The sequence below is a fragment of the Mytilus californianus genome, unplaced genomic scaffold (assembly GCF_021869535.1).
Source record: "Mytilus californianus isolate M0D057914Y unplaced genomic scaffold, xbMytCali1.0.p SCAF_1, whole genome shotgun sequence".
Lineage (NCBI taxonomy): Eukaryota > Metazoa > Mollusca > Bivalvia > Mytilida > Mytilidae > Mytilus > Mytilus californianus.
This window is the reverse complement of record NW_026262581.1, coordinates 74111912-74233807: the sequence shown is the minus strand read 5'-3', so window position 1 is coordinate 74233807 and position 121896 is coordinate 74111912. Positions and strand designations below refer to the sequence as shown.

Below are 121896 nucleotides of genomic sequence, written 5' to 3'. Positions count from 1 at the left end.
CACAAAAAATTCACAATAATCAATGAACCATGAAAATGAGGTCAAGGTCAGATGAAACCTGCCAGTCTGACATGTACCCCTTACAATCATTCCATACACCACATATAGCTGACCTGCTGCTTGTAGTATCTGAGAAACGGACCTAATCACGTAACTTGATCCATGAATTGAGGTCGAGGTCAGGTTAACCCTGTCTGACAGACATGTAGACCTTGCAAGGAACCCATATACCAAATATAGTTATCCCATTACTCATAAAAAGTGTTATGTTCTACTCCCCAGGAAACAAAAACAACATATTTCTTTCCTCTTGTGAGTTAGCTTATAATCAAAAATAGTAACTATCCAGTACACAACAGCTGAAAGAAACTAGAGGCTCTCAAGAGCCTGTGTCGCTCACCTGATTCTACTTTGGTTTTGGAAATCATGTAAAAATAGATTAAAATCATAACAGATACCCTAATAATGAGTGAGGCCAAATTTGGTTTAATATTGGTCCTGTAATTTAATAAAAAAATCCTGGTGGCCATCTTGAACAGTAAATCGGCAACAAAGTAGCAACACTTAATCAGCACCTCATAAGAAACATTTATGCCATGTTTTGGTTTCATTCCATTCAGTGCACCTCTAGAAGAAGCATTTGTATGTATTTCCCATAGGGTCTTATGTTAAAGGAAGTCCCCCTACTGGCGGCCATCATGGATGAAGGATCAGCTTCAAAGTAACAAAACTTAGTCAGCACCTCATAAGGAACATTCATGCCATGTTTGGTTTCAATCCATTCAGTATGTGGTTCTCTAAAAGAAGACATTTGTATGTATCATCCATAGGGTCCTTTGTTAAACATTGTCCCCATCTGGCAGCCATCATGGATGAAGGATCAGCTTCAAAGTAACAACACTTGGTCAGCACCTCAAAAGGAACATGCATGCCATGTTTGGTTTCATTCCATTCAATGGTTCTCTAAAAGAAAACATTTGTACGTATTTCTCATAGGGTCCTATGTTAAACTAAGTCCTCCGCTGGCGGCCATCTTAGATTATGGATCGGCTTCATAGTAACAACACTTGGTCAGCACCTCATAAGGAACATTCATGCCATGTTTGGTTTCATTGCATTCAGTGGTTCTCTAACAGAAGACATTTGTATGTATTTCCCATAGGGTCCTATGTTAAACTAAGTCCCCCGCTGGCTGCCATCTTGGATGATGGATCAGCTTCAAAGTAACAACACTTGGTCAGCACCTCATAAGGAACATTCATGCCATGTTTGGTTTCATTGCATTCAGTGGTTCTCTAAAAGAAGACATTTGTATGTATTTCCTATAGGGTCCTATGTTAAACTAAGTCCCCCGCTGGCTGCCATCTTGGATGATGGATCAGCTTCAAAGTAACAACACTTGGTCAGCACCTCATAAGGAACATTCATGCCATGTTTGGTTTCATTGCATTCAGTGGTTCTCTAAAAGAAGACATTTGTATGTATTTCCCATAGGGTCCTATGTTAAATTAAGTCCCTCTCTGGCGGCCATCTTGGATGATGGATCGGCTTCAAAGTAACAACACTTAGTCAAGACCTCATAAGGAACATTCATGCCATGTTTGGTTTCATTGCATTCAGTGGTTCTCTAAAAGAAGACATTTGTATGTATTTCCCATAGGGTCCCATGTTAAACTAAGTCCCCCGCTGGCATCCATCTTGGATTATGGATCGGCTTCAAAGTAACAACACTCGGTCAGCACCTCATAAAGAACATTCATACCATGTTTGGTTTCATTCCATTCAGTGGTTCTCTAAAAGAAAACATTTGTATGTATTTCCCATAGGGTGGTATGTTAAACTAAGTCCCCCGCTGGCGGCCATCTTGGATTATGGATCGGCTTCAAAGTAACAACACTCGGTCAGCACCTCATAAGAAACATTCATGCAATGTTTGGTTTCATTCCATTCAGTGGTTCTCTAAAAGAAGACATTTGTATGTATTTCCCATAGGGTCCTATGTTAAACTAAGTCCCCCGCTGGAGGCCATCTTGGATTATGGATCCGCTTCAAAGTAACAACACTCGGTCAGCACCTCATAAGGAACATTCATACCATGTTTGGTTTCATTCCGTTCAGTGGTTCTATAAAAGAAGACATTTGTATGTATTTCCCATAGGGTCCTATGTTAAACTAAGTCCCTCACTGGCGGCCATTTTGGATGATGGAACAGCTACAAAGTAACAACACTTGGTCAGCACCTTGTAAGGAACATTCATGCTATGTTTTGTTACATTCCATTCAGTGGTTCTCTAAAAGAAGTCATTTGTATGCATTTCCCATAGGGTCCTATGTTAAACTAAGTCCCCTGCTGGCGGCCATCTTGGATGATGGATCGGCTACAAAGTAACAACACTTGGTCAGCACCTCCTAATGAACATTCATGCTATGTTTTGTTTCATTCCATTCAGTGGTTCTCTAAAAGAAGTCATTTGTATGCATTTCCCATAGGGTCCTATGTTAAACTAAGTCCCTCACTGGTGGCCATTTTGGATGATGGAACAGCTACAAAGTAACAACACTTGGTCAGCACCTTGTAAGGAACATTCATGCTATGTTTTGTTACATTCCATTCAGTGGTTCTCTAAAAGAAGTCATTTGTATGCATTTCCCATAGGGTCCTATGTTAAACTAAGTCCCCCGCTGGCGGCCATCTTGGATGATGGATCGGCTACAAAGTAACAACACTTGGTCAGCACCTCATAAGGAACATTCATGCCATGTTTGGTTTCATTCCATTCAGTGGTTCTCTAGAAGAAGTTCAAAATGTAAAAAGTTAACGCCGACGACGGACGACGACGACGGACGACGGACGCCAAGTGATGAGAAAAGCTCACTTGGCCCTTCGGGCCAGGTGAGCTAAAAAAGATGTAAGGTTTAAAAATTTTATTGTTTATTTTTATTGTAGTACTACAATTATATAGCTTATTTTTATCTATTGTAAATCAACAAAAGAAGCACTCGTAAAAATTTGTTATACAGATCTTTAACAATCAAAAACTATATTCTAACACAAAAAGGTATTTGGCATACAACAGTTAGTAAGTAGAATATTCAAGAAATAATATTAATGAATTCTTAAATTTTTTTCCTGGATCTAAAATACAATTGTCACCCAATTCATATAAAGTTATCACCATTTTTTTTTTAATTCTACAATCAAGATTTGGATGACTCTTCATTATGTCTTTCTAGAAAATTCCTTGTTCGACAGTACAAGGACTGCTCATACAACTAGCTACTGTTTACCATGTGTAGACAGTGACATTTCTGTTTTAAATATAGAAACAAAATAAATCCCTGAAATTCTACTAATGATGAGAAAAAATGTACTATTACAAAAACTAATACTCAGATCTAATACTCAGATGCGTAAGTCTTAAAAATTAATTACACCCGGATAACCTTATTAGTAAAGATATATAAAGATGGCTATTGAACATTTATTTTCAAACTGACATGATGATTGCATGTTATGTAAAACTTAAAAAAAATATATCAGTTTTTAGGTCTAGAATTATATGAACTTTAGTTTTAGACTTTGTCTACAAAGACAATAACGAAAATGTAGTACTTGTGGAAAGTCAGAAACTCTTATTGATGTACATTGTAATACTGTGAAATCAATACTGTAAATTTATTATTATTCCAGGGTACTAACTTTGTGGGTTCTGTGGGAATACGTGAACCACAAGTTTAAATATTTAACCAATTACAAATTTCCTTTTGGTGTGTATGCAGAATTTGTGAAAACCATGAAATCAAGTATCCTCGAAACTATAATTTTTCCTGCATTCACAAATTAGGTATCCACTAAAAAAATAAAAAGAACTCACATTATCAATTTTTTAGGCAAATATTGATTTCAATTACTGGTATAAAATGATGTTAAAATTTAAAATGACAACATTTTGACAACTTTACCAATGTTATAAATGTCTAAAATAATAAATTTTCTTGACTGATGAAAAACTTGATTGCACTATAAATTTACTGAATTAGTACAACTATTAAATTCTATATATTTACCAGAAAATGACAGGAGCTTCGACAGAAAGGTATCAATTTAAACAAACAGATGATAAACACAGCAATTATTTAGGAATTATTTTTAATGACCAAGGATATAATGGAAGAATATCTCTGGTGAAAGATGAAATTATTCGATATTTCTTTTTTATTTCTATGCCCTATTTACTGTAATCATAACTAATCTGAGGGATTTCATGTTCAATAAAACTGCAAAACAGTAAAAAAAAGCTGCATTTTCATAAAAAGAGGAAAACATTTATAAAGTGCATCAAAAACCTTATTAAATTAAAACAAATTTGGTTAATGAGGATATGTTCTAATTCAAAAAAGGAGCTGGCAATGAAAGATTTGGACTGATTGATTGATTGTTGGTTGTTTAATGCCCAGTGGCAATTATCAAATATATCATGTCATTCCTTCAGACAGATGATGAGTTATGCTACTAAAATAAGAATGTATGAGAGGAAGAACAGATGGACATATCGACAAGGGCATTACAGTGAGGTATAATCAAAATATTAAATGATACTTGGAAATTGTTGTTTTATGAATAAATACATACAAAGTATTATATAAAAATAAGGAGATGTGGTATGATAGCCAATGAGACAACTATATATGTTTTGTGACTGTTTATTTTGCAAAAGAGTCTATCAGTGAATAAAAGTATTCAAAAGGTCTCTTTTTTCATTTTCATGATGAGGTATACATTCACAGTATTTTGTAATTCAATTTTTTTAATCCCTATGCATTTTATCCCTCAATCCTCAATGATCTAACTACAATGCACTAAAAACTGGTCTAAATACATACAAAATACAAGGTCATAATATTATGTATTGTATAAATAGCATATTGTCTGGATAGATCAATTCTATTTAACTCTACATTCACTAGGACAAATTCTATTTAACTGTACATTCACTGGACCAATTAACTATTTCACTAGGAGTCTATAGAATTTTTAAAATGAATATTTTTAAAAAAAATGCAAACTTGATTAATAAAATGCAATATTTTCATAAAATTTATTCATCTCAAGAATGCAATACAATAAAAAAAATGCAACATTTTTTTTTTTTATTTAAAGATTTTGCAGTGACAACCTGATAAAAAATTTCGACTGATTGTACTATAGCTTCACCTTGCAGTTTCAAGCAGAATAAAAAGTAGCTATACCTCCCCCTAGTCATGCTTCATATTTTTTAATTTGCCAGAACTATAAATAAATCTGTTAACCCTTTCTAAAGCACCTGATTAAGACATTGTTATTAGAGGGATTTGTGTAATTCCTTGACCTGTGTTTTTTCACATTGTTGCTGATTAATTTGCACCTCTTCAACCACATGTGTTCTGCACCGCAGATTCATTAATTTTATTTCCACTCACTGAATGTCTTATAAAGAATATAAAAAACTATTGTGTAATTTTCACTGATTATCTATTAATTCAAAAATTAGTAAGCAACAATGACAAAAATTTGATGACAGGAGGTAATACTGATAAAGTTAAAGAAGACCAAATACTGATACCAACATATAGAAAATGAAAAAGTTGGCACATATAAAATAAGAAGGGACACATACACAAAACTAGATTTGTCAGTATGACAGGAATTCTCCAGCCTGTAAACTTATCCTGAAAATAAGTCAACCGGATGAAACACATCACTCCAATTGTAAGCATCATTACACAAATATATAAAAAATCAGCTCCAGATCAGCTGGCATTACATAAAATGTCTGAACAAATTCAAGATTCATGAAATTTTCTAAGTCTGGGTTAATTCTGCAAAAAGATGGTCATCTGAAGTGAAATACTTGATCTTAAAGTCACTTTTATACACATATGTACAATAAACTAGATCCAGCCCTGCTGGCAAGACATAAAGATCCAGACTAGTACAACTTTATGAAATTTTCTAAACCAAAGGCCCTTAATTCAGTAAATAAATGGTCATCTGGAGCGTAACACAAGGTCAATCTGTATGACACTACTATATACTATAAATGTAATAGAAATCTAATCAATACATTGTCATAAAAAAGTCTAAGCAAATTGGTTTTAAAATGACAGGAGGAATATGGGTAACCCTATGTGCCCCCGACAAAACAGCATCAGGGATATAAAATCATGGACAGGCCCTTAACACATGAAGAGGTTGGGAACGAGAATCTACTTATTAACTTTAAAGGACATGAAGTATAAAACTAAATCTAATTTTAGAAATTGTTTATATATAACTGAAAAGAAGAAAAAACAAGAATGTGTCCATAGTACACGGATGCCCCACTCGCAATATCATTTTCTATGTGCAGTGGACCATTAAATTGGGGTTAAAACTCTAATTTGGCATTAAAATTAGAGGATCATATCATAGGGAACATGTGTACTAAGTTTCAAATTGATTGGACTTCAACTTCATCAAAAACTACCTTGACCAAAAACTTTAACCTGAAGCTGGACAGATGGACGGACGAACGAACAAACGAACAGACACACAGACCGAAAAACATAATGCCCCTCTACTATCGTAGGTGGGGAATAAAAAAAAGATATTTTACATTTTAAACTTGTTTGGTGACATTATCTACATTAGTTATGACTTTCAAAATGTTTCCATGAAAATATCAAACTTTACATACCGAAAAAGAAAGAAGATATTTACTGGAGATTATTTAGATACATGTAGTTTTTAAGACTTAATCAATAGTTAAGGTAAGGTACAGTATAAATTTAGACTCCTGATAATTTGGTAATGCATGTACTGAATATTTGAAAATAAAAAAAAAACATATTTATCAATGACCTCTCTGCTAGTATTCTTTCTGTTCATATTATTGTACATTTTCCCTCAATTCTTTTACATAAAATAAGACAATTTTACCATAACAAAAACTAAAGCTTAAACACAGGGACAGAAACATGAAACACATACTTTATATAGTATATTTTGGAAAAACAAGATAAAAATAAAGTTTGGAAGAGTATGAAAAATACTATCTATGGTCTTAGCCATGATCTACCTAAAATGTATATAAGATAAATATAAATAACTAACAACAAGAGAAATATAAATAATGATTAAATGAATTGAGGTATGTGTAACAATCTTTGGCTAAGATCTTGTGTTGACAGCATGGGAATTTCACACTTTCTCGTCTTTCTCTTCATTTTCCTGTTCTTCAAATTCTCTCATTGAATTTTCTTTCTGCTCTTTTATGATTTCAAGTTGTTTTTCTGTTGGCAGATCAACTGAAAATATTCATATAATCATATAAAATAAAGTCTGTTGTGAACTATATATCTAATCCATTGCATATTTTAATTACTTAAGAACATGGCTGTTCTGAACTCCCTATAATGAATGAAGATCATATTTTGAAACCTGGAATTATAACATATTTTTTCAAGTGGTGAATTAAAATTCCTCTAACAAAAGTAATATTCTATAATGAAAATATATCTTTTAATTCATTTTTCTACCAAAAAATCCTTCATTCCTCCTCCAAATCTTAAAGCAGGACTCATTTACTAGTATGCTGAATGATGAAATTAGGGAAAGTTAATTCAGTTATCATCAGTCTCTTTCCCATTTGACAAAATTAACTGTGAATATCATGTCTGAATATTTCAAAGATCTCAAAAACTCGTGTCTCAAGAATTATACATTTAAACAGATCTTCAAAACATTTTATGATGTAACTACGCAGGATTTCAACTTATGTTGAGGTGTGAACTTTGGACATGCTATCAACTCATAGAAATCCTTAAAATCTTTTTATCCTTTAAAATCTGAAGGCCACAAAACATTTGAATGGTGGGAAAGAACAAAATACTAAATATATCCGTTTGCAAACTGAATATATCATGTTAGAATATATTGCTTTCAGTTATGCACATTTTTGAAGCTATCGTTAACTTCTTATCTACCACAGGTACCTTTACAGTTCACTACTACACACTGCTGATTAGTTAGCTACTGCAGCTGAATTGTAGGTTAACTACCAGAGATAATTAATCCCTTCCTATACTTCCAATTTTGCTTTCTAATTGCATAAATCCTTCAAATTCTTCACTTTCGCTATACGATTTGAACAAAGAAGCCCATTCATCCGCCATTGTTTTAATCGCTTCCAAACACGTGTAAAATTCATCATAATTAAATGTAAACAAACACTTTTTACAGAAAAGGAATGTACGAGTTGAAAGATTATTCATTTGTAAAACCGAATTTCATTGGTTCATTTTGGGATTCCCCAACAGTTTTGTCCAATCTAAAGGGTTTTAACAGTGGTATATTTTACCGAATATCCGTTACCGGGACTGTGCAAGTGTATGTTTACAGCGGATTTATCAGTCACTGCGGACAGAACGATGATAAAAACCGTGTATATATCCGTCAGTGGTAGATAAAGAGTTAATCAACAAATGTCATTGGTTTTCAAACATTTTTTTATGAAACCTTAAACAGTAATGAAAGGTTTTGTGAGCACGGAAGAGTAAAGATTGCTTTCATTTTGCAATTTTGTGAATTTTAAAATAGAACATTAAATTGTATTTGGCTAAAAAACTTAAAAATTTGAGTTGGAGTTATCTTCCTTTGTACATGTATAACAGATTCATACACCTTGCATTACTTATGTAATTTTTAATAAAAACATATTTTCTTGACAAGTATGGTTACTCAAATACACATCATATTGTAACTTAGATATCAAAGTATGACACATCATCAATAAATTACATGACATTGACTGGATAGGATCTAAATAGTGATCACTTCACTGCACTATTTTGTTTGAACTATCAAAGGTAGTGATAAATCTTTCATACCTGCCAACCCTCCCGTTTTGAGCGGGAGACTCCCGCTCAAATGGCGAAATTTGGGAAATCTCCCGCTTGCCAGTATCCTACCCGTGCGGGAGTATAGAATCTCCTGCTTTGGGATATTTTAACCTTGAATGACAAGTCAACATTAATTACGTTTTTGTCTCACTGATGAGGGTTGTTTTTACCTGTTAATCACAGACCATGTGAAATTAAATGGCTTCACTTCACAGCTTGGGTGTCAAACATAGTTCTAATTAACAATCATTAACCACTTTTGCTTCGAGCAAAACACTTCATAGAAATTTCGGGTTACTTCCCCTGTTTAATCCTGTTTTAAGTAACCCTTCTTAAAATAATGTGAATTGATAAAACAATATAAACTAAATACAAATTAAACGAAGAATCATAAAAGGATGGCAATTAAAAGATTTTGTATGACTTAAGACAAAAAAAATAATTATATTTTAAAAATCACTTAAAAGATCTATACTTCTATTCAATGTTTATATTTAAATTTATAAGATACGTATTGAACCAAATTTAGTGAAATAAATATGTGCACACACAAAATGCATCAGTAACAACATGATTGTTCTCTTATAACAGAGGTATCTAGGGTGAAAATTGTCCGGGAGGGATTCAAATGTCAAAGATGATGAAATAGGAAAAAAAAACACACCTTCTGTAGTTAAAGAAACAAAGTATATTTACTAACTCTTATATGTGTTTCGTAGATGAATAAATAAACACGTCATATATTTCACTTGAAAATGTCGTTCGCACAAAATCTCCCCCTCAGCTGTCAAAGCTGAGAGGGAGATCTCCCTCTTTGAAGGTTTCAGAGGTTGGCAGGTATGAATCTTTGAAGATATGAATATCAAGTCAGTACCATAAAGTTGATTGCATTTTATGCAATCTTTACCCAAAAATTGTAACAGTGTAAGCAATCTCATCATCACCCCTCTATTACAATTCCCAAGAATTAATGCTTAACATTTGTTCCTCAATTACAACTTTCAAAAGCCTGACTAGTACCTACCTCTATATTGTAAGGATTTCCAAAATTCTGATTGTGTATCTATTGTGTCACAAATGCTCTTCACAGCACTGGAAAGAAAACAAAAGCTTAAAAAAAGTCTCTTTCTGTTTTCAAGAAAGATCCATAGTACATGTATGTATCAGCAAACATGAAAAGAAATAACTTCTAATCCTACCTTTAACCTGACATAGACAAGTATTGATAAAGGCTTTACCCTTGATCTACATCAGGCTTAGGTAACCTTGTTCATCCTGATGTGCATAGTTTCGGCATTTACCTGATTTTAAAGGAAAAAGGCCTTACCATGCAATTCATAGAAAATGTTCTGAAATTTTGTAATTTGGAATATTAAGAATAAAAAGAGAATTTTTTTACACCAAGGTGTTGACCTGATTCAAATATGAATGAATTATAGCCTTTCTCTGGTATTCAGAAATGATCTCCTATTTGCTATGTTATCACTAAAGATTGTCTTTGAGTTGTTTTGATAAACTACCAGTAATAGGATGCATGTCAACTGAAATATGACAACAAAAATAGAGAGTTTTAATATAGTCATTGAACCATGAAAATGACTGCAAAGACAACTGTGCAACAACTCTTTTAGGGGTTCATAGGCGGCCAGTTGCAGGGCTGAATTTATGTCATTAAACAAAAGTAAGTATCCATCCTAACTTTACCGATACCACACATCCACTTCTTCAGGGTGTTGGTTCACTATAACCATAAATGTCACAAAAAAAGTAAAATAACAACAACAAAAAAACGAACTCCATGGACAATTCAAAATAGAAAGTCCCTTAACAAAAGGCAAAATCAAAAACTCAAACATATCAAACGAATGGAAAACAACTGCCATATTCCTGACTTGGTACAGGTATTTCCTTATATACACCTTCATTTTCCAGACCATGATTCTGAGCGGCCCCTAGTACAGGACCTACCTATTTCATGTTTTGTTTATTTGTTCTCGTCCTGATCACACATGAAATATTTTTCACTGGAAGTAAAGCAAACAACAATCAATAAATCAATCATAGACAACTGACAAAAGGCCACAGAAAATTTAGAGCATGAGGCATCTGAATACAAGATAAGGACTATCAAGCTCTGCTTCTTTTTTACATTTATAAAAATTTATTCAAAAAAATTAGGCTTCGGCTGCCATCAGATTAGCATCTATGTCTGACATTCTATGACATTAATTACAGGCATAGCAAAATTTTGAAATTCTTACCTTTGACTCGGTATCATGGAAGTTAAAGAAGGCAGAGGGTCACCTAACAGTGTAGAAATACAACAGGCCATCGAATCTGATGTCATGTCTATGTTATATCCTCCCTGCAATTAACATGTGTATAAATGTCATATCTAAGTTATATTTCCAAGTCCCTTAAAAAATAAGGATTTAAATATATATACATCAGGCCATAATCTTGCCGCGAAATGACGATTTAAGTCGCCAAAGAATTTTGAAAATCGCTAAATCTCGCCAGTCCACTGACTTCATGGCGAAGTCAAATCGCTATGAAAATCGGTAAAAGGGAGACAACTTGTGAATTACAAGTCTCTCAGTTAAAAAAAAATGGCGACTGACAAGGAAAATCGAGATTTTCGAAACGACCCAGGACTAATACTGTCGACGATCAAATTAAATAAATACAACAGCGACTTTGAACATCCTTGGATATAACATTTAAAACTATTCAATCGGAAAACTGACCGTCTGTTAAAGTTATCATTTTATGATGATTTTTATCTGAGGATGTTGCGTAATCACTCAGCTGATTTGTTTTATTTTTATTTATAACGAGTCGATCAATTTGTACTATTCGGTGGGTTAAGGGTGGGAATTAATGGTAGATTTATTATATTCATTGCATAAAAATTGAAATATAAAAGGTAGAAAGACAGCTGATGGATAATGCGATTGCAAATGTATGACACTCGACCAGCTGTGATCAGCAGTGGATTTTTTTTCACGACAATTTCGTTGATAGGGAAGATATCTTTAAAAAATGATAGAAATTAGCTCTGCATCGGTTAATTAATATGTGTTTGACAGATATTTTCATTTATAGGCTTACAATCTTTAACGAGAATCTCAATTTACAACTACATGTAACATGATGTCCTGGACATTCAATAATGTTTTACAAAATAATGACAAGTGGTGATATAAATTAAATTCCCAGTCATGTGAAATTCATCAGGTAAACTGGGAGTCATATTTTTCTGGACATTTAAAAATAAATTGAGGCAGATGCACATGAATTTAATGCATCATAATATTACTAGGCTATTCCCTCGTCTCCCAAGTAACAAATTTTATTTAAACTTAAATTCAAGTTGACAGTACAAATGGTATCAATGAATAAATAACAACTATATTGTCTAAACCTTTTTATTAAGAACTTTCCATATATACATTTTGTACAATAACATGAAAAAACTGTATATTTTTTATTGCATATAAAAAAATTTCCTTAGTGATAAGCACAAGAACACTACGCAACCGAAACGGTAATGGAATCTCACTTCTCTAAGAAATTAACCACTTCTCCCTTCTCTCTCATGGAAGGAGAAGTCACTTCTCCCTCTCCAAAATCCTAGATTAGGCCCTGTACATACTGTTTCATTCAATACTTTGAGTAGGTGATAGAACTAAATAGGTTTACTTTAGTTTTTCATTTGAATCAAGAATAGCTTCAATCTATTATTTACTGATATGGTAGACTCTAGATCTGTTACAATTTGTTTTAATGGTCACAACAATGCAAATATTCAATCCTCGTGTAAAAATATTTGCGACTGGATGATAAGTAAACAACAATCAAGCAATCATCAAATATTCAGTCAATTCTATTAAGCTTGAAATATAAACTAAAATCTGTAAAAAAATCTAATTTATCTCCAACAATATCCTTCAACATTTGTTTTTATGACTATATAACAATTGTCATAAATGAATAATTATGTCAAATAAAGCCAAGAACCATGAACTTTTTGAACTGAAGAAAAGCCTCATTTGCACTGGTTCAATACCGCTGCTGGTGGACTGTTAGTCATAAAGGGTATCATCAGCTCAGCAATCAGTGCTTGGGTACTAACGTAATTTGTAACATATACTTATTTGAAATTCCCTTTTCAAATATAAGAAATTATTAAGAAACTAAGGTTCCATCTCCAGCAGGAAAAGTTGACCTTAAATGAATTTGGCTATTCTATTGAGGTCTTTTTTGGTCATATTGCTCTGAACATTTCAGTATATTTACTCATCCCCAGCATTCAAATGTTAAGGTTTGAGGGTTCCTGATGAAGGTAAATCCAGAAAAGCGCTTCAGACACACAAAGTTATCAAGTGCTTATTTCATTCATTGTATCTGTTGACTTTCCTTCTATCCAAACTTACCTCCAGTGCAAGAATAATTCTACCATGAGCAAGCCCTTTTAACATACTGGCCATGTGACCAAACAATTCTGGAGATAATCTGTAATTTCCCTGAAATAAATCCAATCAGACATGTAACCAAACAATTCTGGAGATAATCTGTAATTTCCCTAAAATAAATCCAATCAGACATGTAACCAAGCAATGTTTGGGCTAATTTGTTTAAAACATGCTTTTTTAGAAGAGGATATTATTAATGAGACTTTACTGCAAGCTTGTAACTGATAAATGGTGCTCAATTTGAGGAGGAAAATACATCAAAGAACATGCACCTTTCCTGCTTTTATAAATATCATTCTCTTACTATTGTTGTAGAACCCTGTTTGAAAAAATACCATAAAATAGAACCTTTTCATTTTAAGTAGTTTGTTCTTTTAAATGAAGAGAAATATTGATGCAATCTTAGACTCAAATGAAGCTGCTGGAAACCAACCCTTTACCGGGACTTAATGCATGCTGATTTTTTTTAGTCAGTTCAGTAAGGATGCTGTTTTTTTAATATTACTGAGTTGAATTCAAGTAAAAAGACCATAATAGCATGAATAAAATGCTTCGCTGGGCGCAGCTTGATACGACCACAGAGGTCGAACCCTGAACAGTTGGGGCAAGTATGGACACAACATTCAAGCTTGATACAGCTCTGAATTTGGATTGTGATTAAATATTTGACACAGCATAGGTTTCTGACACAGAAAGAATGTGAACTAAGAACTTCAATTTTTTTAATTTACCTATTATGGTCCAATGACCAAAATCAAAATACATGGTTAGATTCAGCATATCAAAGAACCCCATATATTCAATTTTTGTTGAAATCAAACAAAGTTTAATTTTGGACCCCAACTTGGACAACTTGAAAACTGGTCCCATAATCAAAAATCTAAACACATGTTTAGATTCAGCATATCAAAGTACCACAAGAATTCATTTTTTGTTAAAATCAAACTAAGTTTAATTTTGGACCCTTTGGACCTTAATGTAGACCAATTTAAAAAACGAGACCCAAAATTAAAAATCTAAAACCATGGTTAGATTTGGCATATCAAAGAACCCCAATAATTCAATTTTTGATGAAATCAAACAAAGTTCAATTTTGGACCCTTTTGACCTCAATATGAACCAATTTGATAGCGGGCCCACAAATAAAAAATCTAAATACATGGTAAGATTCAGCATATCAAAGAACCCCATATATTCAATTTTTGTTGAAATCAAACAAAGTTTAATTTTGGACCCCAACTTGGACCAACTTGAAAACTGGGCCCATAATCAAAAATATAAACACATGTTTAGATTCAGCATATCAAAGAACCCCAAAAATTCAATTTTTGTTAAAATCAAACTAAGTTTAATTTTGGACCCTTTGGACCTTAATTTAGACCAATTTAAAAAACGGGACCCAAAATTAAAAATCTAAATACACGGTTAGATTTGGCATATCAAAGAACCCCAATAATTCAATTTTTGATGAAATCAAACAAAGTTTAATTTTGGACCCTTCTGACCTCAATATGAACCAATTTGATAGCGGGGTCCACAAAAAAAAAAATCTAAATACATGGTTAGATTCAGCATATCAAAGAACCCCATATATTCAATTTTTGTTGAAATCAAACAAAGTTTAATTTTGGACCAACTTGAAAACTGGGCCAAAAATCAAAAATCTAAATACATGTTTAGATTCAGCATATCAAAGAACCCCATATATTCAATTTTTGTTGAAATCAAACAAAGTTTAATTTTGGACCCCAACTTGGACCAACTTGAAAACTGGGCCCATAATCAAAAATATAAACACATGTTTAGATTCAGAATATCAAAGTACCCCAATAATTCAATTTTTGTTAAAATCAAACTAAGTTTAATTTTGGACCCTTTGGACCTTAATGTAGACCAATTTAAAAAACGGGAACCAAAATTAAAAATCTAAATACACGGTTAGATTTGGCATATCAAAGAACCCCAATAATTCAATTTTTGATGAAATCAAACAAAGTTTAATTTTGGACCCTTTTGACCTCAATATGAACCAATTTGATAGCGGGCCCACAAATAAAAAATCTAAATACATGGTAAGATTCAGCATATCAAAGAACCCCATATATTCAATTTTTGTTGAAATCAAACAAAGTTTAATTTTCGACCCCAATTTGGACCAACTTGAAAACTGGGCCAAAAATCTAAAATCTAAATACATGTTTAGATTCAGCATATCAAAGAACCCCATATATTCAATTTTTGTTAAAATCAAACAAAGTTTAATTTTGGATTTAAATTTACCATAGTGCTAACTTAATCTATTTTATAATAGAATTTAAAATATAGTGTCAAATCTTTCATATGGATTTTTTTGTAAAAAAAAAAGATGCAACATTTGCAGATATTTTTACTGGTCTTCCTTTATAAATATTTATTTCTTTAAACATAATTTAAAAGCAGTGTAAGGGAAGTAACCAAAACGTTGTATTTTGATTACCTCCCTTACACTGTTTTAAATTATCTTAATTGTTCATTAACCATTACTTTATACATAATTTAAAAGCATTGTAAGGGAGATAATTTCAATGATGTATTTGATTTATCTCCCTTACACTGCTTTAAATTATGTTTTGTACTAAAGTATTTGTCCATTAACCAGGACAACCTTGTTTTTCCCCCTTATTTGCCCCTAATTCTTAAACGGTTTGAGCCATAACCCCCCAAAGCAAATCCTAACCATCCCTTTGTGGTATGGAAACTTGTAGTATAATTTCAGAGAGATCCATACACCGTTCCACAGTTATTGTCTGGAAACTAGAAAATGCTTATTTTTGGCCCCTAATTCCTTAACTGTTGGTACCATAACTCCCAAAATCAATCCCCACTTTTCTTTTGTGGTATTGAACCTTATGGTAAAATTTCACAGAGATCCATTCAATTAAACTAAAGTTAGAGTGCGAAAACTAATGCGTCTTCGGACGACGACGACGACAACTGACGAGACGACAACGTCATACCAATATACGACCACAAAAATTTTTTGCGGTCGTATAAAAATGAATAATTTAACATAGAAGCCAAGAGTTTATCATGATGTTTTCAGATGGGTCCTTTTGTGCCATTTTGAGAAGTTTCCACACCAAAATCAGGTCATTTGTGTAATAAAAATAGTGGGTAATTCGATAATTTTAGGAAATCTGCATGACTATGAATTCATTTTAAGTGAGAATGGTCCTGTAACCAAAGAGTTACCTTAAAAATTCTCCGTCTTCTTCAATGGCTGACAAATTCGAAATTGGTTCTTTCAAACCATGGTGGATTCATTTCTGTGATACTAATTTTTCATTAATTTCTTTGGTAGAAAGGAACCAAGAATTTAGATACTTGATGTATCACAAATTGCTAGGTACTTTGATAGGAGCAATCAAATAAATTCCTTACAATTGATTTTTTTTTACTCCAACCTCGAGAATTGATCCAAACAAAATGAATTCAAATTATGTTTAAAATTCACTTACTAAATTGTCTCCTTTAGCACCATCAAAGCCTGCAGCCACCAACACCAAATCTGGAGAAAACTGAAAAGACATAATGATAATCAATAAAGAAATGTTATGAATTATGATTGAACGTAACTTTTATTACTATGAAAATCCTTGGTTTATTTCATCTTCATCTTTTTTAACTTGTGTAAAAACACACTTGACATACAAAATATCTACATGATATTGATTTTCATTACATTCTTCTCCTTTTAAATGATAATTTGATGATATGAAACTATTTTTATTCAGACATTCTGCTAAACTTCAATAACCACCTTTCATAGGATTTTCATTGAATGGAGTTTCAATTCTGAAGCAAAGGTGTCACTTTTTAAGGTAACAGTAATCTCAGGTCATAAAACAAGACTCTAAATTTTTTACTATTTTATAAAAAAAAAAAAATAAAGAGAAAAGAAAAACAAAAAATAAACTGAAATTATTAGAGGTTATGTGAGATATACAATATATAAATACCTCATAACATAAAGGTAAGATTACTTGTTGAAATGCTGCTACATAATCTGAATCTCCCTTGGATTCCTACAATAAATAACAAGCTGTCTGATGGATATGACTTGTGAGCACAATTATTGTATAGGTAATAATTTATCGTACTTATGTTAAGAATCAAGTCTAGGGTTAGATGTACATATTCATTTCAAACTGTCCAAAAAATCATAACGAAAAACATTCTGTCATTATGTACTATGTATTACTAAATCAATTTTCTTAATAAAACTTGTGTGATGGAAACATAGGTGACAAAAAAAAACTGAGATTTTATACTCTATGATGCCTTTAAAGTAGAAGAATACTATGACATTTTGAGAAGTTCCTGTTTTATTAACTCTCATATATAGAATCTTATTTAGAACACTTCTTAAAATTTGTAATTTGTGAAAAAATTGATTTATATATATGCGAGTCAAAAAAGTGGCTTTATTCTGAAGATTTAAGTCACAAGATTCTAGAAAAAATTTAAATCCAAAGGAAGCTTTCTTTTACCTTTTCCAATTAATCAAACACTGAAATTTTATCAAAGCATTCTCTAGCTTTTCTATGACGTGTGGATGGAGAAACAGATAAATAGATGGACTAGAGTATACTATGATTCTCTGATCTAAGAGAGGTATATAAAAAGATGACTTACATGGTTCCAAGCAATATTGACATTGTATCCCTGAGCAGATTTTCCACCCACACACTTGTGGTATCCTTCTCCTCCATATGGATAAAATGATCCTTTATCGAATCGGTGAAGTGATATGTATAAAACACTGAAATTACATTGGTTTTTTTATTGTTACAGTTAAGGTATATTGTAATTACTTAAACAATGCAATATTTTGGAATTTTCTAAATGCTTAAAATATAATGTATTTTGTAATAATTAAAAATTTAAATGTACATATATTCAATCAATTACAGTACATTGTAATTTTTTAAACATTGAAAGTACACAAGATCATTCACTGAGAGCAACATATGAAAAACACAAAAAAAGTTAATAGCTACTTTACAATGAAAGTGCATTGTAATTTTGTAATTTTTCAAACACTGAAAATGCATTTACACACTCAAGTCTACAAAATTTCATTATCAATGCAGATAACATCTTTTGGAAACATTGCATCCAATGAAAGTGGTGATGCCAACTCAAATGCTTTCTTACAATTTCATAGCAGTGTGTATACTTGATATCTAGGAGAAAACCATCTCCATACTTCTGATTCTTTGGGCAGGAGTCAAAATCTCCCCATTTTTTAGGCCTCCCTCCTTCCCTCCTGTTAGAAATTTAAATCTTCTGCTTTTTGATAATTTCAACCCCTAAATATTTGTCAGTCCTATTTTTTGTATTACACCATCAATGTCATCATTTCCTTTATCTATTTTGTGTCATAGGTAAAGAGTTAATAACTGAAGGGGTTTTTGATTATTAAAACATATATATAGATAAAATGCTTCGCTGAGCGCAGCCAGATACGACCGCTGATGTCAAACCCTGAACAGTTGGGGCAATTTTGGACACAATATTCAAGCTTGATGCTGTCTGAATTTGGATTGTGATCAAATTTTGACATAATATAGATTTCTGAAACAAAATAAATGTGGTCAAAGATCTTAAAAATTTGAAATGGGACACTTAATTTACCTAAAATGGTCTGATATCCAAAATCTAACAACATGGTTAGATTCAGCATATAAAAAAACACCAAAAATTTAATTTTAGTTGAAATCAAACAAAGTTTAATTTTAGACCCTTCAAACCTTAATATGAACTCATTTGAAAACAGGGCCCAAAATAAAAAATCTAAATGCACAATAAGATTCAGCATATCATACAGCCTCAATAATTCAGTTTTTGATCAAGTTTAATTTTGGACCCTTTTGACCTCAATGTAGACCAATTTAAAAATGGGGCCCAATATCCAAAAAAGTAATACAAGGTTAGAACCCCCAAAAATTAAAGACTTTAAATAAATCCCATTGAAATTGGTTAAAAGATTTGTATTTATTTTCAATTGAAGATTTCTTGCTATTGCGCAATACTGTGCAATTTAAGATTTCTTGCTATTGTGCAATACTATGCTATTGCGCAATACTGTGCAATTGAAGATTTCTTGCTACTGCGCAATACTGTGTTGTTGCGCAATACTGGCCAATTGAAGATTTCTTGCTATTGCGCAATACTATATAATTGAGATTTCTTGCTCTTGCGCAATACTGTGCAATTGAAGATTTCTTGCTATTGCGCAATACTGTGCTACTGTGCAATACTGTGCTATTGCGCAATACTTTGTTGTTGGGCAATACTATGTATGCTTTTGCACAATACTGTATAATTGAAGATTTCTTGCTTTTGTGCAATACTGTGCAATTGAAGATTTCTTGCTATTGCCTAATACTGTGCTATTGCGCAATACCGTGCAATTGAAGAATTCTTGCGTTTGCCTAATACTGTGCTATTGCGCAATACTGTGCAATTGAAGAATTCTTGCTATTGCGCAATACTGTGCAATCATTTGAAATTTCAAAAGTTTTGAAGTAAAAAAATATGAACCCCCCAAAAATGTTGGAAAAAAAATGCCCCCAAACTTTTTGAACCCCCTCCCCCTTGGGGTAATTACCCCCAAATTAATCCCGGCCTTCCCTTTGTGGTATGGAACCTTGTAGTACAATTTTAGAGAGATCCATACACTTCAACACAAATTACTGTCTGGAAACTAGAAAAATGCTTGTTTTTGGTCCCTTTTTTGCCCCTTATTCCTGAACCCTTGGGGCATTACCCCCAAACTCAATCCCAGCCTTCCCTTTGTGATATGGAACCTTGTGGTACAATTTCTGAGAGAACTATACACTAACACACAAGTTATTGTCCGGAAACTACAAAAATGCTTGTTTTGGCCCCTTTTTGGCCCCTAATTCCTAAACTGTTAGTACCATAACACCCAAAATCAATCCCAACCTTCCTTTTAATATTGAACCTTCTGGTAAAATTTCTTAGAGATCCATTCACTTAAACTAAAGTTATTGTCCGGAAACCAAATGTGTCTTTGGACGACGCTGACACAGACGACACCATAGCATTATACGACGCAAAATTTTTTTTGCAGTCGTATAAAAAAGGAAATTGAATGCAGAGCTATATAAGAATGTTCTGTAAATGATGTTTTCTTTCAGTAAATGGTTTTTTGTACATGAGCTTTTCCCCTAAATTTTAACACAAAGTTGTAGAAACTCAATATTGACAAAGAAATCCTGACACGGTTGAAATATGCTTAAAGTTTAGCTGTTTGATCTTGCCAAAAGCATATTAATACCTTAAGCTTTTGAGACTTAGTTGGATCTCGTCTTGAACAAATTCAATAGATATATTCATATGTATGGTCCATGATGATGTCTGGAAAAATTAACTTTATAATTTCAAACCACTATTACCTCGTGTCATCATAAAATAAAGTCTGTAATGCATTACCATGGTGTATATCCCAGTCTACAATCACAATTCTGAAATACAAATAATCACAACCCTTTAATAATGAAACAAAAAAATTATGCTAGGTTTCACATCTAATATATTTTTGAAGCATTTAAAGGAGGTCAGAAATTTTAAATACCTCATGGGTAGTTAGGCATATTAAAAGCTTCTAAGCTTTTCAAAAGGGCTAAGTGTATAACTTTGATTTGAAGGTGGCATTGGGGGTGCATGATACATTATGTCTTAGAAAAGACCTTTACTTTTTTTTTATTTTTCCAATTTTTTTTTTATTAAATCATCAATGAATATATGTACTGTGCTGTACTAATTGATCTAGTATTTCTGGGTTTTTTTTTTCTTACTGTGAGAAAACTTACCTGTTAACATTATATTTTTGTTGAGCATATTTGGCAGCAATGCCGACATTATTAAACATACAAAATCCCATTATAGTATTGGCCTCTGCGTGATGTCCTGGAGGTCTGCAATTAGGTATAATTATGATTAATAGATCATTTATTACAATATAGCACAGATAAATATGAGAAATATTGGGAATAAATATGTCAAACTGCAACTCTTCTGGTTGACAATTACTATAAACATGTATTGTGGTAAAAAAATCAATTATATTTTCAAATTTGAATGTGAGAATTTCTTTGCCTAAATCAAACCTAACATGTTTGAATCTGAATATCCTGACATGTTACAGTGTAAGCCAAACATTATTGAGTCTAGATGGCCCAACATAATTGAATCTGAAAAGCTTACATCTTTATGATGCACTTTGATAAACATAGTTATTGTTTTGTTTTACAGAAATAATTTGTATGCTTACCTTGTTAGGGCAACACCACTCTGTGACTGAAAATAAATATTTAAACAAGCATGAATATACCATTTTGTCACTAATGGAATGTGTGAATATACTACTATCCAAAACTAAAAGTAGTTTACCAACAGTTATACTCAGTGATGTAAAACTGGTCGATGACAACTTACATGGCCTGTAAAACCTTTTATAATAATGTACAACTGAAACCAGTACCAACAAATTCAATGGTTCAAAACTGTCCTGTAACACCTACCTGTCCAGTTAAAACATCATCCACAACTGACAGCAGAGTACCAACAGACCAACTAGCTGCTGTGAAACTGTCCTGTAACAGAAACAGACAAACTTTACTTCACTTTCTCAATATAATACCATGAAAAAATCAGTAAAAGATAACTGCAGGGGTAAATATTTAAACATTTAAAACCTTAAATGTACGAAATACCTGTGCAGTACATATGAATTTGTTTGTAACAAGGGTTTTTGTTGCTTAACTTCATTTTAATCCTTTAAGTATTCTTTCTGTTTCTGAACGCATAAATGTCTGACCTCATGTTATTGTTGATATATTGTATACTACTTCTGTCATATTTAACTTTTTATATTTTCAAGAAAAGTTTCATTTTTGTTGAAAATTCATTTACTCTAAACAACTTTTTTCTTAAAACACAATTTGTCATAATGTCCATTTCTAATTTTAATGTGATGAATATCTTATAAAATTGAGAATGGCAACGGGGAATGTGTCAGAGACAACAACCCGACCAAAGAGCAGAAAACAGCCGATAGCCACCAATGGGTCTTAAATACAGCGAGAAAATCCCGCAGCTGGAGGCGGGCTTCAGCTGGCCCCTAAACAAAAAATGTGTACTAGTTCATAGAAAACTCCAAAACATATAAATGAACCGAAATTAAAAAAAACATACAAGACTAACAATGGCCAGAGGTTCCTGACTTGGGCAGGCGCAAAAATCTGGCGGGGTTAAACATGTTTTGTGAGATCTCCCCCTATACCTCTAGCCAATGTAGAACTACATCATATGTATGTCAGGCATCCATACTGTTAAAACATTGTATTTCTTAAAAAGACAATTTGTTAAAATATTAAAATATAATGTCATAACTTGAGTTTTATTTGATTGATTAGCAATGCATTAGCATGAAAAAGGCTAGTTTGCCGAAAGAGTTTTATTTGACAACATTCAGAAACTGTACCTTATATTACCTTAATGAAAGAATAATGTCAGCATACAAACAGAAAGCATCACAATATACCTGACAAAAGTAGACAGATTTAAAAGAAGATTGGTATTTGATTAAAGCATCTTCATCCATCTTCTCTATTTTCTTCAGCTGTCTGATGAAGTCTGGACTGAAATACACAATTCATTCACATTAAATACTTTAACATTATTATTTTAAAGTTTTAGCAGTCTTCATAATAATCAATAAGGGGTGAAAACATATTTTGTTTTACGCTCAATCAGACTCTATGGTAACTTTTATATACATGTATTATATAAATTTTAAATGACATACTTTATTTTCTATCTGTGTACTGTATCATTTTTCATAAAAAGATCAGGACATATCATTTACTAATATCTATGTTATAAAATAGAATAGAAAATGGGAACAGGGAACACAACTTTGTTTGTTGGTGGTTGTGGCAACTTTCAGCGACTTTGGATAAATCCTTGCGACCAGTTTTTAATGGTAGAGTAGCAGATGTTCATGAAGAAAATCATTGATTTTTTTGCAGTAAAACTAATTATCCTGGTCAATAAAGATTAAAATTGAGCATACCTTGCATCAAGCCAGGTTCTAACTCACAAACCTCAGAGTTAACAGGTCAGTGATCATTGTTCATGAACTACTTATACCACTCAGCCACCAAGACCCCCCCAATACAAATTTTTGTTCTTCCCACAGTAGGATTCGAATTGTAAACAACAATTTTAACATGTACGTATTACCTGTGAGCAAGCGTTAATTCATCATCTGTAGCTTTTCTTCCCTGAAAGATATTGAGTAATATTCAAATGTGCTAGCTTAAATGACAAAAGTCTTCAACTAATTCACACTGCTGATTATTTAGCTACTGCTGCTGAATTGTAGGTTAACTATCAGTGAGAGAATTTTTCACAAATTGTTAAGGCTGTGTTATGAGTACTCTAAGTAAATGTTTAATTAATCAGTATTTATTGTGTGTTAATTGAAAAGTAAAACAAATACAAAATCAATTTCTTTCTTTTCCTTATCAAGCTTGAAAGCTGCCGTAAACAGACATAAAAAGTTTTCAAATTATTTGTCCATGTTTTATAGCTTGCTGTTCGGTGTGAGCCAAGGCTCCATTTTGAAGGCCGTACTTTGACCTATAATTGTTTACTTTTTACAAATTGTGACTTGGATGGAGAGTTGTCTCATTGGCACTCATACCACATTATTTCTATTGGCTTCTTCATCATCGGAAGACTCGCAATCCGGTTTCTACAAACTAAACTATCCCTTCCTATACTTCTAAATTTTGCTTGCTAATTGCATAAATCCTTCAAATTCTTCACTTACGCTATCCGATTTGAACAAGGAGCCCATTCATCCACCATTGTTTTAATCGCATTCCGAACACATGTAAAATTCATCGTAATCAAATGTAAACACACACCTTTTAAAGAAAAGGAATGTACGAGTTGAAAGATTATTAATTTGTAAAACCAAATTTCATTGGTTCATTTCGGGATTCCCCAACAGTTTTGTCAAATCTAAAGGGTTTTAACAGTGGTATACTTTACAGAAATATCCGTCACCGGGATTGTGCAAGTGTATGTTTACAGCAGATCTATCAGTCATTGCGAATAAACACTTGATTATGCAAGCAGATTTATCAGACACTGCGGACAGAACGATGATAAAAACTGTGTATATATCCGTCAGTGGTAGATAAAGAGTTCATGAGGTTAGTAAGACAGAGAAACAGCAAATGTCAATTTCAAAATTTGAAGTGACCTTGATGTGGAACAAACTGATGATCTCCTGTACTGGAGGTAAGAAATCCTATCATAAAACCAACAAGGCAGTTAATTAAAATAGAACTATTAAAAAAATGTTCATCTACTCAAACATTCATACCACATAATGGACATCACCATTGCAGAAATAATAATAACAATACCTGTGTTATTAGACATCTATCCCATAATCCTTTGTTCTTCAATGTTTTACAGAGGTGTTGTAATCTTTCTGGACATTCTTCAAAGCCTCTGAAAAAAAACCAAGTTTTAAATCAATGTTACAGCCATGCTATTCGAGTTGATCTGTCTATAAAGCTTTATGAAAATTCCAATTGAATGCAATATAAATTTCAGATCTTTGGACATCTCAGTATTATTGCAGTTTCCAAATCTAAAGGACTATGGCTAATTTCATTTGTAGTACCCCAAAATAAAAATAACATATCATTGGATGAATTTCAATTGTTTATGACGTTTTCAACCAATCACAACATTTAACCTAAAAAATATTACCTAGGATCATTAGATTCTGAAACAGCCCAGTCTTTTACAATTTTGAAACAATTATGTTTTAGTAAGAGCTTATTATAATGTACTGAAGATAAACTTTTTAAGATTTTAAGAAGGGATTTCTTGTTGAGCTGCTGTTCACATGTAACTCTATTTGGTTTTATAGAAAATGCCTAAAAATAATTTTGTGTTGAAACTTTACTGCTGGATTTTTTTAATTTATTTTATGTGTGTACTTTTTTTTAATTTCTATTTAAAAGATATTCCTGTTGATATTGTGCTTACACTTAATATACTAACACAATTAAAATTGATAAATCAGGGAAGACTTACCCACTACTTATATCTCTATGTAATAGTGACTGTTCTGTATATCCTAAGCATACTCTGAAATGTAAACAATAAACTACATATCATAAAAGTAACATAGTTTAGTCTAAATTGATCACTTTATTGAATGTAAATACGGTCATTTAATTATACATGTTATGAAAAGTTTTTTTTTTTAATAACTTAAAATGAGTAATGACTCTGTCTATCATTCCTACAAAATTTGTATATTTAGGCCACTCCCAATTGATTACTTGTTCTTCAGACTATATTGTACAAAAATTGAAATGAAATTTTCAATTTTTAATTTTTTCCAAAATAATTATTTCAGTAAGCGATATCTGAAATTTGGTGATGTATAACTTTTTCTACAACACATCTGTTTTAACTAAGGATATATAATTTTTCTACACAAGAAAAAATTGTAATTTTCTGTAAATTGTGGACAAGTCATGACATTTCAAAAATAAAATTGCTTATTTCATTTAAATGGAGCGACAATTCAGAAAGTTTTTAGGAAATGAACACAAATTTTAAGATGTCAAAATTTTGGAGCCAAGGAACCCAAAGAATTCAAAATCAAATTTAGAGTGGCCTAAAGGTTGCCTTTTTTTTAAACTAGTGTAGTAAAGCAATTTGAAGATATTGTTTTTGTATGGTTGATTTTATTTACACAATTCATAATGATTCTAGTTTAATACAAGGAATGCAAACTAAGAAACAAAATAAAATATTAAATTTTGAAAGAAACAAATATGTTATCATAGGCTTTAACAACTTTTCTTTAACAATTCTTGTTTTTTTCTCCATTTCCCCAGTTTTATTTATTCATTTCCCCAGTTTTATTTATTCATTTCCCCTCTATTTAAAACAGAACTTTAGAAAGTCCTACACTACTTGTTTGGTGCACAGGGCTGTAGTGGCTTTTTCATCAGTTCAGCTACTCTCAGTTTAAGTTCCTCTTCTGCATCTAAGTATTCAGGATTATAACATTCTTGACTTAGGGAGAAGGTACGAGGTCTCTCATTGGTGTAAAATTTTACATCCCTCCTGAAAATAATGTAAATCATTATTACACGTTTATCTCAAAAATGTGTAGCTTAATTACTTATCATTTATTCAAACACAAATATCCATATCTTATCCCATACCTGACAATTGCAGTTTTAATTACACCTTATGTAAGAATCCTGGGTTTTGATTGGTTGATAGCCAGAGTATTTTTCACCAATTTACTTTTATCAAATGAATATCGTTCATTTTTAAACAGCGCCGGGGTATATGCAAAAAGGATATGCCTTTTTTACCCTCTCTGCCGTGGTATTTGCCAAAAAATACTCTATCCGACTGGACGCTTGTAATGTCACGATCATCAATGCGTTTTGTACGTTAACATTCGGTGTAATTAAACAGATATAGCATGTTCTTGAGGGGTATTTGCGAAAAATACCAGTAGAGAGAATGTTCAATTTCGCGAGCGGTAAGGCGAGGGAAATTCATTCTCAAGCAAATACCCCTCCTTAACATGATATATCTGTTCAAAACACTTTTACCAAAAGAAATCTTTTTAGATTTGTCTCATGAGCTCCTTTGTAAAATAGCATACTAAACCTTTTTCTATGAGTTTTTTTACATACAATTTCAATTTAAAAGTTGAACTGGTTGTAGGGAATATCAAACCTACCGGAATATAATCCCTACTTTGGTAAGATTCAGTTGACCTTCAAAGTCACGTTAGAGGACACAATCACATGATTAGAATATCAGTCTTGTATTCTGCAACATTACTCAAAGGCAGGATCAATAATGGAGAATGTGTCCATGGGACACAGATGATGCCCCCGCTTACATATAACGTTATAAAGGGACAAAACTAGAGAACTGTAAAAGTGACACCACCCAAATTCGAATTTAATCTGTGTTTTGTGGTAACAAGCATTGTGTATAACTTTCATAACATTTGGTTGAAGCAAACTAAAGTTAGAGAACGGAAACTTATTTTGGGATGTAAGGACAAATGTATGGACGGACAAGGGTAACACTTAATGCCCCTTCCCCCATTGGCAGGAGCATAAAAATTAACTCCTTTAAGATTTATTGTGCTGAAGAGTTGCTGTTTCATTGATATGTACTCAAATCTCCTTTTATTTATAATCTATCTGCACACCCCACACCTCTATTAATATATTACTTGTGTACTGTTCTATCACATAAATATTTCTGTTATATTTTAAACTGTCTTGGTAATAACAAACTCTATTCACCACAAATTATTGCATGTTAAAAGTCAAAAGTTATATTTCATTTTATCTACTATCAGATTTTATCGTTGCAATTCCTGAATGAATTTTGGAGAAAGTTATTCTCTGAGTTAAAATTTTACATTTTCAACACTTTCTAGTGTTTTCTTTATGCTTACTCATAATAGTTATTTTGGTGTTTTAAAACAATAACTTTTTAAAAACATTTGAGGTTTCGTCTATCCTTCATTACCACCAACAACAATTGTAAAGTACATTGATATACATATAAAAGTTGTATATCATATCTGGGATAAAATATATTTATTTTTAGATATCCTACTATGATGACCTTACGTTGATAAAAATGATAAAACAGAAATACAATGTATAATCAAAACTGTTTGATAATAATATAAAACTTTGCACCAAGGATAATCACATATACTAGGATTCATTTCATTACATACGTTAGGTTAGTAACATAAAGCAATGATAAATCAGGTTTCTCCATTTTTACGTTTACGGATTTAGTCAAAGGTAAAATGTCAGAGTTTCAATTTCTGCATAGAATGTATAAGAAAATTATACTTTTTTAATGTAAGATTTGCAAGTTGAAACTTAAAAAATATATTTTCAATTACTGTAAATTCAAAAATTATTGTGTGCATTTATTAATGCAATTTTTGAAGGCTGAACAAAAATGCGAGATTAATTATTGCGATTTCAGGAAAAGCCTCATATATACATATGTATTAGACAATATTTGCATTAATAAAAACCTTGCAATAATTTCCAAATTTGCAAAACATTAAATCGGTATAATTTGGAAGATGTAAAAAGCCCAAAACAACAGAACCACTTAATATACAAAATTAAGTACTGAAAATTGACATTTAATTTATATTTGAAATACATTTCTTTCACACCATTATATTAATGACACAACAACAGTGAAGGAATATGCAAGATGAATGCCACTTTGCTTCATTTTTAAAAATTTTCATTTTACAGCTTTCAATTTTGCATCAGATGGCATTGTTACCTGAAGTCAACATAAAAGTCATTAAGACTTATTCTACTAATTTAATGTGTGTTGACAGAGTGTTGACACTGGACAATCAGACAGCATTGATATCAAACATTCTGATACCAGCTTTAAATATAATAAATATCAATGACATAGACATGGTAGATATCAGAACTTTGAATGGAGCTTCAGTTCATGACATGACAAGAACACAAAGTGGAGATATTCTCCTAACTATAAGGGACAACAATAGTACCGATGTCTACATGTTAGCCAACACAGGATTACAACACTTGCTATCAGTAGCTCCACTGTTTCCACATGGCATACATGTAACACAGCACAACGAGATTGTTCTTGGTGTCATTGAACAAAACGATGACATGAATGCTATATTCAACCTTACTGAAGCAAGCAGGAGAAAAGTGCTAATTTTTGGTATGGATAGGATACAAAGGCAAACTTATGAATTTGACAGACATAATCACAGACTATTTACAGTACCTGCCAGAGTCACATCAAATATCAACAATGACTTACTGGTTCTAGATATGTTCTCTAAAACTCAAGGGAGGGTGGTAGTTTTAAACAGGGAGGGACATATTAAGTGGACGTACCATGGAAACCCTCAGGTTAATGTAGAGGAGCGTTCATTAAATCCTATGGATATTGTAACAACTTCAGCAGGTCATGTGATAGTTGCTGATTTAACGACACATGCTTTACATGTACTATCTTCTGAAGGAGACCAGCTAGCATGTAGAGTTATGGTAGATCAGGGGATCATATTCCCAATGTCACTTGATATAGATACCAGGGGACAACTGTGGATTGGTTCTGTGTGTGACAATGGTATAATACAATATGACAGGAGGGATGCTAAGTTACACATTGTAAGACTGCTATTGTAATTCTACTTCGAAATGAAGGACTTTGAAAATATAATACTTTGAAATTTTAAACTTTTACCATTATTCACGTGTGTTATTTTGTCCATAGAGTATCACTGAAGAGACATTAATTGTCGAAATGTGTATCTGTTGCAGTAAAATTGGTACCATTTATGTTATTACTACTTATACAAGAGGGTGTTTTTGCTGATATGATGAACGAAATGTTAACTTAAATACAGAAAAAAAGAGTCAAAACTTATTTAAAAAATTTCTACTCATAATTTTAATTTGTACAACATGAACATTTATTTCATGTCAGTGTAAGCCAAAAAATTAATCATAGCTGTTATCTTTATTAAGTATCAATGGCATCAAAATGGAAAAGAGTGAGCATTTTTACTTCCATAGTATTTTCAATGGATCAAAGATGGGTCTAGATTACAACAACTAGTTTTAAAAAATTATCTAATTATGAATACTTTAGCCATTTAAGATAATGCTAGCGTCCAAATTTCCTTAAATGGTTATATATATGTTGAGAAGTAAGAGGATTTTTTAATCTCTACAATTATGCAAGCCATATTTGGTGAAAATTAACCCAGGTTTAAAAAAATTTTTTTTTTTTTATTTTGTTTAAAGATTTACATTTCAAAATGAATAACTTCAGTAATGACCAAGAATATAATAAATGTTGGATGATGGTTATCAAAAATGTGAAACTTACTCTTCTACTGAAATAATCTGCTGAAGATTGGTCTGCTCAGATAAATTCGACAAATTTTTATAACAATTGATGACTTATTCCACAACAACTCTTTTGATCATTACGTTTAATAGTAAGGGTAATTTAGTATGATTTTGAAAGGTGACCATGAGAGACCAATTTTGCTAATAGTTGGTTCCAACTTGCTAGTTTGGGACCAGACATATCAATTTCCTTATTCTACTCTAGTATTTTTTCCTTAAAAATGGTGTCCATTTGGCTGACTAAACTCATTGTAAGGTTATACTGTGATATTTCATACTTACTGAGGAGGCCAATCAAGCACACCCTTGAAACCCATTGTAAGGTTATACTGTGATATTTCATACTTACTGAGGAGGCCAATCAAGCACACCCTTGAAACTCATTGTAAGGTTATACTGTGATATTTCATACTTACTGAGGAGGCCAATCAAGCACACCCTTGAAACTCATTGTAAGGTTATACTGTGATATTTCATACTTACTGAGGAGGCCAATCAAGCACACCCTTGAAACTCATTGTAAGGTTATACTGTGATATTTCATACTTACTGAGGAGGCCAATCAAGCACACCCTTGAAACTCATTGTAAGGTTATACTGTGATATTTCATACTTACTGAGGAGGCCAATCAAGCACACCCTTGAATTCAGACACTACAGAATCTGACAACTGTCCTTGAAACTGTAAACATTTCCAATGTGGTCTTAATGTTTTAATCACATTTAATATTGATTCTCTAGTCCTGAAACAAACATTTATAACATTGAATATAAGGTATAATGTGAATATTGGTTTCATTACAATTGTTAAGACTCTACCAAAAAACAAAAATAATATACAGCAACAAAAATTACCACTGAATTACAGGCTCTGGACTGAGGACAGGCACATACAGAATGTGCGTACAACCCTCACCCTAACCCTAGACAAAGTTGTAACAGCACAACACTAAATCAATCTGTACAAAACAATAAACAAAAAACAAATATGTTTTACAGCAAAAAACAACAACCACTCAATTACAGGATCCTGACTGAGGACAGGCACATGAGAAAGAATTTGGTGAAAGTAATATAAAGTAATATAACGTTTTCATTTCATCCATCTTGAATAATTTTTTTCTTGTTTCTCAGACTTTTCCCCTGACCAGACAATACTGGGGTTTCACCTTGAACTCATGCGTTAGGATTTTGACAGAAAATCAGTAATCAGCTGATTGCATTTTATAGCAATCAGCAACGATGGACTAATTAATAAAGGTGTTCATTGAATTGTTTAATAAAATTGTGTAGTTAAATTGCGTCACATGTCACATATATAAGGGATTTTTTTTAACTTTGATAGAAATAATTGTTTTGAAGTGGGTACTTCACAATCGTTTTAGCAACGCACGTGTTTGAAGCATATATGATTTCTTGATTTATATTGCAATTTTACAGTATCCTTAACAAAGTAAATGTATGTTAGTATTGAGTGTTTATTTATTACAATTTTTGTAGATTAAAAAATAGATATGTAGAATTATAAAAGATTAGACAATAATGCTGCAAACTGATTTTTGTTTGTAAGCAAGACAATTAAAGGGGCACTAGAACTAGCTACGAGATATGTAAATAAAATGCTCCGCAGGGCGCAGCTTGATACGACCGCAGAGGTCGAACCCTGAACAGTTGGGGCAAGTATGGACACAACATTCAAGCTTGATACAGCTCTGAATTTGGATTGTGATTAAATATTTGACACAGCATAGGTTTCTGACACAGAATGAATGTGGTCTAAGAACTTAAAAATTTTAAATTGGACATTCACCTATTATGGTCCAATATCCAAAATCTAAATACATGGTTAGATTCAGCATATCAAAGAACCCCAAGAATTCAATTTTTGATGAAATCAAACAAAGTTTAATTTTGGACCCTTTTGACCTCAATGTGGACAAAGTTGATAACGGGGCCCAAAAATCAAAAATCTAAATTCATGGTTAGATTCAGCATATCAAAGAACCCCATATATTCAATTTTTGTTGAAATCAAACAAAGTTTAATTTTGGACTCCGATTTGGACCAACTTGAAAACTGGGCCCATAATCAAAAATCTAAATACATGTTTAGATTCAGCATATCAAAGAACCCTAAAAATTCAATTTTTGTTAAAATCAAACTAAGTTTAATTTTGGACCCTTTGGACCATAATGTAGACCAATTTGAAAACGGAACCAAAAATTAAGAATCTAAATACACGGTTAGATTCGGCATATCAAAGAACCCCAATAATTCAATTTTTGATGAAATCAAACAAAGTTAAATTTTGGACCCTTTGGACCTCAGTGTGGACCAATTTAAAAACGGGGCCCAAAATCCAAAAACTTAATACACGGTTAGATTCAGCATATTAAAGAACCCCAAGAATTCAAGAATAAAACCCCATTGAAATTGATCAAGAAATAAGCAATTTATACAAAGTATCTTCTTTTGCACAATACTGTGCAATTGAATATTTCTTGCTATTGCGCAATAATGTACAATTGACAATTTCTTGCTATTGCGCAATATTGTGCTATTGGATATTTCTTGCTATTGCCCAATACTGTGCAATTGAAGATTTCTTGCTATTGCGCAATACTGTGCAATTGAAGATTTCTTGCTATTGTGCAATACTGTGCAATTGAAAATTTCTTGCTATTGCACAATACTTATTATATAATAATTTACACATCCTGTTTGGTGTGTATCTCCTACCATATCATTATTATTTGCTTTTAAATATAAATCAGAAATAACCAACTTAAAATGGAAAATTTTAAAAGAAAAAAAAAAGGAAAAAAAGAAAAAAAAAGAACCCCCCCCCCCCCAAATTTTTTGAACTCCCTTATGATTCATTACCCCCCAAACTCAATCCCAGCCTTCCCTTTGTGGTATGGCCTTGCAGTACAATTTCAGAGAGATCCATACACTTGAACACAAGTTATTGTCTGGAAACTAGAACTAGAGGCTCTAAAGAGCCTGTGTCGCTCACCTTGGTCTATGTACATATTAAACAAAGGACACAGATGGATTCATGACAAAATTGTGTTTTGGTGATGGTGATGTGTTTGTAGATCTTACTTTACTGAACATTCTTGCTCCTTACTATTATCTCTATCTATAATGAACTTGGCCCGGTAGTTACAGTGGAAAATACTTTGTAAAAATTTACAAAAATTTACAAAATTTATGAAAATTGTAAAAAATTGACTATAAAGGGCAATAACTCCTTAAGGGGTCAATTGACAATTTTGGTCATGCTGCCTTATTTGCAGATCTAACTTTGCTGTACATTATTGCTGTTAACAGTTTATCTCTATCTATAACAATATTCAAGATAATAACCAAAAGCTGCAAATTTTTCTTAAAATTACCAATTCAGGGGCAGCAACCCAACAACGGGTTGCCTGATTGGTCTGAAAATTTCAGGGCAGATAGATCTTGACCTAATGAACAATTTTATCCTCATCAGATTTGCTCTAAATGCTTTGGTTTCAGAGATATGAGCCAAAAACTGCATTTTACCCTATGTACTATTTTTTAGCCATGTCGGCCATCTTGGTTCGCGGGCGGGGTCATCGGACACATTTTTTAAACTAGATACCCTAATGATGATTGTGGACAAGTTTGGTTAAATTTGTCTTAGTAGTTTCAGAGGAGAAGATTTTTATAAAAAAATTACAAAAAATTACAAAAAATGGTTAAAAATTGACTATAAAGGGCAATAACTCCTTAAAGGGTCAACTGACCATTTTGGTCAAGTTGACTTATTTGTAGATCTTACTTTGCTGAACATTATTGCTGTTTACAGTTTATCTCTATCTATAATAATGTTCAAGATAATAACCAAAAACGACAAAATTTCCTTAAAATTACCAATTCAGGGGCAGCAACCCAACAACGGGTTGTCCGATTCATCTGAAAATTTCAGGGCAGATAGATCTTGACCTGATAAACAATTTTACCCCCGTGTCAGATTTGCTCTAAATGCTTTGGTTTCAGAGATATAAGCCAAAATCTTCCATTTTACCCCTATGTTCTATTTTTAGCCATGGCAGCCATCTTGGTTGGTTGGCCGGGTCACCGGACACATTTTTTAAACTAGATACCCCAATGATGATTGTGGCCAAGTTTGGTCAAATTTGGCCCAGTAGTTTCAGAGGAGAAGATTTTTGTAAAAGTTTACGGACGACGGACGACGGACGCAGGACGACGGACGACGGACGCCAAGTGATGAGAAAAGCTCACTTGACCTTTCAGGTCAGGTGCGCTAAAAATGTGTTTTTTGGCCCCTTTTTGGCCCCCAATTCCTAAACGTTTCAGGCAATTACCCCCAAACTCAATTCCAGCTTTCCCTTTGTGATATGGAACCTTGTAGTACAATTTCAGAAATATCCAAACACTTACACACAAGTTATTGTCATGAAACTAGAAAAATGCTTGTTTTTTGCCCCTTTTTTGGCCCCTAATTCCTAAAATTTTGAGGCAATTACCCCCAAAATCAATTACAGCCTTCCCTTTGTGATATGGAACCTTGTGGTACAATGTCAGAGAGATCCATACACTTACACACAAGTTATTGTCTGGAAGTTACAAAAATGCTTATTTTTGGCCCCTTTTTGGCCCCTAATTCCTTAACTGTTGGTACCATAACCCCCAAAATCAATCCCAACCTTCCTTTCGTGGTATAGAACCTTATGGTAAAATTTCATGGAGATCCATTCACTTAAACTAAAGTTAGAGTGCGAAAACCAATGTGTCTTCGGACGACGCCGGACGACGACGCCAACGTCATACCAATATACGACCAAAAAATTTTTAATTTTTGCGGTCGTATAAAAATCTAAAGTATTATTTTTTTTGTTCAATCATTAAATGAAAGTGAAATAGTGAAATAATAATTCGCTTCAAGTATGGTTCAATTTTGTCAAAATAAGCTAAGAAACATTGATGATGAATTATTCACTTGCAAGTGAATAATTTGACCTCATTGAATTCGTATTCATGTGAACTTCAATTTAACCCCTTAGCTAGAGATGGATAATGCATGCATCGTATGTGATCAGTTATTTAAAGGAAAAGAATGTCAACATTGAAAGTGAAACAAAGGTAAATCATTTGATTGACAGATTCGATCCAAAAAACAGGTAAAAACCATGATTAATATATATTTTTAATCTATAATATGAAATTAAGTAGACCTAGAAAAATCCAATTGCACGAGTTCGCTTAATCTATTTATATCTATATTTATGTTTATATTCCTTATAAGGCCATCGGAGGTTTTCGGAGGTCAACTTGATAGACAATTAGATGACAAACTGAAAACGCCATGACAAAAAATGAAAATAAGACGAAAAAGAAAAATAACAGTCTACAAAACACAACATAGAAAACAAAAGACTGAGCAACACCAACCCCAAAAAAAACCTGGAGTGATCTATGGTACTCCAGAAGGGTTAGCAGATCCATCTCAACATGTGACACCCGTCATGTTACTCCTATAAAATATGTTGATAAGTTAAATTAAGGGATTAAGTATCACACAACAGCTGATTGATAATTGAATCTTATTTATCACTAAGACATCCACAAACTTGTAAACCATCAGTCGTGTAAACTTTTTAACCGTGAAACTTGACAAAATGTGAATTTTGAAATTGAAGTTGTAACTGGTTCTAACAATGGACAAGAATCTGCTAGCAATTATTTTAAGAAAAAACTACGCCTTTATAATGTACATTCTATGTGGTTCTAAATTTCTAATCATGAATCATCCTGAACATGCATGAAATAATTGTCAGGACATTATGCAACCAATAATCAATAATCAATAATGATCAACTGGCAATATTCTTCATGAAAAACCTACACCAACAATACTGTTCTTAAGATGAGGTTCTCTTAAAAGGAGTATGGCCACGAAGTGCCGATATTGGCCCTGTGGGGTGACAAAAAATAAAAGAGAAATAAGGTGGATCCTTTTTAGCTAAAACATATCTACGTATATCGTTATTTGTTATTATAGTATAAAATCATATTTTTGTGACGTCATTAATGTGACGTAATACCCGGAATCAAACCGGAACACTCAAAATGTCCAAATTCTTAAAGATTTTCACACTTCCTGGTTAAATTTCGCATTGGCCACAGGCCTCGACCAAAGTAATTTTACTCTTATTTTGATTGTTTCACACTTTGACTCAGTTTGCAACAATATTTAGCGTGGTCGAGGCCTGTGGCCACATCGAAAATTTAACTTTTGCTAAGAAGCAAATCCTGATTCAACGCCACGCCATTTCCGAGGTACGATAGATCTCTGTGACGAAATAACTGTACCAAGAACTTGTACAATTGCTATCAATAGAATAAATTCTATGATTTATTAATTTTTTATTTATAACAAACAAAAAAGAAGAAAATGGAAAAACAAGTCTTTAAATTTGTTTTTAGCGATGCTTCGTTAACCGCCGATCCAGCGAGGTTTTTAAACGCGGATAGATACGCCATCATAACTGTTTTTTATTAGAAAACAAGACAAATTGGTGGAAATAAAAAATATGAATTTGCAAATTATTTTAAAGTTCATTTCCACGTTATTTTGTAATAATTAGCCCGATCTGTGCTATGCAAACAAACATCTGACAGTTTCAAATTAGAGCCGTAGTTTTTTTCCGTAAAATTCTACATCCAGCAGATCGATATGGGTGTCAACATAAAAATTCAATACAAATTTCCTTTTAGATACACGTATTTTATTTTCTAAAGACGAAATTGTCGTAATGTTACCTCTACGGAATGTAATCTCATGTTGACGCTTTGATGAAGTGCTTTCTTTCACGTCCGCATTTTCTATCATGTATATGGCATGCTAAGTTAACATTTTAAATAATTACTACGGATGGTGTAAATAGATAACAGAACTGTGAACAATAACATACATAGAAAATCGTAGGACATAAGAAGAAACCACGTGAGAATTTTGATATCATATTGCACAGTGGTTAAATAAGCTTTTCAATATTTCTTTAATTAAAATAAAATTACGACGCCATGAGAGGGCATGGTGTATACTGTCCGTGACATTCAACCAGAACAAATATTTGTTTTCAATGAAAACTGAAATAAAGATGAAACAAAACTATCCAACACAATCATATAGCTTGCGTACATTCAAATAAATATCTGATACTCACGCGGGATAGCGTGCATAATTGGTCAGAATGCATACAGGGAGCAATTGTTTATTTGGAACCCTTTTTGGTGGTCTCTTTTAAATTTGAGTGAGACTATGTAACAAGCGACCAACAAAAATGGCTGCTTACTAAGAATACATTATCTATGAGATATCTTTATATTTCTGATTTTTCGTTTCTTGTGGTAGCCCGAAGTTCGTGTTCAATCTGTAGTTACCTGTTTTTATATTTTTTATTGCTGGTTTTTTTATGTCGCCTTTATGTGTTCATGGTGTTGTATGATTTTATTGGTCTTATGATTCTTTATTGCCCCCCCCCCCCCCCCTTTCCCTTTTTTGGAGAATTTTCTCTTATGTTCAATGACAATACATGCGATTTCTTGTTTCCTGTTTGAAATAGATTCTCTAAATTGCTCTCAGTCATAAATATGCATGAAGTATTTGCCACTGGACGTTCGTCAAACAACTATCAATCATATCTCTCCAAAGTTACAGTACAATAATGACTTTAAACATAATTAAATGAAAAAGACTACGAAAATGTGCATTGTCAACATAAAAGAATTAAACTATTATTCGTTATGTAGTTGAATATTATAAATGTCACAATATTTAAGATACATATAATCGTTTAAAAATATTTATGAGTCCAAGTGAATATAAGAATTTGTAAAAAGGAATTAAAATAAAAACTATTGAGCATCCATTTGTAGCAATGAAATCATATCAAAACATGTAGTTGAAATTACTTCTAAAATCAGTCTAATGCTACATGTATGCATAAGAATAAAATCTCAGATTTTTAAACTATGCTGTAAAAAGAATGAAAGACAAAAATCTCATAGCATATCGATTTGATAAAAACGCTATACAGTCTAAAAAAATCAATCACATAGCTTCAAAATAAAAAATGTTTCAATTAAATTTAGTTTTGAAATAATAGTCAGTTTTGAATTGCATATCTGTAATCAAAATCTTTTTTTACTGGCATGCTGGCTTCCGCTTACCGAAAGTTGGCAAAATATAATATTTTCAATTTTGGCGGCGCCGGCAAAATAGCCACTGCCTTTAAACTATTACTTTGTCAAGTAAAAAAGTTCTGGGAAAATATAAAAAGGATTCATTGAACCATTTAAAAGAATCATATTTCAATTTTTACAGATGACTACATATTTCATGCGCTTTAGGTACAATTAGAGATAGCAGTACTATGTAATGTGGTCAGTGACGAATGAATGGCAGTATTATATGAAACTGTTGTTAATTCAAGTGTTTAATTATGAATGTTGCCTTGAGAGTAAGCATGTAATCCTCCGGAATGAGAATGCTGTTTATGAGTGCACATGTGGTTCTGGTGTCTCAGTGTTCCAGCTAGGTCGTTTTCACAGGGCGGTCCACCCGCCCTTTCCTGAGTGCCACCCTGTGCCCTTTTTACAGTTTGCAGGGCGCCCTGCCTTTTTTGAAGATCGATTGGTATATTATTTTGTTCGTATTGATATGATCAGCCAATTACGAAAATTTACCTGGCGACAAGTATATGACTTTGTTTACGACCCCAAGCTAATCAACGGTTACAACAGGTGTAATAATATGTTGTTATAGGTAATCCGTTTATCGGATAGGTCATTTAATGATCATCAACATTAATTCATTCAAATAGAATCGGTCAGTCGGCATTTGTCTTTGAACTTGAAGAAATGTTCATACAACTTGGGCAATGTTTACCGTAGTTTCATGGAGAAAACGTAATTGACAGAAAGTCGAAAACCATAATCAACTCGTTAAAAACATTGCTATTATTGTTTTCCGTGAAATAAATAGCAAATTAAGACGTATTTTTCATTGACTGCCTTCATTTTTTATACGAAAATAACAAAATCGACCGCCATATTGTTGATCGTATTTACATCTTCTACGTACGTGTACTGTTTATTATCCTCCAAAGAAGGAGCACACCCAAATAAAGAAAGATAACTCAATCTTATTTTTTCCTAGCATTGAGTAACCTACTAAGATATTATAAAATATGTCTTCATACTTCTGGCTTTAGAATTTATATGTTTAGGTGTTTTGAGTTATAGGAAAAGTTAAAGAGGGTCTTAGTAGCAGGGTTGGTAGGGTGCCTTGGTCATCTTTTTCTGTATTTTTTATTTTCAATCCAAATTTTCACTGTTCACTATATCCTAACATTGTGCATTTACAGCTGTTTTGTGCTGTATTGACATTAAGCACAGAAAAGGTAGAAAGGTTAAACTTGTAAAGTGTGTCAGACCATAGAAACAGAATGAAGCAGGACATTTTTCAAACAATACTGCATATGAAGCTTAACTGTGCCAAGCAATGATTTAAAACTTGTGTGACAAGCTGCTTGACAAGTTTTCAGCCTAAAAAGTAGAAAGATAGTTTTTCTCTGGGCTTATGATGTTGTTCTTGTATATATAAAACCAGTGATTCAATGAACAAAAAATGTTTGATTATAATCTTTATTAAAACATGCCCTTTTCATATTATCATATCAAGAGTTAAATGCCCTTTTTCAGGATTGGCACCCTGCCCTTTTGAAATCCTAGCTGGAACACTGTGTCTGATGACTTTTGTACAATTATAATGTGTTCTATGATTATTGAAGTACATGTAATGATATGTACTGTCTATACATGATGTTTATCTTTATCTGTGTTTTCATCTTTTACTTCGTTACTAGAAAATAAAATTTTCTGTGTTTAAGTGAATCACGGTTTTCTTTCCATATACAAATAAGATGATGTGGTGTGATCAACTATTCTTATACTTTTTTACGACTGTACTTCGCTCGCCAAGATATTTTACAGCTTTCAATCTAAATTCCTTCTGCTCAATAGAAGACATTCATTGCATATGTTTTAAATTCCTTTAGGACTTTTAATTTAAACTATGCTGTGGAATTATGTTTGTTTACATAGTCTCTGCAATTTCTATTTCGTGAATATCAATACAGAAAACGAGTATTCGGGCCACCTATACAAAATTTAATTGAAGCGCTTATGTGCAACTTAAACCTTAATATTAGTAAGTTTCTGTTAATAGAGTTAAAAAAAACAAGATATATGGACGAGATTCAAGAAATATTTTGTAAAAAAATTCTTGTGGTAAAATGATTATAAAGTTACTAGAACGTTAATGAAAACAATTTTAACGTTACGCGCAAATGGCTAAAATACCATTGTACCTTGGTCTTTTCTGACGCCCTGGAAAACTATACAAACACAGTTACAAGTCTAATGGTTATCGTTTTATGAACTACACTAGTTAGTGATCATTCTGCAGTAATTTCGTCAATTTCTGAGATAGGGCCGTTTTTAACCCTTCGTGGCCCTACTCCTTTCTAATAAAGGACAAGAATCTCCTAGCAGTCTCCTAAGTTAGAAAGCTACACCATCATATTGTACATTGGATGTGGTTTTGGTAAGAGGTCTAACAATGAACAAGGATCTCCGAGCAGAGTCCTTAATGAGAATAACTAAAATTTCATACTGTACCTTGGATGTGGACTTCCTAATGGTTCTAACAATGGACAAGGATCTCCAAGCAACGTCTTTAATGACAAGGCTACACCTTCAGCTAATGTGTCTATGCAGTAACCTCCCTGGAAAAAACAGAAAAACATACATGCTAAATACCTTAATAATTGATTGATTGATTGACTGTTGGTGTTTTCCACACTTTCAGCACTATTAGCTATATTGTGGTATCAGTATTTTTTTGGTGGAGGAATCTGGAGCGCCTGAAGAGAACCAACCATTTTTGGCAGGAAAACTGACAATCCTTGTCAATTAAGATTGGAGTCTAATGCACCTGCCACATGAGGGGTTAGAACTCACCTCAATGCTGACAGGCAAGTGACACAATAGATAAACAACTCTGACCATTCCGCCACCAAGGCCCCCCTTAATAATTGACGATGATGTTACTTAAATATTCTTTGTTCTGTTCTTATCCACATAAACCTTTGACATTTATAATTGCACATTTTGAAGCAAGTAAGAAGTTTTAAGACACACTTTTGACGATTTGATGCTGATATACTTCCTCATATGTAGAAATGGCAGTGTTGTGCTATTTTTAACCCAAAATTATTCCTAGTTAGGAGGCAATATTCAGATGGTAGAGGTAATTATATCAAGTTTGTACAATTCCAAAGTAAACTGTAAGATATTTTGTGTTGACAGAAATCCCATTTGACTAATGGTTTTGGATTTCTCATTTGATATCTTCCACCTCTCTTCACCATATGTAACTATGACAATAAATCTTTTGATAATGTTAACCCCCGGAAAAATCAATCTATAGATAAAATCTTGACATTGTGAATTTTGTATTTTTTTTGTATTTAATTCCATTCCTAAGTAAAGTGTGCAAGCCAATAAATAATCATGCACATAAGTTTTAGTGATTGTTTAACCTCCTGGTCATATCCCATTTCTTTTCCATGAAACTGTTATATCACTCTATTAGCAATATCACTAAAAACCAAATTTGTACAGTGCATGGCCATAAGAATTCATCACTTGTGATTTTTCACTATATATTTCATATAAAACTATGTTTTTTCAAAATAATGTTGTGCAGTCATTTCTGGTCAGATTTCATTCAACTTGGTACCAATAGAAGCAGGTTTTTCACAGGCTCATTTGTTTATTTGGTTATATGTATTTGTTGTAGGTATTTTCATTTTCTGATGATATAAACACAAGTATTTTTTGTTTTCATGATTTTTTTTATATATTTCAACCAAATCAAATTGTAAAAAAATATTATAAGTGTTCATATCGAGAGAAAACAAGAACAATTGATGACAAAACTATGATAAAATAAACCAAAATATACTAATAGACAATTCTGTGTCTTGTAACACCTGGTTTGTAAAAATTATTTTTGAGTATATATAAATAAAAAAGAAACAGTTGAAACAACAGATAGACCAATATAGTAGTTACCTCCAATACTAGACAAAGTTTTCCACCAGCCAACGATGAAAATAAATTAACAAAATGAGCAAAACATACAGGTGTAACTTCCATCTCACCCTGAAAATACAATCAATATAATGTGTTAATCATATATACTCTAATGTGGGTATCATATTTAGGTCATACCAAATTAAACTCTTTTTCGTTGGAATCACTGCTCCAAATTTCCGATTTCGTTTTTTGTTATATTTTGCTTGGAATTTTTTTTAGTCCCGCATATTTCCAGATGTTAGTTTTCCAAGAACATTACTGGTGCTTATCAAATTGAGATTTTTTAGTTGACAACGTACAATTTGACTCAAAATTATGATTTTTATCGACAATGTCAATTTTTTTTAGCGAAATTTAAAAGTGCCAAAGCCAAACACTATTCGTATGCAGACCCTGGATAAAACTGGTTTGTAAGCAGAAACAACAAGACATAGTTAAAAGCTGTGGTTCAACTTCAATGTTTGGAGTCAAATGGAAAGGGGAAAACCCGAATCATTGTTGGCATGTCGAGTAATTTACCTGATTAAATAAAAGATGTTGTTCAATTTTGAATATGTTCAATGGATTTTTAATTATTTTTTTGTACGAGGCCCTGTATATCAGATGTGGCCTAGAGCTCGGTTTATGGTTAGGATTAGTCCAATAATTATGACATCTTGAAAGGCTATTTCAATTTTTTGCTGTGACAGCAAAAAATTGAAAAAGCCTTTCAAAATGTCATATTTATTTGGACGAGGTTAGGATATGATTTAGGTTTCAGATCTAGGATTAGAGTTAATTTAGTATTGGCTATATGGAATGGGTCCCCTTGAGTAAATAAGTGCAGGATTATTGAAATAATTTAATTTCTTCCCTTTGAAATCATAGGCTCAAACACAAAAGCTGGAAGTAAATTTGATGGTATCATAACATTGAATCTATTCTATATAATGTGAGGACTATTTTAAAATCAAAGGTTTCCCATCTTTGCTTATAATGAATGTTAAGCAATTTCTTAGTGGCTCTGATTAATTTTAAGTTTGCTTAAAACAGGAAGGACATAAATGACAAACAAGGATACCTTTGAATCTTAGTTATGCTGTTTATTTTGGAAATTCATTATCAGACACTTAAAAATAATTGGCGCCATCAGATTCATTAAAAATCAAAGAGCTGAAAGCTCTGAGGAAAAATGACGCCACTGTCTCTAATATTGTGATATTTTTTTATGCAAGTCTTGATTTTCACATATCGTAATAAGTTTAACATTGCAACATGTCTCGTAAGCATATAATTGATATTCGTATATGTGTCTGTTTTTCAGTACAAATGAATAGGTCAAGACTACCTGAATGATCTACAGTATCCAATTACTACTGGATGTTTTTTTGTATAAATAAATAGGTCAAGACTACTGGAATGATCTACAATATCCAATGACTACTGGCTGTTCTTTTGTACTAATAAAAAGGTCAAGACTATTTGAATGATCTACAATATCCAATGACTACTGGCTGTTCTTTTGTACATATAAATAAAGACTACCTGAATGATCTAAAGTATTCTAAGTAATGTGATTTTTTTCTTGCAATTACATTTTTCTAAATCAAGAATATAGACTACTAGTATCCTTTTCAAACCAAATGATTATGAAGACGCCTGTTGTTAGCAAGCTCTTATACCCCACATACTCATTAAATAAGTTACTAGTGACCTAGTCATTTCTGTTACTTGAAGCAAATTATATTTCTGTATATTTAGACAATAGTATAATATTGTTTTACTAGTTTTATTTCACCTTGAAGATTAGACAAATAGGGATACTCCTTCGATTTTTTATTTCATGTCAGTCAGGTCGCTTTATATGAAACTTGAAACCACTTCTCTGCCATATTGTTATTTTATAACAACTCTGCCCTTGACCATGTTGACCCATGTAATTGATATTCATTCTTTAACCAAATATCATAGTCAGTTAGTTTTTGATTTTGCACTCCCACACCACCTTTCATGTCTTTCAGGTCAAATGTCTGTCTCCATTTAAGTTAATGACATTGAACAATCATGGTATTAAACACAATTTCAATAGTGATAATGCTGTTCTCTTGGGTCACCATATATTCAACTTGGGTAGCATTCCAGTTATTGAAATTTGTGTCAGATTAGAACAATGATCTAGATCTTTAGGAATGGATCTTATAATTTAATATGGAGCCATAGTATGGGACCCCTACACGGTAACAAAAAAAAAAAGCTTGAAAGGATACAATGTCAAGCAGCAAAATCTATCACCAGAGCTTACAAGTCAAAAGAAGATGGACGGGATACATCTCTAAAATGCTTGCTGAACTGGAACTACAGCAAGATCTCCAGACAAGACTAACAAAGCGTTGAAGCCAGAAGTTAATATTTATGTAAAAAGTAGTTGAGGGGCTGATTCCCGCTATTGAACCATACTGTCATTCTATAATATTATTGCGTAAGTATTTCTGTATTGGCCTTGTTATTGGTCCATGTCATGGGTGTATTGGTCTGAGGCAAAGCGGAAGGCCAATACTGCTGGCCGAGGACCAATAATAAGGCCAATACAGAAATACACGTAATAGTATCTTTATTAATTAACTACAGTGTTACAATATTTTTTTTATTTCATTTCACAAGAGATAAACATTTTTACCTTGAAGTGGAACTATCCAAATCTCAGTTTCCATTTATAAGATGCAATATCTAATGATTCGGTGCCGTTTGACTGCTGGCCGAGAACCAACAATAAGGCCAATACAAAAATACACGTAATATTATCTTTATTAATTAACTACAATGTAACAATATTTTTTTTATTTCATTTCACAAGAGATAAACATTTTTACCTTGAAGTGGAACTATCCAAATCTCAGTTTCCTTTTATAAGATGCAATATCTAATGATTCGGTGCCGTTTGACTGCTGGCCGAGAACCAATAATAAGGCCAATACAGAAATACACGTAATAGTATCTTTATTAATTAACTACAGTGTTACAATATTTTTTTTATTTCATTTCACAAGAGATAAACATTTTTACCTTGAAGTGGAACTATCCAAATCTCAGTTTCCTTTTATAAGATGCAATATCTAATGATTAGGTGCCGTTTGAAGTATCTTCAGCCTTTTCTCATATGATGAATTTTTCTACCCTTTCCAGTCACTATAAAGTGTTACAACTTTAATTTAGACACAACACATAAATAGTAATTGGAAAGGTACTGCCATTGCATGTGTAATGCAAATATATTTAAAAAAAAATAATGTAAGAGTTGAAATTGATACAACTATCCATAAGCCAATTGACCAAAGAACGAAGATTTGCACAATTATAGAATGCATATGCCTGGTTCGGGTTTAAAAATAAACGACCGTTTAAATACAAAACATGAGAAGCGACAGTAAACAGTAAAAAACGATTTGTACCATCGACATGATGAAATTATGAGTTCGTCAAGAAATGAACTTTGTGATAATTTACTCGTTCCCCAAACCTGAAATAATCCCATCGTCTACTTTCAAAATGCTTTTTAAATGAATGGGACCGTCTTTAACCTAAAATATATGCCATACTGAACGTTTCAGCTTGTTTATGGTGAGTAAACCTGCGTCTTACAAACAACTGTTTACTTTCAGTTTGAGTTTATCGTGACTTACGATCTAAAAACTAGTGACGTTCCGAAATCCTGTTTTGTAAACAAAGATTCATACGCACCGAGTGGGTATAACCGTATTACTAATTTCCAATTTTTTAAATCTTCGTAAATCTGGATAGAGACCAGTTTCTATCCAATGGATATTAAAATGATTCCGATTTTCACTTTTTTTAATGATTGTAAAGATGAAATGGCATGAAAGGCTGACATTATTTAGGAGAACTATTTTGTCTAGCGATTGCTGATCATTGGAGGGTAAAAAGTCCAACACCATAACAAAACGGATCTATTTATCATGTATACATACCGATTGTTTACGATTGTAAGACATGTGCATAAAAATGAAAGCTCGAATAAATATGAAAAATATAACAAAGGGATAGCTCCAAATACTATTTAATAACAAAAAACATATGGACAGGTCAAGATATCTTTTTGGTAAATAAAATAAAGTATGTAAACTGGTTCCCGTCCGAACTACAACACTTTGGTCGAGTGTAGCGTAATACAAGCAGATTCCAGTTAGTATGTAGAATAGTAAATATGAAACCGAGTGCGGTAGGTGGAGGCAATAATCGACTTCCGTAAGTTCTGGTCAATGGTATCAGAAACATGCCGCTGATAGCGTCATTTTCCAAAAAAATCGCTCACTCACTGCCCCTCTATTTTCATCTTAAAAATCTGAAGAACTATTACTTTTTTTTCTTGTGGCGATACTGTATGATTGTTTTCTCATTCTTGAAGTCCGTATGGTTGCTGAAATGCATACATTTACTTTATTTGAACTTTGCTGCATAGTTGTCTCATTGGCAATCATACCACATCTTCTTATTTTTATACTGATCAAAAGTGAAATATGCTTGGAAGTCAGACAGAAGGACAGACTGGGGGACAACAGTACATCATAACAATCATTACAACCTGCCTCCTTCTTTTAATTTTTTCAAAAACATAATATAAGCTAAGAAGATTAAGATAAGAGTATTTTATTCAACAACCTGATGTTTTAAGTAAGGCCTACCTCTGGACAACCTAATGCAGCATCAAAGCCAGCTGATACTATTACTAACTCTGGATCAAACTGAAAATATAAAATGATGCAATATTACATATCAGGATACTAAGGATTACTTCATTTTGTTCATATTGCTAGCATTTTTCCCTTTTCTACAAAGACATGACTGTAGTTTAACTGGATTCATTTAATTTTGTTGGTTCCATATTAGTAATCATATGCTATTACTATCAGAAATCTTAAATTTATCAAATGTTTAAATTCAGAATTGTCTATGGCATATATTTATATATACATTAAAATATGGAAATTGTGGTACCATATGCAGGCATATATCTTCAAGGAATAAAACAAAACAGATACTGAAAAAAAAATCTTGATATAAAAAAATTGGAATTAAATCTTTATCAATCCATTTATTTTTATCTTGTGAAATATGAAAATGACAGAAGGTGCATCAAATAGAAAGAAAAATTGATCATATTCCATTTGTTCTAGACTAGAATTGCTGTTGCAGTTATTTCACTGTTGTAAATGTACAGTTATTGAATCTGTTAACAGAAAACAATGACTGTTTTACATGTACAAAAAAAAACCAACACCATTCCGAGGGTTGAGGATAATAATTTAGGTGTCAGAATGAACAAAAAAGAGATTGTCTGAGGAAAGTTCTTTACTGTTTTGGTTCAAGGCTAACTATTTTTAGTTACATTGTAATCAAACAATAACAATAAAATTGCTGATGAAACATTATAATGCAACCAGCAGTAACCTATCTGTCAATAAAGGAGAATGTGTCCATGGGACACAGATGATGTATCTGCTTGCATATAACGTTATAAAGGGACAAAACTAGAGAACTGTAAAAGTGATGCAGCCGAAATTTGAACTTGATTTGTGTTTTATGGTAATAAGCATTGTGAACAAGTTTCATAACATTTGGTTGAGGCAAACTAAAGTTAGAGAACGGAAACCAATTTTCGGATGTACATACGGACAGACAAGAATAACACTTAATCTAGCGGCATGGGGCATATAAAACGAATGCCTTGCAACCGTCACTAAAACAGCTAATGCCCTGATTAAAATATCCTCTGTTCAACCTAATAGAATAATTGTAAATTCAGAAATTACTGTGTGCAACTATAATTGCGATTTTTGAAGAAAGGGCAAAAATGTGAGATTAATTTTTATGATTTTAGGAAAATCTGTGTACAGATATACATGTATGTATTAGATATAAAATTGTGAGTTCTAATCAAACAGTTGCATTATTCCCATTAATAAAAACCTTGCAATAATTTCAGAATTTACAGTATACAAGAAAATATTTAAATAGTTTAACAAACATGACTTTATTTTTATCCTTATTTATATTCTCTATCACTGAAATAAAAGACTTTACCTCATAAGCTATTGGTAAAATAATCTGATGAAACACAGCCATGTAATCACAGTTACCACAACCTATCTGTAATGTAAACATTTATAAATTTGTAAGCTATAAGTGTGCACATGTAAAACATTATAAACATAAAACCTGTCCATATTGGTCCACATCCATTCAAAATAGTGAGTCATTGTTAAATATACTAGCATGGACCTCACTGCCATAATCTTACACACCATGTTTCATGTGGTCTTGTTCGTTAAAATTAGATCCAGACACAAAAGTTAAATTCATACAATGAAAGTAAAAAATAGTCAACATAAAAGCTCAAACACATCAAACAAATACAACTGTCATATTTCTGACTTGGTACAGGCATTTCCTCATGTAGAAAAAGGTGGATTAAACCTGGTTTTATTGCTAGCTAAACCTCTCACTTTTATGACAGTCGCATTATATTCCATTATATTGACAACAATGTGTCAACAAAACCATCATACATAATACGTAAAAATGTCAAAAATAAGGGTACAGCAGTCAACATTGTGTTATAATCTTAATCACTTCAAAAACACATCTACTGTTATGGTTATTTGGCTAATTACATGTAGTTCTTATACAGGTAGTACTGTGTCTTTGAGAAAGTTTATATTACCTGTATAAGACTTTCAGTGTTTTTGTTTGCTTTTCCTTAGTTATAGGGTTTTCGCCTTAGTGTCTAATCTGATATTATCTCATGAGCATTTCCCTTATATCCCATACCTTTTATGTAATTTCAACCTATCTAAACATCTTTTCAGAATGAAAACAATATAATGCAGAATACATAAAAAATTGAAAGGGGTTCCATTGAACCCTGTGTCTCGCCTGCCATTGATGCTGTCAGTGTAAAAGTGTAATGTTGACTTAAAAAGTGAGTCCATTTATCAGAAAATACTAAACAGATTTTTTTTTTAAAAATCAAATTTTTCTTTAGATGCTATTTTTTGGTCTTTAAGATTAGCTTATGTCCAAGTTTCATAACAATCCATGCAGGTTTATAAATTTATCATGTCAAAAAATTTAATCCAAGACTGTCTGAAAATGTTAACTGTAAAAAACGAAGTCCATCTATCTGAAAAATACTAAAAATGTTCTCAATGAGACACAAAATTTTTTTCAACAAAATAAGCTATACAAATCTCAGTCTGCAACCTCTGCCAAATATTCTTTTTATAACAATAACACATTGCATTCTCTATTTTTCTGAATTAAATATATACTGACCACATTTAAAGGTATATTAACATTGAATCCAACTCCAGTCCCTTCACCAGTATGGTCATAATCTGACTCTCGTAAATATGGCCATTCCTTCCCATCTAAATATTTATGTATGGAGATATATAACACACTAAAAATGGAAAAACAAGTGTTCATTCGTTTAAATAATAAAATTAAATCTAATATTATTACATGGCAGAGCAAAATATTTCTTTTGCTATAGCAGTACATTTGTACTGATTTTCAAAACATGTTGACCATTTTAAGTTCATTAAATCTGTTTTAAATATATAAGATCAAAACCCCATGTAAAATTTGAATCACAGTATATATTTTCAATCTTTGTTTAAATCCTCATCCTTTGATCTCTGGTGGATAGTTGTATTATAAGCAATGTGTTTAACCCCGCCACTTCCTGTATGTGCCTGTCCCAAGTCAGGAGCCTGTTATTCAGTAGCTGTCATTAGTTGCTGTATATCATATGTGTTTTTCGTTCATTATTTTGTATATAAATCAGGCCGTTAGTTTTCTCGTCAGATAATTTTACATCCGTCATTTCGGGGCCTTTTATAGCTGACTATGCAGTATGGGTTTTACTCATTGTTGAAGGCTGTACGGTGATCTGTAATTGTTAATTTCTGTGTCATTTGGTCACTTGTGGAGAGTTGGCAATCATACCACATCTTCTTATTTTTAAATTAAACAACATCTGCTTACTTTCAATTTCAATCACATATCTTAATTAATCTGTTCTAATAAGATGTTTCTTAGCTATAAATCAACTTACTTTGGGTTATCATAAAAACAATACTGTATTCCCTGACCATGATGAACATCCCAGTCAAGTATCAAAATCCTGAAATAAGAACATAGAATGAGTCCACATCTACAATAGGCACACAGATTTACAAGTATATCTAATGAGCAGTCAACACAGAGACGACAAAGTCAACATAAACAAAGTTTAAATGTGTATAAACAAAGTTTATTAAACTTATATGAATCATTCACATACAGTGTTCCAGCTTGAATCTCAGGGCAGAAGGGTGCTAGTTGTCTGAAAGGGCACTTTTGCGTTATAATCCAGATTTTAAGGGCAATGTTTGACAGTGTATAAATTACCTTGAATATTGCTAGGCTCAGCTGGAGAACATTAGTTGTATTTAAACCATATTCAAAAATTAATGTGTTCTTGATGTTGGTTCCAGTAAGAATTTTTTTTTATCAAATTATCATACCATGAAGCAAAGCATATCATTTTGATGTTAATCTGAACAAACTTGTACATTTGGTAAGGAAAATAGTCTTCAGAAATTTCAATGTTTTATTTATACCAAAATAAACAAGCAGTTTTGAAAGATGGAGTTATACATGCAAAATTGAATGTTTAATGTAATTAAATTATCTACATTTAAATTACTTGTTCTATATGTTATTGAGAGTTATTTATTATCATTTGAATTGTTACAAAAAAGTATTTTTAAGTGCACACCAAAGTGCTCCTCAGTAAGGAGTTTTATTAATATAACAGGTGAGACAGGGGTGATCATATTATATTGATGCAATTACATATTGCAGAAGGTATAAACAGTTACTTTTTTCTCCATCATTGTTAAAAATAAATTTGTTGAGTGCTCTTATGTCAGGAGGATTATAAAATACAAGAAGTAAAACAGGAAGTGAATCTTGTTATGTTCAAAGTACAAATTTCTTTGATTCTTCTTTAAATTCATACTCATGCTTATGAAACAAAATATTTTTTACCAATTAAGTCAAAACTATGTATGCCTTTAAAATTGTTTAAGATTTTATTTTTTATGTTATGCCTACTGAAATAAATGTTTTCAGGTGTACATGCTGTACATAAACATTACAAATGGATAACATGTGGACATTTCATTCTGTATTAAATATCTAGTATTTGTTCAATTATCTTAAATCCACTAATTAGCAGTAAACAATCATTAACAAAGGTGATAAAACTGCCAAAGTATTAGGTATTTAACTTAATCCCATTGTCAGTTAATTAGTGTTACACAATCAGGTAACAATTTTACCGGAAACGCCGGTAGGCATGAAATTTGGAAATTTTATTTTTTTTGAAAAGGCAGAGGGGTGCATTCTTTTACTTTAGAGGGCAGAAGGGCGGGGGTAACGGCACCAAGGGCGGGCCGCCCTTCTATTTAGGGCAGGCGGGAACACTGACATATATGTCTGCATATTTTAGTCCATCCATTTCCTAACATCATCAGGGCATATAGACATTCATTTTAGATTCCAGTGTAGTTCAAGGCAAGACATATTATTTTTGTCTCCAGGATCCATAAAATAAAATGAGATGCCCAATTTTTGAAATTACTGATAAACTTAAGTTAAATACTGACAATGTATATCCCACAAACTATTCGTACAATGGTGATGTTAGCAATTGATAAGATGCTCTGATCATATTTCCTAACTTTCCAAGGGAGATAAATATGAAATCAGATGCTATGCTTCAAATTTGGATTAATATTCTCATTATAAGTTACATTCATTAATTAATAAATAACACTGACATTATATTCCAAAATCTATTAAAATATATCTATAGAAGCATCACATGTCAATGTTGTATATATAACTCATTCTAACAATATAATTTAATTTATAAAATAATTTATAAAATAATACATTAACTGAAATTTTGATTTTATGGATTCAAGGGTTTGGCAAATATAATATTCTCCAGTCAGTAAACATTTTCTTAATCTTTTCCACATACACTGTAATCCTATATAAGCAACATGAGGTACTATTTTTGATTTATTAAATGTCAAAATTCAATTTTTAAACAAATTTTTCATTTTCCAATGTTCTTTTAAATTGTGAGGAAACATAAAATCCAACCTTGCTTGATGATATGAAGTAAATAGAACACAAATATTTTTTATGTTTGCTCATGGATTAACTAAAACATCATCAAAGAAACACAAGAGTGCACACGCTGAAATGTCTCGCCTTCTTTACTAATCATTGATATTATGTTGATAGTCCTAAATATAAAGCTTTATTACAACTGTCACATAAACTTGACATTAACCAAGTAAACTAAACATTGACCAATGAACCATGAAAATGAGGTCAAGGTCAGATGAACCATGCTAGGCAGGCATGTACAGCTAACAATTCTTCCATACAACAAATATAGTTGACCTATTGCTTATAGTTTAAGAAAAACAGACCAAAACACAAAAACTTAACACTGAGCAATGAACCTTGAAAATGAGGTCAAGGTCAAATAAAACCTGTGTGACTGACATATAGATCATAAAATATTTCCATACACCAAATATAGTTGAACTATTGCATAAAGTATAAGAAAAATAGACCAAAACTCAAAAACTTAACTTTGACCACTGAACCATGAAAATGAGGTCAAGGTCAGATGACACCTGCCAGCTAGACATGTACGACTTACAATCATTCCATACACCAAATATAGTAGACCTATTGCATACCGTATAAGAAAAACAGACCAAAACACAAAAACTTTACTATAACCACTGAACCATGAAAATGAGGTCAAGGTCAGATGACACCTGCCAGTTGGACATGTACACCTTACAGTCCTTCCATACACCAAATATACTAGACCTATTGCTTATAGTTTCTGAGATATGGACTTGACCACCAAAACTTAACCTGGTTCACTGATCCATGAAATGAGGTTGAGGTCAAGTGAAAACTGTCTGATGGGCATGAGGACCTTGCAAGGTATGCACATACCAAATATAGGTATCCTATTACTTATAATAAGAGAGAATTTAACATTACAAAAAATCTTAACTTTTTTTTCAAGTAGTCACTGAACCATGAAAATGAGGTCAAGGACATTGGACATGTGTCTGACGGAAACTTCGTAACATGAGGCATCCATATACAAAGTATGAAGCATCCAGGTCTTCCACCTTCTTAAATATAAAGCTTTTAAGAAGTTAGCTAACGCCGCCCCGGGATCACTATCCCTATGTCAAGATTTCTGCGACAAAAGTCGCAGGCTCGACAAAAATCAGGATCCTTTAAGATAAGTAAAATATTAAAATTAATTCATACTACTTCTCCTAATTAATTACTAAATGTAAATGTTACCTTTTCAAACCATGCCTTTTTATAGCTATTTTGGCTGCTGTAGCCACATTATTTAAATAGCAGTAACCATTGAACTCATTACTCATTGCATGATGACCAGGGGGCCTGCAAAAATTAAAATTACAATATCAATGGTTCTTCAAATAAGAATGGGAATACACAAATAAAACATTCTCATGTGTACTTTCCTGTTATACATGCCTCATGAAAAAGAGAGTCATGCTTTTTGCATATAAAATATATGAGGAATGTATCCATGGGACACAAATGATGCCCCCACTTGCATATAACGTTATAAAGGGACATAATTTGTACTTGATCTGAGTTTTGTGGTAATAAGCATTGTGTATAAGTTTCATATCATTTGGTTGAGGCAAACTAAAGTTAGAGAACGGAAACGAAAAATTCAGCAATTTTTCCATTTGTAAAGGAGCATAACTCTAGAATGGTAAAAGTGACACATCAAATATTTTAACTTGATCTGTGTTTTGTGGTAATAAGCATTGTGTATAAGTTTCATAGTTGAGGCAAACTAAAGTTAGTGAACAGAAACCAATTTTGAGACGTATGGACGTACAGATCAGATTAATTAAGATATGTTTTACATATTAAATCTAGAACATCTACAAACTTACCTAACAATCGCAAACCCATTCAAAACCTGTAAAAAGATGAAGAAATTCTTTGTCAGAATACAAATGATAGAATTTGAGAGTTCTAAGTCTAAAACAGGTTTACAAGTATTTCATTGACTATGCTTGCAGAAGTCCCTTTAAAGATGTAATTTGTGTTTATTGTTAAATATCAAGATACTATTAAAGTTGGACCCTCTGGCCACCTTCTTCTTTTTGCTTTAGTCATAATTGAATATAAAAGCACCAATGTTTCAGTATATTGGATGATTCCAAGTATTTTATGAGATAGTTATCTCATATGCAATTATCGATATGACCAATAACATTTCTTTTCAAAAATAAAGGAAACTTATTTTTCCAAAAAATTTATCCCACTTCTTCTTATGCCAGTATTTTTCATAAATCTGTAGAAGACATTGTGGTTGAATACTCTAAACTGAAAATTTAGCTTTGAAATTCCATAAAGTCTGGATATAATTTGTGCGACCTTACCTTTCCTGTTACAACCTGTTCCACTAAATCTATTGTACATCCTAGTGCAAGTCTTGCATTGGTATATATATCCTGAAAAAAAATCTCAACTATCAATATAATAAATCATACATTTCAAAATCAAACTGCAATCTGGTGTAGTAGTCAACTAGAATTACCTAGCTACAGGATTGATTATTGAGAACCTTGAAAAAGGGTAGATAATGCATGATTAAATTTGGTTCCCTTATATGTTATAGCTATTGCTTACTAATTATACTCTGATCAATGTTGTTGACTTAAGGATATATATTTTTTCAGTAACTGGAAAGAAAAAATCGAAGGAAATGAAAACATGTAACGCAGTATGTCATAACTAGATGACATCTTGATAATGTCAATGTTACAGGATATGCAAAAAATAAATAATGTAAATAAAACATAACTACCAAGGTTGAATAACCTAATAAATAAACATATTTTACATCTGGAAAACACCTCCGCTTGGCATATTACCAGGACAGTACCTTAAGGGTAACCTATATTTGTATAATTCTAGGTTAAAACTGACTTTTATCTGTTAGAATACAAAATAAATTGTAGCTCACTTCTATACAAACAGGGCTAATTTACTTAACTAAGTATAAATGATTCTTGATCATTTAAATATATGATTTTCCCGAAGTCTTTCTGATATTCACTCATTTCAACAACAAAAATATAATAAATTTGTTTTGATATTACAATTTCTTAGTTTATGATGGCCAGTTGGCTTACATGGTTGGATAGAACATTTGGTTGTGTATCATTTTAAAACTGGACACCCCTGAGGCTGCTTGTAAGTAATGTTTGAATTTCATTGATCCAGTTGTTTTAGAGAATATATGAATTTGTTCATCAAACTCAAGACACCATGTAATGGCTTTTTCATACTGGCTCTGCACAAATTGGATGAACATAAAATCAGGGAAAATTCTTTTGATCTCAAACCAGATTTTAATGTGTACATCCACAGAGAAAAATCTCAAAATCAGAATCTAGAATTGGCTCCATTGGCAATGTTTCTAGTCCAATCAAAAATGAAATAAATCTTTTTATAATGGAACTTATCAAGTTCAATATACATGATATAATTTCAAGTAATTTCAAGTAAGATGAAAACAGAAAAAAAAGCAATGACAACAAACGAAGGATGTCAAATGCTAATAAATGCTTCACTCGCCTTATGGATGATAAGGAAATAAAAAACTCTTCATGAACCATGTTAACAAAACCCTTTGAATTACAATTATAGAGTGCACATCTTTGACAAGAGTGGCATGAGAAATTATAAAGTAACTCATTCATTAAAAAATTGAAAACATTTGTCTTCTCATCGAAACTCTTACTGTATGACAAAAGCTTAACAAGTAGTGTATGAAACAAAAGACTTATTCTCCTCATAAGTTTTTTACACGTTAACCTGTATTTAAAACTGATAATATATGGTTAAACTTTTAAAAACAAACCTTCATCCACAGGGCATAAACCAATTGACCTATTAACCTAACCTCTTTTTTAAACAGACACTGTCTGGTGAATACAATGGTGTCAATGGAATAATTAAGGTATTTCTCATTTGTCTCCATGAAATAAATTAGTTTGTACTGTTCAAGGTCTAAACAACTACTTAAAACTGACGTTTAATCCTAGCATATTTCTGTATTTATAGCACTTTTGTCATTCAGAGATAACAACAATCTAACCAATCAAAATTTGATGCAAAATAACTGATTTAAACAAGAGTGCACACACTGAAATGTCTCGCCTTCTTTACTAATCATTGATATTATGTTGATAGTCCTAAATATAAAGCTTTATTACAACTGTCACATAAACTTAACATCAACCAAGTAAACTAAATATTGACCAATGAACCATGAAAATGAGGTCAAGGTCAGATGAACCATGCTAGGCAGGCATGTACAGCTAACAATTCTTCCATACAACAAATATAGTTGACCTATTGCTTATAGTTTAAGAAAAACAGACCAAAACACAAAAACTTAACACTGAGCAATGAACCTTGAAAATGAGGTCAAGGTCAAATAAACCTGTGTGACTGACATATTGATCATAAAATATTTCCATACACCAAATATAGTTGAACTATTGCATATAGTATTAGAAAAAAAGACCAAAACTCAAAAACTTAACTTTGACCACTGAACCATGAAAATGAGGTCAAGGTCAGATGACACCTGCCAGCTAGACATTTACACCTTACAATCATTCCATACACCAAATATAGTAGACCTATTGCATACAGTATAAGAAAAACAGACCAAAACACAAAAACTTAACTATGACCACTGAACCATGAAAATGAGGTCAAGGTCAGATGACACCTGCCAGCTCGACATTTACACCTTACAATCATTCCATACACCAAATATAGTAGACCTATTGCATACAGTATAAGAAAAACAGACAAAAACACAAAAACTTAACTATAACCACTGAACCATGAAAATGAGGTCAAGGTCAGATGACACCTGCCAGCTAGACATGTACACCTTACAATCATTCCATACACCAAATATAGTAGACCTATTGCATACAGTATTAGGAAAAAAGACCAAAACTCAAAAACTTAACTTTGACCACTGAACCATGAAAATGAGGTCAAGGTCAGATGACACCTGCCAGCTAGACATGTACACCTTACAATCATTCCATACACCAAATATAGTAGACCTATTGCATACAGTATAAGAAAAACAGACCAAAACACAAAAACTTAACTATAACCACTGAACCATGAAAATGAGGTCAAGGTCAGATGACACCTGCCAGCTAGACATGTACACCTTACAATCATTCCATACACCAAATATAGTAGACCTATTGCATACAATATAAGAAAAACAGACCAAAACACAAAAACTTAACTATAACCACTGAACCATGAAAATGAGGTCAAGGTCAGATGACACCTGCCAGTTGGACATGTACACCTTACAGTCCTTCCATACACCGAATATACTAGACCTATTGCTTATAGTATCTGAGATATGGACTTGACCACGAAAACTTAACCTTGTTCACTGATCCATGAAATGAGGTCTAGGTCAAGTGAAAACTGTCTGACAGGCATGAGGACCTTGCAAGGTACGCACATACCAAATATAGTTATCCTATTACTTATAATAAGAGAGAATTTAACATTACAAAAAATCTTAACTTTTTTTTCAAGTAGTCACTGAACCATGAAGATGAGGTCAAGGACATTGGACATGTGACTGACGGAAACTTTGTAACATGAGGCATCCATATACAAAGTACGAAGCATCCAGATCTTCCACCCTCTAAAATATAAAGCTTTTAAGAAGTTAGCTAACGCCGCCGCCGCCGCCGGATCACTATCCCTATGTCGAGCTTTCTGCGACAAAAGTCGCAGGCTCAACAAAAACTATTTACAATTTGAAAGTTCCCACACTGTCTTTTGGTCTACCTGGCAAAATCAAAGGTCTACAAAACCATTCAAAGTCATTTCATGTTAATAGATATTAGTTGGTTTCCTATTTTTCACCTCAGTCAACAAGGGGATGGCAAGGCTTCTTTTTGACCTACCCCTTTATGTATGTCTATGCTTATCCCGTCAATAAGAGGGGTTCAAAGGAAGTCTTTCTATAGGGGATTATATTTACTTCTACAAACAAACAAAACATTATACTTAGCTATTTTAATTTCTAATGTTATAACAGTTAATCACTTTCATATTTTTCACTAGCACTACGAAAATAATTTTGTCCAAACTTTTATATCTCTAAAATAGTTGTGTTACTTTTGAAGTTTAACAAATGTTTTAAGTTATCTAAAAACAAACCTATCCAAGACACAAATATGTTAAAACTCCAACCCTTGAATCATATTAGAAGTTTGTCATTTATGAGAAGGCATTCAATTATTTAAAGAATTTGACGTTTTTTGAAAATACATTGACAAACATTCTAAAATTTTGTCCCCCTCCCCCCCTTTTGTCTCCTTACACTGTAACAGGACAAACTGGAAGTAGTCATATATTACATATGACTGACATAGGAGGATGTGGTCAAATTCTAAACAAACTCATCATAGATACCAGGCTTAAAATTTTGTATGCAAGACGTGTGTTTCATCTACAACAGACGCATCAGTGATGCCAGAATAAAAAAAAGTTAAATAAATGTGGATAGTGTCCACATGTGGACAAAGATGATGCCCCCGCTTGCATATCATATAGTTATAAAGGGACATAACTGAAGAAAGGTAAAAGTGACGCTACCTTAATTTGAACTTGATCTGAGTTTTGTGGTAATAAGCATTGTGTGTAAGTCTCATAACATATGGTTGAGGCTAAATTAAAGACCAAACAGCCTATTGTTGATGCGTATCAACTAACGCAACTTGGTAGTGACATAAAAGCTCTATGACGTTGTTTCTAGCCATGAAAAAAAACGTCAAATTATAACGTCCTATTTCGCGTTTTTCACGGACTCCAACATGGTGTACGCTTAAAACTACGTCTTCCAAGAAAAGTGGAATTAAGCGTCGCTCTGATACCTAGTGGAAATTAAACACAAATGGACACAAAAGATACTACACTATCTGTAACCTCCGTTCTAATAAAAATAATAATAAACATATAAATTTTGCACCGATTGTGTACAGGTAAATTATAGGTGAAAGGTATTTTTTTATTTATCATATAAACCTCTTCCGTTAGCCAGTTATACATATGTTATGAATTGTCAATTATAACATGTATATAACTGTTGTCCCCTGCTCACAAAGGGGAGATGGGAGTAGAATTTCGAGCAGGATAAGTCAATTTAAAAGATATTTGAGCACTCTGTTTACATTCACTAAAATCACGGAGTAAAATTCTATTTACAGCATTTCAAAGCACCACAATAAAATCCATAAAAATGTAATACTAGTACAATGAATTATTATCTTGCCGAGAATTTATATGTATTTTATATTTACTGTCTCGTTTATTCAAAACATGTGAGGTAGTAATAACGGGGATCGTATTTTATGATAAATGGATGTATAACGTTTTAGAATCAAAAACTTTAATTCATTTATTATACCTATAATTTTTATTTTCTTATATTTCAAATATTCAGAAATAATGAATCCACAAACTAGATGGAATAATTTGTATACGCTCGTCTTAGTAGGGACACATAATGGTATAAAGAAGTCCGTCCGTGCTAATGTCTGTCCGTCTGTCAACAGTAGCGAAAGAGTGCGCTAGGGCGAAGTTCTGAAATTGACGCGACAAAAAAAACCCACACATCTAGTCTAATATAGTCAAATAGTCTGTAAGTTAGCCAGTGTCATCTTTCATTTCTCTTTTTATTTTCAATGATTTTGCTAATGAGAGGGAGAGGACAAAAACAGACTTTCCTTTCTAAAGCGTCGTAAAAGGTTATTTCGAACAATTTTTCATTCCGACGGATGGTGTTTCTGAAGGTTAATTTTGTGCGGCAACAACATCATGAGATCTGATACTGATACATCCATGTGATCTCTTGTATTACCGGATAATAAAGTAGGTGAATATAGTTGTTATTCTTGATTTTTGAAAATTTAAATGTGGGTTTCAAACGTCCAATTTGCATTTTTTTTTTCAAACAGTACGCCAGCAAGGAAAACTTGTACTATGACGTCAGATTCAATGTTCTGAAGAAAGACAACTCTTTTCTTCAAAATGAACGAGAAAAAATCATGAAAATTAATCATAACTTTTTTGAAAGGTCGGTGACATATACATTTTTTTGCCTTATTTTGAAGAGTACACATGTCACTTTCCTTCTTAAAATTTTTATGAAAAAATCACTGGTAGATATTTTTTAATACTTGAAACGTTTTTCATTCTTGCGTTTTATTTTTGGCGGGAATGACATAAATCATATTTTTTAAGATCAAAACAATAAGAGTCTTAAACTCTTGAACCTGTATTTGATAGACACAAATCTGCTGTTTAACATGAAACAAGAATTATGCTTGTAGGTTTGATATAATGGGATTTTTTGAGAGTTTAAATAACAAGCAAATATCATGTTAATATTCGGGAAAACACGAAACTGAGGTTGCTATAGTGACAAAACTAAGTCGATGACCCCCAATTTTTTTTATCATATTTTGTTCCTCAAATCATGAAATACCTTCACACAAAATTTTAAGGAAAAATCACTGGTAGAACTGAATAGGTTGTTTGGTCTTTAAGTAGAGAACAGAAACTAAAAATTCAGCAATTTTTCTATTTGTAAACATGCATAACTCTAGAAGGGTTGTGTATAAGTTTCATAACATTTGGTTGAGACAAACTCAAGTTAGAGAACGGATAACAATTTTGGTACGTACGTACGTACAGACGGACAAGGGTGAAACTTAATGCCCCCACCGCTAAGGCGGGGGCATAAAATGATAAAAAGGCCAAATAAAGTTCTAAGTTGAAAAGTATTTAGGAACCAAAATTCCAAAAATACAGCTAAGGTAATCTTTTCTTGAGGTAGAAAATCCTTAGTATTTCAAAAAATTTGCCTGAGAAATCTAAGAAATCAACAGAGTTTAAAAGATGACACACCTGCACATATACATAAAAGTTTATTAATGATTTGTCATTGAAATATATAGTTTGGTTTGTTTACCAGTATTATGTGTAGCTGTAAAATATGTTTCCTGTAATTTATCTGACCAAACTGAATACCTTATGAAAGTAGAGGTAGTCATACAGTCTAGATAACTTTCTCATTTCTTCTAATGGCAGGAATTGAGATTTTTCTAAGATATCTATTAATTCTTTGGTATGATAAACCCTCATATCTTCTTCTGTCGCTAGTCTAGACTGTAAATAAACAAAATATATTCTACGTTATTGGAAGATCTTGATGTAAAATTTCAGTTTTAGATTTAGAAATGATTTTGTAGGGATTAAGATGAATTTATATCAACTGTCTTCAAGCATTTTTGAAAAAATATTTACTTCTAGCTTTGCTTCAAGTAAAGACTTATTGTACATGCAAATGAAAATAACATTTTGTGTGTCAGAAGTGCTTTTCTGGATTTACCTCCATCAGGAATGCCTAAACCAAAACATTTAAAAGACAGGGATGCATAAATATGTAGAAACATTAAGGGCAATACATTCATCTAAGGTCAACATACAAGAGTGTTCAAGTTACTTCAATTGTTTTAAATCTTCTTCATAAAATGCATTTAAAAAGAAGAGAATATATGGTGATTATCAAAAACATATAAATATAGGGATCACTTCACCCAATCTGGTCGTACAGTCTTAACCATATAAAGTGGTCAAGTCATAAGAAATAAGGGTTAATCTTGGAACAGTGTCAACTATCAAGAAAAGCAAAAATACTGTAATCGTACAATGCCAAAGGGAGACAATTTATGCTTTTTGTAGACATCTGTAGCAAGCAATGCATTCATCTGCATTAACACAGTTAAATTATCTATTTGACACTCTGATCAAACAATATTTTAAAGGATTGTTTTAACATGTTTAAAAAGGATTTAAATTAAAATTATATATAAAAAGATATCCTTAAATGATTCTTAATTGTATAAGGAACAAACTTAACAAATGGACAATCTTTAGCAAAGACATTTTTTTTCTGTCTTTTTAATTATTTGTCTTATTTTACATATATTTATGATTTTATTTAAACTTTTTGTCAATGTCATTTCCCCAGAATTTCTCAGGTCTGACTGAATATTCCAGTTATTGTTATTTCTAGCCATTACTTCCCAATTTGAGGAATCAAGCTTCAATGCCACAATTGGAAGGTCTACTTTGAACAGTTTGAAAGACCAGGATAATTGATGGAAATCAATACTTATGAGGGAAAAGGGATCCAAACATTCTGAGTTTTATTTCAAAGTCTTAGGTTAATAGATGGACTTTTTCACAAAAATAAGGCCACTTTGTAATTAACATATGTAATTAACTTAGAAGTGAATACATTGCTGTTAAAGTTCTACTTACAGGTACAAATTTACACCTCTCTAGAAGACCATATTTTTTACATCTTTTTATCGTCTCAGTGAACCTCTCTGGTTTTTCCGTGAAATCTTCTTTCCATGAGTGAAAATGGCTACTCATATGTTCGTCATAACTCACAGCAGTTCTGTATCTTTTTAAAAAGAAGAAATATTTAGCATATATATATATACTTAATGCAAAGTCAATGAGTTCAAAGTATGTATTTTTGTTTCCAATATTGAATATATAATTTGCAGTGCAAGATAAAATGTACTGCTGTTTTGATGTCAGAACAAAAATACTGAATGAAACAGAATATTACTCTTACACAAGGGTTTCTATGAATGTAAGTATTTTAAAATAATTGTGAATTGCGATGTAATTTTAGAATACCAGAAGTGTACAAAACCACATAATAATATTACACTTTTCAATTCAATAATGTAAATAAACTGTTGACACAAATATGTCTCGCCTTTATGTAATTTTGATAGTATAATGCATTATACAAAGGTTGAAATTAAAATGGCAATACTTTAACATGTACACTATGCAAAACATTGAAAATCAAGGAATCCTGACTGAAGGTGCAGGGCCAAATTACCTCAGTGGAAAAGAGAAATGCTAATACAATTGCATAACAAAAACCATTGACCTAATTGCAAACTTTAACATGTAAACTAAATAATGTTTTAAATTCAATAGACCATGACTGAGGGGTTGGACCAAATAAACTCCATGTTGGAGATGCGACAATGATAAATATTATTGACCTGCCACTAGTGGTTTCCCATAAACTGACTTAATATTGTTAGCGCCACCGCCAGAAACAGCACGCCTAAGTCAGGCTTTTTCAACTTTGTCCAGCTAAGACAAAAACAGATTCCTTTGACAAACTATTAATTGAATTTAAATGCTGCTCAGCCATGCCCTAATACACACTGAACCTTTATAAAATACATCATTTATTCATTCACCATTTAGTGTCCTATCAAAACCCATCATCTGATAAACTGAATGGTTCTGAATTTTTAATAAATCTTTTATTTAAAACTTTGTGGTCAATGACCATGATGACAAAATATAAAATTATTGCAGATATACTGTTTTAATTGAAGTAGACATCACTGATCTGTATCACTTTTTTTTTCTTAACAAGAACATGTAGCTCACAACTAAATAGTTATCATTCAACTATGGAATAAAGGTATACAATACTTTTACATAAGTTTTACAACTAGAATATTCATAAAATTTACAATAAACTACAAGGTAATTAGCATAAATGTGTTAAATGGACAATCTCAATTATTACCTAACATCTAATTTTAAACATAAAAAAATATTGTGACTTTCCAAAATAATAGAAATATAATTAAAACTTACCTCTGACCATCAGAATTAACCTCTTCCTCCATAACGGTAGGTCGGCTGTATCACATTTAACCCGTTTGATGTGTTAACTAAAAAGTCAAACAAAACTGTCATAAGTTTAACAACTATGTCTTCACATCTTTTTTCATCATTAATCTTAATTTTCTTCAACTTATCCTTACAAACCTGACATTAAACTGTCACCTCAGGAAATTTTTGGTAGATGAAAAAATAGAACAAATTCATTCTTTGTATCATTAATGTCTTTTTTTCATAATTTTAAAATGTATGAAGATGATATATTTCTAACTGTCACAAGATATTATCAGAGTCATTATTGACTTTTAAAAGTACAACTAAATAGTTAACTATATTAATTGTTTATGTTGTTAGTTTAAAATGTTTTCCAAACACTTCATACATTTTGTGTCATAAAATTTTGTGGAAAAAATGTAAAATCTACATTGAAGATTTGGTTCACTTAATTAAAGTTCAAAATGTATTTACAAAATTCATAGCATTGATTTAAACTTTCAAAACCATTTCAGTATTTATTTTTAAATGCAATTATTATTCTTTTCCTTCAATATATACTTGTAAACCAATTTATTAGATGCGTACTTCAAGTCACAATAATAAATCCAGTGTCAGAACTATAATGTCAATATCAAATTCCAAACCTGCTTTTATATCAAACAAGTCATCTTTTGATGAGTCAACTTTCTACTTTTTCAAAAGAAAAACTTTTCAGTATATAAAATATTACATTTACTTTTTACAATCAATCCAAAAAACAAACCTGTGAATCTGTTATGGCTGACAAACTAATTAAATGTTTCAAATTGACAGAAAATAGATATGGAACGTAATGGTAAATCACCCTAATTAACATTTTTTTTAGTTGATTAGAATGTCGGCCAAACACCTGTTAGGGCAAAATGATTATAAACAAAACTAGTATTGTTTTAGGTCAATTAGATTTGACCATGGTACAATGTGGTAGTTAACATGTGTATCATATTTCATGTACTAAAAGGTCACTTCGGGCCTAAGGTATAGGAAATATGTATGTATACAGTCAAACCTGAATACACATTGTAAAATGGGTCACATATGGAATCTATTAAAAAAAAATATATATTTAAAAGTTAGAAACTAGAAATTTTTTTAAATCTAGAATATATATAACGTAATAATTCCAGACCTGATTAAGGAGGGTTAGCCATGCATGCATGGTTAGTTAGTTTTATATTTATTTCTATGTTAAATAATTGAATTACCATCGGCCAAGCCAGCTAACCCTACTAAGGTGGATTAGTTTGTAAACCAGATACTAATCTGGTTTTCTATTTTTCAAAATTAGTCCAGTTTTCCTACTAAGATAAATAAGGTAGACAACTTTCTCTTATCCATGTAGAATGGTAAGTGAGGGTAAGTTAGGATCATAGGCTACATTTATTTTGTAAATGAGATAATAAAACTGTACATATTTTCTCGCTGGATTGAAGACCCATTGGTGGCCTTGGACTTTTCTACTCTTTGGTTGGGTTGTTGTCTATTTGACACATTCCCCATTTCCATTCTCTATTCTTTATACATGTTTGATGGATTGCTATAGCTGTATTAATAGGACATGCTTGAACACTTATAAGAGTAGTATCTTTTTCAAGAAGGAAACAAAGAACTGATACAAGTTTTCCTTTGTTAGTTCAGGCCATTGGTTTTCTCAATTAGTGTAATTTGTATCACATTCTATTATGCCTCAGCCTTTTATAAAGTATGGGTTTTGTTCATTGTTGAAGGCTGTACAGTGACCTATAGTTGTTGATATCTTTAAGTGTCCTTTGGTGAATAGTTGTTACATTGGCAATTATACCACATCCCCTTCAAAACTGGTGAACTGTGTGACCAAAAGATCATGTATCTTAGTAACATGTAGAAAGTAAAAGATACTTTTGTCTACAACATTAAACGGCCAAAACATATTTTGTATTAAAACAGTAATATAAATTTCAAATACAAATAAAGCACTGAAGCACATGTCATTGTGATGATTGTCTTCTTAAATGAGTGTAAATAATTGCACTTTTTTAACTAAAATTTCATTTAATGCTTTGTATCTTTCAAATAATTACCCATGTAATATTCAAATTAGTTGTTTATTTCATTTATCATACTTGCTGCATGCATTTTAAGTGTTAAAATAGAATTTGATAAATAGTCACATTAAGTAATTTTGCAAACTGCATGGACAACTGATTACAGAAATAACTTTTGCGTCAATAATACATGTAAGAAGCTCCCAGGAACTTTTATAACTGCTGACTAAATCTCTGGTCAACAAAGACAGATTTCAAAAGTATCAATTTGTCATGCATGTACATGTTTGAAAAAGACTGTTCTTAATATAAAGCAGAAGTCAAAGAGATCTTTAAAATTATTCAAGTTGTTTGTTAATTAAATACATGTAACTTGTGTTTGTGTGATGATCAATAACTTTTTATGAACAAAGCAGAATAATGTCGGAGTTCAGAACCGTAATAAAATATAAGTGATTGTAATACCAGTCAACTTCATATGAAATACATATACACGTACATAAAAAATTTAAGATTTTATAATGTATATACAAAAAATAAACATTTTGCTACCATAAAACCTAAGGACTCAATGAATTAATTCTTTTTCTTTGCGGTCTTAGTATGAAATAAATGGGGAATGTGTCCATGGGACACAGATGATGCCCCTGCTTGCATATAATGTTATAAAGGGATATAACTCAAGAACTGTAAAAGTGACGCTACCCAAATTTGTACTTGATCTGAGTTTTGTGGCAATAAGCATTGTGTATAGGTTTCATAACATTTGGTTGAGGCAAACTAAATTAAGAGAACGGAAACGAAAAATTCAGCAATTTTTCCATTTGTAGAGGGGCACAACTCTAGAACAGCAAAAGTGACGCCACCAAAATTCGAACTTGATCTGTGTTTTGTGGTAATTAGCATTGTTTATAAGCTTCATAACATTTGGTTGAGGCAAACTAAAGTTAAAGAACAGAAACGAAAAATTCAGCAATTTTTCCATTTATAAAGGGGCATATCTCTAGAACGGTAAAAGTGATGCCACCAAAATTCAACCTTGATCTGTGTTTTGTGGTAATAAGCATTGTGTATAAGTTTCATTACATTTAGTTGAGGCAAACTGAAGTTAGAGAACGGAAACAAAAAATTTAGCAATTCTTCCATTTGTAAACATGGTAAAGGAGCATAACTCTAGAACTGTTAAAGTGATGCCACCAAAATTCAAACTTGATCTGTGATTTATGGTAATAAGCATTGTGTATAAGTTTCATAACATTTGGTTGAGGCAAACTAAAGTTAGAGAATAGAAACCAATTTTGGGGCGTACGTACAGACGGACAAGGGTAAAACTTAATGCCCCCTTCCGCTACGGCAGGGGCATAAAAAGAAGTTCCCAATATATATAGTATTTCTTCCTGATTATATTTTATTCAGTTCTCTCTTGATTGCACTTTTTCGGTAGACACAAAAGTCACATGTACATATATATATTGAAAAAAGTAAAACATAAATGGGAAAAACAGATTGTTGAAAGTGAAAGTAGAGATATGGCTAAAGTGAAAGTAGGGTTAAACTAGACATCATCGAGATGGGAGCCATCTCTGTAGGCCCTGCTGACCTTGAACTTTGACCTAGGAAGTTGTAAAAACATTATGACACACCCTCTGGTGATGGTTAATATACATGTCAAGTATAAAGTATGAAATTATAACGGTTCTCTAGATATAGAGCGGACGCAATTTGTTACGGACGGACGGACAGACTGATCACTATAGGGCGACCCACTACTAGGCGGGGCCCTAATTAGTCTATGACATTTTTATTGCTCAATCCTAGCATTTGTCTCCTTACAGGGCTATCAAGAGAGAAAACACTGTCAAAGTAACTGTGTAACAACTATCTAGCATGTCTAGTAGTCCTAAGTTCTAACAATTAATTCCTTTTGTTCATAGTCTACTAATGTTGCATTACATAAGGTACTACTACTACATAAATAGTTATTTTGTGTACGTTTCATATGGATATGAAAGGGGAATACATCGATGAAACAGAAACCCAACTAGAAAAATGACAGAACAATATATGGAAGGCAACAGATTGTCTTCAACTATTGCAACATGAACAAGAGACAGGTATCTATACAATATGTTGTCAAAGCTCTAATACTTAAATTAAAAAGAAACTATCATAAGTCTGCCATTAATACCAAATTGTGCAAATAACACACAAGAGTGCATATGCTGAAATGTCTCACCTGCTTATGATTAAATCATAATTAAATAATTATGATGAGATCATGGTCAAATGAACCCTACTAGATAGACATGTTCACCTTAATTCATTCCATACACCAAATAAAATTGACCTATTGCTTAATGTACCTGATAAACTGGCAAAACCATGAAAAAGTAATATTGGTCAATGAACCATAAAAAAGTGGTCAAGGTCAGATGAATCCTGCCAGTCAGACATGTACACCTTACAATTATTCCATACATTGTACACCAAATATAGTTGACCTATTGCTTATAGTATCTGAGATATTGACTTGACCACCAAACTTTAACATTGATCACTGATCCATGAAATGAGGTCAAGGTCAGGTGAACCCTGTCTGACAGACATGTAGACTTTGTAAGGAACCCATATACCAAATATAGGTATCCTATTACTCTTACTAAGTGAGAACTTTACATGACAAAATAAATGGGGAACATGTCCATGGGACACAGATGATGCCCCCACTTGCATATAATGTTATAAAGGGACATAACTCATGAACGGTAAAAGTGACACTACCCAAATTTGTACTTGATCTGAGTTTTGTGGTAATAAGCATTGTGTATAAGTTTAATAACATTTGGTTGAGGCAAACTTAAGTTAGAGAGAGGAAACAAAAAATTTGGCAATTTTTCAATTTGTAAAGGGGCATAACTCTAGAACAGTAAAAGTGATGCCACCAAAATTCAAACTTGATCTGTGGTAATAAGCATTGCACATGTTTATAAGTTTCATAACATTTGATTGAGGCAAACTAAAGAAAGAGAACAAAAACAAAAAATTCAGCAATTTTTCCATTTGTAAAGGGCATATCTCTAGAACAATAGAGAACGGAAACCAATTTTGGGACGTACTGACTGACGGACGTACAGACAGACAAGGGTTAAACTTTATGCCCCCTCCGCTATGGCGGGGGCATAAAAACTAAAAAAATTTCAAGCAGTTGCTGAACCATGAAATGATGAAAATGAGGTCAAGGACAATGGACATATGACAGACATATGATCAAATATGATATCTGTATACAAGGTATGAAGCATTCAGGTCTTCTACCATATGAATATAAAGCTTTATTCAAATAAGTCATCGCCTTGTAATATCTATGTTTCGCATTCAATGAAAGTCGCGAGTGAGACAAAAATTATGTCCTATATAAGAATATTAGTATGATTGCCAATGAGACACTCTCCATTAGAGACCAAATGACATAGAAGCTAAGACCATTTTTAATTTTAATGACATTATTTGATACTGTACATGCTGTATAATGTAATTTACTACTAAAATCATGTAATGAAATGTTTCTATTGATTTTTATTAATGAAATTTAAACAAAAGATCTTTATGAGTTGTTTTTGACATCTAAAGATGTAAATAGGTCATGATTAATATTTTTATGCAACATAACTCATCATAAAATCAAAGTTTGACAGTAAAATGTTATAACAATGAGATTATTATTTAATAAAACCAAAAATAAACGTATTTTCATACAAATCATTAATAAACAACATGTGCAACATCCTGTTCAACTTAAAAAACAACATTTTTATATAAACTCAAATTAGTTTTCTAAATTTCGGAGCGAAGTACTGACAGGATGAGAAGTTAGAATTTTTGTACATTAACATTACCTCTACATTGATATTAGCTTTAGTCACTGAAGTGTTCTCTGTTATAAAATAGAGGTCCAATGGCCTTTTCTTTTTATGTCTGAAGACTTAAACATGTTAAATATGACATATTTTACAAAGTTGACAAATATATAATATATAAAAGAGGCTAAACATGCATGTAAGACATTTATCCAAAATGAACTTGACTTAAGTTGTCATAATTTGACATAGACTTTATCTACGTTTTTACACTGCATCAATGCTTAGAACATAATCCATAAGATGTTTAGTAAAAAATGATAATTGCTTGTTACATTTAGGTGTGCTGTTAATTTAATAGGTTGTTTCACATTTATAAAGATACAATCATCCAATTTAAAAACCAAGATCAATGTTACTGCAAAATTAGGTCAAAGACTCAAATGGCCGGGTTGCGCAGAATGTTTCTTAAACATTGCAGAATGCTTTATACTGAACATTTAAAAAATTACTTATTTCCCAAGTCTGGAAAAAAGAAAAAAAAATCCTCAAACACTTCCATAACAGCAGGTGCACAATTTCAACATAGATATATATAGACTATAGACAATATTTATTTTTTTACATTAAATGGTTATGGCATACAGTATAGTACAATTGAAATAATAAACTGACAATAATTAAATTAGAGTGACAGTGGTATTCACACAAAAAGAGGACTACAAATATGTGTATATTGACAGATAAACAATTATTAATGAACAAAAAAGTGTATATATCAAAAAATTTAAAAAAATAAATTATACAGATTTTCTCAATAAAAGACAATCATTAATATATTTTGTGGTGATTTTTATAATGACTGGCAAACTGCTATTCAAATGTGTGGTCATATGCTTCAGTGTTATAGATGATTGCAATAAAATTAAAATTAGGATTAGTATTAATTTTTTGTATATAGGTATACCTCATTGATATATAACATGGACAGACTGAGAAGAAATGGTATTCATCCTAAATTTCTTTCCTATTACAGGAAAGGCAAATGCCTTGTTTTCTTTTTCTTTCAATATTGGTAAAATGCCCCCTTTCAATTGCTAGGGAATAGGCACTGAGTTTAAATTTACTGAAAACTGATCTGTCAATTTTTAATTTACATATATCGATTGGGGGGGGCCTTTTTCCAATTTTTTCAGTCTTAAAAAAGAAATTTAGTTTTTCACATTTAAGGATAGAACATTCATAAGTTGATAAGCCTGGTCAACAATTCTTTGTTGGATAGTATTTATATAATATTTTGTTTAATGGGGTCAAAAGTAAGATGGTCAAATCCTAATTTATTTAACCAGTCTTTTACAATGTTAACCCATTTACTTGTTTTGTCTACATTATTACATATTTTATAAACTAATGAAATAGGTGAGTTTACAATTATGTTTAGAAATTTTATAACTGAAGCTGAATTTTTAAGTACAAAGGAGTTTTGTTTGTCACAGCTAGACAAGCTACATTTGTTGTTTTGCACTGTACCCCTTAAAAGTTTCTTAATAAAGGAGTAGGGGCATTAAGGCCCGGTTTTTTACCAAGAAAATAAAATGTTTGACAACTATACCAAATTGGCACATAATGTTAGGAAATGCATAGAGTCAAAAAATATAAATGAAAAACATAAGATTTTTTATCTGATGACGTCATAATTACGTTATAATATATACCGTTTTCATGAAAATGATGAAAAATACAGAATTTAAGCAGTTTTCCATTGTTAATTCCATTGTGGAGACATCGTGCACAGCCAAGAAACAACAAAATGATTTAAGAAAACTTTATCATAACTATTGACATAATCTCACCAAATTTGAAGTTGTTTCTTGAATGCGCACATACTTTGCCAATCTAAAATATACTTAAAATTTGATGAAAAACAGGAAAATAAAGAAATTTTACAAAATATAAGAATTTTGTCATGGTTTGTTACCATGGTTACTCGATCAATGTCAAATTTGTTTTTATTTTCTGAATACCTCGTACCTTAAGTCTAGTTAGGACAAATTTAAGAATATGTAGGATAACTTTTAAATTTGCAGTAATATTTGGGCCAAATAAGGGCCTTATTGCCCCTTCTCCTTTTATATGTAAATGTTCAAATGGATCTGAATCTTTGAACACTTTGCTAACACCCCATACTTCACTTCCATAAAGAGTGATTGGGACAACTAAAGTGTCAATTTAATTAAATAAACTAATTTTTCAAGCATAATGCAAGAATAAAAGCTGCTGTTTTTTTAATTTTAAACCAATCCTTTCTTCCTTTTTCCATAAGAATTTTGTTGGAAGCACTTAAATTGCCTGAATAATTTATTGTTATTCCAAGGTACCAATAAGATTTAACGGTCTCAAGATGCTCATTTTCTACTTTAAAATAATTACAATGTGATTTCCCATTAGAATTGAATATTATTATTTTTTATTTTTGTTTGTTTACCATGTTTACATCAAGTTTCCAAAGGGAACATTATTTAGTTAACTCATTAAGTGCATTCTGTAGCCCTTCTTGGTTTTCTGATAATAAAATAATGTCAGTTACATACATGTATAATAATGATGTTAGTTTAACATCCCCTATTACAATTGGCTGAGTGTTTGCATTTATAAGGCCATTTATATAGAGATTAAAGAAAGTTGGGCTAAGTACATCCCCTTGTTTTACTCCACAAGTTGATATAAATGCATGGCTAATACCATTTTGAAATTTAATTCTACATTTATTTTCATTACACATTGATTGAATGACATTAAAAAGCTTGCCTGGAAGTCTGTTTTGGAGTAGAATATAAAATAAAGCTCCCTCCAGACAGTATCAAAGGCCTTTCTTAGATCAACATGATCAATGAATGCTGCAAAAACTTTCTTTTTTTGGTCTTATATTTATCAACAAGAGGATATGATCTGCTGTCCTAGACTTTTCTTTGAAGCCAATTTGATTTTCACTCATCAAATTATTGGTGTTATAAATATATATAAACATGCAATCTTCCTTTTAAGTTTCACAGATCTGGGTTGAAAACAGTAGGAGAGTTGATTACACAAAACCTATACCCTCTTTCATAAATTTTGATTAAAAATGACTAAGTTTCCTAGTCTGGACAATTTAGAAAAAAATCTTCAAACAATTCAATGATAGCAGGTTCACAATTCAACATATGTGCAATCGTCCTGTGAAGTTTCATGGATCTGGGTTAAAAAATGTAGGAGCAATTGCTTACACAAAACTTGTACTCTCTTTCATAAATTTTGCTGAAAAATGACTACTGAGGATAAGTTCCCAAATCTGAAAAAAAGAATAGAATTCCTCAAACACTTCCATAATAGCAGGTGCACAACTACAAAATGTGTGCATTTTTTCTGTGAACTTTAAGGTATAAGGTTGACACTGTAGGAGGAGTTTATTTACAACCATTGCTGGTGGAGGTTTCTGCTCTAAAATATCACCAGCTCAGTAGTCAGTTTATTTACAACCATTGCTGGTGGAGGTTTATGCTCTAAAATATCACCAGCCCAGTAGTCAGCACTTGTGTGCTGACATGAATTATCATTGATATGGTCATAATCATAAATTAACTGTTTATAAAACTTTGAATTTTTCTAAATACCAAGGATTTTGTACCCCAGGAATAGATTACATGTACCTTGCCTGTATTTGACAAAACCTTTCAGAATTTTGGGTCCTCAAATGACAATGCTCTTTAACTTTATACTTTTTTTGGCCTTTTTATTTTTTTTGATACAAGCGTTACTGATGAGATTATTGTAGACAAAACTGTGTCTGTTGTCCAAAATTTTAATTCTGGTATCTATGATGAGATTATTTATGAGGATCTTCCCCATCATTTCCAAGTGTTAAGACTATGATTATCCCTATTCATGAGGATCTTCAACAACCTGATTAAGTAAATACAATAATTTTGATAATTTAGATGCTATTTCAACAACTTGAATCAGTAATTAGAGGTACTACTCTATTGCTAATTGTCATTTTCAGAAAAGTTCGCACATAGAAATTATCCAAAATCACTACTGTTTATCATGTTTATTTTGCATAAGAAATTCTTAAAATTAACACAGAACTTGCTACTTGGCATGCTTGGCGACCACATATTAGGCACAATACTCTTATATTAGTATTGTCATCAACACTCCTGTATAATTTAAGAATGTATGAGTATTGGATACAACGACAAGGGGAGTTATTAAGTATTGTCCTAGTATTGCTTATGTAAAATACATTTAAGTAAAGTGTAATTATTACTGCATTTATTTAAGGAATGACTGTAATATTTTTTCTGTCTATGAAGAAATAACGTCAAAAATGTGGTGCACACTGAATAACCCGTGTAGCGGGTTATTTTAAAGTGTGCACCACATTTTTTATGTTATTTTGAATAGACAAAAAAAATATTACAGTCATTTCTTATAATTTAATTCTAAATTCCATTTTAAACCGGAGTAAACCATGAAAAAACGTTGATGACGTCACGGTCACATGACAAAATTATGTCTATGAGCTGATAAACAAAACAACGTCAGCCAATCAGAAGACACGTTACATCCAAAATTAAATTATTCAAAAATATTCAAAAGTAATGTATTTATTTGAAAAATGTGTATTTCATGATAGAAAATTAGAAACATTTATTAATTTTTGTATCTCAAAAAGGTTATTTTGAAACAAATGATCTTTTATTATCAAGTCTATTCAAGGGAAATAACCCAAGGATTTTTAATTGATGCACAACAATTTCATACTCTTTTTGTACTATTTAGTTAGTCCTTAAAAGGACTGTTTGGCCACTTTGGAACTTTCCACTATATTAATTGTTCAGTGATGTGGATACACAAATTGTTGGTCTCGCCACATTCTTTCATCTAGATAGGAATCAAGTGCTTCACTTGAAACCCCTTTCATTATCTTAAATTTCTGTTTTGTTTTGGTCCTTCAGGATTAAATAGTTTGTGTGTGTATGCCTGTTTCTGGGTCGACAAAGTTGACAGAGTGATTAACCATGGCGTGATCAAGTTGAAGTTTCTCTTGGATGTGGTGGTATGCCTTCCATTTGTCAGAGTGGACAATGGATCCTGGTTTTACAATGTGTTGTATGATTGGTAGAAGGGTGTCTGCATTCCGTTTATCTACTATCTGTATGTATGTGATGGCTGGTTTAGATGATGTGTCTGCTATACCAAAAACCCACTGCTCTTTACCAGCTCGGCGTCCTCTGTTTTGACATTGTGGCAAAAGAGGCTCTCATCTATCTGTACCCCGATACCTGGACCACCTAACTGGCATGGCGTATTTAGGATTTTGGTGGTGCATATATCTCTGATGTACTGGTGCACTTATATGGTTGTCTTTTCAGAGATGCCTGTTGTCTCTGCGGCCTTCTTCACCATTGTATCCTGACACCAAAGGTACATAAAGACCCAGTGTTTTCCCTAGGCTATTCAAGCATTGCGGTACCACAGGAATGTATTAAAAAAAAATTAGTTAATTGTCATGAAATAAAATGTCAGCTTAGCTTCCAAACAGGTAATTGCCAAATATGTCATCTGTATGTCAGGTATTCTTCATTGACGACTTCTGTAATTAACGCAAATATTGAAATAAACTTTTTTTTTATTGTTTCCTGTAAAATTCCTGTGAAGCAATGATGACATTCAAAGTTTTATTTAACAACTTGCTGTTGCTGCTGAAACCATTCTATCAGCAAATTGAGGGCACTGTTAGTGAGAGAATGTAAAGACATGACATTTAGGCAGGCAATGAACAAAGTTGCCAGTCTTGGAACTTTGTATCCTTGGCTGTCTAAGTATGCAGCAATTGGTCTTGTATTGGCAGTTTCAACAGCTGATTGTGAAAGGTGTTTTTCATGTTTAAACAAGAGTTAAAACACCTTTGAGAAACAGACTATACCAAAAAGTGTTGAATTGCTTAATGCATATATCAATTGAAGGACCAAAGGAGGAAGATTTTGATTTTGAAAAATGTGTGGGGACCTTTGGAAAGTTGAAACAGAGGAAGATATCAACAAAAAAATGTGTACATGACATTTATTTGTAAATAACTAGTGTAGACTGGATTATTTTTATTATTGTTTATAAGGTCTTTCATTTATTCCTCTCATCTGTAATAAATACTTTAAAGTTCCATGACTTACCTATAATAAAACAATTAGATTGGTATATGGTTTTAAACATATAAATTATGTAGTGTAACTAATTCTGACAAAGAATCATCACGCGCTGTGTTGCAAATCCACCATGGACCCACCATGCATGAAAAATTTGGCACTTGGCTAAGGTTACTCTTGATTCTTCGAAAAATCAGCCAGACCTGATGGTTCGAGTTGTGAGTCTTTTTGTGCACTTTACATTAATGCATCGGAAACCATAGCCATCTGTAGTGTCTTTTGTTGGTCGATTCCGGATCTGTATCTGTTTATCACAATGGATACAGTTGACCGAGTTAATATAATTATTTTAAAGATTGGTCCATTGCTCAGCTCAACTCGGAGAACATACCAGACTCTGCTAGACCTATATCTCCTTCACTAACACAAGAGAACTACCAAACCCACATCAATAAAAATGAAATTTCAAGAAACAGATGCCTAGCCTATGTGATGGACACAGCAGCTACTGCAGGTGCACCAACTTGGGCTTCAGATTTTGTAGAGAGCTTGCAGACTGGCGAGATCAAGTTCTCACCAAAGCCAAGGACATAGCTTCCATTCTATGGTGCGACCCCTCAGACCTATATGACAAAAGCAGGGCTGTTGTACAGGTACGAACAGAAAATCCAGGTGATGGCCACTCCGTACAGAGAAGTCACATGAAACCCAGTATAAATACAGAGAGGAAAGCCATTGAACAAAAGGAAAATGGTATTAAAAAAAAATATTTATTTCATTTTAAATATGTTAATTTTATCATGGACATATTATACATATATAGTTTTGCTTTCCCCATACATTTTATTTATTCTATAAATATTTGCAATTGGTTCCAAATCATTATTAAGTAAAATTTAATAATATTTATTGTTTTATTTCAGATACTCAGGACACCAGCAACAACACCAGGATAAGCATTGCCCTCAGACAGAAAGACAGATGCATGGAAGTATTGAAGATGACCAAAGAGCAACTCAAGACAGAAATACAAAACCAATCAGAAGTAATCAGCATAATGCATCAGCATACAGTCATGGACACAAAGACAATAGACCACTTCGAGTTATGTCTTTCACTGGAAAAGTTCGTCAATTTTCTTGTGTAATTATTATGTATTAATTTAAGTATGTTTTTGTTTTCATGAATAAATAAAAGTATAAAGCAACACTGTTACACAGTCTCAACTTTTATATCTGCCTAAATGCATTGGAACCAAAAAACACCAACAAGTTGTTAATAAACCCAGAGAGTGAGAGACATATATCCATGTGTATATCTGTATCTGTATCTGTATGAATACGTTGTCAATACCAATACTGTCTTTAATACAACGGTTTGAGAGAGCGCCGCCGATTTATTGACGGGGCGTGAGAGCAGATTTGAAGCTCTCTACGCTTGATGCGTGCACTACAGTGTCGTCTAGCTGATTCCAGGCGATCACTGTCTTTACAAAGAATGAGTTTGAATATTGTGGTGTTTTGCTTGGTAGAATGTCAAAACACTTAGAGTGATTCTTTACTTGCTTTTCCACAATATTTGTTGCGTAGTATTCTTCGAATTTCTTGGCAGTTATGGTTCTCTTCAGACGTGCTTTTTTGAGGAATTCATCTGGTACAATAGCGGGAACCAGTCCCTCAACCACTTTGTACATAAATATTAACTTCTGGCTTGTTCGTCTTGTCTGGAGATCTTGTAGTTCCAGTTGGGCAAGCATTTTGGAGACACATCCGTCCTCTCTTGACTTGTAATCTCTGGTGATAAATCTTGCTGCTTGACATTGTATCCTTTCAAGCTTATTTATGTTAGTTACCGTGTAGGGGTCCCATACTATGGCTCCATTTTCCATCGTTGATCTGACGAGCGAGATGTAAGCTGTTTTTTTACAATCTTGTGGGCTGTATTTCAAGTTTCTTCTTAGAAAGCCTAGTGTTGAATTTGCTTTCTTTGCCACATTTGATATGTGGGTGGTCCATTTGAGGTCCTCTGAAATTTGTAGGCCTAGGTATGGGTTATGCTGGACTTGCTGTAGTATGTGTCCATTTAAACTGTAGAATTTATGGCTCTTGTTTCTGATGTTTTGGATGTAGCATTTTTTGGTATTGAACCGCATTCCCCAGTTATCTGCCCATACTTCTAGGTATTTGAGGTCTTCTTGAAGTATGTCGTGGTCTTTCTGAGATTTCACTGTTCTGTAAAGAAGGCAGTCATCAGCAAAAATTCTGACTGAAGATTTGACGGCGTCTGGGAGGTCATTTATATGGCAAAGGAATAGCAACGGTCCTAGGACTCAGACTGTGCCTTGTGGGACTCCAGAGTCCACCGTTACTTCTTCTGATTGTTCTCCTTCCACTACCACTTTCATTTTCCTGTTTGTCAAAAACATATTCAGCCAGTTGTTTATTGGCCCACGAATTCCATAATCGCCCATTTTTGATAGTAGTTTCTTATGGGGTACTCTGTCGAAAGCCTTTGAGAAGTCTAGTATCACTCTAAGACATAAGCCTGAATCTACAGCTACTTTGTAGCTGTGGTCTTATCAGACATCATGTCAATGCCAATTACCCCAGACCATGGATCATGCTGGGTTTTTTTTTATCTTAATCCCCTAAATAACTGGTCACATGCACATCATATTACTTAATATATATTATTTTCAGTTTTTATTTTATAAATGTGTATAAATGATTTCTAGTGAATATTGAAATAGAAATAGAACATTAAAATTTAATGAGAAAGTTGGACATCAGAAGTTAATATGAAAAAAGAAATCTATTAATGATTATATTAAAATTTTATTTTATATATATTTCAATACTACGAATGGATTTAGTTTTTATTCTAATTATTGTATGTCATTTTAGTTTTATTTTTTTGCACAGTAGCAAATATTACACACTTCTTAAAAGAGAATGACATAATTCTGATATTGTCAAGCAATAATGGGCAAGATGGAAAAGAAGAGAACACATCGATGAACACATTGTGCTGTTTCAGAGAAAAAAGGGGGATTGTCATTTGGAGGTGTAATTAAATTTTTCATTTTCTGGTAATCAAATTGATCTTTTGATATAATTCATTTTGACAAGGGACCTTGAAATGACATCAAAAGCTGCACCATTTTACATAATATAAAATGACATATTTACCTCTGTTTTTGTACAAATTCAATTTTGCAACATCCCTCCATTGACTTACATAGGAAGAAAATAGGTCAGATGTCTATAAAAATGCCAAACATAAGGAGTAAAGGAGTCCAAAGAAATTCTCAGCTCTCTAAATGTGTTGTTCAAACACTTGCAAAAAATGTAGATTGCTTTATACAGTATTACTTGTCAGCAGGTCTTCATTTTGCACCTATGCCAGATTTTCTTGTTGAGGGTCAAGGGTGTCTTTTATAATTATAGTCTGGGGAAATTGAATGCAACTTTGGACCTGAATCCTTTGCTAAAGACTGAAAGGGAGAACTTTTGTTCCCTGGAAATAAATTACTCGAGAAGATGAATTTAGCCAAAAAAAAAATTGCCATAGAGAAAAATCCCTAGGACTCCACAATTTAAGTCAAATAAATGATAGCCAAAACCTCAACCATCTACTCCAAAATAAGTTTAAATTCAATCATTATCTAGAATTTTGGAAATCATTTTAAATTTATGAATATGGCAACATAGATCATAGTACTCAAGGACGATTTGTTTTTAGCTCTCCCCCTTTTTTCCAAAATCTGTTAGTTTTTGTTTTCTATTAATTTCAAGCTGTGTATGATAAACTTTGAATTGATACTATTTGGCAAATAAAAGTTAATTTTAGCATTTCTCATGGTTCTATTTTCATATAATACAAAAAAAAAAACACGAAAATAATTGAAATTGATAGAAACCCCCCAAAAATACCAGATTTAAAAAAAAGGGGGAGGGCTAAAAAATTTGTCCTGTTAGCAAATAGCTATGCATATATCAGATCCTTTGTCTGGGTTTGGATAATTGTTTATGGTACTTCTTTTGTTTCCCTTAATTCACTGCAGCAACAGTTTAATAAAATATGTAGTCTTATTTAGAATTAAAATTAATGTACCAAAAATTTTATACATTTTATATCTTATGTTTTTTTTAGTTTAAGAAATACAAGGAATAAATCAAAGCACCAAAGGCGCTATAGGCAGTTAATTAAAAAAATCAAAGGTAAACTTGGCAGAAGTAAAGATGAATATTATGGAAGAATGGATGAAAATATTTTTCTCTAATTCTTCGTCAATTTATCCCTTTCTGCACCCATTGTATAAAAAAAATTTAATCAACGTGTGGTTCGTTTGATCTCAGTTCTTCATTGGTTAAAATCCGATTATGACGTTGAATTTACTTGCTTTCCTCTGAATTTCCTATTGTGACGGCATGAAAAAAGGCGACCATGCCTGATGACGTCACATAGAAAGAACACATCTTTTTACAGATCATTCGAAAAGACGGAATAAGTTTGCCTGCATATTGTTTGAAAATCATTAGAGAAACAGATTCCACCACCAAATCTCGTGTAATACGATATTTATCCACTCTCTAGAGTTAAATTTGAATATTTAACTGTCTCGAGTGGATAAATATCGTATCACACTCGATGCAGTGGAAGAATCTATATATCTCAGCTATTTCTCAAGTATCAAATAATGTTTGTACCGTAATGTTTCTGCTATCCAATCCTACCACTTTCAAAAGTTATTTCCAATTTATTTTTTAAAGATTTAATGTCTGAGATTATGCACATACACTGTCCCATGTTAGGGGAGAGTTTTGTGCCAGCTAACATGTTTAACCCGCCACATTCTGTATGTACCTGTCCATAGTGAGGACCCGGTAATTTGGTGATTGTTGATTGTTGCTGTATATCATATTTATTTTTCATAATTGTTTTGTACATAAATCAGGCTGCTTTAGTTTTATTGTTTTACATTTGTCATTTCGTGGTCGTTTATATCTTACTATGCAGTATAGGTTTTGCTAATTGTTGCAGACTGCATGGAGGAATATTCTTTTCAGAATAATAATTTCAATTATGGTGTCCAACAGTGGTGTATGGTTTAATTCCACTATGTACTAGAGTTTGAATATGCCATATTAGCGCTTTTTGTTGGATCAGCTGGTGCCACTATGCACAATTATCAAATCATACCTGAAACTATCTGAAATGGTGCAATTTTCTTGTATACTAGTATTACAAGAAATGCTGATGTTGTTATAATGGCCTAGCAATGATGCAACATATATTTTTGAAGGCTGTACGGTTGCCTGTAATTGCTTACATCCACTTCATTTGAATTTTGGTGGATAGTTGTCTCATTTGCAATCATACCACATCTCCTTATTTTTATAATAATTACACATGTCTAATCTATAATAAGCTATTAACACAACAATATGTTTTGCCTATTTGTTATTTTGATAATGCAAATGTTACACTTAAAATAGTAATACTTTAACATGTAAGTGATATTCAAAGTCAATGAACCATGACTGAAGGTACAGGGCTAAACAATCTCTATGGAAATGAAAGGTGCCAATGCTTGTACAACTGCAAACCAAATACCATTGACTTTTCATAAGTCGTTCCCTTTAAACAAACCTTAACACAAATTCAATTTCTAAGTCAATGAACCATAATGAGGGGGTGGGGTTATATAATATCCATGGAAATGAAACTTTTGAATACCAATACGTTCGCATACCAAATAGCTTTGACTTAAGATTACTGGTAATTTTAAACTGACATAATCATAATAATCACAAACTCACTTATGTAAACTAAGTAAAAGTTTCAAAGTCAATAGATCATGCATATGACTGAGGGGTGAGGACCAAATATCCTCTATGGAAATGAGACGTACTAATGCTTCTACACCTACATGCCAATTATCATTGACCTACCACTATTGGTTTCCCTAATACTAACCTAATCAAAAATTAATAAATGAAATTTCAAAGTAACATAAGTTTCCAAGTAAAAAGAGCATGATTGAGGGGGCGGGGCCAAATAATCTCAATGGAAATTAGAAATGAAAAAGTTTATACAACTGCACACCAAATATCATTGACCTACCACTAGTGGTTCCCCCTAAACTGACCTAATCACAAACATATACATGTAAACTATGCAAAGTTTCAAAGTCAATAGACCATGACTAAGGGGTTGGGCCAAATATTCTCTATGGTAATGAGATGTGCCTATGCTAACACAACTACTTACCAAATGTCATTGACCTACCAGAAACCAGACCTTATCACAAAATCACAAACTAATACATTGTTGATTCCGCCAAAACAGCATGCCTATATATATATATATGTCTCACTTTTGACTCTGTCAAGGCAAGACAAAAATTGCAACAAATTTAATACAAATATTTTGTCCATCTTTTTTTAATATTCTTCATTTCTTAGATATATCAATGCTGCGTTTACACATAATTCGAATTCGATTCACATTATTAACTGATTTGAATTAGTTTAATACGCATTCGAAACGTTTAATGTTCAAAAGTAAATTCTACTTGGAATTGCAATACACGTCAAAATCGCTTTACTGTGAATGCAGGGGTTAAAATTAACATTTGGTACTGGACAATCCAGGACCTTTGACACTCCAAACTGAAAGGTCCACAACCTAAATTCCAGGTCCTGCTTTTACTTGAAATAGTTCATAACTCAGTAAGATACTTTAATGTGCTTTTGGTGTTAAGTTAGCTTGTTTCATTGTCAGTGTCACTGTCGTTTAACATGTTCAATAATAAATGTAATTGTCTTGTATATTAATTTATGAATTCAAATAATCTTTTTTTTTGTATTAGGAAGGCTGAGGGAGGCTGAGGGTATCACTGTGGGTGGGTGTGTTGTCTCAACAATTGATTATTTATTACTAATTATACCATTATATTAAACAGTTCAAATTCAAAACTGTTTAAGTGTATCATATCTAGTTGAACTATATATTATATTAGCTAGTTCCTCTGTGAAAATAAAGTAAGAAACTTCCAGATTTTATAGGCCCTTCAAAATTGAGAAGAAATTACCTCATGGAATTGTAGTAATATGTTTAAACAATAAAAACATCTACATGTAATATCAATATTTATCAATGATAAGGAAAATACTGTCACATTTTATTGGTTTTTGACTGAGACTACTATAACACATGTGTTATAGTAGTCTCAGGTTTTTGACATGAAAATTTGTGAACTAAAAGTAATTTTGAGTTTCTGTATAAAATATTTCCTGCTTTTTCTTTCTTTTCAATATATCTTTGGTTTTCAATTCTAGAGTTTATATTTCATCATGATAGATGAATTTTGTCTCATGCCTGGAATTATTATATTTTTATTGTATTTGATCGGCAAACCCAGAATTACCCTTATCCGCCCCCGGAATTAGATCCGGTATTATAATTGTCTTCATTTCCGGTTTATGGCATCCATTGTTTTTCAATGTTGTTTTTGTCAGTCAGATACGATTTACTCGGATTTACACATAACATGTTGGCGATTTTCGGTATAAAACTAGCGGTTGAACAAAATGATTATTATCAGAAATCACCAAATTTAAAACGTCCTAGATTTACGTTTTGTCGACGAAGTTAAAATTACCGCCAACTGAGACTTCAACTCCGTGTCATATTAGTCACAGCCGTTATACAATATTCCTGCGCTTTGTGCCATTTGGCAACTGTAAACGACTTGTAATTAGAGATTTTCGGCGATGAAATAATTCATGCAATTGTTCTTTGACATCTTGGCCAAAAGCACAGGGGATAATAAACTACATAAGGATTTCTATTGAGCACTACTTCCTATGTGCAACTTCAAAACTTTTGGGTGGTTCGACGATCATTTAAGGTTTTTCTGGTCATATTTTTTGTATTCCTGAATTAAAAGTATGAAAAAAGTGTTCAATTAGTTATAAATAACATAATAGCCAGCCAGATAGTAACAATGGCACATATTTCAGCATTTATTGGGTAGAACACAAATCTAGGGTGCTCGCATAAAGCAGCTTAACTGCTTAAAAACTAAAGTTGAGGAACAAAATTCTTTCATATAAATGCGAGGGAAGTTGTCCATACTATCGTAATAAACTAATTAAAATATTCATATTTTTATTATAAATTTTATATTTTTTTCTTATGATAAAAATAAATATATAAAAGTTTTCATATTAGTTTTCAGAAAGAACTGAAAATACAATAAAGCCAGTAGGAAGGACAGAGACGTATTAACTTATACAAAACTTTTTATGATAAAGACAGTTGAACATTTAGATTACTAAGTCAACATCTGGTTATAATTAGTGAACCATTGAGAAAGTGTGACCACATAATTTATCTATAACAGATTACTGATAACATGAAGAGATAAAATTTTAGAAATATATTAGTAAATCCGGGGTTATGTCTTAGAGTGGTATGGCAATATCGGTTTGTAGTCCGGCATCATATGCTTTCATGAAGTCGTTCATAGTGACAAGTAGTTGGGTTTCACATGAGTAACTGGATCTAAAAACCACATGTCTCTGATAAAACACATCAATGAATAATAACAAATTCCATTGATTTTTTAATTATTTTTTACAATAATTGTACATTAATTACATACGAGTATTGTTGACAAAACTAGAATACAAGTATTGTGGTCGTAGTTTAGGTGATTCCTTGCTTTCAACTGAGAACGGCCAAACGGATAATAGTCGAGCTAAACTGACCCGATCAAAACTGAAATTGTAGATTTAATGAAATTGTCTTTGGAATATTTTAGATTTCGGGTCTCTGCCTCTGGTGCATCTTTGTTTCTTTGCATTTTCATTAAAACATTAAACTAGCATGTATTATGAGGGTATACGTGAATTAATCTGACATATGATTTTTGTTTATCATGTAAAAAGATCGATAAAATTGTGAATAATCTGCTTACAAAAATTTAAACTCTTTCACCCGCTCCAAACAACTTCCGGTGTTACTATAATTTGGATTGGGTACGGTAACTACTTCCGTGAAAATACTGTATTTGGTTTATATGTCTTCTTTGACGTCCGCGCGAGTCGAAGAGAAACTGTTTCTTCGATTAGGTCCGCGTTATAAGAACACTTAATTAATGCGAATGGATTAAAATGAAATAGAATGTTATTCAATTTCACATAAGAGGTTATTTTTTTACGCTCGGAATAAGTTTCAATTTTTTGCAATTATATCAGAGACATACCCAAGAATGAAGGACACTAATGGCCGATTACCCTTATCAGCGACACCCGGGGTGCAATGTTTTTATTATGTTCGATTAACATAGAAAGTAATGGGAAACTAAATGGGTACCCTTCATTAATTCTTCATATTATTTTTATTAATCATCTGAATTCTTATTAACACATACGACCGAATTCTACATAAATTTACCTTTCTGGTGGTATAAAAAAATCAGTTTATCTTATCTCATTGTTAGGTCTCCGATTTTTTTTAATTTCATTATCTAAATTCCCTTACTCACATCAGTAAATAACGATGAATTACCTCAAAAGAAACGAGACAGCAGTAACTAAAAAAATTGAAGCACACTTAATATGCAAAGTAAATACTATTAACACATACTGTTGAATACTCCTGTCAAAAAGCTATATTTTGATGTCAGAAAAGTCGGTTTAAATTAAGAAATTCTTAGGTCTCCGGCGTTTTGAAAAGTTGTCTTTGAAAAAAAAGACAACGTACATTAGCGAGATCATACTGTTATACATGTAAAATAAATTCCAGTTGTTCTTAAATAAATGAAATATACATAATAAGTTCAAATTCAAAGTGTTCACTGCGGCTATTTTTTATTGTTCAAATAGAAACGATAAATATTGAAAACAAAATATTTGGCGAAATGTTTACATTTAAATAATAATAAACGATTCGCTGTTCAATTTTTTTTTCACCCGTACATCATTTTTCGATCACTTGTATTTCGATAATATTTAAAGAAAATGAAAAGGTGGTATATTAAAAAAGCTCGAAATTGATATATTGTCAAATGAATTTTATTATCAGCAGGCACCCTGTCGCTTGATTGTCTTTCCTTTCTCCAATTACGATGTCTTATATATGCTCAACAGGATGCCTTGTTTGTTTTATTAAATTGAATCTGAAACAATACAACTTGTGTTATTATACCTTACAAATATTTCAAACAATTCTATTGGATAAAACGTTATCACGTGACATGGAATAATTCAGTTAATTTTCATTCAATTGCAAGGAAGAACGAATAACCCTAAAAATTTACACCAGCGTTGAATAACCCTATTATTCATCGGCGAATAACCTTTTTAGTTTGTTGATTTTTACTCGTGAAAATGACGTCACAGACGTAAATAAACAAAATGACAACGTTCAAGTTACAGGAAGCCCATTGATCGAGAGAAGAGGAAATAAGGCTTTTGATGTGCATCTTGTGCCGATGATATCTGTAATAACGGTCCTTTTCAGAGCCATCAATATTTTACAAAAAGAATCTACCTTTGTTGTACATACGAGAATTTTAAGACACAAATTACATGTATTTTTGAACGTCAACTTGTGTTTGTTACTGACTCAAGTAAGGGTAAGTGCTTTTACAATGATTCAAAATGCCCTTCCACTGTTAGTTCGGTATAATAAAACAATTGTGGCCCCTTAGAAGCGATGAATATCCAAAATTGTCAACCCTTAAAAGTTATTTCACTTCGGGCTGCGCCCTCAGTGAAATAACCTTCTCGTGTTGACAATTTTGGATATTCACCTTTTCAACGGGCCATAATTGTATATTAATTGGTGACATATGTACATGTAATGAATGTATGCACGGTTTGTTATGGGAGTATCATCCTGTAATGACATTACATCAATGTGGTGGAACTATTAAAACAAATTTGAGAACTCGAAATCTAATGCAAAAAATCTTTCAAATCACTCTTTTTGAGGGAATCGTGTTCCTCGCTCTTTAGTTTGACCATGCATGGAAGTAAATTGATTAGTGTTATCTATGTATAGATAGTTTAATTTGCTGCTTTAAATTATTTCTTCTTTTAATTTGTCATTTTCTATATATATGTTATTTTTACTTAATGGTGCAATACAAAACACATATAAGTTGACTCTCGGTCATTTTAGAAATACACTGTTTGAAATGTTCTTGTGTGAAAAAATGTAACGCTTACAACACATTGAATGTTGGTTTCTGTTATAATGATGAATGTGTTGTCATTGTAAATGAATATTAAAAAGCCGATTGCTGAAGACCTGGTGACAAGTTTTAATCTTATGCACAGCAAAAGAGGCCCTTCTTTGTTGATATGTTGTGTTTTCCTTGTATTTCAAAACACCTTTTGTCTGGTGCATATGCCACGACTCATAAAATCTAACTTATATTTATTAATTTATTTTGTCCGACGAATTTGTGTCCCTGACTTTTTTTTTAAATTTAAACTGATTAGCCGTTTTTATTATCGTCTAAAAGAAAGTGTACATTTTATTGTCATGCACCAAAAATTACCGTTAACATCGTTTGACATGAATTTTTACTTTTATTTGTCATGAATGTACCATCCATCATGACCCTCATACAGTGTGTTGAAGTCGAGCACATTTGAAATCTTAATTAAATCTAAAAAAAATCACAGAATCATGTTAACTATTCAACTTAAGTTCTTTATTTTGATTAATGACTAATGATGCTTGATTTAAAAAAAATACAGATATATAACAAATGAATTAGTATTTTATCATTTTATATATGTTGTAGCAGGGGTGGATCCAGCCATTTTTAAAAGGGGGTTCCAACCCAGGATAAAAGGGGGTGGGGTCCAACCATATGTCCCCATTCCAAAGCATTGATTGTTAAAAAAAAGGGAGGGTCCAACCCCTGGACCCCCCTCTGGATCCGCAACTGTGTACACAAAGGTCTAATGAATAAATACAAACAAACAGGTTATTTATGGGACCCTTTTCATGGAAGAAAATACTGTTTTTAATTTGGGTGATTATTCTTTTAAAAGAATTTAGTATTGCTGGACAAAAGACTGGCATCTCATGCGAAATTGGCAAGAGTTGGCAGTATTGATAATGGACAATTAACGTGGTAAAATGAAGACCGTACTTTGACCTATAATGGTTTACTTTTACAAATTGTGACTTGGATGGAGAGTTGTATCATTGCCATTGACAATCATACCACATCTCCATATATCTTTTAACTATAATTGCAAAGATATAGATTTTTGATGATGATGATGATGATGATGATGATGATGATGATGATGATGATGATGATGATGATGATGATGATGATGATGATGATGATGATGATGATGATGATGATGATGATGATGATGATGATGATGATGATGATGATGATGATGATGATGATGATGATGATGATGATGATGATGATGATGATGATGATGATGATGATGATGATGATGATGATGATGATGATGATGATGATGATGATGATGATGATGATGATGATGATGATGATGATGATGATGATGATGATGATGATGATGATGATGATGATGATGATGATGATGATGATGATGATGATGATGATGATGATGATGATGATGATGATGATGATGATGATGATGATGATGATGATGATGATGATGATGATGATGATGATGATGATGATGATGATGATGATGATGATGATGATGATGATGATGATGATGATGATGATGATGATGATGATGATGATGATGATGATGATGATGATGATGATGATGATGATGATGATGATGATGATGATGATGATGATGATGATGATGATGATGATGATGATGATGATGATGAAGAGAATGGATTATCTCCTCCTGATCAAAAGAGACAAAAAACTTGACATGGCATAAATGAATTTTAAATGTACACGGAAGAAGAAACTTAAGACTGTACTGTACTACAATTAAATGTGATGGACAAATTATATAATTTTTTCATTGTTGTATCTTTCATTTTAGCTAGTAAAATTTACTTTCATATTCTGTTTTAGAATTTTCATTTTTGACATATATTGCCTCAAACACAGACTGTATCTTATTTTCGTTACATTGACAACAGTCAGTTTTTACTAATCCATTTTGTCATAACCGTTATAGGGTATAAGATGAATATACTTAAGACAAAAATTTCATGAAATATTTAGAATTACATATAATACAATGAATAAAAAAAACACATAGGCACAAGTGATGCTGAGGTGAAAGTGTAAAGAAAATAATAATATTGAAAGTAGATCTGTCTGTCAGTCTGTCTGTCTATTCATCAGTCCTGTTCTTGCCATCACACTCCTCTGAAACCATATCAAAATCAAACTGTGTAGGTTACTTTTAAGGACATAGTAAATAGATGTGCAAAATGACAGGAAATTATGATTCAATTTTTATTCTTCTTGGAGTTATGCCCCTTTGAACTTAGAATTTTGGTCTAAATATACTACTGCAACGGTTAGTTGTAGCAACTCATCTGAATCCACATAACAGAATTTCATGAAACTTTGTAGTTAAATAGGACATAATATGTAGATGTGTATATCTACAAGAACTTATCTTTTGTAAGAGTTATGAGTCTTTGAACTTTGGATTCTGGTGAGATTTTGTTCGGTGACAATGTGGGGGCATGGGGTACATGAGCATGCTTACTACGATTCTTTAAGTTTCAAAATTGGAATTACAGCTTGAATGAATAAGTTTAAAAAGAGATGTGGAGTATATGCCAATGAGACACATCATAACAAAACAAAAACAATAGGAAGAGATCTTGATATGATCTTCAACAGATGCCTATATAATGTCAAAATCATTAATGTGACTATAAGAGCAAAAACATTCTTCAAATTGATTTCAACTCTGTCTGTTACTCAAATATTAGAAATAAAATCGGTGACATTCCAAGATTAGTACAAAAAACCTGTATTCAAGACTGCAATGGAAATGACTGTAATAGAGATCTTCATTCAAGAGTCTTTAACTCTTTTAATCTTTTACTTTACACCATTTATGGATGAAAATAAGAATTTTGTTTAAAAGAAGAATCCATAGGTTTTAAAAATACACGATCTTTCTCTATAACACATCCCAAACATCTACTTTTATTCTAAACTTTGGGATGAATAAGAAATTGACCAACACTATCATGAGGTGCATCAAGTTTATATAAGATTTTTTTCTGCAAGCAACCAATAACAACTTTGTTTCTATATTGGAAATAACTATTCAAAGAACTGATTATGGTCCCACACAACAGTCACAGATTCGGTGGATATTATAATGGATCATCATAAAGTCTCTACTGTAGATGAACAGCTTACACGTATCTAATATAGTAATATGTGTCTGTCCGTCTGTGTCAGGTTACTTTTATACTATTCAACTTACGTTAACCAAACTTGGTATGCAGTTTCATCATGGGCTTCAAGGATGTGTCATATCCAAAAGTCAGGTCACTCATAATTTTTGTACCATAGAACTTAGGTAGACCAAATTTGTTATGCTGATACAACATGGAGATTGGGGTGTATCATTTACCAAAGTAAGGTCACTCTGACTTTGAAATTGTCCTATGACCCCCGTGATAGTAAAACGTTTTCTGATTTGTGTTTGGTGTATAACTATTCTTCTTTATCACATTATTCTGATCTTGATATTAACACCAAAACACCAAAAATCAATCAACCAAACTTTTTAAAATATGCTGAATCTACTCTTGTATTCAGATTTTGGTCCCCGTTTTAAATTGGTCCACATTGGGGTCTAAAGTGTCATAAAAAATTGCATTGTTGGGGTTCTTTGATATGCTGAATTTAACTGTATTTGGATTTTTTTTTTTATTTTAGCCACATTTTACTATGGGTCAACATAAGGGCCCAAAGGGTCCAAAATTAACTTTGTTCATATTGTAAAAACTTTTTTTTTTAACTGAGTTAACCCAAATATTAGTGTTTAGATATGTACTCATTTAAATGCTTTAGACAATATCATGCAAAATTTTCAAAAATTATGCAGGTTATTGGAGCCTCATGTTTTTAGGTTTTACTGTTCATTTTCTCTTTAGGGGAATGCTTTATTATCTGAACAAAATTCTGTAACATATTTTGTGAAACACCTTGTGTCAGGTTTCATTTATTATATTTTTCTTCCCAGCCAGTTACTCAAGTATGAAGTGAGTAGATTTCAAGTGAAAAGATTTTTACCTGTACGTATGATCATGTGACTTACAGGTTAAGATTTGAATTCAAATTAGTTTGATCGTTACTTGGACAAAGACTTGCATTATTTCCTTCAAATTTTTGAAGACATGAAAAAGTTTAAAGTTTCATGACGAGTTTAAGGTATTTAATGTAGTAATAATTATTTACTTTAAGGATTATGTAACCTTCTGTTGATTCAACATGTTCAATGCTAAACATATGGAAATTTTATAGAAAATCCACAGCCTTTCCCGTTGTAATCTAATATTTGACAATTCGGTGCTTGATTGATAGACGATAATTGCATGCAGTGCTAGCAATGATTTCCTTAAAACAAAATTATAAATTAAGATATTGGTTAAAACAAATGTAAATACGGACCTATTCAAGTACACCTTCTAGGGTGCGCTAGACTTTTTATGACTCACCACGAGTTTTTAGGGAATTAAAAGGTTATTTTGGACTTTTTGTAAACAATAAACACTAGCACACCATGGACAAACAAGTAAGTAATCTATGTTTAGAATTTAAAACGAAAATCTCAGTATTAAAGTCTGGATTTTTCTACAAAAATCTGGTTTTATTTGTCTCAAAATTCCCATTTTCTATCGAATGCAATGAAACTATAAATAATAATGCTTTGTTCGAAGTTTCCCCTTGGTATATGTACAAAATGGCCAATCTCTACTGTACATTATCTTTGCTGTTTTGATATTATTGCAGTTTGAAAATTTTGAATTCAGATTGCTACAGAAGGGGTCATAAACCTTAATGTATTCTGTTCTGGATTTCAAACTTTTAGTTCCAGAAAATTACTTTTAAAGAATTAAAGATTTCACAGATTTTTCATACATAATAAGGTTGGATGGGAAACACAATGATGACTCTTAACCATTTCTTCGTGTTGGTTTATTTATTTGAGAAGTATAACATTTTTTCATTGACTTGTAGATTTCTATTAAATGTTTCTTTTCAGTTCTTGGATTCTAGGAACTTAAAGTCATCTAAATTGGTATTAGATAGGAAAACCAGACACTATACGCCATTATATAGATTTTCAACAATGCTAGACTCGGAGTATATACAGTCAGGACAAAAGTGAGTTCCCACTGAAAAAACGTACTATCATTTCAACTAAAATCAATATTTTTCAAAGAAATTGTACTTTCAGTAGCTATTTAAAATGCCACAAAGGTCAGTAAAAGACATTTAATTAAACAAGGAGGTTATAAACACCATCTCCTTGAGTTTACTAATATAATAAATTGGGACCATGGTATCTATTTGGAAAGCTTATTATATGTAATTTCCTTTGGTTTTAGTTCATCATAATCATTTGGCAAAGTTGTCTGTGTTTACGCAACAAATGTAATTTTCCTTTTCAAAATCTAAGGACTATGGGTAATCTCATTGGTTGTACACCAAAAAAAAAAAATTATATCATTGATTAATTTCCATTTTTAAGATTTTTTTAAACCAATCATAATGTTTTTGTGTATGCTTTTGAAAATATTACAGCAAATTGATCACAGGAAAACCAGTGCAGCTGAAAAAGGCATATTTATATGGAAAAGTAAATTCAATTTTGTGTTTCAGAAAATTTAAAAGACTATCCACAACATTCTCATTTTGATGAATTGTTAAACCACAGAAACTTAAAGAAGACCTACAGAAACCCTAGGCTGTATAGTATATACAACAATATAAAAGAATCAGCCAGTTGCGTTCATCTATAAGGTTTGTATTGGTTGAATATAACATTTCCCTTCATCAATTTTCAACATTAAAATGATTTTTTTTTTAAGTACAATATTAATTACCTTGCTTATTAAAAAGGCATTGAAAGGCATAAACATGTTGAAAATATACTGCACAGCCCTGTGTTTTGAACTTTGTAAAGAATAATAGTGCATATGAACTTAAGATTCCAGGATATGATTTTTGTCTCGCTTGACAGAGTAAAAAAGCGAGACATAGGTATGCTGTTTTCGGCAGCGGCGACGTCAACAATGTATTAGTTTATGATAAGGTCTAGTTTATGGGGAACCACTAGTGGTAGGTTAATGATAATAGGTCTGCAGTTGTATAAGTATTGGCATATCTCATTTCCATGGAGATTATTTGGCCCTGCCCCCTTAGTTATGGTCTATTGACTTTGTAAGTTTTGCTTAGTTTTCATGTATTAGTTTGTGATTAGGTTAATTTATGGGGAACCACTAGTGGAAGGTTAATGATAATAGGTCTGCAGTTGTATAAGCAATGGCATATCTCATTTCCATGGAGATTATTTGGCCCTGCCCCCTCAGTCATGGTCTATTGACTTTTAAACTTTTGCTTAGTTTTCATGTATTAGTTTGTGATTAGGTCTGTTTATGGGGAACCACTAGTGGTAGGTCAATGATATTTGGTATGCAGTTGTATTAGCATTGGCACATCTCATTACCATGGAGATTATTTGACCCCACCCCCTCAGTTATGGTTTATTGACTTTTAAATTTTGCTTAGTTTACATGTATTAGTTTTTGTTAAGTTTGTTTAAAGGAAACTACTTATGATAAGTCAATGGTATTTGGTATGCAGTTGTATTAGTTTTGGTAAATCTCATTTCCATGGAAATTGCTTTGCCATGTACCTTCAGTCAGGGTTCATTTACTTTGAATAATTGCAATACTTACATGTTAAAGTCACAGTTGCTATTTTAATTTCAACATTTGCATTATTGAAATTACAAAAAAGCGAGACATTTCTCTGTGATAACAGTTTATTTACGAAACTTAATTTTATAGTAATTTTTTTTTTTCATCCTTAAAAGGAGTTCCTTTTGGAAATTGCATTGTCTATATTTACAGAGGTTCAACCTATAAGCTAAGAAAATCTGAACAGAAAGAAGAAACAATTGACTGGGTTTGACAGTATAAATAATACTGGTATTAATAAGATGATGTGGTATGATTGCTATTGAGACAATTTCTGTTTATAAACAGCCCTAGGTCATGGAACAAAAACCATAATTAAAGTTAATGATACTTGCATGCAAAAAAAATTTTGATCGGTTATTTTTACATGACAATATTAATATCTTTTTGAGATAAATATACATGTACTGTAAATTCAGAAATTATTGCGTGCATTTATTATTGCGAATTTGTCATTTTAGACTGAAATGCAATTTTATTTTTTGTGATATTGAGAAAATCCTGTATAATAAAACCATTGCAATAATTTCTAAATTTACAGTATTAGAATTTAAGTGAAAGATAGCAATGATTAAAGGAGATGCATCAAAGAAAACATATGACCATGATGACTGTCTTAGATTGAAATTTTTTAAAGAACCAGAAATAATATAAGTTTCCACCCTTTCAAATATTATATACAAAACCGATATTTTTCAGGAACCCAAAAATTGAGCAATGACCTTGAAGAGTAAGCAATGTGTACAGTAAGATATCCATCTTTGTAGTTACCAAAGAGTGTGGTAAGAACCTCGTCTATAATTATACATGGTAAGTATTTTTTTGTTGGTTAAAAATTATGCATCAGGACACTATAATTTTTTTCTTAGATCCTCATTAGGAAAAAAGGGGATGCAGGTATACATCAATGAAGCAGCAACCCAACGAAAGTATTTTTTTCATATCTCAAAGCCCACCCTTAGAAATGAATTGAAGAATGCTCAAATTTTTAGACCTGTTGATATGAACACTTTGTGCAATGCCTAAATCAAACTACATAATTTCAAGCAGAATTATTTTTTTGAACAGCATCAAAGTTTAGATTTGCTAATTTATGTTCTTTTAAACAAAATAGCAGATGCAACTAAACATTTTTGAAAATCTATGAGATGACACCAAGAGAAAAAATTCAATCCTGTTATTTTTTTAAATACTTTATCATTGGCCTTTAACATTGTTAATTTATCAATTGCTCTGGTACTTTAATTTTTTCAAATTTTTACAAGTGAATGGAAGTTGTTTTGATGAAAATCACCTTTTATCAATGGGAGGTAACTTTGATAGCTTTTTCTTATGTGTTTTTAAATGAAGCAAAATTTCTTCTCTCAATTGTTCCTATTTGTAATGTCTTTTACATTCATAATTGATAACTGAAGATAAAGAATTACAGAAATTGGTTATATAACATAACCCTTTGCCATGCTTACATCAACACATTTTTTTTTTCATTTTCCACAAAAATAAGGCAGTGATGTAGGATGTCATTCTAACAAAACATCACAGCATGGAGACCCACATTATCACACTAACATGTCAAAGGTGTATCCTACTTCATAATGCAAATATTATTTAATAATGTTAATATACAAGTTTGTGAAAAAGAATTTTTATTGAAAAGATTTTACTCATTTCTACTCTGTAGAGACTATTTCACCAGCACTTTGACTGATGCACAGAGACTTCTGACAAATAAGTACCGGTACTCAATAGAGTTGAATGCACTATTGGCGACCGGGTTTGAGGACGTGGAAAACACTCTATCATTGTTGGTAGTTTTAAGTGCTTTGATCTCTTAGATGAGGTCTCACATAGAAACATATGTTCCTTAGTTTCATAGAAATGTTCAGTGCATTATAACTGCCAGACATCTGATTGACTTAGACTGTAGAACTTTTTTAGTGTCTGCAGAGTTTAAATGAGTTTGATTAAAACCCAGCTTATCTTTTCCAAGTGTTGAGAAGATTTGATTTCAATATTCCATTAATTTATATTTTTTACTTTTGATAGCAAGGCTGAGGGTTTATGCACTAGAGTAAACTTTTTTGGACAAAGAGGTTGTCACTGTTCCTCAACAAAAAATTAACGAACAAATTTGTAAAGGGCTAAGCTAGAGACACGCTTAAGAAAGACTATCTTTTTCTTTGAGGTTGAAATGGTTATAAAAAACGTTTAATTATATTGTGTATTTTAGCCAGCTTCCACTCTTTTTTTAAAGTTTGAAAAAAAAACATTTAAAATATTTATCCCTTAAAGGGTAACAGGATTTTTTTTAAACATTAACTAAAATGAAATAATGAAGTAATAATTTGATTTAAGCAGCCACTTGGGTAAATTTTGTAAAATTGAGCTTAAAAACATAGCTGATATATTATTGTTTTCCAAGACGAAAATTGAACCTCATTTTAGTCTGTATTGCATGCAACATTTAATTTGACCAATAGTAGTGGATGGTTGCACATATGTACAGCATGGTCAGATCTTTAAAGTAAAGAAATGTCAAAATTTAATAAAAAGGAAGCAACCACAAAAAACAGCGTCCCTGACTAATTTGGTCCCCATAAAATATTCTTTCACAGGTAAAACTAAAATTTTTATGCTTCCATTTTTGACTAGCTTGAGAGAAATTTTCTTCGAAAGTAAAAATCTTATATTATTTTTTGACAGCATTCTTATTCCCTGCAAATTTTATGGTAAAGTGAGGTAAAAAAAACTTTGAAAAAAAATAATTCAAGTTTCTATAAAGGTTTAAAGTTACTTAAAAGAACTTAAAAAAAGGTTGTTTTATATATAATAATCTTCTTTTTTTTATATATGTTTATGTGTAATGCATATTGTATACTTATTGACTGTGTATGAATGTAGTAGTAAGTTTATTTTCCCTCATGGTGCAACTATTGTCCTGAGGCGTAGCCGAGGGCAATAGTTTTATCCGAGGGGACAATAAACTTACTTTTTCACAAATATCCAGTCCATTAGTGTTTTATTATATCAAAAAAGACAATAGACAATAAATGGCTGTGATAAATCAACTATCGTAATATATAAAGCAGAAACCCAACCATAACGTTAACTTCATAAATATTCTGAAATGCTAAGGCTACATCTTGCACTGACGTCAACCCTAGATACAAAAGGTAAAAATTACTCTCCCCAGTATTTTCAAAATCCTCCATTATAGCTGCATTGGAAATCCCGCAAAATATAATGAAGCTTGAAGTCAAATAGTTTCAACAAGGTCCAATAGTTGGAAACTATTGACCGGTCCAATAGTTCAAAGCTTGTAAGTCAAAATATTGTGTACTTATTTTATATAGAAAATGATAATTGAGGTATAATAAATATTTATATTTCATTTCAGGGGGCAAAGTTACTTCAAAGAATTGAAATAAGGTTGGTTGATCCATTTTATTTTATGTTTTTATGTGTAATGTTTTATATGTATTTCTATTTCATTTTAAGGTTTACCACAGACATTTAATTTATGAATTTTATTTTTGTTACAGATGCAGCTGGGAGGATGTTTCAGTCATTGACCTTGGATAGACTCCGTTGTAGCAGACTAGGGAGAGTAGCATATAGTTCTCGTAACGCTATACAATAGTAACAAGATCATTCTACTCTGAGATTGTTAAAGGGCCTGTTTGATAGAAGTGACGCCAACGTTCTCCAAAACTACTAATTTATGAATTTTATTTTTGTTACAGATGCATGCAGCTGGGAGGATGTTTCAGTCATAGACCTTGGATAGACTCCGTTGTAGCAGACTAGGGAGAGTAGCATATAGTTCTCGTAACGCTATACAATAGTAACAAGATCATTCTACTCTGAGATTGTTAAAGGGCCTGTTTGATAGAAGTGACGCCAACGTTCTCCAACACTACTAATTTATGAATTTTATTTTTGTTACAGATGCAGCTGGGAGGATGTTTCAGTTATAGACCTTGGATAGACTCCGTTGTAGCAGACTAGGGAGAGTAGCATATAGTTCTCGTAACGCTATACAATAGTAACAAGATCATTCTACTCTGAGATTGTTAAAGGGCCTGTTTGATAGAAGTGACGCCAACATTCCCCAACACTACTAATTTGTAAATTTAATGTTTGTTACAGATGGGGACCAGAGGCAGATTCAGTCATAAACCTTGAATAAGGCTTATTAGAGATCTGCTTCGATGGAATTGACAGCATTTTTCTCAAACACATCACTAATCTTTATTATCTGTTTCCATTACAGAGTTTATACAGAGGATATAGGTATACCGTATTTTTAATTTTTTTTTGGTCCTATGTTTGTAAGTTTGTCATAAAGAAATAGTATGTGGTATTAATGTCAATGGGATAAAACACACAAAAGAAAATAAGTTAAATACCTTTATAAGTATGGATGAAGAAAGACAGACTACCCAATAACCAAAAGAAAGGACAGACAAAAATATACAAAACAATACACAAACTAAAAAATGTACAACACCAACCCAATCAAAGACCAAGGATGAACTCAGGTGATCCAGGAAGCAAAAGAAATGACAGACAAAAGTCTACAAAACACTAAACTGAAAACTAAAAATGTACAACATCAAGCCAACCAGAGACCAGGGGATGAACTCAGGTGACCCAGGACAGAAGTACTACTAGGATGGGTTTTTTACTACCAGGACAGGACAGAAGTGGGTAAGTAATTGATATGTTAACAAATTTACAAATTGACAAAGTCAAGGGTGTTTTTGTCGAAAAAGCGAGACATAGCGATCCTACATTCCGTCGGCGGCGTCCACAAATATTCACTCTGTGGTTAAAGTTTTTGAAATTTTAATAACTTTCTTAAACTATCCTGGATTTCTACCAAACTTGGACAGAAGCTTGTTTATGATCATAAGATTATATTCAAAAGTAAATTTTGTAAAAAAAAAATTCCATTTTTTCCGTATTTTACTTATAAATGGACTTAGTTTTTCTGCCAGAAAACATTACATTCACTCTGTGGTTAAAGTTTTTCAAATTTTAATAACTTTCTTAAACTATCCTGGATTTCTACCAAACTTGGAAAGAAGCTTGTTTATGATCATTAGATAGTATCCAGAAGTAAATTTTGTAAAAAAAAAATTCCATTTTTTCCGTATTTTACTTATAAATGGACTTAGTTTTTCTGCCAGTTAACATTACATTCACTCTGTGGTTAAAGTTTTTAAAATTTTAATAACTTTCTTAAACTATCCTGGATCTGTACCACACTTGGACAGAAGCTTGTTTATGATCAAAAGCTAGTATCTAGAAGGAAATTTTGATAAAATTTTGTTCCATTTTTTCCGTATTTTACTTATAAATGGACTTAGTTTTTCTTCCAGTCAACATTACATAAAGTCTGCAGTTTAAGTTTTTAAAACATTTATTAGATTCATAAATTATCCTGGATTTTTACCAATCTTGGACAGAAGCTACTTACATTCAAATGATAGTATAGAGAGGAATATTTTTATTATTTTTTTTTCTCATTTTTATTGAGCCTGCGATTAACAGCAAAAGTAGGCGAGACACTGGGTTCCGCGGAACCCTTACGAATTTTTTTCATTCATTCTTTCTTCAATTCTAAATTTTAAATGTGACAAGATAAAGATGGCACATAATTTTCAAATATAGTTTTTTAGAATTATTATTCTTTGTTATTTTGAAGTATCTTCATGTTTGACAAAATTTTAACTTCAATTTAACTTAAAAAAAATATGCTCCAAAATTTATTAAATTGATACACCTTTTTTTCACAGAAAATATTGGTTATCTATTTTAACATTCATGTGAGTCAAGTTAAGATAATGATGACTCAGTCTTACTCCATGAAAACACTGGTATCTTGCATTATGAGGGGCTTTTGCAAGGGATGCTACCAAAATTTGTGTAAAAGAATAAAGCTTTCACTCACTGAGTCAGAAAAATTACTCATTAATTCCAGAGTTCTGATAAGGGTGAATCAAATTCCCACGAAAAATAAAGTACTTATACTGAATTCCCTTTGGCTTCAAAAATAAATAAACTTGAAGTCTGTAAAAAATCCTTATGCCCCTCCATGATGATAGAAAATTTAAAAATTTCACTGAGTGAAGGGAGGTAACTCGTATGAAATGAATTTACAAATTTGAAAGAATTTAAACTACATAATCCAATTGAGCTATACATTTGTAAAGTAAGACCCAGGGACCATGCTCAGAGAAGTCATTTGTGTATATTATTTTACATTAGGGATGTTGAGTCAGTACAATGTGTGGATACAGCCATTTTGAAAAGGGGGGGGTTCCAAACCTAGGAACACCGTGAAACGTTCACATATTAAAAAAAAAGAGGAATCAGAATAAAAGGAGGGATTCCAACCCCCAGACTCAAAATTTAGATATTTATGTGAAATATTTATCAAATGAAAAAATATGACTGGGTTCAGATTATTTAAATTTCATATTTTTACTCTTAATATGTACCGGTATTTAGAACAATATTTGAATGCAGTAATTTTTTAAATATCTCAGCTTTTGATGATTTGAAAATGCACACATTTTCTTCTACTACTACTCCTATGTGGTTAATCTGCAGGCGAAATTTCTATAACACAGATGTACTGTGTGTGTCATCCAGTACACCCCAAGTTAAAAATACTTTAATTCTGAATTAGTTATTTTTATATGTAAAAGTCTTCTTTTATATTTGTTATAAATATTCACCATTAAAATTTCTAATATTTCTGAAGGATTATGATGAGCAATTTTTAATTGTGAAAGTTTTCATGTTATTTATTACAACAGTAGCCAAATGATCATTTGATCCATGATAGCCAAGTACCTGTACTCAAAACATGTCTGTCTTTTCTTCTTGAATGCAGTAAAAGATTTGACCATAATTTTCAATAGTTAAATTATGCATCTATTAATGTGCAACAATATAAGAAGCAAAATATAGAAGTTGGAGATTAACCCAGGGTATAACGCCTTCTTTATATTTGGGGTGTTAATTTAATATTAAAAGTTATCAATACAGAGATGATGATAGTTGCAATAACTTCAGATGAGGTTTATCCTGGTTATGATTAATTTCTCTGTATTTTCACCACTACAGACTGTCATTTGATCCAACTATTGAGAGTTTTTTTTTTAACATTGTCTTAAAGGTCTATCAGTGCTTTTTTTGTGGTGAAAAAAGTAAAATCACAAAAATACTGAACGCTGAGGAAAAGTCAAAACTGAAAGTCCCTAATCAAATGGCAAAATCAAAAGATAATGAGTAAATGCATTTTTTTTTGGTTCTTCGTTAAAAAAAAAGATGTCATTTAAATTAAACTTTCAGATTTATAATGAAAATTTTTCTAAGACATTTAAATTAAAATTTAAGATTTATAGTGAAATAATAATTTTTCTAAAATTTTTACATTTTCGAAGCATTGTAGTTGTCAGATTATAGAATAACATAGTACTTGAAATTGATTTAAACTCGTAGTCTAGTGCATGCAAAGTTCCGAAGCAAAACATTCTTTATCTTCAGAGTTTTGGTGTAGACTTAACAAATATCAAATGATCATTTCAGAAATACATTATGCTTGGAGCGCTGCGTGTCTTTACTAACATATAACAAAGTTGCTTATTGGTGTTTAAGTAGTAGGGTTGGTTATATCTTCTGTTTGTTTCAGTTGTTCTTTGGATGGTTCTTTGGTTTTTAGGTATTTAGGGTGTGGTGTTTACCATTCGAAGGAATCTATATATGTAATTCTGAAATGAAAAATATTTGATATTTCTAGTAAAAAAAAAAATAATCAAATGTTTGAGCATAAAGCTGCTTTGAACTTTGAATCTGTACGATTTTCATACTTTCTTTAATTTCTTATTTTCAAAATTTAAAATGAATATCTTCGATCAAAATCAAAATCTAAATTGTATTTGACATATTATGATGAAATGGAAAACTAGAAAACATATCCTCGTAAATTCAGTTGAATTCAGGGGAAGTACGTGGAAAATGATCCCAAAAGTTTTTTAGATATACTTTATCTTCTTCAAAATTGTTTCTGGGTATCTACATCTTTAAAGCACTGATCGCTATTAAGATAATAAAGAAGTAAAAATACATTTTTATAACAGTCAAGCCATAACGAAAATTCTGCCATACAAAAAAGAATTTGGATGTTTAATCTACATTTATTATAGAGTTATTAACATAATCGCAAAGGTTATTAATTCTAACATGACTGAAAGCTTGTACAAGTCTTAATATTTGGTGAACAATAATAAATTTCTATGATATATATATTATTATCACTATTTTACTGAATTTTCCTTTGATCTTACTGATAATTTCCTTTCTCAGCATAGTAGAAAGATATGGAAAGTATCTCTAGAAACTAAGGCTGCACGTGCCATTGTCAATGTAAATTTCAACGTCCTCATAAGCAAAATAGCGATAAACAAATTATCATTGGTCATCTCAACTTGATTGTTTTTCTCACTCTCGGGAGAAAATCAATCTGGCTGAGATGACCAACGAAATTTATAATGATTTCCAATACCCTAAAAACTTCATTTTGAGTTATCTGAAACTATCATCATCTCCAAGTGAAGAGTTATCTAACTTATCAATCCCGATATCTTACAGTAGTTATCTCCCTTTGCTTCAAGCTTCTCAACCTTGGGTTAATTTTCAACTCTCACCTTCAACACTAGGTTTTCATCCACAGATTCCAGACATTTAATGATAACTTCATTATTATGAGACCATAATTGACAACTGGTATTAATGTTTTAATTTTACTTGTTAGTCCCATTTAACAATTGCTCATCGTAATTTGTAAAATTAAATTGTCTTGAGTTTAAGCATTTCTTTGTAAAAATTTCCTGTTTAATAGAAAATTAATCATTTTAACTTCCCAAGCCATTCTGTGATCAATATATTAAAGGATAATTTTGTCAAGCTTCTTGAAACAATTTTTCTTTTTTGCAATCAAAAGTATTGACAGTGAGCAGGATCATTTCAAGATCACAAAAAAAGGAGCTGAAAACTGGTCTATTTTATTCTATTTATCATGTGTACATGAAAAGGAGTAGATTGTACAACACAAAAATTTCAAAGTTTGTTGAAATATAGCTCATTTTATACAATTTAGATCTTTTATTGAAAAAGGTATTAGACTGATCTTAACCCTATCATACCGTTTGAATTACAACATAAATTAATTTGCTCCTTGGTATCAAACCATTCTATCTTTTTCAAATTTGGTAATTACAATATAGGTAAAGCACTTGCCATCATAAAATACTTTAAAAAAATAAAATAAGTAAAACCCAATTATCAATAACTGACTGCAGCTATTCTTCATTGGATCCTTTTTGAAACTCATGGCCAGACAAAGAGTTATCTAAGAGCTTGACTCTTTAACAGGGATCCAACTTTAGCCTCATTAGTTCAAAGGAGTTTTCCATTAGTCCATAATAATTAAGAAATAATTGTTGCAAGCTATACTTTATTGTAGTTTTAACATGGGAAGGCATTATATACGTGATTATTTTTGCCTGAGCTATAGCATACAATCAGTTCTGTTAACCAAGCAGTTTTAGATTTATATTAGACCCTGTTTCAGACTTTGGGGATTTAATAACTAATAAAGTTAAAGATAACCAGACTATTTTAGATTTAACTGGTAATCTGTTTTCATTTCCCGGTAGCAAAAAAGAGCTGATTCCTGTAAGTCTGTATATTGGCTGCTTCTGGTTCTTATCCATTTAAGGAACCAATGATTCCGGAGAGTGCAGTAACCTTGCCTCAGTCCATTATTGTCAAGATATCAGTGATTTTCCTTTTTTCTGACAAAAGTCATTGGAAGTAATCTTACATAAAACAAATTTTGATATAACCAATCAAAAATGCTATCAAAAATAATCTGGGAACAAAAAATTTTACTTTTTCAATTGTAAATTTTGCTACTATTTTTCTTTCAAGTATAAAGCTAAAGTGAAAAGTAAAAATCTATTTTATTGAAGTATTACGTGCCATTTGAGTTTTGAAATTAATTTAAATTATAAAGTTTTGAAATTAATTTAAATTATAAAGTATTGAAATTAATTTAAATTATAAGGTATTGAAATTAATTTTTATTATAAAGGATCAGTATTTATATCATTTCTTTGAGTTCTCAATGTTTTCTTTCTAAATTTTTTTATTAAATCTAAAGATTTCATACTTGATACATGTAATATCATTTTGCATCATATTTGTATTTTTTAATTTCAGCTTCGTTTTCTTGTACCACTGAAACTTCACAGAATAATTGTGTACATTTTGAAGTTGTGTACCGGCTTATATGAAATTGTGTAAGGAATTTCCCCCCATTTTTCCCTTAATTCTGATCTTGATGATTGTTTTCCAAAATTTTCAAAGATGGTACTGATTTTGTATAATCAACTCCTGCAGTTTTCAATCTCAATCTGTTTAACTTCACACAATGATTGTACAAATATTTAAGTTGTCCACTTGGTACTATGGAATTGTTTGATAATTTTTTTCCTGACTTGGGAACTAAGTAATTTTTCATCAAAGGTAAAATAAATAGTTTTTCACCCATATCTTTTGGAATTCACAGAGAGTTTGCAAATCTATAGAGGCTTTTACAAATTTTGGGACTATACATGACTACTATGTACATGAGTAGTAAACCTTGAAAATGAGATATTTTTTTTATTAAACTATGCTTCAAGAAATTTAAAAAATTTTGATTTATATGTGTTTATTATACTATTACTACACTGTACTTTTTTTCTTACATTTGTATAAGTATTTTCATATCAGATGTCTGGTAACTTATATAAAAGCTATTATCTAGAGCTCTGTAAATAAAAAAAAATGTAAACATAGTTCTAAAATATACTTTTAATGAGTGGAAGAAATTGTGGGGTACAGAATACATTTCGTAAATTATCAAAATACAAGTTACCTGTTTAAAAGCATGTCTGGTATTTTTACAGTACTTTTTAAATGAATTTAATAAATTATTTGTATTTTAAATTGAGAATTTCTTCCGTTTCCATGATTGGAAAAATAATGTGAGATGCCTTGGAACATTCTGGTGACTATTGTACTTTTTATAATGTACAATGGAAAGGACATTTCATTACTTAGATAAAATGGATTCAGTGGACTGATTAGCATAAAAAACTATGATGGAAAACCTTTGAAAGCAGCCAGGATAGCAGCTCCAAGGAAGATGGTCAAATAAATCTTCAACCAAGTCTGAGGCTTTACCAAGAAATTACGAAGGCAAGTTTATTGAAGCCAAATACTTGTATACATTTTCTAAAAATATTCGACAAGAAGTGCATATTAAAACAACACGCCAGCTTTTCGATCAAATTATTTAAATCTTCAAGGGGAGACAAGTACAATTAACAGCAAGATTTGTTCATTCAATGGGATATAACTGTTAAATTTGCACATCACTTTTGTGCAGTTAAATTCCAAACAAAAACCTTTGACTTGTTTTATTTTTATTATGTCAAGTTTTCTGTTTAGTCAGGTTAATAGTTACTCCTTGCTATAGATCAATGACATTTTGTATTTATTTGCATTACTAACAAATTATCGAATTAATTAGCAATGTTGCTAAATCATCAGATGTTTTTCATTTTCCGCTGCTAGGCGAGACATCTCTGTCAACAGTTTATCTTACAAACTTGTGTTGATACTATTGTGTACATTTTGACTTCATATTTATAGAGAAATGGATTTGTAAAATATATAATGTGTCTTTTTTAATTCTTTTTAGGTTCTTCTGTGATATGTTTTCATGGTGTGGGAATAAGACTTGGTGGTCTAATACAGCTAATACGAAGGTATGTACCAGTATGTAAGTCCTGTTTTGAAAAAAAAAGTATTATAAAATGTATTTGGAAATAGCATGTGCTCTAAGCGTGAAGGTTTGTAGGAGTTTGGTAAGAAGTCTTTGCTTTCTTTAATTGCCTTTAAAGGAGTAAATTTAATTATCTGATTTGATTATGTAAAAGTTTGTTGGGATGCTGGTTTGCTGTTGTCAACTTCTATTACATATTTATAGACTTTTATTTAATTTGCCACTGGACATTTAGCAACCAACAATCAAATGAATCAATCATTCAAAATATGGAATATACATACAGTATATAAAAAATGATCCTTTTAAACAATCTTGAATGACTAATCATTTTATTTTTCAGGTTAGCATTACAGCTTGTCTGTAAAGATTGAAGCTGGGAGTGGGCATTGGAGCTGACTTTTATGGTAAGAACCAATACAAAAAAAACAATATGTAAAAAAAGAAATATGTTAGACACCTACCATTGACTTGTTTTTCATCCTTTTCTGCTAATAAAGACTGGTAGTTCAAAAAATATATCAGCAAATCACTTGACTTTTAAACAAAGTAAGAGAAAGGTTTTATGAATCATGATTATAATGACCAGTTATTTATTATTTTGCATTTGATATTGTTTCAATTTTCAGATTTTGACAATTACGTTTAATTCTGTATATTTCTTTTTCAGGTAACTGTGGCTGCATAAAAGGGCTATGTGATTTTACTGTAACAGTAAAGAATGTAATTCAGACTATTTTTGTGTATGTTTGAGAAAATGTTTATAATTTTTACAAAAAAAAAAAAAAAATGTGTACAGGTTCTCCATTTTCAACAAGATTGGAAGTTGTAGGTTAATATGTCTTTGAAATTTCAAAAACTACTTTCTATTTTCTGTTCATACTCATGTCTAGACAAAACGCTTCCAGTAGTTTAAGAGTGGAGAATCTAAAAAAAAAAAGAAAAGGAAAAAAAAGAAAAAGACAAAAATGTTCAATTATTGAAATGTTTTTTATTTTTGCAAATTGTAATATATTTTTTCACCTTTGTGTCATTTTAGCTGAGTTTATAACAAAGGGTATTTTATTTTAAGAATATTTTACAAGAAGCATAGTTGAAGAATATCTTGATGAAAGTAGATTGATTGATTTTTGGTATTTAACACCACTTTCAGCATGATATGCTATATCTTGGCTGCCAGTTTTTATTTGTGGAGACAGCCTGGTGAAAACATCCCCTTCAACAGAGAAACTGACAACTCTAGTCAATTAAGATTGACATTAAACACACCTACAATGTGAGGGTTCAGAGTGGTGACAGGCTAGTGATACAGTAGTTGAACTACTTTGACCATTCAGCCACTATTACTCCATCCGCACTAAATATGTTATTGAAATGTGTTGAATTTTTGTAATTTAATTATTTTTTTAGTTTGATTTATACTGTTTATGTTTTTTGTTATATATAACAAAGATGTGGAGTTCTAACAGGGTGAAATTTAGGTCAAAGGGAGGTAATTTATTATACTGTGTTTGACTTCAAATACTTGAAATTTTCCTCAATGTTAGATTTTTATTTACTTGGATACTCACATTTATGCACTTTTTTACATATCAGATGTTTTCTAGATAATAGAAATTTAGGGTGGAAAAATTATGTGTCACTTAAAATAATTATGTGAAATTTTTCAAAAAGTATATTAATTGAAAGTGCATCTGATATTTTTTATGTATGTTACTTTATTTTCTAAAAACAAATGGACACAACATAGAATGACAATAAGATATTGAGAAAAACCACCTTGTCAGCCAGGATAGCAGCTCTTAGGAAGATGGTCAATTAAATCTTCAACCAAGTCTGACTCTTTACCATGAAAATAGGGAAAGGCAAGTTTATTTTAGCCAGATCTTTTAAGATAACAGACCCTTCTGAAATATTGCATTTAAAACACCATTGATGAATTAATTTACCAGTTTAGTATTTAAAGATACAAGATACATGTACAAGATTTTCTATTAAAATATCAATAATGAATCCTGAAAATAGTCATTAAACCAAGAAAAGACCAGTACAATTTAAAACACGATTTTGCATTCAATGGGAGATAATTTTGTAAAATATTCAGATATTTTTTGTGCAGTTAAATTTAAATCTGACGTTTTTTTACTTTTCTATCTTTTATATTGATTAAAAAAAAAAGATTTTATACAATTGTCTACCTGCAATAAGAAATCAGAACAATATTTAGTAAATTTTAGGTTATCGGTAACACATAAATTGATTTACAAAATGTATAATGTGTTGATTATAATTTCATTTCAGCTTCTTTCTGAGACATGTTTTCATGGTGTGGGAATAAGACTTGGTGGTCTTATACAGCTTATACAAAGGTATGTACCAGTATGTTAGTCCTGTTTTGGAAAACTCAAATGTAATATAAATATTTTATGGAAAAACAAGATTTGAACGCTTAAAAGATTTTTTACAGGAATCTACTCTTATTATTATATCAGAACCAAATAGATAAAGATAGAGTAAAGTTTAGGATCTGAATTGTTTACATAAAAATGTGTTGGCTTGTTGGATTGCTGTCTCATCCATATGTTCTTGACATATATATAACACATTTTAAGACTATTTCTATTTAATGATTTGCCATTGGACCTTAAGCAACCAACAACCAATCATTCAATCTATTCAATAAACACACATAATACCAACAAAGAACCTTTTAAACAGTTTTTATACACCCGTTTACGGGACTTATTATGGTATACCGTTGTCCGTCTGTACGTCCGTCGTCAACATGTCCGACATTAACTCAAAAACGCTTTAACCAATTTGCACAAAACTTTGATGAATTGTTTATATCTATTGACATGAGCTCCCTTTCTTTTGATATAAATTTTAGATTTTACTTTTCCGAGTTGTGGGGTTTTATTCATTAAAAAAAGGGTTTTTTTTCCAGTTTTCGGACAATAACTCAAGAATGCTTTCACCAACTTGCAAGAAATTGTGGTGAATTGTTTATATCTATTGACATGAGCTCCCTTTCGATTTTTATAAATTTTAGATTTTACGTTTCCGAGTTACAGGGTTTTATTAATGAATTATCATTTTATATTTCAGGTTAGCATCACAGCTTGTCTGTAAGGATTGAAGCTGGGAGTGGGCATTGGAGCTGACTTTTATGGTAAGAATTAATACATAGATTTATGAACTTTTCATCCAAGAGCATTTTAAAGCCCAAGATTTTTGTTAGGCACAGATGTAAATCTTACATATTAATGTATTCTTTACTTATAGTTGAATAAACAATTTAGATGGAGATATAAAGATATATAAGGGAAGTCAAAAAGTATAATGTATAATGCGAAATCTTGGGATTTCAGTTTTTTGTTATCAATAGTTGTCCCCATATATGAAAATATGTAAGTGTGGTATGTATGCCAATGAGACAGCTATCAACCAGAGACCAAATGATGTGGATGCAACTAAATTTCACCCTATGCCTTCAACAATGAGCAAAACCTATATTGTATAGTTAGCTTAAAGGTTCAACATGACTAAATGTTAAAAAATTCAATCAAGTATGTTAATAGCCTGATATACTATATATAGCTATAAAACAATGTTAAAAAGATATTTGTCAAGACATCAGCCAATGACTTGTTTTTCATCCTTTTATTGCTAAGAAATACTGGTACTTTAAAATTTATGTCAACAAATCTCTTTATAACAAAGAAAAAGAAATGTTCTATACATTATAATTGTAATGCTCAGTTAATTATAATTGTTTTGCATTAAATATTATTTCAATGTTCATGAGTAATGTATATTTCTTTTTCAGATAACTGTGGCTGCATAAAATGGTTGTGTGATATAACTGCAACAGTAAAGAATGTAATTCAGACTATTTTTGTGTATGCTTGAGAAAATGCTTAAAATTTTTTTACAAAAAAAAAAAAAAAGATATGTAAAGATTCTCCATTTTCAACAAGATTGGAAGTTGTAAGTTAACTTGTATTTGACATTACAAAAATTCTTTCTATTTTCTGTTTATACTCATGTCTAGTCAAAACACTTCCAGCAGTTTAAGAATGGATAATGTAAAAGAAAAAGAAAGAAAAAAATAAAAAAAAATGTTCAATTATTGAAATGTATTTTTTTTTGCAAATTGTAATGTATATATTTTTGCCATCTTTTTGTTATTTTAGGATTTGAGATACTTTCAAATTTTACAAGTTACTTTATACATGTAGTTAATGCAATTAAATCTGCCGATGTGAATATTCCCATTAAATTTCTTAGCAAAAATTTTAATTATTTTGTTTTTTTTAGCAACGTTTCAAAATACCTTACCATAGCAAATGCCTCTCTAGTATAAACTAAAAAGATGAATAATGGTCTGCAGAAAATATATACCCTTACAACCTTTTCTTTCATGTTAATTTTAATATCTTTAAGATATGTGACAAGGGTGCTCTAATGCAGAGGAATTTATGAAGTTAAGAAGTCCGAAATATATTTTTTGCACTTTTTTTGTCATTTTTAGCTGATTTTGGTTTGTAACCAAGGTGATATTTTTTAAAGAATAATTTTACAAAAGGCATAGTTGAAGAACATCTTGTTGAAATTGGATTGGTTGATTTTTGGTGTTAAACACCACTTTAACATGATTAACTATAATATTAGCTGTAAATTTTTATTTGTGGAGACAGCCAGAGTGCCTGGTGAAAACATCACCTTCATCAGGGAAACGGGCAAACCCTAGTCAAATTAAGAATGAAGTTACACATTTCATGTGAGGGTTCTCAGTGTTGACAGGCTAGTGATACAGTAGTTGAACTACTTATAGGACCACTCAGCCACCATAAGTCGATCAGTACGAAATATTTTATTGAAATGTGTTAGATTTTTGTTATCAATCTATTTTTTAATTTTAATTGTGCTATTTTATTTATTTTGTTTAATATAACAAGGATGTGGAGTCTGAACAGGGTGAAATTTGGGTCAAAGGGAGGCAATTTATTATGCCCCTGTTTATAACTCCACATACTTAAAATTCCCTCAATGTTAGGATTTTCATCTACTTGGATATTCATGTTTGTACATTTTTTTTAAAATATCAGATGTATACTAGCTAATATTGACTATTATTTAGAGCTCTGTAATAAAAAAAAACAAAATGTAAGCAGAGCTCTAGATAATAAGTATGCAGGGTCGGAGAAATCTTGGGTCATTAACAATTGATTTGCTGAAATTTTCAAGAAAGGGGATTTATTGGAAATGCATCTGATATATTTAATGTATAAAACTATATTTAAAAAAAAAAGATGTTAAGATGATGAGGAGAGCCACCTTGTCAGCCGGGAGAGCAGCTCTAAGGGAGATGGTCAATTTAATCTTTACCAAGTCTGAGGCTTTACCATGAAAAATATGTGGTAAGTTTATATATTCCACAAATTTTATGGTAATAATATATATATAGGCATTTAACATTATTTTTTAAGGGTTCTTTTTTGTCAGTGTTTGATTTTTAGAGTATCTAGTCTGACATTTGTTTTCTGTCTGGTATCGAATGAGCTGTGTTGGATAGAAACCAACTGTATGCAATTTATTATCAATGAATTTGTAAACTTATTTGGGTCGAACAAATTTTTATGCAAAGTCTGTAACTGTTTGAAAATTGAATTGATATAGAATCATTTTCATAAAAGCGTGGACAAGACGATTTCTTGGCGCTCTTATGTTATCTATTGACTGGGTCAGATAAGGTGAAAGTTTGTAACGCCCACTTGTCACATTGAATGTGTTATAGACATTTAAACTGGGGTCCCCAAAGGTTCTAAATGCCTACATCAAATAGTACGAATTACTAGCAGAGGACTAAACCTTGTGTGTTGATCTAAATGTTGAATAATTATTTTCTTTTTTTCTTCTCTTGTGCCTACATGTACTTTGCTCTTTTATTCTATTTAAATCCTTATTGGAAGGCCTCTGACAGACTGAGTGAGCGTAAAATCACTGTTATCGGTAGCCAATGGCAAACAAGTTAAAGGTACTGTAAATTCAGAAATTATTGCGTGCAATTATTAATAAATAAATTTGGTGTATTTACTTTCTTCTGATTGGTTAAAAGTATCTTTTATTTCAATGTTGTCAATTTTTATGGCGACACGCCCACTCTGACGACGTATATTCATACGCCAACATCCGTGTACGTTGTTATGGTTAATATAAATAACATAAAAAGTTCTTTGAGCCTTATTTTTGATAGAAATTTATTTATAATGAATGGCTATAATTTATTTTGAATTTATTGAACCATAAAATTAATTTTTGACTCTTCACATTTTACATAATCCGCTTCTCGGATTATTCAATGTGAAGAGCCAAAAATTAATTTTATGGTTCAATAAATTCAAAATAAATAATAACCATTCATTAATTGCGATTTTGTAATTTTAGACTAAAATGCGATTTTAATTTATGCGATATTGAGAAAAATCCTGTTTAATTCACATAAAAAATTTCAAAATGCTAGATTAAATTATTGCCAATACAACCATGTTGCATTTTTCACAATAATGAAAACATTGCAATAGTTTCTGAATTTACAGTAATTGAGTTAGTATTATTACCAACATAAGTATTGGGGTTGTCTACACTGTTATGAAAATGATTTTAAGAACCATCAAAAGAGAACAAAACCATCCGATTTTGTAATTGAATATTGCAAAATCATTGTCTTATACATATACGTCCACTTGCACAAGGTCAGTTTCTATCTCTAGCAGTTTAAAGTTTATATAGTGAAGATGATAATGTATAACAGGTTTTAATAAATGAAACATAGCATTATTTTTTTAGTCTTCTTAGAGACCGATTGATCTGTAAAACAAGTAATTATTTTTTTATTTTTTTTATTTTTAGGTTGTTATAATGATGATGTTTTCATGGTGTTGGGAGTAAGACTTGGATGTCTGATATTGTTAACATGTTGGTAGGTAATCAAGCATCTTTTTAGTAATATAATATTTGAAATCAATTTCATAAGGTTCTTTAGTACCAAAAAAATAATTTTACACTAATGAGATACCGGTTGATTTTTTTTGGTAAATATAAAACTGAGTTTATAATTCAGAATACCAAATATTTTTTCCATGATTTTTTGTTATCCTATTGCAATTTTAAATTTAGTACATGTGTAATAATATTTTTTAGGAAAGTTTAGTATAACTGACTACTTTTATATTCCAGGTTATCATCAGGTTTCCATTGGGTTACTTGCTGGGATAAAGCTGTTATAAGGTGAGAACTTATTCATCAACATACAACTTTAATGTGTTTATGTTATAGTGTGATGAATGTCACTAAATAGATTTCAATATATATATTTTTTTTTAATTTACAATTAAAAAAAATCAGTATTCAATCTTTTCATTTTAAAATAATGTACCCTTTAAAGCAGATACTAGATCTGAAGAAGATATATGAAGGGGAGATAACAATAAAATCGGATATTTTTGATACTATATATTTTTGAGTAATCTATATAAGTAATAAACAAATTGTTTAACATACACTGATGTCTGTTTCTTTATTCCCGTTAGATTATTTTAAGATTAAGAATCAACAATTGAAATTTAACTTTTTTTCTTTTTCAGTCGAAAGAGTTGCTGTAGCTGCCTTCCTTGTATGGTAAAATCCTCAGACTACAATCCTGCAAACCATTAGATGAACTGTTGCTATCTTTTGTAAAAAAATCAGCAGATATTTGTCTTATAAGTAGAATGAATTATAAATGCAATTAATTTTTAATGCTTTATTATTCAAATTATAAATATTTATTTCATTATTTTTTCTTGCATTCAATTATTGTTTTGTGATTGAAGAAATATAAAAAAAAAACTGTGAAATTATTGTTATTTGAGAGGTCCCAAAGGTATGATGTATGGTTTCACAAGATACCCATAAGACTTGCTTCAGTTTACATATATTTTTTAAGTTATATACACTGGTTAAGAATTATAAGTCCTTTGTGAAATTATTTTTTCTGGTTATAAACCTATTAAGTAGGACTTTGATGGCCAAACACTAAAAGGGAATAAAACAAATCCCCTATTAAACAATTTAAGTACTGAGTTTTTGGTGCAATATGAACTAGAAATAAAAATGTTTAGTTAGATGGTTTGTTTTGACTCGGCATTCTTTACATTCATACAAATTAATGGCTGTCGGTTTTATTTATTGGTTTTGTTTATATATTGTAAATGCATTATTCAGCATCTGAGACCACTCAAGTGAAAATAATTACATAGTTTTTGCAGTTTGTCATGATATTTTCTCATTTTTGTGTGATTGATTTCTAAATTTTTTCTCATTTATGATTATTTATATTTTAATGTTTGATTTTGAGGCTTGTACTCAGCTTCTAAACAATTACCTCCACATGTATAACCAGGATCCTGTAAAAGAAATTTTGATTTTGAAGGATGGATGGATAATTAAAAATGCAAGATTTTTTTAATGTGCTAGTTCATAATGTAAAAGTCTGCACAAGACATCTAACCCTACCTGAACACATTATTCTGATTCCAGCTGACCAGTCTTTGCTCCTACTCCTAATTGCTAAATGCTTAGCAGGGGAGCATCAAATACCAATTTACAATTCTTTGATATGACTCAGGGCAGGACCAAATCCCATGCCCATCTGCACTCATGTTGAGCATAAAAAGGTTATTAAAAAAGATTTGTCTGTCTGTTTGTCCATCATCATCTCTCATCCACAGCTTATAAACTATTGGAAGGTTTTCATTTAAACTTTCAGATTATCTTCTGTATCTAATGGCTGTGTGTATTTTATTTTATTATAATGAAATTTTAGGGTTCTCAATTGTAATGAATGGACCTCCTAAGTATTTGAAAAAAAGGGAAAGAAGCTTAATTCTCATACCACCATTTTATCATGTGAAGGATAGGTTGGTTCAAATATATTTGTTTTTAATCATGTTTTTAGTATCTCATTATGACAAAATTTTAATGACTTAAATTCAAAATAAATTTGGGGTTCACACTGATATATATTACCACTGTAGCTTTAATGTAAATTTTATAAGGCTTTGCTATAACAAGATTTGTGTTTTATCTTGTTTTATGTGATTTTAGTGGTTTTTATGTGATTTTATTTGTTTTTACTGTCAAATCTTGTTATACCAAGCCTTAGTATGATTGAGTTTATATATTTTGATTATACATGCAATTCAAAATATAAATTTATATAATGAGATCAGACATTTATTATGCTTTTAACTCTTCTTAGTGGATAAAATAGAAAAATGAATGAACATAAATATTGAAGTGGTCATTGAAGATTGACCAAATTACAAGATTTATAAATGCAGAATCTTGCTATAACTAAATCTATGTTCTTATCAGCTGAACCAACCTATCCTTCAATATGAGTAATAAAATTTTATAAATGGAAAAGTCCATTCTTCGATTGGGGAACCTTTGGATGTGAAAAAAATATACACAATGCCAACAGATACTGAAGATTATTTGAAAGTTTAGACAAAAACAATTCAATCCTTTAATTGTGATTGGAAGTTGTAGATGGATGAGCAAACAGATGATATACCGGGGTAATTGCTTACTATGGCACATATCCTAAAGGATATGGACTAATGGTATTGGTTTTGCTCATGGTTGAAGGCTGTAGGTGACTGATAGTTGTTAAATTCGATGTCATTTGGTCTCTGGTGGAGAGTTGTCTCGTTGGCAATCATATCTCCTCTTTTTATTCTATATGAAATAATTACTTATTACTTCCTGGGCAAAAAGTTCTGGTTCCTAGAAAATAATAAAAAAAAATATTTATATCATACATGTATTGTTGAATAACTATCCTACTTTGATATAAAGAATTGACTTTGGTTAGAAATTGGGAGGAATTATAAAGAAATTTTATATACAATATAAGAGCTTGGGGTTATAAATGTTTAATGAAATGCAGATAACTCTTTCCTTGGTGATCTAATATTTTTTGCACAGATCACGATATTAGTTTATTTAAATAACCCAGTAAATAAAATTGAGTACACCACTTAAATGAATTTGATTCATGTATTTTTATGCATTTTTTTATCTTAGTATTTACCATTGTATTCCTTGTTATATTTGTAATTGCCTCTTTGTATGTGACAAACTGAGGATTCATATATTTTATGGAATTATATAAATTTATTTTAAGTTTGGTATTCAAAAGTATTGGAAAGCACCAAGTTTAATATTGAGCAAAAAAAATATTCCTTTAAGACCTAAGGATATTAAAATTTAAGACATGTATCTCAGAACAGAATTGATTTTCTAAATTCTATTTAAATAGCTAGTCTGGGAACTGGTATCAAGAAACTAAAAAGAATCCTCAGCGCTGTCAGTTATTTTGTATAATTGTAATATTTAACCAAAGATACCTTACCCATGATGCAGATCCTTTTCCTCCTTTTACTTATAAAGGGACTAAAAACTTATTATTATTACAATTTCTTTGGTATTTGTACACACTTGATGGAGCAGAATGGGTCTGGTTTCATTTGGGTATTTTATATTATGATGCATGATAATGATATAAATAAATAGGTAAATAAAAATTTAATTGAGAAAACCTATCTTATATTTTATTTGAGTCTGAATGACAAATAAAGGGGGAAGAGGTTTCTGTGGTCAAGGGTAACACACAGCTGATTTATTGTATGGTATGGACGAAGTTGAAAAAGTGAGACTTGGGCATGCTTTTTCCATAAGCAGCAGCTTCAACAATGTATTTGATTGTGATAAGTTCAAGTTAAAGAAAACAACTAGTGGTAGGTCAATGACATTTGGTATGCAGTTATATAAGCATTGAAACATCTTATTTCTAAGGAGATTATTTTGCTTCTCTCCCTCAGTCATAGTCCACTTAAAACTTTTAATTAGTTTACATGTATAAGTTTGTGATTAGGTCAATTGAAAGGGAACTATAGCTATAAGTGGTATGTCAATGATATTTGGTATACAGATGTATAAGCATTGACAAATCTCAGATCCATAGAGATTGTTCAGCTCCAGCCTCAGTCATGGTTTATTGACAATGTTTTGCATTATTTACATGTGATTTGTGATTAGATCAGTTTAAGATGAGTGACTAATATCTGATATTTGGTATGCAGTTGTATTGGCATTGCAAGTCTCATTTTCATAGAGATTATTTGGTCCCACTTCCTTATCATGGTTCATGGACTTTGAAACTTTCACAGTTTAACAAGGAACCAATTGATAAGTCAATGGTGTTGGGTATGCAGTTGCATAAGCATTAGCATTTCCATAGTGTTTTTATTTTGCCCTGAACCGTCAGTCATGGTTCATTGCATAGATAACAAGTTTAAATATTGCTATTTAATTTCAACATTTGCATTATACCATCAAAAACGCAAGACATATCTCTGTGTCAACAGTTTATATTTCCATCTCTTGGTATCTTTCAACATCATGTTTTGAGTTTTAAATGTCACAGAAACTTCTTTGCTAGTTTAAACAAGACTTGACACAAATGATACTTAGGAATTACATGACAGAAATGTTCATTGGACTTGCTGATTACCTGATTGGCTGCCAAGTCTTTATATAGATCTAGAATTCTAAAATGATCTAGTTTATATAAAGGCTCATCAGATACAAAACACAGGGATACAGATCTAGCAGTGGATGCTCCTGATATAAAACTTCATAATCCAGACTGAAGAAGAATGAGTTAATCCATATCTTGTATGCAGTTGCCTTATGGTCTGGTTTAATCTGGCATATGAACATTATCTTGATTCCCTTTTTAAGGGTATGTGTACATTATTTTTCTAATTAATTTGACAGTTTTTATGTGTAATAAGGACAATTAATTCTCTAATGGTTATTGCCTGTGATCTATTTCTCACATAAAGAGATATATTTTGTATCACATTGCATGGATTGGGATAAGAAAAAGGCTTACGAAAAATTTGTTAATTTGAGTCATCATTTAGGTTCCATGATTTGGTCTGTTCTCGGTCAGATTCTCTAGGTCAACAATGTATGGTGTATGTGAATATGATTGTCTGATGAGATACATCTGACCTTGGCCTTTTTTTGAAGTGTGGTCAACATTAAGTTTTTATAGACGGCAAAACTTTTGCCATTTTATAGTGGTGTGGATATGTCGTCATTGTGGTCTGTAGACACAATAACTTGAGTATAAGTGTATAGATCTCAAAGAAATAAAACCACAAGGTCCCATACCACAAAAGGAAGGTATGAATTGAATTTGGGGTTATTGCCCTAACAGTTTGGGAATAAAGGTTAAAAAAAAAAGATTTTCCGGGTTTCCAGACCATAACTTGAGAATAATCCATGGATTTCTATGAAATTATTATACAAGATTTCAAACCAAAAAGGGAAAGTTGGAATTGATTTTGGTGATTATGGCCCAAACTGTTTATGAATTAGGAACCAAACAAACACCAATACTTTGTATACATTATTTGTTTCTTGACCAATTTCAATTTCGATGAGAATCATGTATTCTTTGGGTTCTTTAATATGCTGAATCTGTTACCATGTTTGTGTATTTCTGTTTTCGAATTGGTTCACATTCAGGTCCAAAGGGTCCAAAATTAATCTAAGTTTGATTTAAACCCAAAATTGAATTCTTTGTTTTTTTTTTTTTATATAATCAAACAGTGTATTTAGATATTGGGCCTTTTATCAAATTGGTTCACATTGAGGTCCAAATGGTCCAAAATTAAACTTTGTTTGATTTAAACCAAAATTTTAATTCTTGTGGTTCTTTGATATGCTGAATCTACTGGTAACTGAACTGTGATCTGTATTTATATTTTGGATTTTTAGTGGACAAGTTTTTATTTTTATTTCGTTAATTGTACCAAATTATTTCAATAAGTTTTTACCAGTATGTTAGTATATATATACATACTATTTTTAAAAACGAAAGCATCCTTCCAATATTTTTGATTTGTAACTATTATTAACAGAAAAGGCTAAAAAAAGAAAGAAAGAAGAAATTTCAGTTAAAAAGAAAAGAATAACATACTGGAGTTACTCCTCTTTACCTGAAAATTGGCTTCACCTTGGTTTATCAATAACATTGTACTCATTTATTCCTTTTGAATTGTTTTTTTAGCTATATACTATTAATATCAGTATACATTTTTTATAGTAGTAGGACACTACTTTTTTTTGTCTAATTTTGTGCTTCTATCATCACCTGTGGACAACCAATATATAAAGACATAGACATGACTATGTCATTTTCAACACTGAAAATGTGTACTTGGAATGTTGGGGCTCTTTTCTGGGGACATTGATAAAAACCTTGGACCAAACCTTCATTGACTCAATTTCAAAATATTATCTAGCATTCCTCGAAGAAACACATGTTGGTTACAATGTCAATATAAAAAATTAAAAAAAAAAAAAAAAACTAATACTGATTATCAGTGGGTTAAAACAAGGATTTGTATAGTACAAATCCTTGGTTAAAATAGAAAAAAAAATTCTTTGGAATTCACAGAGATCTATATATGTGTGTTTTTTATTACCCACCCGTGACATCCACTTACACTAAAAAAGGAGATATAGAACTTTTTGAATGTCTTGAAAATGATATTGCATTATTTTGTAAAGATGCTGATATTCTCTTTTGTGGTGATTTTAATGCCAGAACTGGAACACGCCCTGATCTAATTCTGCAAGATGAAGTAGATTTTCTTCCTTTATACAATTCATATCCTTTGGATTAAAATATTATGTTGCGTAAAAACCAAGATAAAAACATGATTGTAGCTACGGAAAGATTTATGTAATTTTTCGTATTTCTCATCGGCTCAGAATTTTAACTTGGTGATTTAAATGGTAATTATACTGCTATACTCCCCATGGAGCAAGTGTTGTAGACTACTCTGTTGTGTTTGAGATTGCCCTTGAATACATCCTGTACTTTAAGAGTTGCAGAATTTGTACCTACATTATAGATAAAGATCTCAGATTTCGTTATCCTCTTATATATACGAGCACGCGAGTTAATATAGATCAGAATTTTAATCAGATTGACATTACCTGATTGTCATTGTAAAATTGAATGGGAAATGTCAGCGGCTCAATTTAGTACTAAGTTACGATATGATTGTATTGATCATGATTTGCACACTATGCTTTCTCGATAAATTTGGTCAGAGAACTCAGCTACAGTATTTCCGTGAGGCTCTTAACTCTCCGTCTGTACTTGCAATTTTTTTTAGATTTCATACTTAAAGGGCATTTTACATCCAAAAAGACATAAATGAAGCCTCAGTCAAACTTACTAAGACGTTCATAGAGGCTGTTGAGCGATCTTTAAAAAAACACCTAAATTTAGGAAAAAGAAAAGAAACACAATTTTATTTTTACTCGATTTGACTTGCACACATGCAATGAGAAAGAATCTTATGTTTTAATGAATTATACTTTGTAATTACTGATACTGAAATTATCAATACCATCTCAAAATTAAAATGGAACAAATCACCTGGGTTGGACAATATAACAGAAAACCTGATTAAATTCAGCCAAAGCGTTTTAATTTTTTGCTTCAAAAAAATATTCAACTCTTGTTTGATAAATGACACATATATCCTGAAAAATGGGCACAATAATATATTTCACTCTTACATAAGGCTAATGCTATTCTTGATCCAAACAATTATCGTGGTTTAACTATAACTAGTTCAATAGGGAAATTGTTTAATTCTATTTTGAACTCCCATCTTGACAAATTTCTAACCGAACACAAAATAATTGATGGCTGCCAAATTGGCTTCACAAAGAAAGCTAGGACCTCTGACAACATATTTGTAATCAAGGCAATTATTGATAAATATTGTAATAATCCCTGATGGTAGACTATATATGCCTGCTTTGTTGACTTCGAAAAGGCCTTTGATACTGTTATTCACACTGGAATCAATCTGAAACTACAAGATATTTGGGTGGGATCTTCAATGAATCATTTTACAACATCAATAAAAACATGTATATGAAGTAAGCAAATCGTGTGTAAAAGTAATTGAAAACTTAACTAACAACTTTTCAACACACCTGGGGGTAAAACAAGAAGACAACCTTAGTCCAAACCTCTTCAATATCTTTA

At 31.6% G+C, this 121896-nt stretch overlaps 1 protein-coding gene and 2 long non-coding RNA genes across 3 annotated transcripts; 2 read left to right on the top strand and 1 right to left on the bottom strand.

The window, feature by feature from the left end:
- Positions 1–5088: 5088 nt before the first annotated feature.
- On the bottom strand, positions 5089–63949 carry LOC127737938 (histone deacetylase 6-like). Its single transcript, XM_052248906.1, has 29 exons — positions 63942–63949; positions 63314–63461; positions 62018–62155; positions 55297–55368; positions 54805–54830; positions 54170–54274; positions 50826–50894; positions 50042–50168; positions 48791–48856; positions 47392–47451; positions 42689–42778; positions 41231–41337; positions 31111–31236; positions 26481–26633; positions 25587–25640; positions 24905–24992; positions 23709–23749; positions 23008–23104; positions 21986–22057; positions 21736–21761; positions 21275–21379; positions 20858–20926; positions 18069–18195; positions 17393–17458; positions 16892–16951; positions 13356–13445; positions 11181–11284; positions 9944–10011; positions 5089–7326 (listed from the first exon to the last, which is right to left on the bottom strand). Exons 1-29 carry the CDS (start codon positions 63947–63949, stop codon positions 7220–7222), a joined length of 2469 nt encoding a protein of 822 aa, XP_052104866.1. The 3' UTR covers positions 5089–7219.
- A 42661-nt stretch (positions 63950–106610) lies between these two features.
- Positions 106611–107669, top strand: LOC127724178 (uncharacterized). Its single transcript, XR_007992380.1, has 3 exons — positions 106611–106683; positions 107044–107107; positions 107371–107669. It is a non-coding gene; the product is annotated as an uncharacterized LOC127724178 (long non-coding RNA).
- A 3415-nt stretch (positions 107670–111084) lies between these two features.
- On the top strand, positions 111085–114467 carry LOC127724181 (uncharacterized). The gene is made up of 4 exons (XR_007992381.1): positions 111085–112123; positions 113616–113685; positions 113943–113993; positions 114350–114467. It is a non-coding gene; the product is annotated as an uncharacterized LOC127724181 (long non-coding RNA).
- Positions 114468–121896: the final 7429 nt, after the last annotated feature.

What these genes read in the sequence shown, in the direction of transcription:
- LOC127737938 (XM_052248906.1), bottom strand. An exon ending in CATAGAGATATAAGTAGTGG is followed by an intron (nt 24,993 to 25,586) that starts GTAAGTCTTCCC and finishes GTTTTTTTTCAG; the next exon opens with AGGCTTTGAAGAATGTCCAG. An exon ending in GAAATCCTTACAATATAGAG is followed by an intron (nt 7,327 to 9,943) that starts GTAGGTACTAGT and finishes GAATATTTTCAG; the next exon opens with TTGATCTGCCAACAGAAAAA.